Source organism: Tauraco erythrolophus, chromosome 7 (assembly GCF_009769465.1).
Source record: "Tauraco erythrolophus isolate bTauEry1 chromosome 7, bTauEry1.pri, whole genome shotgun sequence".
NCBI classification, from domain to species: domain Eukaryota; kingdom Metazoa; phylum Chordata; class Aves; order Musophagiformes; family Musophagidae; genus Tauraco; species Tauraco erythrolophus.
Genome location: NC_141471.1, coordinates 49140090 through 49267234, shown reverse-complemented (window position 1 = coordinate 49267234; position 127145 = coordinate 49140090). Strand labels below are relative to the sequence as shown.

Here is a 127145-nt window from a genome sequence, read left to right as displayed (position 1 = left end):
GCAATAAAAATATATACTTCACAATTTTCCCATGTGAAACAGCGTTAGTCATCCCATGTTAAACATCTGTTAGTCAGAGAGGTTCTTCGCGGACATGCACGGAAGAACGGGGTGGATGCACTGACTGCATCTGGCAAGTCCACTCGAAGTCCACTGAGCCACATGAGGCCGATGATTGATGGCAGGATGTCGTCTAACCCTCGGAGCGCTTCCAGCTGAGGATTACTAAAGGCCACGTATGTTGGTTAAACAGGTCATGGTGCTGTTTGTGTTAATGCGCTGATAAAGAGGCAGGGGGAAGCAGAGCTGGAAAATTCTCCAGGCAAGTTCTTGTCCTGATAAAAAGCTGTTTCTAGTAGAAAACAGAGAAAATAAACTATTCCATATTCTTTTGAGCAGGGGTAGGAAAACCACCAAAGCCGCCTTGTGTTATTTCAGTGCAACTCTTCCGCCACCGAAAGCAAGTGTTTGGCCCAGTGGACTGACAGCAAAGGGAGACCAAGTTCTCCGCCGCTGCTGATGGCACCTGGGGATAGTGAGGAGAGGAAGGTGAAGGGCGTTCTCTGCCCCGGAGCGGCAGCCGAGCGCTTGGCAGCCAGCTCGGGCTTTCCTCGGGGAGACTGAACCACTGCAGCTTGGGCATTTGCAGCTTTTTCTCTCTCTGCTGCTTCCTGGGCTCCTGCTTGGGATCCCGGCGATTCCCCACGGCTCCTCTCACCTCCCCACGGTGTGCCCTGCCAGGTGGCCCTTCCCTGCCTCAGTTTCTCCGCTGCCGAGCAGGGCCCACACCATGCCCGCTGAACTGGGGCTGCAGGCGCAGCCATTTAAGGAACGTGACCCTGAAACCCTTTCCGTGAAGCGTCTGTCCTGCTCCAGAAAAGCAGTTTGGAAACCTGTCCCAGTGCTGCCCGGGCCCTTCTGTACCCTCAGTGTCAATTAAAACGACGCCGCGGCAGAGCTCGTGCCCCGCACCAGGCAGTCGTGCTGCAACCGAGGGAGGCAACGCATCCGCGTCCGGGCCCGCTCCTGCCCCGGCCCGGGGGGCAGCGGACCGCAGCCCCCCGCCCGCCCCTGCCCCTGCCCCTGCCGCTGCCCCGCGGGGGTTAAGCGTGCCGGCCGGGCGGGCCTCCCGGAGGGCAGGACGGGCCTCCCGGAGGAATGCGGCGGCGCCGCGGGCAGCGGCGGGGAGGATCGGGGATGCTACGGTGCGACCTCGCGAGAGACGCGTTTGCTCCTGCAAGAACCAAGCCGGGCTCCATCCTGGAAATACTTCTGCCTCATAAATTGTTCACTCTGTTTACGTTCTAGCGCTGAAGCCTTTATTGCTTTCCTGCTAAAAGACACCAGAGCATGGAATTCGGGCGTTTCAGTGGGGTGCGTAGTCCAGGCTCCTGCGGGAAATGACCTGCCTGGGACGGCTGCAGCCCCGGGGAGGCACAGGCACTGGGGATTAGACCTGGAAATGTCCACAAAGAACGTGGTGTGCTGCCAGGCCAGCCACTGGTTCCTCGTGCTGGTGTGCTTGCAGATAGTGAGTATACGATAGTTGCTTTTGGAGAGAGATCTAGCGATAAATTGTCACCCAGACACCTCTATGTCCACAATCTGTACAGCCCCGCACTGTTGTCATGCCTCAACATCTGAGGGCGTTTTCTCCCAGACAGAAAAATGAGCGGGGGCGGGGGGGCTTTCTCCGTGTTTTCTCCAGCTCTGCAACATGAGCTCAGAGCCAAACGTGGCAGCAAGAAATAAAGACAGACAAGACAGACGATCCCCTCCCTGCTCTCGTTCACAACTTCCCCGTTTACCCGGGCAGGCAGCACTTTTCCCCAGCCTGCCAGCGGCCACAGTAACAGCACCTCGCTGGCTCTGGAGGCCTGGGCCACCCCGGCACGAGGCCATGGCCATGTGCCCAACGCTGCCACCGAGATGGGGCTGAAATCGGGGAGCACCGCTTGGGGCTACTTCTCCCCAAATTCCTGTCTCCCTCTGCTCCATGGGCGGCTGCGGTTGCCACGTGGAGCAGGGCTGGGTTACAAGCTGTCAGCGTTGTTTTGCATGAATAAATGCAGTGTGTAAGCCTTGCCCACAGGAACAAAAACAGATTCAATGAGAAACGGCTTTTTTTTTGTTTCTTCAAGGGACAGGGTTTAAAATGAGTTCATTCAAATAGGCACGTAGATTTTGGTCCTGTGCTACGACAGCGATCGTGGACCCCTTCACTCCTTAATAGGCATGGGCTGTAAAACTCGCAGGAACTATAAAACCGTGGGACCATATCTAATTGCAGCGTAAGGGTCCGCAAGTCAGTGTAGTATTACATCTCCAGCCTGGTAGAAAGTTCAAGTTAATCATCCGCTTGCTTGGGAATACCCCTAACCCAAGTCTCACAGAAAGAATAAATCCGAGCATGAAACTTCAGAAGTATTTTGCTGCCTAAGGTTCGCTGAAAGCGTTGCGAATTAAACACCAACATGCCTTTGAATCGCTTGGCTGCGATTCCCCGTCGAAGGCGCTTGCCATCAAAGTGTCCGCTCATGCGTGCGGAGCCTGGAAGGAGGCCAAGACCAGCGCAACGGTTCCCTATCCAAAGGGCTTCGGCAGCCTCTTCCATGTCGTTCGTGTGAGCATTGTTCTGCAGACAGCTGACTTGATCCTTTGGCATAGGAAGGAAATGTATTTTACATCGCCAGTGAATGTCAGCAGCATCCAGAGCGGCCATTCGGCAAGAAGGCTGCCTCCCCCCTCCGCCCCCGCCCTGAGGTGGTGAGCTCCTGTGGGCCTGACTATAAAAAGACTTATAGATGTTAGATAAAAAGTAATGTCAGAAAACGTATGCATGACCCTTAAAAAAGAAAGTCAGAAAAAAACCACGACCTGAGGGAAGTTATGGATTCTTCCTGGCTGGTTTGTTGAAAGCTGAAAATAGGTATGTCTATTTCCAAATACTTCTGTTCCACCACAGAGTTTGTTTCCCAGAGGTCTGAAGAGCCTCATCTTGGTGTGTTTGCAGAAAAAAAAACAATAGACACTGGCTGAGTCTCATATGCTGAGTAGGAGCGTGCCTTCCCTTGGTTAACTTTACATCCTTTGGTGAAAAGGAGGGAAGAAGCTGTGGGAGTGATGTGTAATTTCCTTTTCCATTGCTCTTTGTCCACTAATGTTGCAGATTCCTCCTGCGAGTGAAGCGGTGGTGGGGTTCATGCTCCCCTCCTTATCTACCTGCTGCACTATCTCCTTTCTCTCAGTCTCTTGGGCATTACAAATACGGATTCAAGCAATCTTGCTCATCGGCTTTGGACGTTGTCAAAGCCAGCCTGGCATTAGCCCTTTCCAAGGATGCTCTTTAGACATTGAAATTCAGTTTTGGCTTTCGCTGCCCCGGCTGAGCTTAACCTCAGACTCAACAGTTTCAGTCAAGTCCCTCAAAGGAGGTAGTCACTCTTGCTGTTGGTCACTGGTGGCCTCAGCCTACACACACCTGGCATGAAGCAGCTGCTGGGGTCCACCATGGCCTCTCCTGGCCATGAAACAGGAGGCGAGCCCTCTCCACTCCAGCCAAAAGGGCCCCACTATTGATCCCTTAAAAACTCAGCAGGCCGTGGTTAGTGGAAGGATGTGCTGGGGTTTTCCTTCCCTGACTCCTGGGGACTGGGGGAGCTCCACTGCCCTGTGCTGAGATTCCCAGCCACCTGCCTTCCCTAGAAACCATACCATAAAACCCCTTATCTACCCCTGTGCTATGGCTGGGCTAAATTTTGCTGCTCCAAAGTTTATCAGCTCATGAGCTCAAGCTTAAGCCTAAGGCTGTCGCTGCAGGGATGAGCCTCTTGGTCCTGCTTGGAGCCTCCTTGGAGGCTCGAAACAAATTTGGAGGTTGTTTTGAGAGAAGACAGGCACCTTTTCCCAGAGCTCACAGTGCCACAATTTTTAAGCCCATGGGGCCAAAACTCGCTGGAAGAAGCAGGTTATTTTAGATCTGTCCTCAGTTGCTCAGCAGTGCTTCTGTGAGGGAACTGGTCAAAAAGAGGAGGGGATTTTTTTTCTTTCTGTCACAGCCCAAGTCACGATTATTAAAGGCAGTGAATTTCCACATTCCTTAACATCTGGCCCTACCTCCTGGAGCCTTGGGGAGAATAAAAAAACAAGTGCTGGGAACACAGGACACACGCCCGGGCCCGTAGAATCAACTGCATCCGTCAACTTACTCAGAGGCTCCCTAAAAACCGGCCGCTCCCCCTGAGCCCAGCAGAGATCCCATTGCAGCCCCCTGACCTCCGGGCACCGCCAGCTGGGTTTTGCCATGAAAATTTCACAGCTGGCCCATGCTAAGAGGAGAGAGGCTGGATGCAAAGTATAGAATCACAGTACCAAGTCTTTATTCATGCGCATGTGGTGTCCTGTTCACCTTGAGACACCCCAAATGTGGTGGTACACACGGTTCTTATACCTTTCAAGGGCTCAGGTACAATGTGGTTTGACCAATTGCTACTTAAGACGTACGTGCCACTGTCTTGCAGAGCAATTATAATTTTATGATGTCATCATAGAATCGTAGAATCATAGAATGGTTTGGGTTGGAAGGGACCGTAAAAATAATCTAGTTCCAACCTGCTTCTTTCTTGATCTAGATGTCCCCGGAGCTGGTCTTGCTACAATTACTTACCTATGATGCCAGATAAGGGAACGGTTTCACAAGCGTTTTGGAGGGATTGGGATGCTGGTGTTGTCTCCGGAGTCCAGAGGTATCCTGTTCTTCAGGATGGAGGCTGTCCTTGCAATGAGCTGGGGTCCTGTGCAGCATACAGTGTAAAATATACATATATATATATATAAAGAAAGTGTGTATATATTTTTTATATAAAGTTCATACAATTTTTCCTGCTGTAAAGATTAATTGGTACAATAATTAGGGAATAAGATTTTACTAACAGTTTTGAAGGGGGGGGACACGGACTGTTTTTTCACAACAGGTGACCGTGACTCCACGAGGGTTTTTCACGAGGGTTTCAGGGCCCATACGGCCATTCCTCAGGGGAACGCGGCAAGAAAAGGAGCGTTATCCGGAGGAGATGAAGGGAAAACACTCCCTCCTTGCACCACCCGGGCAACTCGGAATCACTGCGCGCGCCCCTTCCCGAGCTCAGCCGCGTTATGCGTCCCTTTGCCGAGCGTCACCTAGCGCCGCCCGTGCTGGCTGCAGCGCGCTTTTTGCGCGCCTTACGTCACGGCACCCGCACGTGACGTATTTCGATCGCCCCCGCACGCAACGAGCTGCTGCCTCGCGCACCGCGGGGGCGGGGCCAGGAGGCGGGGCGTGACGCGCCCGCCCGCCCCGCCTCCTGGCCCCGCCCCCGGGCCCGCCCCCGCCGGGAACGGGCGCGGCGGGAGCGAGACGGCGCGGCGGGACGGAGCGGCCGCCACGGCCGGGAGCTGCCTGAGTCCGGCGGGAAGGAGGAGGAGGTGGACGAGGAGGAAGGCGGGGGTCAGCCCGCTAAGCCGGGCGGGATGGATAAGTACGATGATCTGGGTCTGGAAGCCAGCAAGTTCATCGAAGACCTCAACATGTACGAGGCCTCCAAGGACGGTCTCTTTCGGGTGGACAAAGCTGCCAGCAACAACCCCGAGTTCGAAGAGACCAAGCGGGTCTTCGCCACCAAAATGGCCAAGATCCACCTCCAGAAGCAGCAGCAGGAGGAGATGCTGATGGCTGCCCTGAACGGAGGGGCTGCCTTCAACACCGCCCGGCCCAGCCCGCCGGCAGCACGGGGTGCCAAGCCGCCCCCCGCCGCCTCCACCGCCGAGGGGCCGCGTGCGAGGCTGTGCGATGGAGGGGAGCGCGGCTTCGGTGAGAGTGGGTCGCGTGCCGAAGCCCCAGGGAGCCAGGCTGGGCGCCGGGGCTGGGAAGCAGAGCCCGACAGGATCCCCAGAGCTGGGGGCTCGCAGCCTGGTGTGGGGCGTGCGGAGCAGCATGCTGGGCGTCCTGGCGACCCCCAGCCCAGCCGAGGCGGGCAGGAGAACGGCAGCGAGGGTAGGCGAGGTGGCGGGGACCAGAGGTCTGCCTCCTTCTCGCACACCTGGACCTCGCCAGCAGCCTCAATGGGCACAGAGGAGGGGGCACCGGGGGCCGTGCCACAGCAGAGGTCCTCTTCCTTCTCGGCCCCCTCGGTGCAGCCCACCCGGGGATTTTCAGGCCCTGCTGACCCCTGTGGTCCCAGGGCTGGAGGGGACGGCAGCCAGCTGTGGTACCAGAGTGTCCCACTGTCCTTTCCCCCCAGCTCCATGTCCGCCACCTCGAGCGCGGACTACCAGCATGGCACTGCCTACCCTGGCCCAGCTGGCCACTTTGTGGCTCACGGTCACAACCACCGGCCCAATGGCAGCAGCGTGAGCCCCGAGCCAGGCTCCTCGCACCTGGCCTTGTGTGGGCCAACAGCTCCCGATGCTCCACAGACGCCTTTCCCAGAGGCTGCAAGCGGCCCACGGTTGGACGCCAGGCACACGGAGGGCCCCAGCACGGCAAAGGTGAAGCTGCCCTGCCAGACCCTCCTTCCGCAGCCAGAGCAAGGGCCATCGGCGGCTGAGCTGAAGCTGGAGGCACTGACCCAGCGCCTGGAGCAGGAGATGGATGCTCGGCCGAAGGCCGATTACTTCGGTAAGGAGGCAGTCTGCCAGTCGGCGTGAAAAGGGTTTGTTGGGAAGTATTGCTGCAGGGTTTGCACCTGCAGGGTTGCGTGTCCCGTACACATGCTTGGTTATGCTTTTTCAGTTGCTCAGGGGTTTCTTTTGTTACTTAACTTTTATTTATCACAGGAACTGGAAGCTCTTCCTCCTCTGGTGCTTTTTTCTTTAATCTTACCTCTTCAGTTTTAAAGCAGAGATAGTGTAGCAGCTTTAGGGAGGACAGCACTGAGAAGAAGCTGGAGCAGCATCTTTTGAATTGCCCTTCGTTGCTGGCTGGGAGGCACTTAATTTTTCTTGACAGTACTCCTGGTTCTCTGTGTCTTAAAAGTATGTTGCCTGACCACGTGTGAGTGGGAAGGCTCCAGCCTGTGGAGGAGTCGCGCCTGCATTTGCTGCAGGCGCGGAGAAGGGCACTGAGCTCAAGGTAGGCAGTGGCAGGCACCCCTCGGTGGTAACCCCCACGGGGACTGCCACGGCCGGATGTGCTTGCGAGATGTCTTAAAGAGTAGTTGCTTGAGGATGGGAAGGGTGATGGTTTCCCAGACTTGCCAGGATTTCTCCCTGCCCCCAGATGGTGGTCCCCGTCAGCTCTGAAGGGATCAGTGCATCCTGAAGACAGCAGAAAAACAGGCAGTAGGCACATTCCTCCCTAATCTCGGGTCTGTGAGTAGTCCAGACTGCCACCAGACACTATTGCTGGCACATGGCAGTGGAAAAGGACCGCGAACATGTGAGGATCTCCCAATGGGAATATTAAATGTCCTGCTGGATTAAATTGATTTACTACCCCAGGATGGGAGAAGGTCAGGGGCAAATCGAGCGTTTCCTTCCTGGCCACGCCACTTTGCAGTTTAATAGGAGGTGAGATAGTTCAGGTTTTAGGAGAAGGAAACCTGGAGTTGCTGGGAAGGCTGAGAACTCCATGGTTAGTTTAACAAAGGATGGGAGCAGGTCTAGCGTACGGATTTTCCTCATGATTTTAGACCCACGGTCACAGAAGTAGAAGCAGGGACAGACTAAATTCTTCAGCCTGGTGCAGAGGAAGGGTTTGCATCTCAGGCTGCACAGGTGCTGTTGCACAGGGTCCTGTCCGGTGGGGTCAGTGGGTGGCTCAGCAGTGGTCTGTGCCCACGGGAGCAGCCCCAAGCTTCATGCCAAGCTTAAGGGACATAGCTGGAGGGACCACCGAGTGCTCCGTTGCAAATTGCACGACAAAATGCATTTTGTGGCATTGGGCAGTGGTACTGAGCCACAGAGGGCTGTGCTGGGATGGTTTATTAATCTTGATGTCTGAGGTTCCATTCAGCCCCGTGACAGGGCAGATGCATTTTTATTCTGTTGCAGAAAAGTGATGTGTCGAGTTGCTGTGCTTGGAGCATTTTGGCCTGGAAACGTGTTTGGGGGCTCTCTGTCGCGTGCAGTCAGCGTGCAGTTCGAATGAGCTCGGGAAGCCACGTCTGGGGAGGGCCGAACATGGTGACAAGGAGCTGATAAAGAAGATGGGGCTGGGACAGCAGTCTAGTGGGGAGGCGGTGCTCAGAAAATGGGAATATGTTGCTGGAGGCGGCGTTTAGCTCCACTGGAGAGGTGTCAGAAGTCTCTTTGACAGACCGTGCTGTGTGTGTCTTCTCCTCGTGGAGCAAGGTAAACCAGCCGGATCATACCTCGTCCAAAATGTGCATGGTGATGGGGTGAGAAAGCAGAGGGATGTAGTCAGTGGTTAGGCTATTTCTATGTTTTTGTCACAAAATAGGCAGTAGTGCCAGGAGGCGGCTTTCGTCCCACGGGAGCAATTCTGGCAGTGCAGAGAGTCCCGCTGGTCCGGCATCTGACTTACCGGTGAGCTCCCGGGGAGGGAGGAGAGATGGAGGCCGCCTGGTTCCCAGTGAGGTCTTTTGATGTTCTCCTGGCAGGAGGTTTTCCACCAAGGTGCATAGTGTCTGAGAAATTTGGGAAGGAGGAGAGGGAGAGGGAAAAACGAAACGCTGCCGTCATGGCAGAGGAAGAAGTAACGTTTTGTGGAGCCTCAGCTCTGTGCAGGAGGCTCGGCAGATCTGCCCTGTGGAGCACCAAGGGGCAGGAAGGGGCAAATACCATGGTATTTTAATTCTGGGCCTCTTCCCCTTTTCTTTCTCACTTTTATTTTCATTTTTTCATGGTTACCTTGCTTCCTTTGGAGGAGTAAAGAACCCAGCTGGTCTTCTCAATCTATCTTTGCTAAGCCATACTCTCAAGCTAGCAAACATTAGGATAGAAAATAAATACTTTTATGCAATAGTGATAAAAAGGATCAGCAGTTTGTTTTGTTGCCGACTTTCCCCCAGTGCAGGGAAGTTTAATGCGGCGGCTTTACTGTACATGGGAGTCAGGAAATGAAACCAGGTCTGAAGTGCAAATGACCAAAGTGTTTTGTCTCAAATGCTCTCAGCTCTCCTAATTTTGGGTGCTGCTTTTGTAACAAGGGATTTGTTTTAAGATGGAGCTGTCTGTCTTGGCAACATACAATCCTTCAGTCTGTCTCGATCTGGACCAGATATTTATCATGAATGATTAATTCTGATCGCAGTAAAGGAGCTGCTTTTTCCTTCACTATGTGAAAACAAGTGTTTGTAAATGAAAGCCTAGAAAAGGGTAAGCTAGGGAGTAGGCGTAACGTAGGTAGGATGCTCTGCTGAGGAGTAACAGACAGTCTGGTTATCTGTCAGCACCAGCTCGCTGTACAAAATCTGTTTGCCTGCTCAAAGTATGTGTAACAAGTGAAAGGAAATAAGCAAACAATGCCAAGAATTTTCTTTTTCAAATAGTGGCATATGTGCGAGCAGCATGGGCTGCATGTGCCTCTGGAGGAATTTGGTTTCTCTCAAAAGTGCTTTTGAAGTGCTGACTTGATTTATGTGGGATGGACGTAGGGAGTCTCAGGTATCACCCAGGTGTTACGCTTGGGGAGGGGAATCCTGAAATGGCTCCCTGGAGAGGCTGGTTTGGTTCCCACTGCAGCAGAGAAGGGGCCCCAGGTCGCAGAAGGCGCCGCTGAAAGCCACCCAAGTTTGTGTTCAGGTTGCTGGTGTACCGTTTCCCGGTGACATCCCAGAATCCCACTGATTTTCCAGGGCTGTCTGAACTCCCAGTGTTCCTTTGAACACACCAGCCTTCATCTCCGCTTGGTGAACGGGAAGATTAATTAAATCGGAGTGACTGGGGGGGCTGTGGCTCCTCTGCTAGCACCGCCTCACCCAGTGCAATGCAGATGTTTCGAGTTAGGTGAGGCGGCTGCATCCCGAGGACTGGTGCCGGATGAGTTTTCAGGTGAGAGCTGGGCAGGTGCACAACCCAACTGATCATTTGCCTGTGCTGCCTGGAAGTGACCGGGCAGGGGAGGGGCTGGGCTGAGAAGCCTTGGGGTCTGCAGGGAGGTTTTGCCATTCATTTTAGCAGAACCTGTGGTACTGTGCAGTTCCTTGGTCTGCAGACACAGATGGGTGGTTTTAGAGGTGTAACACATAGGATCACGTTTTTACCAGTGCTTATTTCATATAGCTAGATGGACACCTCCATCTGACGAAGACTATCTACACCCTTACCAAGAGCTTTTTTAAAAATAGGTTTTATAAATGTTTTTCTTGTAACAAATATTTACTAGATATTGGGTACTGGCTTCCTCCATTATTGTTTAGAGCAGATCTGCTAAGCTGCAGGTATTTTAGGAGGGCCCCAGGCATCTTGTTTTGCAGCAAAACACGGGAATGCTTCCCAGCAGTTGGACAGAGAAGATCTCGTAGTGAAGTCTGCAGGTTTCTTTTGCCTTTGGCAGAAGCAGAGTGGCAGCCGAGTTGCTGAAACCCCATGAAGACCTTGAACCCCAGCACCTTTGAATGGGTGTGATCAGCTCGAAGGCCAGCAGTGCTCCTTCGAAGTCTTGTGCATAGTGAAGTTAGCATTTTACTGCTGCCAAACCCACAATTCGTTTAACTCGAAGGCTGTACACAACCCGCGGGCTTCGCTGAACCCTGATGATGATGGTGCACCAGGATGCTTCAGTGGCAGCGAGGGTAATTTCAGGGCTGCCAAGTGGAGGATTTCTGGTTAAAATGAAAGTTCTTTGGGGGTTTGTTTTGTACATGGATGATGATAGCAGCATTGTTTCCACTGGGAATGAGTGGAGGCATCCCTTGCTGCCTGCTCCTGGGGGAACACTGTGGCTGGAAGGAGATGCCTGCCTGCAGCGGAGAAGAGGGGGAGGCAGGACGAGGCAGGTCCTGGTGGAACAAGGAAAGCTGGAAGGATGATGGCATGTGGAGTAGTGAGTGTGTGCAGATTGCAAAGCTTATCTCACTGCAAGGAACCAAGTAAATATGCCTGGGATACGGCTCTTCAAGATTACAGCAGTATGTGTTTCTCCTCCCTTCCTCTTGGGAGCTAAGTGGGGTTTGCAGGCTAAGGAAAAATCTACCAAAAGGAAAGAAAAAGGAGGCAGTTGAGGCAGAGGAGCAATAGGTCTGTCCTTCAGCCAGGATACTCTGGCCGTGAGAACTGAAAGGAATAAGAAGCCTCGTTCATTTGGCACTGGAGTTAACGTAATCTCCAACATTGCTATAAGGTGTTTGAAAAGTCACTGACATGAGTTTGATGGCATTTTTGTACTTTGCAGGCAGTGTGTACACAACTGTCTACAGCAAAGTCGGGCTCAAGAACATGCCATCCAGAAACATTGCAGAAAAATTGCATTTACCAATTTACCAACTCTGTGGTTCTTTGAGCAGGGAGTACCTGTACATCTTTGCTACCATTAAGTGACAACCCAGTCACCCAGTGGTGAGCGGCACCAAACGGCCAGATTTTCCAGGCACTCAATCTCACACGGGCCTCCAGATCTTCTTGAAATCAACTCTCCAGCAAGAGTGATTGCACAATAGTGGATAACAGCATAGTGAGGCACACAATGTGTCTAATTCAGAGTTTGATATACAAATGACTTGGTTAAGGGAAGCCATGCGAAGATGGAGTCAGGTTCTGGAGAAAGTCTGAAGTAAAACCTTGAAGAACTGAGCATCACATTGGGTATGACAAGGTGAAGTCTTTTTTTTTCAGCGTATGATGTTTGAAAAAGTGTGTAAGTGGAGGAATTGGTTCTCCTGGAAAAAAGAGGTGGGTTGGAAATGCAGAAGCTGTACTTTCACGAGCATCCTCTCCATCAGAGTGAGAAGAGGGAACAAGATAAGAGGAAAGCGTACAGCAGCTTTCCTCTTACCGTGTTCCTTTTCTGCTCTGATGGGGAGGACCTTCATGAAGGTACAGCTTTGCCCAGAGGCAGCAGGGTCTACTTCTGGATTAGCTGCGTGCATGTCTGGGCAGATGGGAAAGATGATACCAGAGGTATTTATGTGCAAAGGCTCTGGGGGTTTCTTCCAATGCAACTGGGAGTTCTTCAGCATAAATCCAGCCTCCTGTAGGGAGAGGTCAAAAACCAGTTATGCATGATGGAGAAGAGGTCAAGCTGATCATGGAAACGTGGATTACATGGAGTAAGTGGAAGGCGTAGGATAGACTTATTCCTCTGAGCGCTGTTTCTAGATTAGCTATGTATGCAGATCCATACCACCAAATTCCCCTCTTATCCTGCCACTATATTCCTCTTATCCAGGACCAGATTGACGTGGCAAGGAAATCTCACCACTGAAGCAGCACAGCAACACATTTGGCCCTCTAAAATTAAGTGACGGTCTTAGCAAACCCAACCAGGAGCACATGTAGGAAAGCTTGGCTGTCCTGGATGCTGCTGAGAACAAGGTTGCTGCTGGCAAAACCCATAACTTCGTTCTTGGTTTGTAGATAGATGGTGTCTGGCATGTGGAAGTAAATGATACTGACCAGTCCCAGAAAATGTTGCTGTTCAGCATGATTTGCATTGAAATTTTCATGAGTGGAATATAATAAGTAACTGAGCTCCTTCTGGTGAGCATGAAATAGCAACACATAGAGGAAAAAACATCTCTAAAGGTTTTGATTCCGGTGGTAAATGGAAGCGCATTTGTTGAACTTTGAGGGTGGGACTGACGTTTCAGACTGGGCGCCAGATTCGCTTTCATTTCTGACAGCCCTTGAGGTCTGCATCGGACCCGTTTGATCTCGTGAGCTGAGGCTGTTCCTAGTGTTCATCCTCCTTCTGGTTTGCAGGGCCGAGATGGAGTAGGGCGAGCGCTGGGACGTGGCCTACAGGGCATGTTTTCGGTCCCAGCTCTGCCCCAAAGGTCCCTTTGTTCAGGCGCTCAGCTGTAGCACAGGCGGTTACTTGCCGCATGATGCGAAAGGGAACAGAGGTTTCTTTGTTGTCCGGGGCCAGGCTGCCCTGCCGGCAGAAATTGAGCCGAAATCAGCAATTTCCATCCCTTTCCCTTTCCAAACCTGGCTACCATTCTGCCTGTGTGCTCAAGCGTGAATTTACGAGCGCTGCGCATGTGTGGTGCGTCGGTGGCAAAAGAGAAACCTTTCATTTCTCCTTAATAACATCATCTGAGGTTAAAAGCTGTAATTTTGGAGGAGATATCTGCTCAGATTGATGCTTGCATAAGTGCTCGTTACATGCGGCAAGGTAACCCAGTGCAGGAATCAGGCCTCTTGCTGAGCCATGGCTACTCAGGATCCCTCTGCTTCGAGCTGGGGACAGAAGTTTTTTGCTAAAAGCTGCTCTATGCCAAGAAAATTGCCCAGAGCTGCTGACTAGTGTCAGTGGCATGTGGGGCTGGACCGATGCTGCTGACATTTTAACTCTACGCGCTGGGTTGCAGCGAGCAGGCTCAGCAGTGTTTCGGGAAGTAGTCATCGGAGCTGGTGCGGAGCAGGGCGCGGAGCCCATTTTGTGGCAGGATGGGGTTGGATGCCGCCTGTGCTGCGCTGCCTTCCATCAGGCTGGCTTCACACACGTGTTGCCCAGCTCGGCGACCGGCCGCTGTCAGCAACAGGTATTGCTTCTTCCTTGTGTAGCCTACGCTGAAAGAACAGGATCACTGTAGCAGCAGGGAGTGAGCAGAAAGGAAAAATCAATTGAAAAAAAAAAAAATCACCTTTTTAATCCCCTTTCAGACCAGGTGGGCTAAGAGTCAGAGATAAAGGCTCGAGTATGTGGCTTAAAATACTTCAGAATATTGTATTTGGGAGAAGTAAAGACTTATTTCTAGTAGAATTTCAATTGCTACCGAGATTTAATTGGCTTTCAAGTAAGATTTAGCAGATACAAGTGAAAACATAAACACAGATTTGCCATCGTGCCATGTTTCAATTGTCAGCCTTGCTGCAGGACATCTATAAATGTTTATAGCATGGCTGGTTATTACATAGTTGGGTAATTTATTGCCTTATAGTTTTTACAAACAATGTTGTCGATTTATTTTAAAAGCTCTTTCATTCCATGACTTTATTTTCCATGTTTTAAGGTCCTAAATATTTAAAGAAGTTGATAAAAGAGTTAAGCAGGGAATGAAACGGAGTGTGTACTGAGAGATGGAGCAAGGGGGAAGGATGGTGGAGGCAGTCAAGGGGTGGGAGGTGGAGGAAGATTTGGGGAAGGGTGCAGGAGCTCAGGCAGCTCCTGCAGGATCCACCCGACTGTCTGTCCTGTTGGGGAAAACACAGGCAGTGCCTATGCTCTGAAACTTAAATGAGATGGACAGGAGACAGCAGAGGCAATTTTTGCCCAATGTGGGGTTTGTGTTAGGGTATTTTATAGTGGCTTTAGATGCCTGCCAGTGTCTTTGCCATGCTCTGTGCCTGCACGCTGCTGCTGTGCCTTCCGCCTCCTGCTTCTTCTTGATGCTCATCCATATGCAGTGTCACCTGGCTGCTTTCTGGAAAGGAGGAAATCGGAGCACACTGGCGATTTTTTTCTGGAGCAGCCGCTCATTGGCACAGAGAGGGGAAAAACGCAGCACTTGCAGTGCAATAAATACATCGGTTCTGTGGAGAGCCTGGTGAATGTCGTGGAAAGAAGGCTTTGAGCAGCAAAATCAGCAGGTTTTCTGCTCTCAAAACTTTCCTTTTGGCATCGCTGTAGTCAAGAGGGAATTTTGCAAAGTAGCTGTTAGCTCTTGCATCAGACGATTGCACGGCACCTCAGGCTGCCGCTGAATGTGTGCATTCCGGGGACAACACATCCATTTAAAAAGCCAAATTTTATCTTTGTCTTGTCTTTTCTTTTTTTTTTCCTACTTTTTTTTTTTTTGTAACGCCTGCATGATTTATCTTTTGCTTTCTTAAAATGTTTCTTTCAATAAATAACGGAGATAAATTTACTTAGTTGGAAAAGAACCAGCAAGTTTTGCTAACTTGGTGCCAGTCTGCATGCTGGGGTGGGCCGGCAGCCAAGCTAGCCTTTCAGTTCTGGTCAGGTTTGGACAAACACAGTAACTAATTATTCTCTGCAGCCTTCTCTCCAGGTTTGTGTCAGTTTGGACGCTGGCTCTGAGTGGAGTGGGGCTCGGAGCAGCACTAGGATGGCTTTCAGCATGCCGGTTGAATGCATGCAGGCAGCTGCAGCACAGAGAGCCAGGTCTGCTCTGGGAAAATGAAGGATCTGGATCTGGTTTTCAGCAGCTGCATGTGTGTTACTGCAAAGGGCTCCTGAGCAGTTTTCTCCCCATATCCCCGTAGCATAAAAACTGATGGCTGCAGCTATCAGCTGCAGGAAGAAATTGTTAACCACCCTGGGACTGCCAGCGTGGTGCTGCTGGAGTTGGGAGTTACTTTTCAGTGCTGTCGTAAGAATGTTGGGTTTCTTCCTAACTTTCACCAGACTTTTCCAATTACTCTGGAGCTTGTGGGGCTCCCAAAAAAGTGAATTTTTGTTAACCACAGCATGACTAAGGATCTCCAGCAAGATGATGCTGTCCCTCTTCTTGGTCCAGTAGGAGTGAGATGTGAGCAACAGTCCTGCCCCGAGGAATTTTAAGAGTCAGGGAGAACGGGACTGAGCAGTGGTGCAAGCAGAGGCCTGGAGGCGAAATCACATGTACATGGTCATCTTGGACCAGAGACAAAAGCACATCTGTCTGGGTAGATTCGTGTTTATTTGTTTAAACAGGGATTGAAGTTGCTCATTTAGAGGTAGTTAAAGGGTGATGCTGCTTTAAAACCGGTCTGTTGCAATCACAGGATTGTGCCTGAAGTAAGTAAACTGGCTTGATTTGTCATTTTCCTCGGATAAGGACTTTCTCTTCCCGGCCACTAATAGTGGTTTTGGACAGCCTCGCTGCATTTCTCCCTGCAAGATGGAGGAAGCAGGTCCTGCTACCAGATGCTGTCAAGGGCATGACACTCAGTTGTCACTTCTTACTCTATTAGAACAATAGTTTTATGAGGAAATGTGGTGACATTTGAGAGGCCCTAGGTGAACACACAACACCCTTTGCAAACCTCCAGTGGTAGTCTTCTCCCTGCTGTCCCTCCCCACCACCACTGTCACGCATCTGCCCCGTTGCCACCATTCCCAGCCCCGATCAGACAGATCTGTGCCTGGAGGGTCCCAGTGGCTTCCTCGCGAGGTGGAAATCCTCACCCTAGACTGTCTGCCTGGCTTGGGTTTTGGGTTGGAGCCCCACACCGGGGCAGATGCTGGTGGAAATGTGCTTGGCTGTGCTGGCAAGAGACAGCTGAACTGCTGAGCGCAGTCATCTTCTCCCTCCTTTGGAGCTCCGGAGCTCACCCTGATCTGTAGGTGATGGTGGTGGCAGGAAAGCCTGGACTTGTGTTTGGGACAGCTTATAGCCAGTAGTTGACCATGTTTCCTGGCCCTGGCTCTCCTTCACCCCATGGGCCACCTGACAGTCAACCCCCTTGACTGATGGTGCCATCACCACCAGGTATCCTCTCCTTAAAACTGACTTCTTTCTTGCCTTGTCCTGCAAGAGGCAAGAAGAACATCTGAGCAGGATATGGGTCTATATGTGGCACCTACATTGAGTCTGTCTGTTCAAATGTAGCTGACAGAGGGAAGAGAAGTAGGTGTCACGTAGTCAGTCCAACTCAGCAGACATGAGCAGGGTCTGAAATTGATTAAGATTTAAAGGGGCTAAGTGAAGAGGGGTGTTTTCCTCACATTGGTTGCAACCAACGACCTTATTCTATGCAATAAGTAGCAGAAACTATTGATCCGTGAACAGCCCTGAGCACTGCTTATTACCACCCAGGCTTTTGGGAGGGTCTTTAAGTGGTTTTAAATGTATATGAAGTTTGTGGGAATGAATGGGTGAAGGAAAGAGATGTCACTGTAGGCAAACAGGGCTGCTGTTGTCCAGTTTATTTTTTTGCAAAATGCTCTCACTGTGAAGGTTTGATGACCGTCATGACTGCTGTTGACAGCATCTCTCATGGTGAGCGATGTTGATGTCACCTATGTCTTATGGCTACAATGAACCACCTGGTCCTAAGCAGCTGAGCCACCATGCAGAATTGCAGGTGTGGTTACCCCGCCAGCAACCCCAGTCACCCCGCTGGGTCCCAATCTGACCTCTGTCTCATTCTCTCTCTTCCAGGCACCTGCGTGAAGTGCAGCAAGGGGGTGTATGGAGCGAACCAGGCTTGCCAGGCCATGGGCAACCTCTACCATGACAGCTGCTTCACCTGCGGAGCCTGCAGTGAGTACCACTGGCCTGACCTGTCACCGGTGCCACCGGGGACAAACTCTTTGTGCTTCATGTTTTTCTGGTTTAGAGAGGGGAAAAAAAGGAAGGTAGTTATTGAATTATCTGCCAGCTGGAGTCTTCTGCAGCTGTATGTCTTGGTGATGGTGGTTGCTGTTTGTTTTTGAACAGATTCTTGCAACGCATGTAGAAAAGATACTTTGGATTGTGCCGGCTGTCTGCCTTCTGGTATGGGGGATGGTTGTTTTCATTCCTCTGCCTCTCCATTACAGCTATGTTTTTTAATAGAATCATAGAATGGTTTGGGTTGGAAGAGACCTTAAAGATCATCTAGTTCCAATCTCCCTTATTTTACTTATAAGAGTGGCAGTGAATGTGCCTTGCCTGACATTTAGGGGTTTTTAATTTGTTGCGTCAGACTTTACAGCCATTCTGGCTTTTCGGTCTCCGGACCTCAGGGAGAGCTGCCGTGTGGGTGCCGTGCCGAGCGCGCAGGCAGGGTGCAGGTACCAGCCGCGGGCTCTGCGGGCACCAAGACACCTCTTCAGGCGGCCGGTCCGGTCACGGTGTTTTCACTGTGTGTGTTACCTTTACTCGCAGTAATCGTTTTGCCCTTCTGAGGGACCTCTGGCAAAGCATCTAAGTGCATGAATGACCCGAGTTACGCATCTTGCTTGTACTTTCTCCAGAGAAATGGAGCCATGCCCCGAGACAAGGAGCATGTCTCTGCCAGCTTGTTTTTTGGTTATTGCAGGGAGGGAGCTGGTTATTGTGCCAGAGGTATCAGGCTGGGAGCAGCGACCCTGTGAAATCTGACCAAGAAGTGGGGTAAATAGTTCAGCTGACCCCACTGAGTTCCCTGCTGCTTGTCAGACCCACACCTGAAGCTTGCTGGTGCGTTTAGCGTGCTGCAACATATGGATCCTCCTGAGCAGCTTTTCGAGGAGGTCCATGATGGAACTGGGCTGAGGAACAGGTGCTCCATTTCAAATCGTGGCTGTGTTTGTAAGACAGTGATGTTTCTATTTTGTTACATTTAATGCTAGGGCTAGAAGTGTATTTTTAGAAATGTGGCTGTATATGTGGCAGCAGTGAAAATAGTAATAATCCTTCTAGCACTTTTGTATGTATCGGTTTGGTTTTCCCAGATCAGCCTTAGGGTTTTTGTCCTGCATTGTATTTAAAGTTGTAAACTCATCAGGACTGCATGTGTTTTATTTGGAGCTGTAAAGTGGGAATAAATATAGAAAGATGTGTGTGCTTTTTAATAATAGCTGAACCTTGAACTCTGCTCATTTCCCAGCTGTCCAACACCAGCTGCCTTGCCTCACCTGTGTTTTCAGTGGAGCACCGTCGTCTGACTAAAGATGGAAAAACTGAAAAGAAAAAGTGGTGTTTGCACGTGGTGGCAGTTTCCTAAAGGCTCAGAAGTCAGCAGCTCACTCTTTTGTCCTCTCTTATGAATTAATTTGAAATCTTCTCTTGTGGACAGGATTCCTGGCTGCAGCTGGGGCCTTGCTTCAGGGACTTCTCTCCCTCCGTGGCCAGGCAGCGTCCAAACTGCCCTTGCACACCAAGCTCCTGTTAAAAATAATTCAACAGCAGATTCAAGCTGTCTTAAATTTCTAAAATTACTCCTGTGCAGCTGGTGCTTTGGAAAGAAACACTTTTGATCCTCCTTTTAGAACGGATTTTACCATATTTATTTGGAGACCAGTGCTAGGGAGATACATGTGGTTGCAGAGGTTTCAGTGGTTGCTTCTGTTTATGCTTGTTTGTGTTTGTTTAAAAAATAGCTTAATCCCATTTCCAGTGAGGTGGGTTGGTAAGGACTGGAAGAGAATACGCAGCAAATAGCTACTAAAAGGCTTTTCCAAAGGTTTCCAATGCAAGATGAAAAAGTTTGGGTGTCAGGTGAGACTAGAAAGATGGAAAAAACCCAAGTTTAGCAAAATTAAGATAATTTTCTCTCTTACTCAGGCTGTAACTAAGGAATCTCTTTGGAGATGTGCTGGAGCAAAGGGTTTCAAATGGAAAGTAAAAGAAAAGCTAGTAAAAATGCTAGTTAAAAATAAGAAAAAAGAAAGGAGAGGAGTAATAATAATATTTCTCTGAATAGAAAATACTGTATTTCCTTATGAGATAAAAAAGGGGAATGGAAGGCACAGGAGTGTAAGCGAGAGCCTGTTTTGGCTTCTTACGTGCAGGAGAGCGATTACTCATGAAAGCTCAAAGTCCTTCCCATTGGGGCAGCGGCCGTGCTAAGATGGGAGCTGGGCACAGCAGTGGCCGGACGGGATGGATGGAGAGGAGGGTGTGTGGTGACGTGGGACTGCTGGTACTGGAAGCAGAGGGTGCCAGAGGGAGGCCGCCTCAGTAGCGGTGTTCCGCTCACGTGTGCACACCTCCACGAGTGACGAGGCTCACAAGAAACCCTCCAGCACAGGGGCTGGTTTCCTGCCCTGCCGCTGTGGTCTGCAGGGCCCTTTGTGCCGGAGTTGTTTGCTCCAGGGGCTCGGGAGGCATGGGGAGGGTGTTTGTATTCCCCTCCGCCCCAGCAGCCGGTTTTGCTGTGCTTGCAAAGGCGTAGCTGGGCTGACTTTCCGATTCATCGGACCTCTTTGCGTTGCAGCTGCTTAACTGGTGCCTGGGCTGGAACACGCCGTCCTGCCCTGTGCTCGGGGAGGAAAAGTACCCGAGGGGAATCCCCCATTTCACAGACCGAGTTGGTTTCCTGATCCCCGGACCATCGGCCGCGAGGCGAACGAAGGGCACAGAGCTCTGTCCTTACCCAGAGGAAGCGCGTGCCTCTTCGCAGGCTTGCTGTAAGCTGTGTCGCTGCAGTAAATATGATGAGACCAGTTTTATCTGCCAGAAAAATAAATATTTGTCTGGACGGTGTTGCCTGTGTAGCTGCAAAGCATGTCTTGAGCAGCCTATGTGGAAACTCTGGTTTCCAGCTGAAAAGTAAGTAGTGCTTTTAAGGTCAAGTGGAGTTCATCTTGGACACCATCCAGTACAATCTTGTCTTTGAGAAGTCAAGGTTGCTCGTGATTTCAATCCTAAAATTTCTGCTCTGGTGGAATGCTGAATGTCTCTACTCCAATAAATAAAATACACAAAATTACCTATTAAGGTAAAGCATATTGTCCTCCAGATATTTATATCCACTGTCCTGCTGTTTTCATTTTAGTGAGGATTTCTAATTTTGTTTGTAGTTGGATTTGTGTCCAAATGTGCATTAGTTTCCCAGATACAGAAAACTGAGAGGGTCTATGGAGGGGAGGGAAGTTGATACCTCATGGTGCCAAATTTCCTACACCCTCCGTTTCCTATACACATATGTTCAGATATAAATGATAGAGCAATATGTTGAGCAGAGTTACGCATACGTTACAGGGTTCAGTTGTCAGGAAAAAAATGTACTGTTTTATTTGAGGCACTGGCACGTAATGCAGAAAATTTGGCTTAGAGGTCACAACAACAGATTTAGAATGATTACTTTGGCATAAACGTCTCCTTTATCTTGTTTGTTACAGGGCAGAGGCACAAACAGGGCAGCTTCTTGCAGAGAGGCAGAGGAAAATCTTCGAGTTCTTTCTGTGGGATTAGTAATGAATTATATTTGATTTACAGGAGGGCCATGAAAGTAGGTTAAAAAAAACCCAAGTCCTCGAAACTCATAGGCTGTATTTCCTGCAAGCTCAAGGTGTCTGTTTCCGTCTTTTTTTGTTTTCAGTTTGTTGGACAAACAGTTGCAGTTACCATATGATTTGTTACACATTAACCATTCAAGTTAAATCACCTGTTTATACCTCCTCAGAACACAAAAAATGCAGATTTGTGTGATATGTATTTCCAGATTGTTGATATGTCCAACATTTCCAGATGTTGATATGTATTATTTAGGTAGTAAAGAGACCTTATAAATTATATATATTTAACTAGATAGTATTGCTCTAACCTATTTTGGTGTTTTAGTGTTTTCTCCAGGATTCAGCCAGGCCTATACCTGACTGCTCCAGGTAGCCTGGAAAACAGACCTTTTTAGCTCTGCTGGCAGCGTAATTTAGAGCATAAGGGTCTTATACTTGAGCTGCTTGGTCCTCAGAGGAAATCTGAAAGCTAAAACAGTGCAAGGGAAGTGTCAGAGATGACTGTGAAGGAAATCAGTAGGCGAGGAAGGAAGTCAGAAAGAAAAAATTGATTGCAAGGTGGTTTGAAGGAGAGTTCGATGTTGAACTGCAGCAGGAAGGTCCAAAATGAGGACCAGATTTTGACCCCTTATTACAAAGAGGTGGAAACCTTGCATGTTTGCCAGATTACAGAATTCGACCTTTGACATGTCAACATTACTGCATTGCTTTCTTTTTCTTTTTTTATGGTAAGATCAGATTAATGTTGATATCTGTGTAAGGGTAACAGGCTGCCGTTCCAGTGGCAGAGTTTGAAATAACACGAGCTGGCTGTCTTTTGCCACCCTCCGGGGATACATATGGTGGGTCTTTTTAATATTTCACAATGTGGTTGTGTTTAGAGGTATCAAGGGTCCTTTACTAAACAAGGTAGCTAAGGTATCAAAGCAGTTTATCTGTGAGTGTAGCCCTCTGCTTAGGCTAATTAGTCTTGCTGCAGTGATTATAGAGCATGGCTACTTACAGCGATGCAGCTTTTGGTGCCTTTGGGATAATTATATTGAATAAGCATAGAATCATAGAATGGTTTGGGTTGGAAGGGACCTTAAAGATCATCTAGTTCCAACCTTCCCTGCCATGGGCAGGGACACCTTCCAGAGATCAGGTTGCTTAAAGCCTCATCCAATCTGGCCTTGAACACTTCCAGGGATGGGGCATCCACAGGTTCTCTGGGCAACCTGTTCCAGTGCTTCACCACCCTCAGAGTGAAGAATTTCTTCCTTATATCTAATCTAAATCTACCCTCTTTCAGTTTAAAGCCATTGTCCCTTGTCTTATCACCATATACCCTTGTAAAAAGTCCCTCTCCAGTTTTCCTATAGGCCCCCTTTAGGTACTGGAAGGCTGCTAGAAGGTGTCCCCAGAGCCTTGTCTTCTCCAGGCTGAACAACCCCAACTCTCAGCCTGTCTTCATAGGAGAGGTGCTCCAGCTCTTGGATCATCTTTGTGGCCCTCCTCTGGAGCCACTCCAACAGCTTCATGTCCTTCTTCTGTTGGGGACCCCAGAGCTGAACACAGTACTCCAGGGGGAGTCTCACAAGAACAGAGTAGAGGGGCAGAAATCACCTTCCTTGACCTGCTGGCCACAATTCTTTGGATGCAGCCCAGGATACATGAGTGTGTGTCCCATATTGGTATATAACCCCTGGAACAACAAGGCCATGGTTTTTATTGGTATCGCTAAATAAATCTACAAGTAGAAAGTCACCTTTCTACTATGAGTGCAACTTAATCTGAGGTTGCAGGACAGACAGCCTCACCAAGTAAATTTCGCTGTGGCACATGTATATGTATGGTTATCTTCAGATGCAGAAACTACCAGCTCTTCTAGTGGAGGCAGAATTTACTACTTGTAATTGGATATAAAACCACTATACTCATCAACATGCATGAGAAACATGTAGATGTTCAAAGCGGAGAGTGCAAAGTGCTGCTGGTAATCCTTCCTCAGCATCCCTTTAGTAAAATTACCGTGCAAGAGTCCCTGTAGTAAACAATGTATTTTTTTTTTAGCAAAAGTAATCTCAGAAAAGATTCAGCCGTGCCTGGATTTACTGACAGTTTGGGAGACAGGGAAGGCATTGATGCATGTTTCCGCTACAGCCTAAATTGCTGCTTTGTTCTTGCTGACTTTTTGCTTTCAGTCTCAGATCGCTGGTGAGAAATCCCCGCTGTTTGGCACAAGACGTGCTTGCCATAGATGAGAAACGCCAGAGCAGCTTTCACGGAAGGATGACAGTACTTGTTCCTCTTCTGGACAGATTTCAGGGCAGTATTGCGTTGGGGTTGGAGCTGAAGGGCTTTGGCATGGTCCAGGTGTCCTCAGTAGATATCCCTGCTGGAATGGTACAAGTGTTCAGCTCACACATGGTAGATGCAGTCAGGATTTTATCAATATGCTGGTGATTTGCGTCCATTGCATGTGTTTTAGTGCTGGCTGAAAGTCTGAAATTGTTAGGACAGCATGAGAAAAAAGGTTGAAACTTTTAATGGAATATATTTCCAGTCTTTCTGTTCTTTTTATTTTATAACGTCATCTTAAAAGTACTGGTTTTTGTTAAGAAGAGGCATAGTATTAATTGTTCTGTAAAGATTTTAGGGAGTTTCTGATGATGTTTTAATGGTACCTGTGAATAATTTTCTGAGTAGTGGCTCTATAAGCACTGAGGCTAGAGTGCTTGCAGAGAAATTTAAAAATCTCTGTCTCGTATCGTTTCAATGCAGAGTTACATTCACTGAGGACACAGAGATTGCCTCCCCTTCCTTCCTCCTCTGAGCCTCCGCACGTTTTGATGACAGTGGGTGACGGGGTGGGAGGCCAGCTCTGATGGCTGCCTGGTTTTGATGTGTTTTGAGGAATAGGGCAGCTGTCCCTGGAGTGATGCAGAGAGCAGCTGGGCGCTGGGTTGAAAACCAGTACCTCAGCAGGAGCTCCCCACATTGTAGTGCTGCTTTGTCCCAGGGTGACTTTATCTTACCTCTGAATTTCAAAGCTTCTAGGGGAAGAAGCTTTTTTTCTAAAAAGAAAAACTTTTGAGTATCTGCTTGCAATTGTTTGCCATCAGCAACAGAGAGGTGTTGCTCAGTTGTGTGGCTTACTGTAGTTTCACCGTGTTTCCCTCTGAGGAGCCGTTTCTGCCTTCACCTGTGGTTGCTTTGCCTTTAAGAGGTGGCTGACCTTTTCTTGCATGTGCCAGAGCCTGCTTTTGGCTGTCAGGCATCAGATCATTTTCTCAGGGTTTTTTTTTCTTCTTTTTACCACCTTAAATGTATGGTGAGAGCACGGAGGGCGTTCTTCACAACTTTACAATACAGCTGGTACAGTTGAGCGAGAGACTGAACATCTCAATGGTAATAGAGCTACTGTGTCTTAGCACAGTTTTTTCTAGAAGACATCCTGTCCTTCTGCCCACAGTTTCACAAAGGCTTTGATCTGACTTGGGGTGTTTGCTGGTTGATCACAGTCTGAGTTTACCTGATTTGGAGGATGTGCAGGCATCTAAGTGATCTTTTCATGCAGCCCAATTCAAGAGCGGATTGGAAATACCGATGCTTCTGCGTCAGACTCAGCGCTGCATCCAGCTTTAATGGCGGCCAACAGAAATAGCACAGATGGCAGAAATTAAATAGAGCTCTCCGATGCTCAGCCTAGCCTGGTGTGCATGGTAGTAGACCGTACTGCCTGTCAGCAAAGTCAGTATCTATGGAGGGCTCCATAAATGCGTGTGCTGGCCGGGCAAACCAGTGGGTCTTGTGTGTTGCTGAACTGGGGCAGCAGGGACTTCTGCACAGTGTGGGGTTGCTGAGACCTCTAGGCTCTGCCCGTGCCTCTTGTGCTGCCTGCAGGGTCTGCGTCGACCAGAGAAGGTTCTTTGATCCAAACTCCCTTGTACTTCTACATGGGGGAAATGAAAACTGGGGGAAGGACTGCAGCTTGGGCCAGAGCCGCCGAGGACTGAGGAGGAGGAGCATCTTGCTTTGATCCTTAGCAGCTAGACGGGTGGTGTTTCCAGCTTGCTGTCCCACTAGTGCATCAGAAGGTTACATCCAGTGAATCCGGAAACTGAAATCCTTTTGTATTTAACCTGCCATTAGTAATGACATGTCCAAATTTATCCAACAGCTGTGGCACTCTAAGAAGGACTGATTTTTGTAATGATGGAGGCCCAGGGTTGCCAGTGTGAGAGGGACCCAGGAGCAGCTGCCAGCCTGAAGTGATTCTCACCCGTCTGCTGTGCAGATACCGCAGGGAGCTCCAAGGTGCTTAGATGAGTGATACGTGAAGTCCACGCTGCCTCCCCAGCAATGTGAGGTCCTGGTCATGCATCTCCAGAGAGCCCTGGGATCTCTGGTGACCCTGCACCATTGCATGCATTGAGAGCAATCTCTTGTGTTTGAACATGGGTTTGTAACACCATTGTCCTTGTAATAAATAATGAAAAAGCAACTTCTAAAGAGAAAGTTAGGTCCAGCTCCCCAGCAAGCAAATGATGCATCTCCCAGCATACTCCTTGGACCATGTCAAGTCCCTAGTAAACGCTGCTCTGTATGAACTTCAAAAGGAGAGAGCTGTCATTTGGGAAAACAGTGGACAAAAGCACCAGCATCCTGGGAGTGCAGCCTGGTGGTATGCCTGTTATCAGCTGCTAAGCAAAGTACATTTGTTTTAGCACAAAGGCACTAGTGACTAAGCTTGAAATATTCTGAAATTGGTGCTTAAATGACCTCGAGGTCATCCTGAAAGTCCCATAGCTAAACAGATTAGACAGACATGTTAGGGATGAGCAGTACATAAAAAACCCACGAGGCTCAAACCTCTTGTCAGCAAGAGGAACAAGAATTCTTGTAACAACGAATGAAGACGGTAGGGCTGAAATGCCAAAGAATTTTAATTTTCTGAATTTTTTCAGGTGAGAGATTAGCTAAATTCAGGGTGAAGAAAAGTGAAATACAGTTAGGAGCCAGCAGCTTAAGACATGTACTAGAGCAATTAATCCTGAAAGCGGCAAGCCACGCATTAATACTCCTGGGTTTATAAAAGGATATCGTCTCTGTAGTCGTCATGATGCATATTTAAAGTGGTGCATATTTAAAGTAGGCAGTGATCAATATGTGTTCCTTATGTGCCATTTAAGTTCCCAGTCCTTCCTTTCAGTGAAATTACGACAGCATGCCGTTGAACTGTGCTCAGGTGAAACCTGTGCCAGCTTCTGTAGGCACACTGTCAGAAGCATTGCTTTTGAGAGGGACTTGGTTTGCTGTAAGGTGCTGTCCCATTGCAGGGAGCTCAGCGCAGGGACAGAAGCCACTGCTGCCCAGCTCTGCGCTGTGGGGCAGTCCCAGCACGGTTTGTTTTACTGATGTGGCCACAGCCAGAATGTGCATTTCCCAGCTCCACCGGGACGGTCCCCAGTGCAGCCTGGGGAAGTGAGATTTTCCTGCATCTTGCTTTCCCATGTGTATGACGTGGAGGTGCTTCCTCACCTCAAAGGGATGGTGGGAGGAGAAGTCCATCCCGATGTGGGCAGCAGAGGAAGAAATTGGCTCTGTTTGCATGTACCACTCCCACGGTGGCTGCAGGAGTAGCTAGTTATTTGCTTTTTTGGCAAATTTCCATTGTCACTTGTGCAAGGGACTGAAAGAAAGTTATGGAGAGGAGCTAAAAATAGTTAAAATGACCACTTCTTCCCTAAAGAAATTAAATCATCCTCCACCTTTCCCTCAAAATGCCCTTGGTGTCAACACCTCTTCGTCACGGGCCCATGTAACACCCAAAGCCACATTATAAATCCTCTATAAAGGAGTTCATCCCTCTGCTGAATGAGCTTGCAGCAAAGCCCAGACATAGTGCACCAGCTGTGGCACCTTCTCTGAAGGTCTGTTGCCATCAATCCTGACCTGCTAATGTCACAGGGTTAAAAATACACCGGGTGCAGAATGGCTGGTAAATGCTGGTTTTGTCACCATGGAAGAATGACGCGGTGGCAGCGATCCAACCCTCATTCCCGCTGCTGTGACGGCTGCTGCTTGCGCACCGGCCGTCATCCAAAGAAGCGTCTCCTCACTGCGTGGCTCCACCCGTATGTTTTTCCTCACTGCTGCCAGCTTGTCTTTAAGGAGAGACATTGCATACAGGTGGAAAGTCGCTTGGTCACCTGCTAAATTGGAGCCCATGCTGCTGTGTAATTTAAAATCAAAGTTAAATGCTTTTTGTTTGTATTTTTGTTTTTTAGGAGTGACAAATCCCAATGCTGTATTTAATCAGCGGGCGATTTTCAGGGGTGCTTCTTGCTGCATTAGGCTTGTTGTTAACTTGCTTAGGACCACTGTTGACAAGGGTGCTGCAAATCCCAGGTATACCTATGCCTCTCCTTCCCCTCCTCAGAAACTGGGATTCTGCGATTGCCGTCGAGCGTGCCAGCCTTACCTGTGGGCAGGCAGGCAGACAGGAGGGGTTATCATACGAATATGCACCCGGGGTTGTGGGCCACAAAGCTAACACGTCCAATATGAGATACTTTTTATTTTGGGCTCCAGGTCCTGTTTTGGTGTCAGCAGCCTTGGCAAAGCGTCAGGGTGGGTGAGAGAAATCAGAGCATGATGCTTTCGGCTTTGTATAGTTTTCTTCCGTGCCTCCTCTTAGACTTGTGTTGGTGCGAGGATGGGCTGGTGCCCTGGGTCGTCTCTGACCTCTGGGTAACGAAGTTGTCCCCAGCGGGGATTAGAGGAAGACGGAGGATAATGAGCGTGTCGAGGCAGCGTGCTTCTGGCTCCTGTGCCTCCCAGCTGAGCAACACCAGCTTAACCACGAAGCTGCTGCATATCCAAACCAAGGCTCGTTCCTGCCTGGGCAGGGCACTGAGGGCTACTGGTGAAGTGTTGATCTGTCTGAATTCACTGGCAAAACTTTAGAGCTTCACTGGAGCACCTGGGTTTCCCGAGGAGCAGCGTGAGTTATTTCCCTGCCTGGGAGTGCCCTCTGGCGTGTGCAGGAGATGGTAAAGCTCTTAATTTGTTGAAGTGGTTTTACTTGGCTTCCTCCTTTTCTTAATACCTTGCAGCCAGTGTGGTTAATCGTCGAAGGCTGCCAGGTAGGTGCATGCCATAAAGCACTGAGAGGTGAGCTCCGGACTGGTCCTGTGAGTTGTCCGCGTTTATACACCTAGCAGATGATGATAATTTTTTAATTATACACACATATCGAGCAGAAGGCTTCTGGGCCCTGGTGTCTCGGTTCTGATTTCCTTCCAGCAATGCCTGGCAGGTCTCTGAAACCAGCCTGGGGCAGGTCCTGCCCTGGCTGTGCCCGGGCAGTGCTGCTCCCCCTGCTGTGAGTGCTGCCTCCAGGAACATGCTTGAGGCTCCTTGGCCGAGCAAGCAGAGCCGCTCCAGTGTTAGGCTGCATTTCTGTCCCCTGGCTGAATAGGGAAACCCGGCTACAAGGAGGTAGGAGCAGATTTTTATAAACAAACAAAACCTAGCCCTTTCCTCCAGCAGGAAAGACAGGGCATTTAGAAGAAGAGGGTGGCAGTGTTGAGCATGCGTTGCCATAGTTACGTGGAACTGAAAAAAGACGGTGAATTGAGGCATAAACACAAAAGCTGCAGGAAATACAAATCTTCCCCATGTGTAGAGTCCTTTCTTGGAAAAACTTTGTCATCTTATCTCTGTTAGGACATGCTGGTTTGAAAAAAGTATTTTTTTTAAAAAACACTTTCAAATTTTTGTTGGCAGCTGCAATCGTGAATATGCTGGTAGGGAGCAGAGAGAAGCATGTTCGGTGCTCCGGTGTTGCACTCTGCTGGAGGCAGACTGGGTGGTCAGGTATTGCAGTGGCTTCTCTGGCAGCTGCTGGTTGGAGGCACCTTCTAGTGCAACAGCATGGGAGGCGACATTTTGAGGAACAATGTCAAGTATAGATCACCTGCATGCCCTTTTTTCTCCTTGCACCTCTCCTGAGGGGTTTTCTTGCCAGGTTATTTCATGTTGTAATCTGCCAAGAGGTGGTCCAGGCTTGCAAAGCTACCTCCTCCTGCCTGGAGGTGAGACTCTTGTCCAGATCCAGCGATTGGTGTTCATCAGCTGGTGGAAGAGGAGATGGGGTTAGTCGCGCTGGAGGCTGGGAAGACCCGTGCTAGCAGCATTGGGTGCTCTTCTCCATCTGTATGACAGCCATGCTTGGATGTCCTCGTTGTTGTTCACTTCTCAGCAGCCAGTTTTTGCTCACATTTTCTCCTTGCTCTCTGCTGACCTTTCTCTTCTCTCTCTGTTTTTTCCTCAGGTCGAAAGCTGAGGGGAAAAGCCTTTTATTTTGTCAATGGGAAGGTATTCTGTGAAGAAGATTTCCTGGTAAGCACACAACTGACCCTTGTGCTGGCACATCTTGGCCTCTTCAGCAGATGCACAGCCTTTATGCCCAGTAGCTTTGCCCATGTTTCACATGGCTCTAGTCCAACCTCCTACCTGGCCATTCTGCTCCTCCTTTACCCAGGGCCAGCCCCAGCTGTGATGGCTGCCCACACGTGGTACTGGAAGTAGCCAAATGAAAGACCATGGTTCTGCAGTGCAGAGCCTGTAGTTGAAGCCGTAGCCTCTTGCAGTGGCTCCTTCGAAGCATGTCTCTGTGGCCATGCTGTGGAGACAGGGGCGAGATGAACGGCTGCAGAAGAATCAATGGATGAATTTCCCTTTCCCATGAACTTTTTTTGTTTGGGCATCTTAATGGATATCTTTCCTTTGCCCTCAATGGAGTTTGTGTGCATGTACCTGAGTGTGAAGCAATCCCATGGTCCTCTCCTTGGCTGGTGGAGGTAAAAAGCCACGTACCCCACTGCCCTCGAGCTCTCATAGATTAAGCCTTCATTGAGACTTGAGAAAGTCATATTTGCCTGTTTCTTGGGGAAGTCTAGTGGTTTCTGTCAGAGAAAAGTGAGTTAATTTTCTTTGCTCTCATCAGTATATTCTACACAGGCTGAAAATGGAAAGATGGGTTAAATGCATCTCAAATATTTCATTTTTCCAGTTTGCATTTCCACTGTTCAGACAGCACTGAAACCTTAGACAGATGACATGTTGTGCCTGAAGTGCATGTCATGGACATGACAGGCAGTTCCTTACCGTTAGATCTTAGCAATAGCAGCAAGAAAGGTGCTCTGGGCCAAACTTGAGTCTTCTGCTATCAGAGAGCTGGGACGATACCACAGACTTCGTAGAAGCTCCAGTAGACCTGTAACGGTGTAACCAAAGCAAGAATTTGGCTTTACAAGCCTATATATATACACAGATGTTGTGATATGAATTTGTGGTAAATAAGTTCCTGCATGTAAGTCTTATGCTGTATTTGCACAAACATTTATGGTATTTACTTACATACTTAATTAAACTTAAATTTAGTTACCGGAACTTATACTCCTTCTGAACAGTGGAAGTCCAATGTTTTTATAGAATATCCTCTAGGGACCCATCCACAGCTTCATATACTGAAAAAGCACTGGAAAGTTTAGCTTATGTAAGGAGTACGGAAAAAGGCCAAGCAAATAACACCCCAGAATATGCTGTTGTTTATGCTCAACTAGCCTTGTGAAATTTTAAGCCAGTTCTTTTTTGTCCTTGCAGTATTCTGGTTTCCAGCAGTCAGCTGACAGGTGTTTCATTTGTGGTCATTTGATAATGGACATGGTAAGTGATAATTGCTTTAGGAGAAAAAAATCCCACAGCTCTTTAGAAGAATGCATCAAAGCAAAATATATTCATATCCAGTACTGTCTGTTGTCATCTGTTAGTCTGCCTAGTGTGAGATTGGTAGCAGAAAGAAAATCCACTAAGCCTTTTGTTGATTTTTGCGAGGACGTGAAGCTGGCACCCTGCTGTATGCGATGCAGAGACTTTGCTCTGCCTGTTTTCAGTGCAAATGGAAAATCGGAGCCTTCAGCTCTTTCATCCCCTTTGGGGCTTCCCTGGACAGTGTATTCATCCACTCCTGTGGATGCTTCCTGCTCAGAAGTGCTGTGGCTCTGCAGTGCTCCCTTGCTGTGGGGCATCAGTGCAGCTCTGCTGAGCCTGTCTTTCCTGTAGTCGAGCTGTGGCTTCCCACGTACCTTCAGGATGAAGCTGCCGTCTTGTTGCTGCTTGTCGTAGTTGCTGGAAGGTGTTGGACTGATACCTTGGGGAATAAGTTTGACCCAGAGTTACATGATTCAGACCTCAGTTCAGATCTGTCCAAGTCCCTGAAAACTGTTCAGTAGATGTGTGGACATCCCGCCGAAGCAGGCAGTTCTCATTAGCCTACAACAGGTACCATCTGTTCAAGATTTGGATGGAGTGGGTCATGGCTCAGGGGTCAGCTGGCCTTTAGCCAGCACCGGGCAGTGTTCAGTTGTGGGTGATCCCAGGGGAGGCATGTTCATGGTCATGTAGTTGGTGAGCTATGGCTGAGGTGAAGAAATTAGGAATTTCTGAGTGGTTAGTTCACAGCACGCCTCCCAAGATTTTCTGATGCTTATCGTTAATTATCTTTGCTTGCCTGCCTACATGGAAAGCATTAAAAGGAAAAGCTATTTTATACTCAGAAGTGGTATTCCAGGTAGTATTGCTGCCCCAAAGCCAGCAGGTGAATTGCAGCTGTTGAGTTCAATACAGTTTCCGTAGTCTGTATTAATTAGAAAGCCAGGCTAGAGAGTACAAAGCTCGTGGATATCTCAGGCATTATGAAAACCTAGCAATATTATTTGTTTCAGCCTCACATGCAGAATATAAAGATGTATTTCCTTTCTTTGGCTTGGTGCATCTTGCCTTGTGATCCTGCTAGGTGTTCTTTAGCTGTTGGCTTCAGAAAATTTTTTTTTTTCCTTTAAATTCTGTCACTTCTGTTGTTTGTAATGCTAAATAACTTGACTGAGACTCTAAATTATTTTCTTACCCATGCTAATAATTCATTTCTCTGGAACCAGATGATACATATTGATTCCAGCTGCCCTTTCCATCCCTGTTAACTCATTTTTCAGATAAGGTGCCCAAAAAAAGACACAGCCCCACTGATGAATATGCAGCATTGTCTGATGTTAAGCTGTGTGTTTATTATTTTCACCTTTATTGGCTGTTCATGTGATTTTTTCCTGTCTCTTGGTTTGTTGCAGATCCTGCAGGCTCTAGGGAAGTCATATCATCCAGGCTGCTTCCGATGTGTGGTCTGCAACGAGTGTCTGGATGGTGTGCCATTCACTGTAGACTCTGAAAACAAAATCTACTGTGTCAGAGACTACCACAAGTAAGGACAAAATAAACGGCAGAGATGCTCCAGTCAAGAAGCCTCTAATTTAGCTTTTCAGCTAATTAGGAAGCGTGGATTCATAAAATAGGGACAGGGTTAGAAGTTAGATTGCCCTGCCATTGACTTTCTGCGTAACTCTGGGGAAGTCACTTAACTCCTCGGCTTCAGCTGCCCCTTCTGCAAAGCAGAGATAATGAGAAACAGTGTTTATGAAGTGTTCAGTGATGTAAGAAATCAGTCCACTGTAAAGTAAGACTGTGAATGCCTGTTGAAATCAATGTGAGTTGCTTTCTGAGTAGTTGCAGGGCTGAGTTTGACTTCTAAAGAATGCTTTTAGAAATCAAAGTGAAACTTTTATCCAGCTCTAAATTAAACAACCGTTAAATCCACTTAAAAAACCACTTGTCATTTAGTAAAATAAAATGGCTGTGCTCTTGGCTGGTAGTCGTGATATTAGAGCTGCATACATTTTGAGTGTCCATTTGGTTCGCTTTGCTCCTTGCTCCATTTTCTGAGCAGGCAGAGTATTAAGTGTTGCTCAGGCAGCCCTGGGAAGTGTTCTGTGTTGTGCCAAGATTAGAGTTGCCTCCGTGTGCCACCGTTGTTCTGAAATGATGCACGTTTCCTTACTATTTCATTTAATTATTTACTTATCGTGTTACGCTGTGTTGTAAGGCCTTAAGGAACCTTACGGTCTCATGGTGCCTTCTCTGAGGTTTCCTGTCCCGATGCAAGGCTGCCACTTCTTTTAATGTGTTTTTCTGGGGACGGTCCTGCTCAGTTTCTCCCCATTTTCTCTTCCAAATCTCTCAGTAGCAGCCAAAATTCTACAGTGGGTTTTGTTTTTTTCTGTCACTAAATGTAAAATCTCTTTTTGCCTGACTGAGCAATGTGTGCCACGCGTTACTTACAATCAATCATAAAATGGGTTTATGATCTTGGGATGTAAAGCTTTCCTATGGGTAAGTTATTTACAGCTGCAGCTTTCCGTCTTATCACTGAAAACATACAAGCCTCTCTTTTTATATTGATCTATAACTTACCTTCACTTTCTCATTGCTTTTCTAGAGTTTTAGCTCCAAAGTGTGCAGCGTGTGGGCTTCCCATTCTGCCTTCCGAGGTGAGAGCCTTTTATTTTGTATTCCCTCTGGCGAAGGAGTGTCATGTCTCAGGCCTTGTTCTCTCTCACACGACCCTATGTCAAGACGAATGTCCTTGGGGATGGGGAGAGATGATCAGTTCCTCCAGCATTACAACCTTTTGACCTAGGCTCATACACTGCCCTTGGGATGTGACCCTTCTTTTGCTTGATAATGAAGCTTATTTCTGCTGAGCCAAGCTGCTTTTTTCATCTCCTGCAGGATTCTACTGCTGTTAGTTTTATGTTCAGGATACCTTTCCTTAATGTCAATGAATGCTGTTGGTGCTCGTGAAAGACCTCTGTGTGACCCCTCTGGGACGAACTCGTTTTAATACTTGGAGGAGATGAATCTTGGGCAAAACCAATTTAAAATGCTGAGAAATGTCATATATTGAAATTGCCAAATCATTAATGCCTGATTTGGGATAGATGTGACTGTTAAAGCAAAGAGGATTTAACATTTCTGATGTTACATTTTAGAGGTTATCTGAAGTTGATCATAAAGCTTTACTGTAAAAATAACTGCAGGTGGCAGGATTTATTTGTGGTGTCCAACCAGCATCTCAAATGCATTTGTTCAACATTCACGTTGTTGCAGGGAGCAATCTACAGAGTCTTTCTGATCCTGCTGTAATCCTGTGTAATTTCTCTTTTGCTTGAATGCTTACAGGGGTCTGATGAGACCATTCGGGTTGTGTCCATGGACAAGGATTACCACGTGGAATGTTATCACTGCGAGGTAGGTCAGCAGCTTTCTCAGGGAGTGGGCACCTAATAGTGATAACTACTATTATTTTTAAGATGTAAATAAATCTCCCTTCCAAGGGCTGTAAATGAGCAATTCAAACCTTTCATTGTGCAACCCTTTCTATCAGTGGTGAAGAAGTTTCCATTTTGAGGACAAAAGTTTTTGCAGCAATGTGTCTCAGCTGTGATTTCTTCTGCTATCCATAAAATTATGGGCAAGGAGTTAATTATCACTTTTAAACTCAGCAGTTTATTTGTTAATGAAGGAAACGTGGTGACTTAGTAAGGTTCTGTGGCTGCCTTTCAGAAGCCTTGAGCTCCAGATCACATTAGTATATCTGATTTCCAAGTCAGATTGTTCAAAAATGCTAAGGTGATGACTGATCCTATCTGGTGTAAGTTACCTTCACTCTCATGGGAAATGAATGTGTCATCAGGGCTGGAGAAGGGATGTGGCTGCACAAAAGAATCCCAAGAGATGCCAGTTCTTAAACACCATTTTGTCTCCGCACAGGGCTTCCCAGGGAGCCTTCATACTTATGCTCTGAGAATTAAAATAAATAGATGTCTTCTCCCACTGTGCTCATATACAGTGGAAAGAGGCATTGACTGAGGAGGCCAGTTTTACATCAGTACAACTGCAATTAATGTAATGTGAAGAGGTGAATCCTACCTGAGAGTGTAAGGAGACACGAGCACATTTAAAATACATATGGTTGCGCCTCACCGTGAGATAAAGCTGATTCAATAAAACCATGTAAGACAAATTTATGCAAGGCTGTCCCTCAGAATGCCTATGTCAGATGCTTTCCTTCTCGCAGCAAATGTTGGACTTGCTAGGAGGGAGCTCTTCGCTGTGTGTCTTCTGTCCTTGTCACAAAATGACTCTCCTTGAAGCCAGACGTCGTTTGACACTGGAAGATGAACACATGCTCTAATAATTTGCATGGCCTCTCTTTGCAGGACTGTGGAATGGAGCTGAATGACGAAGACGGGCATCGCTGTTACCCGCTGGATGAACATTTGCTTTGTCACTCCTGTCATCTGAAACACATAGAGAATGGCACTACCCCAGCAGCTGGGTACCAGCACCACTACTAGCCAGTGTGGCCAACATAGGAAAGCCGAGACAGAAGACTTGTTACATGATCTCCCTCTCCCCACCCTCAGTTGATTTCCTGTGCATGTTTTTCGCCAGTCAGCAATGTTCCTCTGAAAGGATATGAGAGATTTTTTGCTGGATTCTCTGTATGCTTGTGAGTTCCAGCTGTATCAAACCACATCTACTTGACCAAGATTGTGGCATGTTATCTAAACTGATCAGTTTACTTTTACGTGCCTTTTCTGCCCTCTGGAGATTCCTCTTGACTCATTTTGGAAGATTCTTCAGTGAAAGCACAACTCGCTGTCGTGCCTATGAACTCAGATCATGCCATGCACAATTAAAAAGACAGACTTGCCTGCCTGCCTGGGACATCCCATCAGTCTACTAAGTGTTTCCTGACAACACATTTCATCTCTCTGAAGGACATCAACCCTTCCAGTTAATTCCCCAAATTCTGGTATCAAGTCTGGCTGTAAAAGCACCAGCTCTACAAACACAAACCAGGCGTGTGGGCTGGCAGGTGGAGGCTGACATCCCATTTAAAACAGAACAAAAAACTGGAACAAGCTAGGCTAAGCTACTGCGGTGACTTGGGGCCCGGGCTTGCATGTCAGCGTGATACGCAGAGGCCAGTCTGCTGTGTCAGAGTCTGAATAGCGGATTATATTTGGAAAGGAAAGGTCGGGATGCTGAAAGTGTGGTCACTGGGAAAATCCAGCCTCATTCTTGCTTGCAGAGCTTGCTTTGGAAAAAAGCTCTCCATACACAGACACTTGCCTGAGTTTTTCAGCTTGTCCCCACAGCTCAGCCTCCAGCCTGGCCACTCCTTTCTATGGTGTTTACCCAGCACAAAGCCATTTCATAATGGTGCTTATTCAGAGCTCTGGGAACAAACTTGAGATCATTATGAAGGCTTTGTTACACAGGGATTTAGAGCCCAGCTCCACAACCTGTACTCAAATGAGTGTGTTGGTATAAACAGATTTTGCTCCCATGAATAATAACAGCTTATTGGAGCAAGGGGTTAGTGAGTTTGGCCCTTGCTTTCTATTCTGCTGAGAACACAGAAAGGCAGATCATTTCTCTTTTTGACCCCCCCCCCCCTTTATAGTCAAAGAAATCCGCTCCCCCAATATGTGTTACATGTAAGATAGATGTGCCTGCAGTGTGTGTTCTGTAGGTACCAAAGCTGTGCAGCCCCTCATGTACAGGTACAAAGTTTCTGTTTAAGGAAAAGCTTTTAATTTAAAGTCTCAGATGCAATCAGGGAACTTAGCTACCTTTCTGACATACTGTGTGGTAACTAGTTAAATCCTAATGTATCCATGCTAAAGATGTAAAATCAGTTCTGTTTGATAGAGGACAGGATGACATTCTTGAAAATCTTTTTAGTGAGGAAACTACAATAAATTAGCTGAGCAGTGCCACTGGGACTCCTGACGTGAGCCTGTACTGAGAAACCCTGTGGTTCAAGCAAACCTCTTTTCTCATAGGATGAATGTAGCTAGATAGGTGATTGAACTGTGCACCATATAGCCAGACTGCCTCGTGTACCCATCTGGAGCAGCACAGGTGCCGGCTGCGACAAGCTGCCTGTCACTGCCTGTGCTGATAAACACCACGGGCCTCCGCTTTGAGTGGTGCAAGTAGCTGTGCAAGTATTAAACAGATGCACAAGCATCTGCTGTAAAACAAATGGAGACCAGTGGCCTATTAGCACCCTCCTACACGTCTGTATCAGCTTGCCTCGGCCGAAGTGTGAACATCTGAAACTGCCGAAGCCTGAGGAGCTTGGTGGTTTTGGCGTGGAGTTTCATCAGGCCAGCAGACCATCCAGCCTTCTGCCCCATCCAGCTGTAAACGTCTCTCTGCTGGTTGCTGCTGTTCTTTGGGATGACAACGGCGGCGCGTGGATGGAGGCTGGTCCCATCCTGGAAACCATCCAGAGCCCCAGCTTTCATGTAGCCTGGCTCTGTGGTGCCATTTCTCCTGGGGACATGCAACCCCTCAGTGAGTGATGGAAAGCTCAAGGAGGGAGACTTTCGCTATGCAGTATACATGGCTCTGGGGCCAGTTTGGAGAGTTTTAGCTGTGATTTTAAAGGAGGTAAAATTGACCTCAAATACGTGAGCTCCCTGGAGCCCGAAATTTGGCCTCCAAATGCTGGATAGCAAAGGAATGGGAACTGACACAGAATGTAACTGGTGCTGTGTCCCTGCGATATGGCTTGGGGGCAACAAAATGCCCAGGGCAGGTCCTGCAGTGCTCTCACCCTGGCAGACCTTGTCAGCTTATGGTCTGTGGCACAGCTGGGCACAGGGGAAGTGGCTAAAGATTTGACTATGAACTTAGCACTGTCTGAAGGGACTGAGGTGGGAAATAGTATCAGCTGAGTGTCTCTGGTGAATAATTCAGATAGTCCTGGATGGGTGGTTCCCCTCTCTGAGCTTCCTTTGGCAGCGAAGACAGTGAGATAGCTAAGTGGCTTCTGGAAGTGAGCTGGAAATACCAGCCCTGATCTGTTCTGTCTCTGAGAGACCAGCTACTACATGGCTCATGCTTTTGCTAGCTCTTGATTTTTAGAGCAGCCCCTCATGCACGTTTTCTGGCCTCTGTTTTGGGAAGATCTGAAAACACTAGTGGGGCTGGTATTTTCTTTTTAAGCTGGAGTTTAAACTCCTCTCTCACTCTTGCAGCCTTCCCCGCAACTCCAAAATAAGCAGGAAAGACGGAGAGGAGAAGAAGGACAATTCTCCTTCGTGGAAAGCCTCCAGCGGCCCGTTTGTGGAGCCTCCTTTGCATAAACAGAAATTTTGGCCTCTGCTCCCACACAGTGTCTTGTTGCTCCTGTCAGCCATCCCGTATCCCTCAGCACTGGGGAAATGAAGGCTGCCCTACTTTCAGTTTTGAGATCCAGTGTAAATTATTAAGTGCCAATGCTCTCCTTTCCTCTATTTACGAAGAGCTAGAAACGACAGTGTGAAGCTACTGAAAACGGAGCGTGTGAGTTAATGATTTTGAAGCCAAAGTGTCTGCTGCGTTGCCCTGCTCCCCTGTGTGTGCTGAGTTGCACCACTTTTATCTTTGGGAGTCTGAATTCATTTGAGCTCCTTATTACTCCTGCCTTTTCTCCTAGGCTATGGGTGTCTGAGTCCATGTTGATTGTCCCCAGCTTGTCGCTGGCTCTGCAGCTGCCTGATGGTGAGTCTGGTGGGGAGGCAGGGGCATCCTGCACAGGGGAGGCTTCTCTTCCTCCTGACCCCTTGCCAGTCATCTGTGGAGCTGCAACAGGCAGGCAGGTAGCTCTGGAGCTGGAGGTGCAAAGCTTTGCATGCTCTGCAGAAGAATTTCCAAAAACATGTTAAATTCTGCCTGTCACCTATGTGCATTGCATTTTGCTGTTCATGTGAACCTTGTGGTCTTTTTATTTATTAAGATGCTGAAACGTGCTATGAAAGTTAGTCATAATTCCACCCCCAACATGCTCTTCTGACTGGTTTTGGGGTAAGGGACCCTTGGAAGTCCCATTTTGCTGGTAATGAATAGCTCATGTGAAAATAGTTACTCAAATGTATTCCTGAAACTTGCTTTCAGGAGCCAGAGTGTAATAGACTTTTTAATTCAAATCATATTCTTAAATTTCTAATGTTTAGAATGCAGAAACTCATTTAAATAGAGATTTTTGCATAAAAGCCCAGGGAAAAGCCCCAGCTATAGAAGAAGCAGACATTTTTTTTGTAATTTAAAGTGTAAGAAACACCTGTGATCAAAGTGATTTAGGAAACTGCCCTGATGTTAAACACAGGGAACAGCATTTGCAAACACCCTGGTGAGGAACGTTTGATGAGGTCTGCAGTTCTTCAGTTTCTGAATTTCATTTCGGGGCTTTGAAAATGTTTTCCCAGTCTTTCAGGGTTTAAATGATTTTTTTTTTTTTTTGTAGATCTTTTTACTACAAAGTGAATAGCTCCTTGGTTTGGAAGTGGCGGAGTCTCATCAACATCAGCTGTGCTATGGCAGATGTGAAAGGAGGAAACTGTGCTTGTAAGAGCTGGTACAGGTCCAGTTGGCTGTCTGAAAGAAAGGAGTATCTTTGGCTGCTGAGAGAAGAAAGTAAATATTGTCCTGTGTTTCCTCCTTGTGCTGATTTATAGCACTGGGCAAATATTTGGCATCCCTGAATTTCAGTATTTGAGTCTGTTTATAAGCACTGCTGCGACCTCCTCCTCCTCTCCTTCCCGTGAGTTTGTAGCCCAAGGGAGGATCACAGGTGTGCTCTTCCGTGTGAATATCCTCTGGAAAATTTGCCACTTTGTTATTTAAGCAACAGCAAAAACGGGTCCTTGCTTAAAGGAAAATGGACATGTGCTCCCCATCCTTACTTGAACGCTTTGACCTGATCCTCCAAATTACCTGAATATCAGTCTGCTGCTGTTCGATGCAGCAGCAGCTTTGTACTCTGCTGCTGTTGCTAAAAAAATCACACGAAGGACTCCATCTGCATTAAACTTGAAGTGCACATGCAGGCAGTCCCACTGAAACCAGTAAGGCTGCGCATGGACATGAAAATCAATGTATGTGCATAGGTCAATGTTTGATCAAGGGCAGAGTGATTTTATTACAGACGACATACCTGGGAATGAATATGCAGCAGTGTAAAAGTTGACTTGAAAAGATCACTGAAATGGACTGCCAAGTTTTTTGTTCAATAAACCAAAATACGTACTGAGGCAGTGGGGGTGCATGGAGAAAGAAGGACGTGTCTTAAAAAATACAGTAGCTGTAGGGAAAAGAGGGCAGGTGATTACAGGATGCAGGGGAGAAGGTGGCACAGAGGGGATTTGGCATTGTTTGCCATGTTAGCATCAATGGACGTTTATTAGAGGAGGTTTTGAGGGGAAGCGCACCTGCGCACTCTGGTCTGGGCTGTGCTTCTCCAATGTCAGCCTCGACTGCGTGCTCCGTGCCTGCTTTTGGGGTCGTGTGTGCTGTCGTGTCTGTGCACATGGGCACAGAGCACATCCTGCCTGCGAGAGACCTGCCTTTCACACCTCTGTGCCTGTGCCAAGTGTTTGTAGATGCTTTTTGAGCAACCTTCTGTGCATGAATGTAAGGAGAAGTTGACCCAGGCTTCCTGCTGGAGGAACATCTCTGGAGTCAGTACCTGCAGGCAGGGAAGGGCTATGGCCAGATACACGTCCCTTTTCCCCCTCCTCTGAGGCCAAGCGCCTGCGTCACTGGGAGAAGCTGGGAGGGGGTTTGCCTCTCTTGTCGCGCTACATTTGTGCGTTCATTTTTTCTTTTCCGTTTCTGTGTCATGCCACTCGCTGGTTGCAGTGGCACTGGGTGTACGTACCTGAGCTGATCGGGCAGAGGTCTTCCTGCCGTGAGCCCAGACCTGCTCGCTCATCCTAAGGAGAAGCAAAATTAAGCTTTTCTGAGCAATAAAAATCCACACCCTGTTTTCTTCTAAGGCAGCCAGAAGCTCACATGGCAATGTGCATCAGTAGCCTGCTAAGACAAAATGAGAGATGGGAAGGAACTGTCCCCATGTGAAAATGCGTGGTGTACAGCCCCAGAAGGCAGATAACAGGGATGCCCCGCTGTCTCGGTGCAGGGATGACTGGGCTGCAGTTCCCAGCCCCACTGGCACCGACCCTCGTCCCCACGCAGCAGGTCTGCGGTGCACAGCGGGACGGGGACCTGGGTGCACACGCACAGGCTGTGGCTTTCCGTATCTGGAAAGCAAGTCCAGAGCCTGGCTAACAATACTGAACGGTACTAATGATTTTGTTTATTTTTCCTTCAAAGCTCAACTCCAGGAGAGAGTATTTTAGGATTTGTACTGGTGTAACTAACCGTAGCCACCTGTGAACACAGCCCTCTTTTCTTCTGTGCTGTTAAATATTTATAAAGAATGAAGGCTGGCAGTGGGGGCAAAGCCGCTGGCCTGTTGTGATTTCAGTGATTAAAGACAATTCTGTAAAGCAGTGCTCAGTGTCAAGTCTTTCCTAAAATTACAATGATCGTCGTTGCCCAGCATCCACAGGGAGGGAGTTACACTGTGAAATGATGGTTTCCCAACTTCTGCCTTTCTCCTCCACCCCTGCCTCAGCAGCTGAAGTAGGGACTGGTGGGGGGAGGTCATCTTAGTGGGGTTCACTGGGGATTTCCAGTCCTTTGCAGGCAGCTGGAATTTGCTGTGGCCCCATCTGAGGCTGTGCTGCTCCGGCGTCCCTCTGGGGACACCCTGGTCATGGGGTGAGGAGCTGTGGGGAGATGTGCTATGGGTAGGAGCAGGCTCTGATCCCAGCACATGCGTCTCCTTTGCAGTGTTGGTGGGTGAGTTTTGGGGAAGAGTTCCTGTGATTCTGGGGGGCAGGCAGCCACGTGGTGCCCCCCATAGGCTTCGCTGCAGTCGGTGACCATGACACCTCGTGTCTGAAGGTGGGATGCTGAAGTACTGCTGGCTGAGCAGCACCACAGCAGCACACAGCTAAACTGAAGCGAATAAATAGGATGACCTGTAATTATACTTTGGGTTTCCCCTGCTTGAGGCAAGAAGCTGCCCAAAACCAGGGCATGATATCCAGAGGGCTGGATCCAGGAGGTGCCTGAAGCCTCCTCCATGCCAAACCCCCAGACCTGGGCTCCCAGCCCCAGCCCAGGTGGGGTTACCAGCCTCCTCTGCAGCAGCCATCCCCGAGGTAGTGCCCATGGTGGGGAGCTGCCAAGGGCCATGCAGAAGGCCTCGAGCCCCTACGATGCTGCCCAACCCTGGGGTGCTTTGGAGGCCCCCGCACCTGGCAGACCGCCACGTTGGCGGCATAAGGGTGGCCGGGGTGGGTCTGTGCAGGAGATCGGGGGGCTGCCCAGGAGCGGAGGGGGGTGCCCGCAGCACTCTCGGGCTGGAGAACACGAGGGAAAAAGAAAGGGGGCAAGGAGGAGGAAAAAAGAAAAAAGGAGCAACCGAGCCAGCCAGGAGTCGAACCTAGAATCTTCTGATCCGTAGTCAGACGCGTTATCCATTGCGCCACTGGCCCTGCTCGCAACAGTATTGTTGCCCACACACAATTCACCACAGACGCCGCGCTGGGGCGGGGCCGCCGCTCACACCGCAGCCAATCCGACGCAACCTCCTCGCCGACGCCCCGCCCAGCCGCTCCCGGGGGCGTGGCTTACCGCCCCGCCCGCGCGCCGGCCGTTCCCACCGGCTCCGTTTGAACGTCGCCGCCCCTCCCGCCCCCGGTTGCGCGTCACCGTTTCGCCGCGCCCCGGTGGCCGCCGGCGCGCCGGGGGCGGGGTTAGATCTCGGTGTCTCAGCCAATCGAGGGGCCGGCGAGTCAGCCCAGGCCCGTCCCCTTCCTCCATAGGCGGCGCCCCGCCCTGTGGCTCTCGCTATCGTGCCCGAGTAGGTTTGTCCTGTGCGGGGTCCCGTCTCTCACGGCTGGCGGGGCGCGACCGGGTCGGAGGGGGCGAGAGCGACGCGGAGCCGGCGGCGGCCGGAGACAGCTGGAGGGGGACGAATGGCGGCAGCGGCAGGAGCGGCGGCGGCGGCCTACTCCAACCTGAAGCTGTGAGTGACCCGCCGGGAGGGAGGGACGGAGGCGGCTCTGTCACCTGCCGCTGCGGGCCCTGCCGGAGGGGAGGGGAGGGCTCGGCCGCTGGAGCCCCGGTCGCCTGCCCCGTCCCCTCCTCGCGCTCCCCTCGGGGACCCGCGCGGGGTCCCGCCCGCTCCGGGCAGCCCCGCGGCTGACGGCGGCTCGCTGCCGCCCTCGGCCCGCCCCCCCCTGCTCCGTGGCTGCCACCAGGCTGTGCCGGGCTCGCCGCCTCTCCCTCGCTTCCTGGGTCGGCGCGAAGGGCTTGGCCCGAGGCGGCGGCTGCGCGCGGCAGCCCGCGGCGAGAGGGAGGAGGGCTTTGGCCACGGTAGCGGAGCCGGTCCCCGCTCGGCGTCCGTCTGGCCGCGCAGCGGTGGGTGGGAAGGCTGCTGGCGGCTCGCGGGTCTGTCTCGCTTCCCTCTCGCCTGCAGAGCGGGGCTGTTGCGTGCCGCTCTGCTCCGGTGCCCGCCTCGGCGCGGCGGGCGCGCTGCGCCGCCGTGGAGGTGTTGGAGCAAAGCGGAGGCGGTGCAGGGAGCGGGGGAACCCGGCTGCCTTCTGCTCGCCTTGTGGGTGACTTGTGTAGAACCTCGAGCAGCGGTGCTCACGTAAAGCTCTGCGTTTGCGGCGTCACTTGCCAGCAGAAGGTTCCTTAAGCGTGCCTGCCCATCGGCTCTTCGCTGCGCGGGTTTGTTGTGCCATGGTTTTGATGCCGGTTGATGACTTTGAACTTTTGAGACTCTTCTGTGTAGAGCCCCCTGTGACTTTTCAGATGAATTCTTCTAACCTTCTGGTGTGTTGGTTTTGTTTTTTTTTTTTTTCACTAAAACAAAGGTTTTAAGGGAGAACATAACCCTTTGAACTTGCATATGCCAGATGTTTGCTTCCTGCCTTGATACAGCAGCAGAAGTTGTGTAACCAAAGCAATATGAAGTTAAAACTGAAGAGGTGTTTTCATTATAAGCCCTCACACTGGCTAGGTGAAACTCCTGAAAATATTACTCTGAGCATGAGACTCTTCATGGCTGTCTGAAACCAACAGTGAAATGTCCTTGTGTGTCCTAAAGGCGTTCCCAGGCTTTTGACCTCTAAATATTAGCTTGAAACTCTACAATTAAGTTACCGATGCCATTTTCAGGCAGCAGAATCTGAAAGTGATTTTTAAGCCCGATTTAACTGTACTTAATGCACTATTAAACTTCATTTGACAGTCGTCTTTTGGATTCATAGCAAATGTACTTAGATCTTTCTTAGAGATTTCTATAAACAGTTTGTCATAATGCTGTTACGTGTTTAAAAATCACTGGGCATCTTTCCTTATTTTGATTAGGTAGCTATGTGAGGGTACACAGATGCTGGAGATAATTGAGTATTACTGAAGTGTAAGATAATCAGTGATGATTGAAAGACTTGCTTATTTGGCAGAAAGCTTTTTTTTCTTTTGTCACCTAAACAGTATTTGTCTTTCTTTAAGCTGAACTTGTGATCTTTTTGCCTGCAGAGGAGAAAAGGTGAGTGATATAAGTAGCAGTTGTGTGACTTGTAGTACGCAGTCCTTCTAACTGATTTTTTTTTGAGTAAAAGCACTTTTCTGGATATAGGCTAGTAAAGAATTCTCTCATTTAAAGTTTAATCTTAACTAAAAGAAAGCTTTGATCTTTTTAGAACAAGGCTGTATCAAGTGTAGTTTAACATAAATTTTTTCATAAACTTGAAAACAGAACTGTTTTGTGTTCTGAAAAACGACTTTTTTTCTGTTATTGCACCAAGTTGTGGTAATGCCTGCAGACTTTCTACCAAGCGTTTTAAGATATAGGGCTATAACTGGGGTGATGAGTCAAACCTGCTGGGTTGGCAAGGTCAAAGGAGAATGTTCTTCTGAGAAATCCAGGCTAGACTTTGGTTTGGGGATTTAGTGATTTTTTTTATTTTTTTTTTTTTAAACTGACTTCTCATTCTCACTATGAAAAGGTCAGATTTTGCAATTGGACCTCTTCTAGGTAATCCGGTGGCCCTGTATGGAGCTTCACTGATTGTAGTGCTCTGCGGGGTCCTGTTCTGTACATACGGTCGCAGGTTCTAGCCCTGAATGCAAACCTCTTGTGATTCTCATGTTACCAAAAGCAGTGACTCGAACCCTTTGTGTCTTGACCGGTGTCATCAGTCAAGTTCAGGTGATACTGGTGAAAATGCTGATGTCTACCATCTGTGCTACTCTTGGAACTGAATTACACCAACAGTTATTGGGGAAAACTATTAACCTGAAAACCGCTATAGTTGTCATCTATGTCACTGCTGTACTTATTTAACTTGCTCTTGTAGCCTCAAGAACAAATTGTAAAATTCAAACAGCTATTGGTAAAGCTGTCTTCAGAATGGAGAGAATCCTAGCTGCTGTTCTTTGTGGTTGGGTGAAGACTTACCTTACTGATAGCCTTCTCAGTGTTCTGTGAGTCTCTGATACGAGCCGTGTTTCAAATTTAATGCCTTCTGCCTGCAGTTATGCCTACATGCTTTGCGAATGTACCGGTCAGTCATTCGTAGCTACTGCACTTGAACATGATACCTTTCTGTTCTTGGGGAGAGGTCCAAAAGTGCAGCTTGTCTTTGTTTTGTTTTGGTTGTTTTCTTATTTTCTAAACTGAGTTTTCAGAGTTTAGATAATCCTTCTAGAAAGAATAGCTGCACATCCTTTTTTTCTGCTTATTCAAAGTGGCTGTCATGGTGAAGCTCAGGGATGTTGGTTGAGGAGGGCATTAAGTTATGCAGTAAATTATTTGTCATCTTAAGTGAAGCTGAACTGGAAATAGTTATTATGAAGCTATGCCTTTAATACGTACCTTTTTTGTTTTTAAATGGTATTTCCATGGGTGTTTTTTAATCCTGGGATTATATGCCTTTTCTCTTCCCTGCAACAACTACGGCTCCATGAGAGATGTTCCAGTTCCTGAAGCTGTTTCTGCTTGAGGAATAATATTTATTGTAGATGTATAATTAGCACACCTGCTCACCTAGAAAATCTGGAATCCCTGGAGTGTTGAAACCCTCACTGTGTTAGCACTGTTACTTAACACGCTGTTGGGACTCTATGTGCATATACTAATGTCTTTCCTGTATCTCACTGCAGACCACTTTGGTATCTTGAGTACAGCAAATGCATTGCTGCACAGTGCAGGATGTGCTTTTGACTCGTTTATTACAGTATTTAGAAGCTGACATCAAAGTGTTTCCTGCATTAGAGCAATGTTAAGTATTTATGGTGAAATAATCAATTACTGAAGTAAGGGTTTGGCTGTTGAGGCCTGGAAGGTTTAAGTGATATTGAGTGAAGTACTATCTTTAGTTGCCATTAGAGTGTGATGGGTCCTCTTTCATGCTGTATCTGGACATGGGAATATTCTTGTCTGTAAGATGTGCTTAATTAAAATATGGGATGCAACTCAGCGTCGTACATCATGAAGTTGATGCAGCTTTATAATATAACTTATGAAGTGAAACTTCACAGTATAAAGTAAGACTGTCTCACTTAACTGTAAAGCTGACTTTATACATGGTATAAGCAAGCAATGTTTTTTGTGTTTATTCTGTGTTGGGAATGAACTCTTTTGTAAGGCAACCTTTTGTCTTGAATTATTAAATGGGATAACTCTTGTTTTGGTTAATGGCTTAAAAAAAGATGACAGTGTCTTTAAACAGAGATCCATGAAAGCAGTCAGTCGAAACAACAGCAGATGTTTTTTCTTAAAACATCCTAAGATGCAGCTCAAGGGTTTTGAGGTAGGATGACTTCCTCTGTTAATTTCTTATGAATCGTAGGAATACAGTAAACCTTAATTGAATGAAGCAGAAGAGAGAATCTTTCATAAGTAGCTAACAAGAAAAAACACAAAAAATGAAACTTCCTGCTTTAAGGTAACTTCAAATTATATTTGCTTTTGTAGAAACTTTCAGAAAGTTTGAGAGTAAAACCACTCTAGGCATAACACCAACCTTGTTCAGATACTCACCGTAAATGTGGAAAACATCTTTTATTCAAATCGCGATGGATGCTACTGAAATAACTATAGAGATGAGAGATACTGAGAACTCATTCGGATTCTAACTGGTCATAGGTGCTCTTGTCCTTCTTTCCCCTTTGCAGGCCCATGTGGAACAGTCTCTCGCCTGGGCATTAGAAATGCCTCTTGCATCTAAAAACTTAAGTTACAACGCAGTACTTAGCCGAGTTTTGGAGATTTTGGGAACTAACTTCAGTAAATCCGTTTAGTTTTCTCTTGTTTTACTAGACTGCTAGGTGTACTCACTTATGTCAGTGACCAAAATGATTTCATAAGAGTGGTAGTGCTTGAACCAAAAATACCTAGAAAATCAAAAGGCTTAATTTTTAGTGAGAGTTTTACTGAATTTTCTTTTTGCTTTTTAAAGGCAGGACAGGTGAAAGCATTTTCTAATTGTAGCCTCTGTGCATTTTTTTTACATAGGTTCTCCTTTTGACTGCTTCTTCAGCAACAGGAGCTGAAATAATGGAAAAGTGCCTCTTATTTGAAAAAATAAACCCACCCTGAAACAAAAAGTACAACCAAATTAAGGCCTGATGTGTAAATGTGCTGTGTTTTCCTTCTAGGTCATCTTTAAAACACTCAAAGATACATTTTTCTCAACTTTTAATTGTAAGGATGAAATCTACTGAACGAGTTGTTTTATCTCTTGTCAGCAATCAACACAGTTTCAGTTGGAGAAGATTTTCAAAATGAGATCCAAGTCACTTTCTGTAATACTTGAATTTGGTGGTTGCAGTGCCTCAATACCTTCCCTTTTCTTGTACCATGAGATGCCATCCGCGTAAACTATTTCAATTTTTCGCTGCCTTTGTTATTTAACAACACTGAGAAGTAGTCCATGATAATGGTTGTCAGGTTTAAAAAAAAAAGCAAATGAGAGGAACTCAGTTTTTGTGAAGGTTTTATGTGCTGTAATGGAAGCAAGATACTGCTCTTAAGAGTTCTTGATGTTTGGATGGTTATAGACAGCAGCAACAATGCAGCCAAGGAGAAGGCAGTCCTATTGTCACATATGAAGGTTACACAAAAGCAGAATATAGCCTTGTGTATGAAATCTAGTTTCAAAAGTAGCTACAGAGATTATGGACTTCCAGAAAATGATGATTTCTTTATTATTATTTTTGTTACAATACTAGCACTTGGACTTTCAACTGTTCCTTACTTCATTAAAGCAACAGAATTAATCTGTCTGCAGGTTCCTAATCATTGTGAATGCTTCTTTCAACATTTTAATATCTTCTTCTCAGATCAGTAAAATAAACATGTGTTCTCTTTCTAAGCTTGTGATAGACATACAGGCTTGGTACAGAGTAGAGTCTGTGGAAAAATACCATTCTTGCCTGCAATGTTCATCAGCATTCTCTTTCTTTCTGAAAGAGAAATGGAAGGCAATTGTCTTTGATGTAGCAATCTTACAATTGCGAAGGTCATCTAAATGAGAATGAGCCTACTAGCTTAGTTCTGGTAACTGCTAAGTTTGTAAATCAGCATTTGGGCTGAAACCTCTTTGAGTCTTGGCCTCTTCTTCAACTATGTTTATTTTAGAGAACTCTCAACTGTTTACAAAAATGAAGCAAGCACTAAATGAATCCTATTTCTGTTAAAAACTTTGAAAAGCACTAATTCTCCCACTTCTTCTGAAGCGAAGATTCAACATTTTGCAGGGCTTGGGCTTTTCCATTTGTGGTGTTATGCAGTTGTATTTTAGGCAGTTTTTAATGGTGGTCCCAACAGAGAAGTATTTATTTAAGTTCTCTCAACTTCAGAGACCGGCAACCTGATTTCCTCCTGCCTACCCAAAAAGACCTCCAAAACAAAAATACCCAAAGCCCAAAACAGTCGATGCTGAGATGGTTTTAGTGTGCTGCAAGCAGCTGAAGCCTAGAGCCAGTTTGATCCATTGAACTGAAAACAGGGATCACTTGTCTTGTGTTGTCCATGATGCTTCTGTCACCAAATCTCCTTCCTACAGTCCTCTCCAAGACCAGGATTTTGACGGCAAAGTTTTCTGTGTGTGTTAAGTGCAAAACGTAGTCTAAGCAAAGACAGAAATGTACAAGTATTGTGTAAGAAGAGATAAGAGAGTGATTAAAAAAACCTGATAAAAGGGCAGTGGTGGTGACAGGAGAGAAAATATGGATTTGAGAGAGAAAGGCTGCGGGCTGGTCTAGCGAAGCAGGGCATATTGAGCATGTATTGAGAGGCCAGGCATAATTTTTACTTGCAACCTTAATTCTCTCATTTTTCTAGCTCATAGATGATGAGGGTAGAAGACTTGATGTTCTTCAGGGAGAAATTATTATTCTTGAGTGTAGTAAATAGAAAATTTGTTTATGAGAAGTATTCTACACCTGTAAGGTTTTTCTCAGCTGTTTGAAAACAGGCTTTAACTAATATGCAAGTGAGTCTCAGTGCTGAGATTGTAATACAGTCCTGTCCATATTGCACTTTATGGTGAAAAGAGCAGCTTCTAAAAATACTGATCATGGATGGAAATTCTCACTTGTGCTCTGTATGGTCAGTGTTGTGTGTCTTGTCTGTATTGTGCTCTTTATACAGAGTATTCAAAAGCTGAAGCTATCATTCTCGCTACTTTTGGACACTATTTTACAGCCTGCTGTGTTAAAAGATTTTTTCAACTTATTTTGCTTAAGACAGATGAGTAAGAGCGCGTAAGTGTCTCTCAAAGGCATTACAGGTCCAATATTAAACTTTGCAGTGTCACTTTCCCGGTGTGTTTTTTTTAGCTGGAGTTTTGTGTGTCTACTGACCTACCAGAAAAACCTGACTGTTCAACTAAACCAATAGGAGTTAAATAGCTGGAGCTTTCTCTTGTTGAAAAAATGTCTGCCACTGTCTCCTGCCAACAGGTTTCTGACTGTACTTTAAATGGTATATCCTGATTTCTTTTAAATTCTTCAACAAATTGAGGACTTATGAATGTCCTTAAGCTTGTCTTGCCTGCTCTGCCTGTGTAAGCTTGTTTGCTCTTCACTGTAAAACAGTTCCCATCATGGCTATGAAACTCCCTAAAAAGCCAGGGGGTGCACGTGTGCACTTCAGGGTAGGGGTTTTAAGGCTTCAATGTTCAACAAACTGCGCATTTGTATTTCTTACTCTGATATTTTTAGTTTCAAAGATAAAGCATTTCATATGTGTACATGAAAGATTAAGGCGGCTGATTTACAATAAGAATACTGTTGTTTCCTATTTTAGGACCTATAGTCTAATTTTCCATTGAAGAAGTTAAATTGCCTAATGAACAGTTAACTATTGATTGCATTACAGTTTGTTGTTGTGTTATGGATGTTTTGGGTTTTTTTCAATGCAGTTAAGCATTTGGTCTCCTCTGGCTCTCCTCTAGTTGCCCAGAGAGGTTGTAGAATCACCATCCTTGGGGAGAGTTAAAACACACCCTAAGAAACAGGGTTTAACTTTGTAGTTGGCTCTGATTTTAGTGGGTGGAAGGTGGGGTGCTAGACATGTTAAGAGGTCTTCTAGACCTCTTTCCAAGGGCTCTTCTGATCTAAATTAGGATTCTAGTTCAGCTTTCTGAAGGATTAAAAAAATATGAAAGATGTGAAAAGGTGCAAGATCTAGTTAGGGAGAAGGACCCTGAAATTACCAATCCTGTAGAATAAGTTTCCAGAACAAGGTGCTTAAAACTCTGACCCCTAGTCTTGCCAAGCCTTGAGAAAAATCACTGAGCCTTAGGAACACTAGTTCAAGAGTGTTTGGAGTGGGTTGGTTGTTTAGTGTTTCCTAGGTACAGCTACAAGTTATTTATGAATAACTCTTGTATTGTTGCGCAGCATAATGTGTTTGGCTTCCTGCAAATATCTCAACAGTTGTATTTTTAAAGAATGTTTCTGAAAACTGTTCAATTTTATGGCTAGTGTTGTACTGCATACAGTTTATCCAAAGGAAAGATGGGTATAAAGTCTGAACAGGATGTCAGTGTGTGATTTGTCTAATGTATCTGATGGTGAGAATACAGATTACCCCGTGTGTGTCACATAGACCTGGCTAACAAACGTGGGGAATGGTAATGTTGAGACATCTGTTTCAGTAAACTAGTGTGTTACTGGAACTCTTCCTTTTTTTTTTCCCCACTGTTATTTCTAGTGGATTCTTACAATACTTGCAACACTCTGATGTGAAACCAGTGTTTTTATCACTTTGGACATTATTTTTATGTTTACTAGACTTGCATTGGGGACGTGGTACTTTAGTTTCTGACATTAGAAAGTGTTTCATTAAAAAACTTTTTTATTTTGAAGTTTAGTTTTGGCTTATCAGACTTCTAAGTGACATAGATCAGCTTAGATGAATTATATAGTGGACCATTATGTACACAAATTCATAAATTTAATGTCTTTGTGATAAATGAGTGAGTCCCAAACAGAACTCTCTAATTTTCAGTTAAAAGGTAAGATTATTAAACAAACCATGTATTTTGTAGTAACTGATTAGTTTGATTTTCTTTTTATGCACTGTCAGCATTGGTGGCTGTTGTGAAGTAATCCAGTGAGAATTTTGGTTTTGCAGCTGAAATAATGTTTAGGATTGTTCTTCTTTCACCTAGTGAAGAGCTTAAATATAAAAAAACAAACCCGAAGTAAGCATTACTAAACAAATTCCTTTTTCCTATGTGTTCTGTTAAAGGCATATAACACCAGAGAAATTCTATGTGGAAGCTTGTGATGATGGAGCAGATGATGTGCTTGCTATTGATAGAGTCTCCACAGAAGTCACTCTTACAGGTATTCTCCTCACCAGTATTTCTCAGTATAGACCTCTTGTCTAATATTTTGCTCTAGGCACTCTCAGAAGATCTTCAGAACCTTAAATTGATACTGAGGGGATTGTGTTTGTCTTTAATTACTGTTTTAACATAGTGCTTTGTATTCTGTCCTGCAAAGAACTTTGTTTGAAATGCCTTCTTGTGGTGAGATTGATGCTGTGGGTAGCCAGGGTGATAGTGCTTGCCTGTTTTTGGTAAGGCTGTGCCTCACAATAGTAAAAACTGACTCATCCAAGCTAATAGCAATTGGTGCTACAAGTCTGAGATTAAACACTGGGCTTCAGCTTTTGCCGAATTTTGTAACCTCTTCCTTTTTTTTAGGTGTCTTGTATAGCTCATATAAGAGCAGTGTGCTTATCCCACTGATAATTTTGGTGATGTAGTATAATATTTCATTTTCAAAGTTGTCTCTTCACAACTGTAAAGACAGCTGTCCCAAGTCTTTTATTAGTCTTAATTTGTTCTCATTACTAGTGTTTTATCAGATCAACCTACAAGGTGTTTAAAGCAAAGGAAAAATCAAGCACAATCTTTTTCTGTTCTCCAAGCTCTGGGAAAATGCTTAACTCTTGTGTAGGTGTTTTAAACTTCTCTAATATCTCTTCTGCTATTCTGAAAGTGTGGATAGATGAAAGTTTCATGCTAGGACTTCTAATTGATATTTAGATACCTTTTGGATCTCTTGGTGTGTTGTTCGGAGTACTGTGTCCCTTGCCATGTCTGTGCTGCTGTTGGTAGCTTTGCAGTGATACACCAAAAAGTAAACTAGGTCTTCTGAAGTGGAAGTAGGCTGAGGCTTAGAAGAAGCACTCTAAAGTGGGTTTGCAAGCATTTATGGTTTGTTTGTCCTTGATGTCTTGATGACTTCAAAACAAAGAGGTTTTTGGAAGCTGGCAGGACAATACGTTATTGAGGAGTCTACTTGCTATACTATCATGTAAATGAGCTTGAATTTATTCAATTGAATGACTACTTTGATTAAACAACATGAGAAATTGGATTAGAATACTTCCACACCCTTCCCCCCCAGCCCCGCATCAGGCTTTGAAATTCTCATGCATTGCTGCTTATACTTAAGACTCTAGCAAACCCCAAGATTGGACTAAGAAGCTTTGACAAACCTGGTTTAATAATTTTCTGATATAGTAATGAAAGAAGCAGTCTGAAATTCTGATGTGTTTTTCTTCTGCTTTTCAGTTAAGAAAGATGTTCCTCCTTCAGCTGTTACAAGGCCCATATATGGTATTTTGGGAACAATACGATTGGTGGCAGGTAAGGAAAACAGAACTGTGCTCTTTAAAGATACTTAGACAAAATATCTTGCTAAAGAAGCTTTTAACACATCCTGCTAAAGGATGGAGTTATCCAAATATAGTTTATTGTGAATGTTCACGTACCTCTTAAACCTGTGGCTGCTCTAAAGGTAGTGTGAGCTGACAGCTTGTTGAGTTTTAAGGAATGCATTTCAAATGTGTGCAAATAACTTCATCTACTTACTCTTGATAACTATTTTAATCTTAACTGCAGGATTTGATGCAACAACTAAATATAGTATTGTAAATTTTTACTTTAAATCAATAATCTTGGTACATAAATAGCTGAGTGAAAAGGTGATAGACTAGTAGATGCAGCTGTTCATGTAATGATTGTGTTCCAACTAGCCTACAAATAGAAAGAAAATGCAACAATAAAGAAAAAGGACAGGCTGGAGCAATTTTAAATTTTAGGGAGTTGTAGGGTAAGATAGGAAGAAGCTGTCTGCTTTTTTCTCTGAGTATCTCAGTGGTGTTCAGATCTAAACAGCCACTGCCACAAGTAAACCTGATGCATATAGTCTAAGCTTCCAGGAAAGTAAGTGTGGCTAATCAAAAGATCGTTTGTGGGTAGACTTTATTAGCGTTTGAGACTAATGTAGTATGAAAAATGATGTGAGAAGGAGCATCCATACTGAATAAAAGGCTCCATACGTAGAAAGGATTTAAGTTCACTCATTGCAGTATTCTCAACTGAAGCAAAGTATCATTGTGTTAATGCAGTAACTTCTGACAGGATCTTAAACTACTGAACTTTGTATGCTCATATTGTAAAGAATTGTGGATCTTGCAGAGTAAGAACAATTTAATTGACACCTGTGTCTTAGGTGCTTGACAAGCCTTGACTGTTTTAAAACTGAACTGCCCCAAAGGAGAATTTTCACAGCACATGGGCTTAGTAATGGCTTTCATTCATCTGACTGAATATTATATAAAATATATTTTTAATAGCCTGATTTTTTTCTTTCCGTACCCCCAAAGCTTTGCACTAACTGTTAGTATACAGCTGTGAAATTAAACATGGTATCAGTTAAAGTAAGTGTTTAGCTAAGTGTTGTTAGGCAGTTCACTGTTATCTGTGAAAACTGTAAAAAAAAAAAACACATCCAAAAACACAAAACCCCACAAAACCAAACAACAAACTGTAAAACTGATTTCATATCTAGTGATGTAGCATCTTTAACGAGCATAAATGCTTTTTGCCTATTACAGCATTAGGGGGGAAAAGAATTGCTGAAGTAATATCTGAATCTCTGAAATCTAAACAGAAGGTTGCATACCCAAATAGGAAAAGACAATATTGAAAATTCATTCATTGTATTCATAGATTAAATATATCTGTTTGTGCAGTGTCTTTGTGGCATAGTTGCAGATGTAACATGCTGTTTTTATAAGGTATCTGGATGCTTCTGACATACATCCAAAACCAATACTTGTAAATTGAGATACAAACATGCTAGGGTGTTCTTAAATGCTTAAATATTCCACCCAAGTAAAAGGTAGGACACTGGAGCTGCAGAGATTAAAAAAAAAAAAAGCGGGGTTGGTACCTGTTCTTTGACTAACCGTATAGACTAGATACCTGATACAATAATTCACCTGTCCATAAAACTTGGTTTATATCCAGGTATAGTAGTAAGTAAAAATAGTGAGTAAACTTTCTGCATACAACATGAGCTGTTTCTGTTTTGGGATTTGTACTACTTCAGTAAAAAAAGGACTAGATTTGTTCCGTACTTCTGTGTGGCCTGTGCATTGTTTTGCTCTATTGAAGTTGTAAGGAAGCATTTAATGGTTATCATATATATTTTATACATAGTGTATGATAGTTATAAGATGCAACCAGGAAAACAGCAAACTTCCCATCTTAATTAAAAGAAACCCCTTCTCTTTGCTCTGTTTTAAGCCTATTAGGATTAACATTGCTTTCAGGATAAGATGAATAGGCTTTTTGGATTCTGAAGCATGCTTTCTTTCGTGTATTTCTGACTTGCTCTGTGCTTTCCAAACCACATTCAAGACCATTGTCCTCTTTCTGCATTTGCAAGCCTAAAGACTTTCAGGCTGTCTCTGATCTGAAGTAAGAGTAGCTGACACTTTTTTATCTTGTCCAGTTTTTTAATTTCTCAAACTTAATGGGTAGCTCAAGATCTGTGAGCATAGAGAATTAGGTAGCTTAGCAAGTGCATTTTGTTTCTGTTCTAGCCCTTTCTGTTAAGAACATCAAGTCCTAGGTGTAACTTGAAGAAACCTCATTCTTCCCTATTGGTTTCAGTTTTCTGGTATGGTCATACATTGCTTTTCTTACTATGTATGTCTCTTTTTTTTAAAGACTGTGCTTTTTCTGATTTATAGGCACGTATCTTATTGTAATAACAAAAAAGAAAAAAGTAGGTGAGATCTTCAGTCATGCAATCTGGAAAGCAACAGACTTTGACATCCTCTCTTACAAAAAGACCATGCTGCACTTAACTGATATTCAGGTAGGTGGATAGATTAGGGGAGTGTGGGGGGATGTTATGTTAGTGTCCATTACCACAGGACCTAATTTAATGAAACTGTGAACACTTCTTAAGAAGCTCTTTGAACTATACTCTTTTCTCTGAATTGTTCAGGCTACTATAATTGATGTAATATTTGGGTGCAGATGTTTATGAAGTTATGTCACTCAAGATAAAAACTGACCTTGTGCAACAGAGCATCATCCCCAGAGTTTAATCTGCATATTGTGTGGTTTTTCCCATCTTAAGGTGGTACAGCATGGGAGGATGAGGTGGACTAGCTTGCTGCATCTCTGTTCTTGTTTCTAAATCCTGTATCATCTTTTCCTCTGAGGACCCCAATGAAGACTTTTCTTCCCTGGCATACTGTAGAGAGGTTTTAGTGCTGCTTTGTAATATGCTGCATTTGTGCAACCTATTATAAAGCAGGATGCCTGAGTCAGTCCACAAAATAACAATGTTCTTCCTGTTAATGTCTTTCTCACAGCTTTACTGTTCTGATAAACCCTACAATAAGCTGCCTTGCTGTCATCTAATTATCTGTCTTGCTTAACTTGTGGAATTGTTCAATTACGTAATTACACAGCAGGGAAGAATTGGGTTTTTTTTATTTTTGAGAGAGAGAAAGGGAAGGGATGAAGATTGTTGAAGAGAGGTATGTTGTGGATTGGTAAAGAGTAGATAAGGGTGTCTAATCAATGGAGCTGAAACGGAATCAATGCTCTTTCAGGAAAGGAATGAGGTTACTCAGAACACGGATTAGTTATTGGGGTAATCTTGACAGTAAGTTATATACTTGCTTTTGCATTGCCATCTTGTCTCGGTTTTTTGACTGGTTTTCAGGGAAACTAATGGCTTCCTTTTTGCTTGTAAGTTGCTAATATTAATTTAATATCAGGAATACTGTTCTCTGTTCTCCATTTTTTTTTTTTTGCAGAATTTGTTTGCAGTTTGCTAGCTGTAAGTTACCTATGAAATAGTACAAAAATTGCCAGTCTCATGGTTTCCTTCTTGTATGGTAATCTCTGGATTATGTTGTGTTGCTAGAGCAGTAGCAAAGTTCATCTCATCACTTCAAAAAGTAGCAGTAGCTTAAGGATAAGATATTTCGATGGTAATAAATGAGAGCTATTCTGTCCTTTTTTCTCCTCTCAACAGTTGCAGGACAATAAAGTATTTTTATCAATGCTTAGTCATGTCTTGAGCGTGGATGGATTTTACTTCTCAACAACGTATGACCTAACACACACTCTGCAACGGTTAGCCAACACGAGCCCAGAGTTCCAGGAAATGAGCCTCCTAGAGAGGGTAAGGATTTCATTTTGCTTAGTGTCTGTGTCTTGGACATTGCCAGTCAGTTCTGCATGGCTTAAGTTTAGTTTATGCAGCTGGTGTTTAAATGATGTCAAAACAAACTATCACAAAGTAAAGGAAACTTTACATAAAGCTTAGAATGATGTTGCTGAAATCGGTGATCCTGTTACACTTGAGATTAAACTTTTTTTTACAATCAATTAATATGCTAAATGGTAGCAGATAATGTAAAAGCATTTATAGTCCTCTGCTAAACTAAAAATGGCTTTACTATTTTAATCATTAATTTAAACTAGTGAAACAGATTTACATATTGCTTAGATGCAAATCCTTAGAATAGAAGTAGCAAAAAATAGCACTGTGTTGGAAAACTCTGTAGCTAGACTATCATCTTGTCAATTGAGTTGTACTGGGGCAGTTTTCTGGAATAAGAAGCTGACAGCAAGAGGAAAAAGAAGAAACCAAGCAAGTGTGCAAAGTACATTGAGTCAAGTTACAGTTTTCAGTTTGCTTTGTGAGTTGCTTAGAATAAGGGTGGAAATTGCTGGTCTGTGATGCTTCAGTACACAAATTTGTTCAGCATTGTGGTATTTTATTGAAACTGTTAGGGGTTGTGGCTGAGTATACTGGTCCACTCGTCCTTAAGTCTCACAGCTCGTTAGCAACATGAAGTTCTAGAAATCTTTTCAGATGTGGTGTCAGACTTCTAGATCAGGCAGTTAGAAGTACTTTCTGAAGTCTGCTTTAAATGGATTTTAAAAATTCAAAATAAATGAAAATTTGCTGCTGACTTCAATATCGAATGCTTCCAGTTGCAACAAGAAGGAACTAGGCAGAAAAATTAGAAATAGGAAATATGCAGAGATGAAGAGGAGGACTTATGCAGTGAAATAGAAATACTTTTGTCTTTTAAGCTACAAGTATTTTTGAACGTTTGATTCTCAGAATTGTTTATTAGTGCGTACAGAACTCCTTGCATTTATACCTTCTGCCCATTTTAGGAGTGTTACCTTGCTATTGTACTTAAAATTTTGGATAATCTCTTCAAGCCTTGTTTACTTAGGGCAAAGACTGGAATGTTCTTCTCATACTGCAGCTCAGTTGTTAATGGTTCAGCATGCCTGAAGTGTCAGGCAACACCCTTAAAGACTGGAGAGTACCATTCTTCTTTTAACTATTTTTATTTTATTTAGATTTCTAGTTGAGGTTATGAATGATACTGATGAAAGGAAGACATTCCATTTCTGTGTACATCTGTTCACCTAAACTTGTGTAATGCACAGATACTATGATATTCCCTTTGTGTTGAATTAAGCCAAACTGACAGTATCTAAAAGCGTGTTGGCTTTTTTGCCTTGCTGCAGGCGGATCCACGGTTTGTATGGAATGGACATCTTCTTAGAGAATTTGCTGCTCAACCAGAGGTAAACACTTTGTAATGACCATATTAATAGAGGGTGAACATACTTTACAGTAAGTATACAACAGTTTCCTGTAATTCTGTCTCTTACTTCAGGCAGCCAGAATCTAGTATGATGTGGTTATTCATCTTCTAGTTTAGCACAGTGACAAACTTCTGCTTTCAGACTTCCAACTCGATGTCCATGTCCTCAGTAGTATGTATAGTAGAGCTGACTCTTTGGAAATGTCTGCGTTTGAGGATACTGTGCTGAGACCGTGCTCAGATAAACCAAAGGGGAAGTTACACTGCACAGCATATGCTTCTCAAGCTTTTTTGAAGTTTAGCTACGTACTTATCTTTAGGTATAGGTAAGGTTCAGCTCTTCACTTTTTTTCTGAGACTGACTAGCATCTTTCTCCATGAGTTCAGTTTAAACTAAGTCTAGTGAATAGGACATAAAGCTGATACTTAAGAGTAAGACTGACAGTTTAGATTCTTTCAGCTTATTTCAAATAATACTAGCACAGTGTAACCTCTGAATTCATTTTGTCCAGCAAATAAAGTGCATGGCCATGAGCCACAACTGTAGTACCTCAATGGCCAGACTTATCTAAGCTGCTTCCTACCAGAGACTACAGATGTGCATTAAACTTCTTGAATTGTCAGTGCTACAGCAACCTTTCTCTCTGTCAATACTTCTCATTTATCGAGGTGAATGACGCACTGCTTCTATTTTTGTCTCGGTAACCTGTGGAGATGTGCTCTGACGTTAGACAGTACTGTTCCAAAAGGCTGGATTGTGCAGTACTTCTGGAATGTGAAGATATGAATTAGCAAAGGGCTGTTGTGCATATTCTGGAGGCATATGACTAGGTATATAGTTTGGATAGTGCTAAGCAAACAAAACTTGGGAAAAGCGAGAGAAGCTGTGGTGAGAACAGCAAAGCAAGCCAAGTGTGGCTGGTTGGTGAGAACGGATGTAGGAGCCAAAACACAGAAGTTGGAAAGGGAGATAACTAATATGTGAGGGGAACTGTGACCTAATATTGACTACAGGTGGCTTCCTATAGTGACAGCTTTAGGTAATGAGATGTGGTATTTCTGACTTCCAGTATTGGAAAATTTTAATTTTTTCTTGAAAGACCAAGTTATTCAGGAGCAGCAGAATGGGAAAAACCCTGGAACAATTTCAAGTATTAATTGCATAGAAGTATTCCTTACTGAAGCCTTGTGTTTTTTTCTACTGTCTCTGCTTACATCCTGCTGAGGAGATACAGCAAATACCATCTCAATAAGTTTTCAGTGTGTACTGCTTTATATCTGGCGTGTTTGTAGAAAAGTAAATGCCATGTATAGGAGGACAAAGCAGCTTGTTTTTTTTTGTCAAGGTCACTTAATTAGGATTAGACTTTCACTTTTTCCCTGCTGCTAATATGGGTTACGTATGTTGCTGTTTTCTTTGAATTCTTTTCTCAGAAAGCATTACTGGATCCTAAACAAACAGTAAAGGATACAAAGTATATACAACTATAAAAAAAAAAATCCACACAATCAAAAAAAAAAAAAACACTTAGAAAAACCTCTTGGAGAAAGCATATTAACTTACTTTTATCTTTTTTGGCTGCTAGTGTTTAATATTTTTAACATGTATTGTTTGTTTCAGATCCATAGGTTTGCTACGCCTGTGATGCACGGATGTATCCTTTTATGTTGTAACACTCAGTGCTGAATATGGTGGTTTAACAGCAAAATGATTGCCGATGCGGCTGCTCTATTGGCTATTTCGGCAACTGTAACATAAAACACAGTGTCAGAATTAAGTTGTAGTTTGTTCAGATATGAGCATTACGTATTCTTTGATAGCCCACTCATATGTTAACTCACTTGAATATTCTGCTTTTAAGGCTTAATGTATTTAATTTTACAGGCATGATTTGCATAACTGTCTTTCAGTAGGATTGAAGGTTAAGATGAATATGGCAAATGCTCTCACATCAGCCTTAATACTTTTTATCTTGCTATAAGGATACCTTCGCTTAGCATTTACTTTGGATTTAAAATAAGGGAGAACAGTTTTGACTTGAAGGAGTGCTTATGGATGTTCCTGTTGATGAACAGAACAATAAGGAATTCTACTGAAGGCTCCTGAAACACTTCTAGCCAGCTGCTTTTTCTGTACCAACGCTTTAGGTAACAGCCTTTTTAGCAAAGCAGTCATGAGTTTATTTTTGAGAAGAGGTATATGCTGTGAGTAATGCTTTCTGGAGGCAGTGTTCCTCATGCAGTGTGTGATAAACAATAAGTCCCAGGTGCTTCTGGACTAGCAGCACGAAAAGGACTGGCTAGACTGGGCAGAGCAACTCATGCTGCATCCTCCTTAGCTCCTGCATTGCAAAGGCCCCACAGCTTCCAGGGATTCCAGCTGTTCCAGGGAACAGCTTCCAGACTGGATTGGTTGTTCTGGTAGGACAGTTAGGAGCTGACAGACCTGCAGTTCTTCTTTCCTGTGACTTCATTCAATGAAAAATGTTATGGGAGTAAGTGGAGAGGCAAGGGAGGGTAGCAAAAGGGAACTGTCAGAACAACTCAGTCCTTATAGTGCAGGTCCTGGGTAGAAGTCTGGGTGGATCGCAATTAGCGATTGGCAGACTGCAATTAACACCTTACTCTGTCCTATTTTCACTGTATAAATAATTAACATGTCATGTATGTTTTACTGTAATTCTAATATTAACCAAACATACTAGAGAACCCAGGAATTCAAATAAACTGGATTTTTAGTGATGAAAATGATAAGAGGAACCCTAAGCAGAACTGCTATAGTGCCACTAGCAGTTATTTCCGTAAAATCAAAGATTCTTTTTTTTTTTTCCCCATGTAAAGCTAAATATATTTTATTCAACTATCTGGACTGGGGTTCTAGTGTTGCAGGGATGAGAAATAATGGACTTGCTTGGGTAGTCAAGACTTTAATCATCTAAGCCCAAACTAAGTTCAATATTTCCTTTGCTGCTCAAAAAAAAAAAAACTTCTAAAGAACAATAAATTATATATTTTTGCTTTTTTGTGTGTGGAAAGCAGCCTGTAGCAAGTTGCCATTTAAGTTAGGACAGAAACTGCAGACAGAAAATGGACTGACTATTGCTAAGCAGCTAAGTTTAGAGGTAACCTTCCTTTGAAGGAAACTCTTGACTTCTGGATTAAAGAGTGTAGGACCTGGCAGTAATTTTCAGGAAAGGAGAGGAATAGGTCTTTCTCGCAGTCTAATTTATGAATTGTGAGAATATTCTGGATTATGTAGGGACAATTTGTATTTTTTTGTTTTTCACGAACAGCATTAGCACAAATGCACACGTAAATCAAGATGTTCCATGTATGCAGTGTGCTCTTTAAAATAGCTTAGGTGCTCAGGTGTGACACAGCTGCTTTACATCCCATTTGAATTATAAGCATAGAATCACTGTAAAATGTGCTAATTTAAAAAAAAGAAAATATGTCTTGTTTACTTTAGTAACCTTAAGACAAAGCACCTAGATTCCTCAGAATAAAAGACTTGCAGTATGCTCATGCTAAAGCTTGCAAAAATTGACCATTTTGATATTTTGCTTGCTATAAACTTGAAGGTTTCAGTTTTTAGGAGCAAAGGAGGAAAGCCTGTGAGTCTGCCTGGACAAGTTATTCATGATGAAGACTTGTTTCTGTTAGGCTTGATAGTTTACTGTAGTCCAAATGAAGGTAATTATAAGCAGCACAGAACAAGAGTCTAAAGCTGAAACTGATTTTCAGTGGCCCCTGTTTGCTGATTAGTCCCAGATTATGGTGTGTCTGCCACTTCGGGTATCCAACCTGAGCAGGAAAGCATTCTTATGTAAGAAGCTCCCACTGGAGACTTAGTATGTGCTCATTCTTTTTCTTGGTGTGGATTTGAAAGCCAGTTTACCTTACTGCTAGTTCTGGCATCTGTAAATGTAATGTATGTTGCACTTAACAGGTGAAAGGTATAACAGCCCAAGATACTCACTCTTCTGAAAGCCTAGAAAAAAGTTTTGAAGTGCCGTTTTTTTTAAAAAGCAATAGGGTCAAGAAACTGTTAAGGTTGCTTAATAAAATTATGGATGAGATGGATGTAGCACTGAATAGAACTTCAAACGTCAATCCGTTTAATGATATACGTAGGACCATAAGGCCAGATTAACCCTCTTTAGAATCCCATTTTCTCAATTATAGCAGTTTTAATGTGTGTTCATCAGTGACATCACCTATTGCCCGTCCTTTTGTGACGCACGTACTGATCCTCATATTAGGTTACTCTCTCTCACACTAGTAACAGTTGAACGTTAAACTTGAGAAATGTTTACCAGTTTCTTTGAATGTGATCGCTTGGTTCGTTGATGTTTCCTACCTCTTGATAGATAAAAATATCCTAATGAAACTTTGAGGGTTTTTTCCTTAGTGTTATTCATTAGTTATCACTATGCACTCTTGTTCTATTAATGGCAAGTGTTTTGACTGGCTGCTTGTTTCCAGAAGAAGCTGTTTCAGGGCTGGTGTACGCTACTATGTAAGAGGTAAAATAACAAATTGATTTATTTTAAAATAATGCAAATTGCATCTATACATGTGACTTACCTTTAAGAGTAATTGCTGTATAATGACTTGAACAAAAAAATGCTTATCGTTTTTCTCAAGAATTCCTTGCTTCAAAGAAAATATTAAGAACCTGTGTGAGGAACTGAATCATGTTCTGGTATTTATTAAAACTGACTTTCCTTTATTCCTCCTGGAGATAACTGCAGAAGTTTTGTAGGGGTATCTAACTCTTTTTACTGTTTTTACTGGCGTTAAATGCAAGTGAGCAATAGCCCTTTTGGCCTAGCAGTAAATTCAACTAAGAGCATCATCAGTGCTGGCAGGGAGGCCTTGAATAGTGGTCTTCTCTAGTTGTTTCAAGTTAAAAAGTGAACAAAGAAATGGATTTGAATTACTTTCTCTGTTCTTAGTCCCAACATGCATGCTTTTGAAAAAACTGGTCTATTTCTGCAGTATCATTGCTATTGAATTGAGAATATTTTAGTGTCAAAGCACTCATGTTATTTTGTATTAAACTGCTCAATTTCTAGGACTAAATAACAAAATGTGTTAAGCACAGCTGTGCTTCTTCAAGTTAAATTTAGTACAGATTATGTTAAACTTGCCAAAGGTGTGTTTGATTTACCATCTTCAGGCAGTTCTGTGGTATTTCCATGCTTTCTGTGAATGCTTAAAAAGGAAGGGTTTTCCTTAAAAGGAAACCTTTTGCTGATATACTGTCACTGCTCTGCAGCCAGTCTGAGCTGGTTAATGAGGTCTTTCTCCTGCATAGGTATTGATTCAGAAGGACATGCTGCGAACTTTGTTGAAACAGAACAAATTGTGCATTACAAGGGGAGCAAAGCATCATTTGTTCAGGTAAAGTCAATGTGAGGAACTGCTCACTGGCTTAAGGTAGATAAGAAAGCTCTGTCTGTGTTTCTAAAATAGGTTATATATAAAATGTACATGTGCACAAATAAACTAATGTGCTTTATTTTTAAATGAAAAGTGAGTTTGTAAGTTTTTTTGTTGTTTAAAACTACTTCCATTCTTTTGCAGACTCGTGGATCAATTCCTTTCTTTTGGTCTCAAAGACCAAACCTCAAGTATAAACCAAAGCCACAGATCAGCAAGTCAGTAAATCATGTATGTGAGTGTTTTGTTGTGTCCTGGCGTTTTAATATACTTCTGGGCTCATGCTTGTGTGACAGGGTAACAAACTGTAATCAGAAGAAGAAAAATCAGCAATACTGGATTGAGTTTTATGTTTAAAAAGTAGTAGCAAGAAGCCTTGTACTCCTTAAGATGAGTTCAGAGCCTGAAAAAAATCTAGACATCAGTGGAGACAATGTCTGTGGTTCTTGTTTGCAACAGTTTTAGTAGCTGCACAGTACTCATTATCTGTGGCTTGTTTAATAAGGAGAGCGGAATGGACTGGGGGGATGAAAGTAGAAATGTATTAGCACAACAGAGAACATCAAACACTTTTCCTTGTTATAAAACGTACCTATGTGGTATCATCAAAAAGACGATTACAGAGATTTCTTGTAAATCACAGATCATGATAATAGCATACATCTGTCAACACATTTCCTTTCTCTTCTAGATGGATGGCTTCCAAAGACATTTTGACTCGCAAATAATTAGCTATGGAAAGCAAATGATTGTCAACTTGGTATGCTTTCACTTTTTCTTCCTGAAAAAGCTGCTGTTCTTTTAAGCAGGCTTTGAGTAATGCTGACTCTTTTTTTTCTTTTCTACTTTCTCCCAGGTTAACCAAAAAGGTTCAGAGAAGCCTCTTGAGCAAACATTTGCAAAAATGGTAAACAGCATGGCAAATGGAATGGTCAGGTACATGTGAAGTAAGATGATCCATTTTGTGTTAAAATTTGAGCATTGCCTCTGAGACCCACTAAGTGGTCAGTTCTTTGGGGGCTTCTACCAACTGTCTGATTTGTTTGAGTTTTATTTTTATGAAGTAGCTTCGTGTGACCAATGCCCCTACCTCAGAGCTCACATTCTAAGCAGAAGTGAGATTGTGAAAAGAATATGGGACAAAGAGAGGAGACAAACAGAATGAAGAAGGGAGCTCAGAGGCAATGGTAAAGCCAGTGCTGGAGTAATAGCATACTATGAGAATTGTGGAGATCTTCTGCATTTTAGGAAAAAGAAATGATGCCTTGTAGAACTAGCTTTTGGGAAAAGGCCTTGGTTACATTGCTAACTTAGAAAGGGAGTGCTGAGTATGAGTAAAACAGTATTGAGATAAAGGAGGAAACAGTAAGGGGGGTATGTAATCTAAATGTCTGAACCCCAGTGTAACAATGGGCCAAGAGAGTGGAGAATCCACTTTAATCACAAGAGAAATTCCATCTTTGTGGGAATCTTGAGTGCCGCACACAATTTTACAACCTGCCTGTGCTTGCTCTCACTAACTTCTAGAGGGCAGGCTAGCATCCAACTCCCACAGATACTTACCTCTATCTTTTCCTTGAAATTCCTGTATAGTGTTGTCACTCATGTATGTTAAAGGACAAAATCCTACTTGTAAGCAAAAAGGCATCCTGTTTTAATAAGAATTCACTTCTATCTAAGCATAACTAAGAAATTACAGAATATAATCAGATGCCCTTATATAAATCCTCACATACTTTGAATTTTTTCCAATCTTTCTTCTGTTTGTGTGATGAGCTGCTGCTGCTGCCATCACCAGGGTAGTTATAGATGTGTCTCACTTCCGTGTGCTTCTTTTACTACCCTCAGGGGCATGTTTGTGTGTGTTATTGGTGTGTGGGTGTAGATTTTTCTTTTGTTTTTATTAAAAAAGACCACTTCTAAAGTGAGCTCTTTCCTCACTCTCACACCTAGGCTGGTATTGATACCTTAGCTGTACAAAGCTTAGGGAATTCTGCATCTTTATTATCAAGTCATGTGGTGGAAACAAAGATGTAAAATTCTGTCAGGGTATGTTTTAGAGATGCTGCTTGTTCTGTATATGTCAAAAAGCAGTGTTTTTCCACCCCATTTTCTTAATGCTGCCAAACTCCTTCTTCTTTGTTGATCAGTTTTGGTGGCGTTTACCTGCCAGATTAAGACTTGAGTCTTCAGTGTATATATACCATCTTTCTTCATGCAAATAGGCTTCAAAACTCGGCTAATAATAACTTTTGGATTATGAATACTTGAGAGGAGGAATGTAATGCCCTGTAATTCACGGCAAACATGTACATATGTAAATGTGGAATCAAATGCCACTCCTCTAGGCACTCCTTACCAGAAATGAATTGACTGTTAAAGTCTTGTTCCAAGTCAGTAGCTGTTTAATTTTGTCATGACAGAGTAGGCTAGCTGTTTCAACAGAACCCGTCTCAGGTTTCTAGAGGGCTATCAAGAGAATTATGCTGCATGCCAGCAAAGGATGAAAGAGACACAGGTGTTGAAATGCAGCAAAGTGAACTGAGGTTCCCAATGCACTTGCTTGGAAGAGAGGAGGGCAAAGGAATCCTGGTGGAAAAAAAAAAAAGAGATTAAATGAGATGCATATCCCTTTTGTACTTTCTGGAAGAAAAATATTAGCCAGAACATAGAATGAGTAACTTGGAACTGAATGTGTGCCTCTCCAGATTAGCGACATCTTGTAAAGAAAAGTAAATGCTGTCACCACGCGTGCTAAGCGTGCAGCCTCAGGAAGATGACAGAGCGCTGACAAAATCCACCAATACTTGCTCGAAGCCATCTCTAAAGAAAAACAAATCTTCTGTCAGTACCTGTTTGATAGATTAGCCCTTCCCTGTGGAGTTTTCTGAGACCTTTGCTGCAGTACGTATGTAATCTAAAAGGATGCTTCTCTCTCTGAACAGATACATAGCATTTGACTTCCATAAAGAATGCAGTCGGATGAGGTGGGATCGACTTCAAATTTTGATGGATCAACTAGCAGAACAGCAAGATGAGTTTAGGTAAGGCTCTGCAGTACTTCTGTTGTGGTTTTAGGCTGATCCAGCAACTAAAACTCACAGTCTCTCCTTCTCCAGTAAAGTAGAGGAGAGAAAAAAAAAAAAAAGGGACTGTGGGTTGAGACAGGAACAGAGGGAGCACCCACCAACCATGGTCTCAGGCAAAACAGACAGGGCTTTCTCAAAGCAAAACAGTTTATTAATGGTTACTTAGAAGGACAAAGGGAAACAAAAACCGGTTACTCGAGAGGACAGAAAGAAACAAAACCAGATCTTAAAACTGACACCTTCCCCCCCCCCTTCCCCCTTTCCTTTTCCTCCCGGCTCTACCTCCTCCCCCCAGCAGCACAGGGGGCAGGGACTGGGGGAGTGCAGGTCAGTTCATTCTGTGCTGTTACTGCTGCTTCTTTCTTAAAGGAGAAGGAGTCCTTACACCCTTTTCCCCTGCTCCAGTGGATCCCCTACCCACGAGGAAAAATCCACGAACTTCTCCAGCGTGAGTCCAGCCCAGAGGAAGCAATCCTTCCCCACAGATTGCCCCAGTGTGGGCTTTACCACAGTCTCGGGTACTTAGGGAGCTGTAGCCACTCGCTCCGGCGTGGGTCGTCACGCAGACTCCAGATGCCTCTCTGCCTTGTCGTGCATCCCAACACAACCATCCTCAGGCTCAGGCATCTTCTCCCCACGGGCTGCGAGTGGGTCTCTGCTCCACCGAGGCCGTCCTGGTTGCAGGGGGGCCGCCTGCTATCTCACCATCAGCCGCAGGGGAAACTCGGCTCCGGCACACCTCCTCCTGCTCCATCCTCACTAACCTGGTGTCGATGCAGCTGTTTCTCTCAGATCTCAGTCCTCTCCAGGTGAACTCAGCCCAGTGGGCACCCCGGGAGTGGGGTGCCCCCGAGTTCCCCAGCCAGCTCCGCTGCCGCCATTCTCTGTGGGTGGCGCCGGCCCAACGCAGGCAGCTGCCCGGCTGGGAGCCAGGGAGCGGGGGCAGTGCCCTCCTCCCTTCTCTGCTGGATCCTGGGCAGAGCACCTTTTCCAGTTCCTTTGTCCTGACTTAAATAGGGCAATTCGCAGAGGCGCCTTATTGGCTCAACCCCGAGGGGGATGGCAGTCTGATCTGGTGGCCAGAACTAAGCCTAACCCGGTTCCAAAACCGGGGAGGTCGCAGGGAGCAAAACCCCTCTCCTGCCACCAGAACCCCCACCCCCTCCACATCAAACCATGACAACTTCTTACTTCTATACTGTTGAAATAAGATCACTTTCTCATAGTTTCTATTGTCTTGAGTTAAGGCACAGTGAAACAGACCTGTAGCCTTCTATAAAGAAGATGAATTCATGTGCATTAGTGTTTCCATTTCTCTGATCTCTTGCTGATACCAAGTGCAAGATTAGAGACCTAGTAGTGGGTAAGATGTGGAGCCCTCTTTATGGCCAAATAAAATGGCTCTGAGAATCGTAGCAACCTTGTATTGTGACTCAAGAGCTGCCTTTGTACCTTTGGGCAAAAGGTTAGGCAAAGAAATGAGCGTGCATACAACTGAAGCTATTTTTCTTTTAAAAAAAGTGTCTCCTTGGGTGACTTTTTTTTTTTAGTCCAAGAGTAATTCCATGTGTAGTTGACAGCAAACAGTTCTGATACATACTGTCAAACACGTAGTGCTCCTTCCGTAGGCACCTGTGCTCTTTTTAAAATCATTTTCTCTGACACACATTGTTTGTGACACCAAACCTTGGCGCTGGCACTGATGATTAGCCCTTGCTAGCATAAATAACCCCCAAGGAAATAAATTCTCATTTTGTTTAGTCACATAAAAGTAGACTAAATGTCCAAATCAGCTTAAATCTTTTAGTCCCACAGTTGTGTTGCTCTAAGTGCTGCTTGGTCTTTGCTACTTGTAGATTGTTAGGAAAAATTTACTTCGTTCTGCTTTTCTGATTGCTTCCTTCCTCTTCCTAAAGTCTTGTGCCTTAAGTACAAATTAGATCAGCTGCAACATTACAAACTGGCAGTGGTATATTCTATCCTAAAAAACGAGGTGAGCTGCAGACTAAAACAGAAGTATCATGGCTGAAAGCTCTTGCCTGGACTGAAGGCTGTGGGAATAATGTAAATTAAATGGATGATACTGGATATTCTCTGCCCACCACCAAAAAAAGAAAAATAAACAAAACCAAAAAAAACCCTAAAGAACACCTGAAGAGCTGAAAATAAATTTGCTTTGAGCACTTCAAATAAAGAGAAGTAAGCATATAGGTTGTCTATGGAGCAAGAATCCTTTATTCTTATAGTGAATACTGAATCACATAACGTGTTTGCTGCCACCTGCCATTGGAGGCTTACAAAAGAACCAGGTTTACTTGAAATGAAAAAAAGGAAAAGGGAAAAAAAGGCCATGTGTCTCTAAAACAAGATACAAAAATGAAGATTCTTCGTCAAGATTAGATGAGCTTCTACCTTGCCTTGTTTCATCTAGAGTGACTACTGCTTAAATAGGAACAGAAAAGTCTGAGTTCTGATATTCTTAGAAAATAGCTCTGCAACCCTCAGGGAGGTAAACAACTGTTTTCTGCAGACTAAATCAAGTTGTGAAAGACCTGTCACAAAGGAGAGCTGGCTTTCTGGGTTACGGGTGGGGACAGGGGGGTGTTGGGTTTGGTGGAAGTTTTTTGTTTGCTTTTACTTTTTTAGAGCAATTATAGGAGATGCAGCACTTAAACTATCTCATTAACTAGAAATGTCTACTCTTCAACTACACTAATTATTATAAGTTCTTGGCAATGCTTGGTGGGAGAAGGGGAAAATAAAGATTTCACAGGTGTTATTGTCTCCTTTAATTATGCAACAATGTAAAACTTGGTTTAACAAAACTAGTTCTCCAAGATTGACAAAAGTAGGTCTTGTTAACATAAGGTTGATAAAAATAAATGCATATGCTTCTAAGGCTCTTGATTTTAGTACTGCATGACTCTAAGACTTTATAATCCTAAAATGCTGTACAGTAACAGTGGGTCATGTCCTAGTCCACATTCAGAGTTCATAATTACCTAATGGAGAAACTTAATCTGCAGAATATGATCTGTAAATCTTTAGGCAACTGGAAGTTTAATGCTGTGGCAGAAGGTCGAGTATAGTTCGGTCCCATTCACACATCCAACTTGATCAGCATGATTGTTTTACCAGCTCAGTTATCAGAATACTTGCATGCAATTTAGTATTTAAAATTATCTGTCTGTTATCAATTACTAGAAACACCTCATTTAGTTGATTAAAAAGATTGAGGTAGCAATTAGCATATGCAGTTGCAAGAGGAAACATCTAGTTCCCCTAGATGTTTAAATAGTGGAGAAAAGAGTTAAGTGACAGTAGTAGATTTTTAGTAGTGGCCTTAGAGACTTGAATGCCTTCCTGGAAGAAGTGTACCTGACAGCTTATATGACTTTTTATGCAGTGGTAACTGGATTGAATCAGGTGTATACAAATCTGGTTACTTCTGCTGTTACACTCTACTAAGGCTCTTGATATCTGTGGAGCTAGGAGCCTGTAAAAACTGAAAAAAAGGAAATGTAAGTCACTGATTTTAGCACCAGAAGCTGCTCTTCCCAGTGGCATATAACTCAGTATTGCTTGTTATCTGTCTAAACGCCAAGAGTGAATACTGCTCTGAGATTACCAAATGTTCCTATATTGATGCTGGCTTTCAGCATGGAAGGGCAAGAATTTAGGGAGACATCAAAGTTCAAAGACATGGCTAAGAACTTGTTGTGTGTTCAAGACAACTGTTCTGCTTGCTAGAGTATTTACTTCTGAAAACGTGTAGTTTCTATGGACTGTTATGTACAAATACTTAGGTGGATTGTATGTGTTAGTTATTTTCTAGTTGATTCCGATGGTAAAATTGTGACTCAGCAGGAAGGAATATTCCGCAGTAACTGCATGGACTGCCTTGATCGGACTAATGTGATTCAGAGCTTGTTAGCGCGCCGATCTCTTCAAGCCCAGCTTCAGGTAAATATTTTATTCCTGTTTAACAAGCTGGAAGAGGAGAGAGGCTTTCTGTTTGAAATGGAAATGTAATTTCAACACTTCAGTTAGAGCTTGCATACTTTAGTTACTGCGCTACTTACTTGAAATGCATTGGCCAGGCTCTAGTTTAATAAGTATGGCTTTTTCTGAAAGCAAATCCTAATTTTTTGTAACAAACTACTGCTCCTTGTTTTAGAGGCTAGGTGTTCTGCATGTTGGACAGAGAATTGAAGAGCAAGCAGACTTTGAGAAAATCTACAAAAATGGTAGGCTGTTTGTAGAGTTCAAAGAATCACTTTTTTTTTCCCCCAAGCAAAGTACATAACTTCCTTAATCTTTCTTAATGTTTTCCCATTCACAGCATGGGCTGATAATGCTAATGCTTGTGCCAAACAATATGCTGGAACTGGTGCCTTAAAGACGGATTACACAAGGCAAGTCAGCCTTTCTTGTAAAGGCCTTCTGGGTTTTTGGACATGTTTGGGATTTTCTTTAAGTCTAAGAAAGTAATTAATTTGGGACTTAGGCCTTTAATGGGTTTTGCAATAGTTCAACTGGTAAAATATCAAGACTAAAATCTACAGAATACCACCTTTCTTCATGGTTTCTGTGTGAAAGGAGAAGAGGAAACCAAGGAAATATGCTTCTTTAAGGCACGTTTATATTGTGGGATGGAGAGAATGGTAATCTATTTTCAAACTCTGTTACAACTATGTGTGGTAATAATGCAGAGGCAGTGCTAGATAAACGTATCTTCCTGAATTTATAAATGTTTTAAATATTTTTCAAAACTTCTTTTTGCAGAACTGGGAAGAGAACTCAGTGGGGCTTAATAATGGATGGCTGGAACTCATTAATACGTTACTACAAAAATAACTTTTCTGATGGGTTTAGACAAGTAAGTTAGGCTTTTAACTGTGGGGAAATGTATTTGATAGACATTGCTGTGTATTTTTACTCTTGCTCTCTGTTTCTTTTCCAGGATGCGATTGATCTTTTCCTTGGAAATTATTCAGTGGATGAAGTAGAACCTGCTAGTCCTCTACATGTCAAGAAAGATTGGAAGTTCTTAGCTGTGAGTATGGAGACTTTATTCATGATTGGAGAAACACACGTAACTTTTTAGTCCCTTACTTCATATGACGAAATAGAACTTTCTATTTAGTAATGAAGCGTCTCTGTAATCTGGTTATGTTTCTATGATACCTGCTTATAGGACTAAACCCAGACTGTTCCCTTGACAGAAAATGGAGTTCCTTGAGGTATTGAAAAAACTGCTGCTTGCTTTTTTTTAATCTGCTTCATGAAATGGAAAGGGAGAAATTCTATGAGTCACTATCAATCACTTTCTTCTGCAGAAAAAGCTTGTGAAGATCTCTTCTCATACTTCGTGCAGAAGCATAGGCTGTAACACCAAAAAACACATTTTTTTCCCTCCCTTTCTATTTTGTGAAATGGGATTTGGGGACATTATGGGTTTAACTAGTGGCTGGTGAATTTGTTTTTTTAAAAAAAACACCACAAACCTCAACCCCTCTTTTAATAGATAGGAGGTGTATTTGAGTTCCTAACTTAGTTACTGAACACACTCTTCCAAATTTTGGAACTATCCAGAATTTTATTTGTACATGACAGCAGATGAATCATCGAGAATTAAAGAAACTTCATTGCAAAGCAAGTAAATAGCTTTGCAATACAGCCCATCTTAAAGGAAATTAGGGAATGTATGTACTGCTGTATCAAGTGATTATTCTTTTTCTCTTTCCCCAGTTGCCTATTATTATGGTGGTTGCTTTCTCCATGTGCATTATTTGTTTGTTAATGGCTGGTAAGTCGCTATTGAGTTTAATTTCACAAAATTATCTTGCTTGTATGTGGACTTTCTGTAAATAGTTAACTAAAAACCATTCAGTATAAAATTGCTTCTTATTCATACTAAAATGTGTTTAAGTGTAGCTTTGGAGACTGAGGGTTAGCACTGCATTGTTAATGTGGAAAAGCCTGAGGTACTGTAGAAAACGATGTTGAAACTTCTACAGAAGTCACTTAGGGGGCAGTTAATTGCCTCCAAATTTATTTTCACCTGAGTAGGCATCTAGCTTTATTACAGGCTGGATGAATCCTCAGAAGAATGCCTGCTTAATTCTGGGCAGACAGACAGTTCAAAAAAGTCAGATATAGACAAAAGCTTGTTCTGGTGGCTGAAACTCTAACCTAAATCTGTGTTCGGAGTTGTAAAGGCTTTTGCCTTCTGCTTTTGCCTTGAATTTAAGTGTCAATAGAGTTCTTGACTGACTCCTGTAGCTGTCTGTTCAAAGTGTGCCAAGAACTGTGGGGCAAACACAGTTTTCCTAGGTAAGGAAACAGAAAAAGAAAAAACCTCAGTACCCATGAAGGACTTCTAAATTCATTTGACAGCAGATCTCTGAGGGAGGGCTTGAAATACTTTTGCTTTTGTACTAAAAAACCCTCTCTCTGCTAATTGGAGATAATGAACTAAAATGTTTCTCTGACTCTTAACAGGTGATACATGGACTGAGACACTGGCCTATGTGCTTTTCTGGGGAAGCGCAAGCTTCGGAACTTTCGCTATCATCCTTTACAATGGGAAGGATTTTGTAGATGCGCCCAAGCTGGTCCAGAAAGAGAAGATGGACTGAATTTGTGTGTGTGGAAAGCGGCTTGGTACTGAGGATTCCTCAAGCCACACTTGGAGTCTCTACTGACCTGCTTTCCACACCTAACAGTGGTGTTTTTAACATCCTTCCTTGGCAGTGTGGGGGGTGGAGGGGAAAGAAAAAATCATGTCCTTTGGTGGTGGCAGCTTTCAACTGAGACCTGATTTGACAGTCTTAGTTGCAATGGTCTTTGGAATATTGCATTAGTGGAGGAGGCTCCACTGTCACTGAGGTAATGCAAAGATGAAAGCCAGCTTTTTGATATCTGGAATGTTTTAGGGCATAAGTGGGTTGCTTAAGCTCATAGTCCACCTGGGCTGTTTCAGCTGAATTTTCGGTCTCTGGCTTGACAGGAGAGAGCTCTGATGCTGTTCAGGTGTCCAAAAACCCGTATGTTGAAGCATTAATAATGGAGCTTCTAATTATGGTCTCTAAACAAATATGGCTTCATACCAATAAAAAGTCTAGTTCCAAGTCTTACAGCTGGATTACATTTGTTGTGAAAAAGTCCATGTTAAGAAGTCCTTTGTGTGTATTTGTGTGTGGATTCTTTTCACTAAATGTAAAATATTTTTTGAATCCTAATGCTCTTAAAATGAGCTTTTTGACCTGTCTTGTTTATCTAGAACTGATGCAATATTCTACTAATCATTGTTTGGGTGAAAGGACTGTGTAATTGGATGTTCCTGAAATTGCAAATGTCTTGCACTGTTTCAATACTGCAGCCTCCAGGTGATGATCCATTAGCTTAGCGAGTTAAAATATAGCATTTTCTTTCTAAAGATGTAAATGAAATCAAAGAATGTAAAAATCATTTGCAGTGTTTATTGAACCTTCCTGATGCTAAAGGTCCAAAGTATTCCATAACTTTAAGAATGGTTCACAACATAAAAGGTGGACTTCATATTCTTTTGCTAGTCAGCTGCTTCTAGTATTGGTTATGTTGAAATAATTTATGAAAGAAGGAATAAAAACCTGAGGAGAAAGCATTTAATATAAACTCCATGTTTGCACTTGGGAGCAGCAGCTTGCTTTACATTTTCATGCATGATACTGTAGCACACTCTTTAAAAAAAATATGTATTAAAAAAGGACAAAAAAAGTGCTACAGAATAACTTGTGCTGGTTAGTAATAAATGTGTGTCTTTAAATTTAGTGCTTCCAAGCTGTATAAAAATAAGTAATCCTAACCAAGGACCAATTTTAAACTATTTTGTCACTTATTTTATATGGTTTGTTCAAAACCAGACATGGAACTTGCTTAAGGCGCTGTGCATTGTTTAATATTTCCTGTAAGTACAGCTGTATATTCTGATTGCAATTACAAAATTTAAACGGGGGGAAGGGAGGAACATGTAGAGTACTAGGACTAGCATAGTGTTGCTATGGAAGCTAGAACACAAAACACTGATACTCTGGTGTTTCCTTGTGTTACGACTGAAAATATGTACAGATTTTTGCAACTGTTAACTGTTCATTTTAACCTTGAATGTTTCTGGAGGCCTCTCTGGGTTTTGTGGAAGCATAACCTGTCCGTAAGCACTAGCACTTGCAAAGTATGTTTGCTTCTAGATGCTGCAATGGAAATGCCAGTTGACACCGAACTGGAGAATCCTCTAACTTAAAGTTTTCAAAGGTGAACTCCATTATGGGCACAAAAGTACAAGAAGGTCATAGATTCAGTATGGTTTTGGTGGCTTGCCCGGCAGGTGGAGCTGGGTTTGGTCGTCTCACGGTCTACAACTAAATCTTTGCATCTTTAAAGAATTTGTCGCAGCAAAGACCGAACTCGAATTGTGAAAGGTTTGTAAGGCAGAATAATGTGGGTTTGAGACGCTGGAAGGCACCTGTATTTCAGCGCTTTGCCAACAGTCTATCTCCGAAATCCCACACGGTGTGCTCCTAAACGACAATAAAACGTTCAGCTTTTCTAGGAACGCTGTCTGTGGTGTGTTTCGTGCTCGTGCGGGGAGCGTTCCTCAGCACCGCCTTCTCCCTGGCAGGACAGGACGCCTCCCGCCCGCGATCCCGCCTCTCCCGGGACGCCGCTTTTCCCGCGCGCGCTCCGCCGCCGCCCGGGCGGGGACCGGCCCTGCTCCGCGCATGCGCTGCCGCGCGAGCCGCCGGCGGCGGGGGGCGCTGGCGCCTCCCCTTCCGCTCCGCGCGCGGCGGCGCTTCCGCCTATTCATCGCCGCCGAGAGCCCGGGCCTGCTCGGAGGCGGCCTCCGCACCGCCCGCGCCTCGGGGCCGTCCCGCCGAGGGGCTCTGCTCTCCCCTCGGGGCGGCTGCTGCTTGAAGGCCGCCCGCCCGCCGCCATGAAGCTTGTCAGGTGAGCGGATGGCGGCGGATTCCCGATGGCGAGGGCGCCCTGCGCTTACGGGCGCCTGGCGGGCGGCCTGCCCCGCCCCGGCGGCCGGGGCGGGCGGCAGCGGCCGCCTGCGGGCTGCCAGAGGGCGACGGCGGTGGGCCGGCCGGGGGGCCCCCCAGGGCCGGGCCGCTGCCCGGCGGCGGGCCCTGCTCTTCCGTGCCGCCGCCTTAGCCCTGGCCTGGCAAGGGGCGGAGGGCTGCCGGAGCGGGGCCTGCGCCGGTCGTTCAGTAAATCCACCCATTGTTGGGAGGGAGAGAACCCCGATTTGTTTAGGATTGCCTTCCTGAGGTGTTAATAGGCTTTAAAACGTTCCCTTCTTTGCACAATAACGACCGTTTTACCTGGAATTAGGATGCTGGATTCAGCAGTGTCAGTCGAGTGTCCCTCGGCGCCTCCGGCAGTTGGGCGGGACGTGGGGTTGTTGGGGTTTTTGCATCTTGCTTTTGTGTGACGCTGTACTGAACGTCTTCGGCAGCATCCATGAGCTCTGGGAACACTGTCTTTGGAAGGGCAGGGGATGCGAGTGCTTGGTGCATATTGATTTCCTGTAACAGGATGTTAAAATACGTAAGACATATTGAGGGAGTGAACAAATTTCTGCTTAATTCCTAGGTTTCTAATGAAGCTGAGCCACGAGACTGTGACCATTGAACTGAAAAATGGGACACAGGTGCACGGAACTATCACAGGTATGGTAGGATGGGAGCCTACAGCAAAGTATTGTCTGTTACCTTTCTGCTAAGAATCGGCAGCCGTGGTTTGGGCTGAGCTTTTTTTTTGTACTCCCTCTTGTGGGGACCTTCGCCGTAGGGACACAGGAGATACTCCTTTCAGTTCACGTCTTTATGTGCAAACCGAAGGTGTGTTTGTGCCGTGGTTCAACGCAGCTGGCAACCAAACACCACACAGCTGCTCACTCACCCTCCCCTGCCTGTGGGAATGGGGGAGCGGATTGAAGGGGAAAAGGGAAGGAGGCTCGGTTGAGATAAGAACAGTTCAATAATTGAAATAAAAGTAATACTGATAATAACAAACCCAATGATAATATTTACAAGCAAGTGATGCACGGTGCATTTTGTTTGTTTTAATAATATTAGTGAGAGATATCGTTCTGAGAACATTTGTGTTGGCGTTACTTGACAATCAGGTATGTAGGTGGGGCACATCATATTCAGCGAAGCAAACCCTTACAGATAAGTTGATGAACGTGCTTGATCTCGTTTCTTTCACTCACCCCAGGCTACTTTTAGCAGCTCTTCTGTTAAAAAAAATGAAATTCAAACTTAACAGATTTGTATTCCAGAGGATTGCTTAGGTGCTTTTTTGGCCAGTAGCAAACTGCTGAGATTGGCCAGGTTCAAAACTGGCATTATTTTGCATCCAGACCCATCAGCTTTGATTAGGCCTGAACACACCACTGTGGTATCTGATTGCAGCATGCTCTGTTGAGCCCAGCTAGGTAGGAGGCAAACAAACTGCATGTCTCCTGACCTCGCTGCTCTTGCAGGCTTAATTGTTGAGCAAAGTCTCTCTCATTTTCTTCTAAGAATCTGTAAAACCTTTGAATGCGATCCATGTTTCTAAAATGACAATCTTCCCTTTACACTGATGCGTGAACTGTGTCCATAGTTGCTGTGTCGCCTGCAAACTGTACAATCTCCTCTTCCTCCCAGTGTGTCAGTTGACCAGAGCAGGCGTGCTGAAGGGACAGGTTTCATGTAATCCATATGTTTCCCACACTAAGGTGGCAGGTCAGGGGGAGTGCAGGTGTCAGAGCACTGTGTGAAACCTAGAAGTAAGGGGAGAGGACAGAAAAATACGTGGAGTAAGTGCAGTACAGTGGTTCTTCTGGTTCTGGCCTGCTACTTATGTTATTTACCTTGGTAAGACGTCTTAGTTTGTCTTTCAGTGTTTGTGAAATGAGACTAATTATTTTTACCACAAAGGGGTGTTTTTACAGAAGTTCGAACACACAGAAGATTTTGCTCATGTGGGTGCCCTGTCACTGAATTAGCAGGTGTTTGTAAACTAATATTTCCATCTTTTGCCTGAATTTTTGGTCTGAAAAAGTTACTCTCATTTTGATCTTCGTAGTTTGAGATCTAATCCCATGTAAGCCTTGTGATACGCAAAATAAAAATTAATATAGGGTGCTTTTTAATGCTTTTCAGGGCTAATATTCAATACATGCATTCTGCTGAGACTTGTTTCTCATTTCGGATTATGCTTAGTGCTGCGTAGTGGGTGCAGTGCCAACTGTAGACAGTTCTTACGTGTACTGGCTGTTCCTGGAGTTTGTAACCATGATGGTTGTGCCTTGCAGTAGTGTATTTTACGTACTTCTAGAAGATATCACACTAGTGTTGTAATTAGTGTTGTAATACTAGATGTATTTTATCAGAAAGTAAATGCTTCTGTGGCAGCTGGACTTTTTCTAAGGCTTACAGAAAGAGGAAACGATCAGGTTATTTTTCCTTCTCAAAAGTTTTGCTTTGCTTCTTTTTGAAAGACTAGTATTGGACTTCTGTAATAAGCAGCATTTTGTTTGTTTTTCAAAGGAATTGTTTAGCCATTTACAGAATTGCTGCGGCTGTCGCTAAGACCTAGGTAAAGACTTCTAGCAGCAAGGTGTTGAAGGCAGCAATTGCTAAATTAGCGAACATAATTTAAGAGAGAAAAAGACATGTCATTTCCTTCAGTTAGAGGCTTAACTAATGAATGGCAGAGAAAGTTGTTAATGAACAGGACAAATCTCGAAGCATGTGCATACTTAAAAAGAGCCAACAAGGGACCATCTTATAGGCGTTCATCCCTGAAATTAGCCTTGTGTTGTTGCAGGAGTGGATGTCAGTATGAATACGCATCTCAAAGCAGTGAAAATGACACTGAAGAACAGAGAACCTGTACAGCTGGAGACGCTGAGTATTCGAGGGAATAACATCCGATACTTCATTCTGCCGGACAGTTTGCCTCTGGATACTTTGCTAGTGGATGTTGAACCAAAAGTCAAATCCAAGAAAAGAGAAGCAGGTTAGTTTGTGCTTTCCCAGTGTGTGTTTGTCCTGCCTTCGTATGCATTTTAGTACTGTCGATCTAAAGCCATCTGATCTGAGTGTCTTAGTATCAGCATTTGGCAGCTAGTTCTTTCCTCTCTGAGATTTTGATACTGAACTGGCTAAGTCTGCCTTGCCTGCCGCCTTAGCATCTGTAGAGCTTGCTTTCATGTGAAGTTATGTGTATGGCTTTTCATACATCTGTTTTTAAAAATGTAAATGTTTTTAAGCTTGAGTAAATCTTAACCTCTCACAGTCTCAGTCGACACCAAAGAGTTTTACGTTTCCTCTTCTCCAAATGTCTGCGTGTTTGCCCAGTTTGTGTGGGGAACTTCACATAGCCTAATGAGAAAGTACAGAACAGCCTCTCGAACAGTGCTGAATGCTTCACTGAAATCTCACTTGGTAGTGGGTAAAAATAATCTGTCAGAGAACTGAATTTGAGAGACTTGAGAATCTGAGGGAGCCTAGGCTGTACTCTCATGAGCAGGTCTCTAGCTTTGGCTCCCAGTAGTGTTCCACTCTGCACTCTTCTTGGAACTTTTTTTTTCCAAAAGGCTGTTGAAAACCCTGTCTCTTAGAAGCCTAGCAGTATAGAGAGTAATTCAGTTTTAATCCACATTATTAAATACATTATTATTGTTGTTGTTGTTGTTGTTGTTGTTGTTGTTAGAAGCCTAGCAGTATAGAGAGTAATTCAGTTTTAATCCACATTATTAAATACATTATTATTGTTGTTGTTGTTGTTGTTATTATTATTATTATTATATTTAATAATAATAATAATCCTCATCATCATCCAGTAAACCCCACAAAAATCTTTAGGTTGTCTTCAGGCAGTATTTATTTGACCCAACAGCTAATTTGTGTTTTTTTTAAAATAATACTTTTTAAGTGCAAGATAATTGAGCTCTAAAATAATGTCAGACCATTTCTCCTGCAATTAGTGCTCAAGTGTTTGGATCTGTATGTTATGGATTGATGTGCTTACCTTATTGAAATGGTATAAGGAACCCTCAGGTGTGTGCATCACGAAGTGCAAGTGTCATGGCTGCTGTCGTTTTCCACCTCTAATGTCTGTCACAAATAATCTGACCACCTGGAGAAATCAGTGTGCAGTTGGGTCGCTTCTTCTGAACCTCATGACATGACAATAAGTAGGTCGCTTTTTTAACTTTGAAGAAAGAAAAGGAACTGTGATATCACTGTTTACCTCAGTTTCGTACTCCTGGCGTCTTCACTGCACTGACACGCTCTCAGACGGCAGCGGTGTTGTGCGGCGCTCTGCCTTCATCTGTAAACGCCCTTGGGCTTCAAAAGTGTGTAACACACGGTCTGTCCTTGGCAAACGGAACTGCCGGTGGAAGGCAGGATGCTGGCTGGTACAGATGTGGCACCAAGTGCCTTGAGTCTGAGTGTGCTGGCACTTAGTGAACTGTGCCTCCGCTCTTTCTGGCTTCTCTGCGTTCCTAATCTGCACACGCTCAGGTGGAACAGTCATTGTTACAGCCTGCCTCGTGATTGTGGACGCTACTGTTTGTGTCTTTTGCCACCCGCTTCTATAGGACTTTTAAGTTTCTTGGTATCTTTTTGAGCCTTGCACTGACAAACTTGTCTGAAATTGACTAGTAATTTCTGCCCCCTGATGGAGGAGATGATATTTCTTCAGGAAAAAGGGGTGAAATTACATGTTACTGTTACATGGATCATGTTACTTGCAGCCTGAATTATTTTGTGATTATGTCTTCTCTTTACCATTAAATAGCAGTATTTAAAAGTAGGAGCAGACAGCCAAGATATTGGCCTGACAATCACATCTGGAATTGGGAGAGGCATCATTGAAAACAGTAGGAGCTGTTTGGATCCTTTCAAAATGCTGCCCTTTCACAAGGTCCCTGAGAAAGGGTGAGCTTGGGAATCTCACAGTGTGTGAAAACTCACGTTTCCCTTTAGCAGTGTGTTTTATAAACCACAGTGCAAGCTGTGGGGAAAAAAAAGAAATATTTTCCACTGTAATGAATAGCAACAAAATACTCGTCTCGCATATGCTTTTTCTGATGCCTGAAAAACTAGATTTTGTCAAAAAAAAATAAAAACCATAGTTGTCTGTCAGAGTATTGGGAAGCAGTCATCTGTGACGCTGTATCCCCTTGTTTTCTGCAGTGAATCCACAGGCAGACGGTCGCGTGTGGCAGTTGTATACTGAAAAACCTAACGCGAAAGATGAAAATGTTATCTGAGACTTCCTGAGGGCTAACAGACTTAATACCTGACTTACTGCTTCCCTGTGATGAGATACTGTGTTGTTTGTGCTGGATGCAGAATGTTTTAATCAAAACGAAAGTATTGCTGGGTCTCACTTGATTTATCCTTTTTGTTTTTCATCCACTAAGTTGCTGGAAGAGGCCGTGGCAGAGGCCGTGGCAGAGGCCGAGGTCGTGGAAGAGGAAGAGGAGGCCCAAGACGATAACTTCTCACCACGCAACTGCTACCAAATTCTGGGCAATTTAGGATATTTTTTTGTACAGGTCTTGTTTATGGTATCAATTTTTAATAAACTGAAATGTGAAAAAGTTGTCTTTCATTTGTTAGTGAAGTCTGAGGAGGGAGGCATGTCCTATTTCTAGAGGCTGTTGCAGACTAAGCATGCCGTGTTGGTGTTGGTTGTCATTGTCAAGGTTTCACCCACCCCTGAAGGCTGTAGTTACCTCTTGCTTTTTGCCCCAGGGTGAGAGACTTGTGTTGGTGTGCTTTAGCAGTGTTTGTTTGAAATAAATCCCTTTTTATGAGGCACGTGCCATCTTCCCATGGTTACATAGTTAAGACCCTGCATCCCATGAGTGTGTCTCTAATGTTCTTCAGTGTGACCTCTTTAAAGTTCACAGATAGGATATTTTTCTATTATGAGAAGCTTACAATTTAAACATTGTTTTCTTTATACAGCTGTTCTCAGAGGGAAATTAACCAGTTCTGTGGAACTGCTGGATAGTTACATCTCCTGATTAAAGTATACCTGGATGTGAACTTTGTCAGAGCTGATGATATGGCATACATTTCTTTGGATGGGGCTTATAAAGCAGCTTTACCATAGATTTTTTTTTTTTAGTGTACTTGTAGTGCATTCCTAGAAAATACAAAGTACAGCACAGTGCACAATTACATAGTGGAATTGAAAGTTTACTTCTGGAGATAAAGAGAACTTCTGCAGTTCGTATATATATATATTTATATATATAAAAACTGCTTTGCTGGACACAAGTATAAAAGAAGCGGTGTTGGCCCCGTTTATCTCGAATACCATCCTGCTGACTTTTCCCTTGTAGGAAAGGGAGTATCTCATTCACATTGCTTATGTTTCCATGTAGGCAGTGTTGCAACAGAGTGGAAAAGTACCTAACATTGTTTAATGGATCGATACGCTGGTTAATTTGTGCTAGCTAGCATTTTATGAGCTGCTCTTCTGTTTTTTCCCCTCTTACAGAGACCAGTTTAAAGCTTCATCTTGTTACAGAAGAGCTTTTTTTCCCAAACCGTTGTGGAACCTCCTAACAGCACTTTTTGGTCAATATAGCACCCACGATTCTCAACTCTATAAATAGCTGCTACAAATAATGGTTTCTGCTGTCTTCCAGAAGTGCCCGGTCACTGACGATGGGGGTAAGGTCTTCCCAAATCCAGCTGTCAGCCTTCACGCAACAGTTGAAACGGTTTCCCTCTTCAGCCTCTTCCTTATAAAAGTTACTAGTGCCCCCAGGGGTATGCACATGGTGGATGCCGCCACCAGCAGCCCGATCACTGCCAGGGCGTAGCCTGGGTAGTCCTTTGTCACCAGCTGCCCCTGCAAGGGAGAGAAGCATTGGATCTGTGGGATCTGTGGTTTTCAGCATCCTGGAGTGGGGTCTGGAGCAAAGCTGTGTATTTAACAGGACATCTGAGAAGCACTTGCAGGCTGCAGCAGCCTGTGACTGTCATCAGTGCTTTTCATTGTCCAACCACACAAGCTTAAAATTGTTAAGAACAGAGCTGCTGACAAAAATATTAGGGAAAATTTTTCTGTAAGGTTTGGTAAAATGCAGATTTTGGCTCAGTTTGTGTTTCTTAATGAGATGGCTCGGCACTGACCTCTGCCAGGTCTCTGTGTTTCCCTCCTGGAGCCTGTGGGCTCATGCTGATGGCCAGTCAACAGTGCGGGCCTGCCACAGGTCCCAAATCAGCCATGACATGAAAACCATGTGTGTGATTTGTTTCTGCATGCTAGGAACATTCCCACAAAAGGTTATGAAACCACTGATTACTTATCCACTGATAATTCCTCTGTGACAAACTCACAGTTAAGCATTCGTACAAAAGTGTTTTGGCCATGAGGAAAAAGAATATGGAAATTATGGAAACTTTATTCCAGCAGCAGCTCAGTTCTGTTAAAATACCAGTAATTTTGTTCAAGATACTACAGTTTGAAAGTAATTTTTCTGTTTAAAGCGTATTTTTTAAAATTATGTTTGGGTCTTCAACATGAATAAAATTTTAGTGTTTGAATGGGTTGATTAAGAATTGTAGAGGGAAATTGATCCATTTTACAGAACCGTGGCATTGTTGTCACTAGGTCAAGTTTTTCCTGTTTTACCATTCCACAAAATTAAGGGATGGCCCCAGCTCCAGCTGCAAGCTTTCAGAAGGCAGTTTAGTGGAACGATGGGGTTAGGAAGGAAGGCTATGTACTTGCAGGAATTAAGGAAAGTTTAAAAAAAAAAACAAACCCAAAACTCAAACCCCAAACTATTTCACCTGTGTGGCATCCCATGCTTGGTATTGCAGTGTTCCTGTGAGGATATAGTCGGTGAGGTAAAATATAAATAAGCTTACGATCAGCAAAGGGCTAACAAAAGCCCACATAATTTTCCAATACCAGTTTGGCTTGCGTCCGATCATGGTGTGAAGGTCTTTCTCAAATCTGCGTTTAAAAAAAAATAAATATATTTTTGTGAACAGTTGCATGTGTTTAATTGATACCTTGATATGAATTAATTTAAAATCACCTACAGAATTAAATGTGTAAAATAGGCAAGGGGAGTATAGTTATCCAGGAGACTAAAGAGCAGAGAGAGATTGTCTGAAGAACTGGATCACCAAGATCACATAGTGAGAGTAAAATCAAATAAAAAAAGAAGGGCTTCCAAGAGGATCCCAAATCATGGAAGAATAGCTAGAAATAGGTACAGTAGGGAAAAGTCCCAACAAAATTCTGCCTGGAGTGTAAGTTCAGACTGTTACTGATGCAGGCTGACAGAGAAAAGCAGTGATGCTTAAGTACTGTGGAGAAAACTGCTTGTTTTTGTGTTTCTGTTCTTGCCACTGTTACTTGACTGTCTTTGAGGGAGTGCTAATGCTCGGGATGGTATTGGATATCACACAGGAAACCTGGATCTGACTTGAAGGCTTTGGACTCATCAAGGACTTGGTGCCCATGGAGGCGTTGGTACACATGCTGCGCTAGTGGACTAACAAAGCCAATACTAAAACCTTTTCCCTTAGATGCCCTGAGTGCAAACACCTCTGCTGTGTAAAACCTTTCCTGAGGCTGAGTCTTGCTTTACCCACACAGGATGACTTGGGAGAGCAGCGATGTGCAAGGTCACCATCTCTGAAACCAGGCTTACTGGCGCTGTTGTGCTCACGCTGAGTTACAAGCAAAGGAGAAGCAGAGTTGTGGCAGAAGGTGCTCAGCCCTGAACCCGAGGGTCTGGAAGGGGCCTGCAGGGCAGGGGAGACCCCATTGCCTTGCTGATACCATAGTGCAGGAGAAGAATTTAGCTCGAGGTGGTATTTTTATTCTTGGCCCTATGTCTCTTGGCCAGTGGCCGCGCCCCTGCTATGAAGAAAGAAGGGTCTGAGGTTTTACCTTCTTAGCCCGTAGATATAACACACAGCAATGGTTTCTACCAGCACGATGAGCAGCAGCGAGAGCGTGGCTGCGTAGTCATTGAAGATGTCAAACCAGTAATTTCCAGCTTCCATGGTGAAGATCAGGCCAATCACACAGTTAATGAGACACACAACACCTGTGGGGATAAAAGAGGGACCCTCCTGTTACATCTGGAAATTGTAATTGTTGTGGCTAAAAAGCTGGTGGTTTCTACTGACTTCTGTTTGGGAGCAGCTTTCTCAGAAGAGAAAGATAATTTCTTTGCCCTTTGGAAAAGACCTGGCTCTGTGTTTGGGGGGGGTGTGAACATGCTGGTGTATCCTTAAGCTGCTGCTCCTCAGACCTGCACAGCTGCAGCACATTGGCGCGGCAAAGACAACTGAGTCTTGGCTGTAACCTTGTCCTCTGTGTGCGCAGCGTCTGCTGTTGCTGCTGGGCATCCAGTTACAACAGGTTTTAAGGTGGGACAACTGATTTCCATGCCCCAGCAGGAGGGCATATCACTTTTGACTAAAGACTGAGCTGGTTCACAGTTCGGATACTAGTGATGAGATTGAAGAGCCCCTCACTGCAGGTATATTGACACATCTCCTGGCCTGTCAGTAGACACCAGTCTGGAGGAGTTGTGTGCTGGGAAGCCTGCAAATACACAGCCACGATTGCCCTGGTGCGTTGAGAGCTCTTGAGGGAAAGGGCCAGGCAGGATTTCCTAAAGGCAGGCAAACCCTTCCAGCAGCATATTTGATGCTCTCTGCTTCACCTGAGGTCAAAGAGGGACCCCCCCTCAACACCTGTGGGACACCAAAGCGTTTGCACACACATGCTCTCTCCCTGCGTGGCCTGTGCTGCTCATGGTAGGTGCTTACCTGAGATCACCTCCTTGGGGAAACGGGCAGCAATGACCCTGCTGTCTGTCAGTGGCGTGAGGATGGCAGCAGTGTTTCCCAGCATGCTGCCGATGCCCAGCATCAGCAGCATGAAGAAGTAGAGCACAGAGTACAGCTGGGGTACCTCCATGTTTTTGATGGCTTCAGAATAGACTATAAATGCCAGTCCTGTCCCCTGGACGGCCTGTGGGTGAGAAGCGGGGGAAGAAGTGAGTTACGGGCAGCTCCTCAGCTCGATAAGGAACATAAGAACACATGGGACTGATCCTCCACAATGACCAAATACACCCATCGTGGTGGTTCTGCACAGCAGAGGCAGATAAGACCTTGACCAATCTGTTTAAAGTGGATAGAAACTGGCACAGTCCTGCCTGTAGCGAAAACGTTTGCCCCACACCTTTGCGACCTGTCCTGTCCCGCAGCTGCATCCAGCAGTCCAGCTGCATCACCACCCGGCTCAGTTGCTAGCCAGCCAAGCGAGCCCCTTGCCGGGATGAGCCAGTGCCCCCTGCCCCATCCTGAGGTGCAGAAATGAACCCCACCACAGCCTTTGGCCAGGCGGGTGCTGGGGGGCTGTGGGATGTGCCCGTGAGGGGCTGAGGGGTGCCCGGGCTCAGTGAGAGGAAAGAAGGGAGCGAAACTCTGGTGCCAGCACAGAGCAGTGACTCACCGTGTCTAGTTCAGCTTCCAAGCTGCAGTTTTTCAGCTGCGGCACTAATTGGGCATATTCCTGTGGGTGGGTGGCCGTGAGGTAGTCTTTCATCTCATTGAGGTTGTCTGCTGTTAAAGAGCCTTCCTCCAGGTCAAACGTGTTCATCAGCAGCAGGATCACGCTGGGAAAGATTTTAGGAATGTAATGGCTTTCAGGCCAACGTATAAAATTGATGCCAGTTTTATATCTCCTCCAGCAGCCCCTACATGGGGATGCTCCACCAGCCCCAGGGCTCCAGCCTCCCCAGGTGGGACCTGCAGTACTTCCAGCGCGATGTTGGGATGTGGGCAACCTTCCGCTCATCTCTGCTTCAGGGGAAGCAGCTTCCAAACCCACACTGCTGCTCCCAGGCAGGTATTTTGGGTGCTGGCCAGTGCCAGCTGGCATCTCTTCCCTGTTGCCCTCCAGTCCCACATCCACACCCCACCAATTTAATGAGCCTTTTGGTAACGAGCAGGGACTAGCAGCTTGGTTTCTTCTCTGATCAGCAGATATATTGAAAGCTGTAAAAACGGAGTAAAAGTATAACTGCCGTGGGCCTGGTGCCAGGGACCACATGCAAGCTTGCTGCCTTGGGGCACGATCCTGCAGGCTGCTGGGCACCTCCAGAGCACCACCACCAAGGAGGCTGAGCTCCTGGCACAGGGCTTAGCCTTAAACAGGGGGATCTGAGCATCATCGCGTTTTAGTAATCGCCACCCCACTCCCCCTCCAAAGCCTGTGCTGTGACGGGTGCAGGGGAAAGCACCGCTGTGACTCGCCCAGGCCCATGCCTGAAAGCAGCACCCAGGTGTCAAAAGGCACATCAGCTCTGACCTTGTATCTCAACCTTCATCGCTGTCAACTGCACCATTAGCTTTGTTAGAGCAGTATCAGGTTTGGTCTCAGGGTAGTGCTGTGTCCTGGTTTTTATTTGCCTCCCCTCTCTTACCTTCCTCAGAACAGCTTGTGATGGAGAACAGGTGAAATAGCAGGCTCTTACTTGTTGACACAGCTTTCGTAGTTAAATGTCGCCTTGAAGCCGTAGATGGAGAAAGTCACAACGCTGGCGAATATGGACGTGGCGCTGTTGATGAGCGAGACGATGATGGCGTGCCTCTGGCAGTTGTTGCTGGGCTCGTTGTAGCTGGCAAAGGCGATGAGGCTGCCAAAGCCCAGGCCCAGCGAGAAGAAGATCTGTGTGGCAGCGCTGATCCATGTCTTGGGGTTTGACAGCTGCTCCAGCTGCAAAATCGGACAGGGAGAGCGGGAGCATGAAGATGCGCAAGGATGCCCGCCGCTGCCCCTTCCAGCCCGTGGGGACGGAGATGGGCCCCTTCACACACTCATTTTAGCTCAGGGGTGTTTTTTGGGCAGGGTTGCTGCCCAATCTGGAAACCATGTGCTAGAGGTTATGGTAATGGGCAGGTCTTTTTCTGCAGAAGAAAGCACGCGGCTTAGGAGCACTGTGGCAGAACAGCCTTCAGCTGCTCCCAGCTGGGGTTTCCAGCTGCCTGACCTAAGCTACTGCTCAAAAATCCAATACAAGGAAAAGGAGCATCACCACCTTTTAAAAACCTACACAATCGGTGACTAAAAAACATTTAATGAAAAATTCAGGGTGGTTTTACTCTACCTTTGGTGTGAACATGTAGACAAGCCCGTTCACAGCTCCATGAAGCGTTAATCCTCTGATGAGGTAGATGATGAGAACGCAGTATGGCAAAGAGGCTGTTACATAGACGACCTGGGGGAAGGAGGGGACATACCTTGGCCTAAAGAATATGCAAAACTGATCATAGTAGATTAGCTCTTTCTCACTTCCTTTACATAAAAAAATTCCATTATTGTGTTTGCTACCTTGTGTTAATGTTTAAAGAAATATTTTCAGATAAATCTAACTTTAGATTTAGGGTTTTAGGGAAACAAGGTTTTATTAATAATAAAGTTTTATTACTAATAAAGATCTATGCTACTATTCCCAGGGTCTTCTCTTGGGAGATTTTTCCAATCTTTACTAGAAAATTAAGAACAAAATCTAAAATATACACAGCATTTACAAACTCAGTTCTGCAGCATTTTGTGGAGTACCACCAGTTTGCAATCATCTGTCAAGAGGGCACTAGGCAAGGCTCATCTATCATCTGCTCAAGGAGGAAGATGAGCAGACCTCATAAAAGGTAAGAATCAAACTTGAATGAAACTATTTTAATTCAGGTGTGAAAAAGACTTTAACTTAATGTAATGCAGATGGGGGGTGGGGGGGAGGAAGTACATCTTTCAGTGGTCTTCCATGAGCTTTTGATCAAACCCCTGAATTTGAATTTAAATGTTCAATCTCCACGTTGGAAAAAGCCACCTGTGGGAAAAAAAAGGGAGAACCCAATCACCTTCTCTTTGCTGCAATGTACCCCAATGACTCACTCTGAAACTTACACAAAAAACTAACTCACAAAAAACATGCCTTCCCAAGGTCTTGGGAAGAGAACTGGCTGGGTAATCACCAAATATTCCTTTGATTCGCACCTGCCTGCACTGCCAGCTGGCATCTGCCTTTCCCCATCATAGACCTGGAGATGCAGCAGCTTCATCTTCCCCAATGGCACAGCCTTGTGCCCAGCGCCCAAAACCACAGCTGTTCCTGCACAAGGAATGCTAAGGAAGCCCCCATGTTCCCCCTGCTGAGACCCTGCCTTCATGACACCGTTTCAGTACTCCCGGCCTATTTCTTTCTTTTTTACACCTAAAGCCAGCTGCAGCGAGTTTGAGAGGTTATTCTTGGTTTACAGTCTCTTGGCTTTCAGCGTTCGGCTAAGGCGATTTGGGGATTACAGCCCTCAACTTGCTGCTTAGTGCAGGCTCAGCTGGGACATTGCTTCCCCCCCCGCCCTGCCCCCCGCCTCATAACTTCTGCTGTGAATAAAAAGCGAGCAAAAACGCCCGTTAGACGTCGTTTTATTTTCTTGCAAAGATGTCTGAGGAACAGACGTCTCCTGACACGTCTCTGCTGCGGCAGGCAGCTTTCCACAGGGCCAGCAGCCTAGTGGCTGGTTTTGCAGCAGAGGTGTCTACATGTACAGGACTGCCTGGGTTTGGTGATTTCATTTTTTTTAAATATCATTCAGTGCTTTGGTTGAGCCTTCTTCAGTTGCAATTTGGCAGGGTGGCAGAGGCAGCGGGGCCAGCTGCTCAGGGGAAGATGCCATAACCCCAGGTGACAGCAGCCATGGCCACTGCCTTTTTGGCACTTATTTATCCTCCCCACATCCTGCTGGTGCTTGACAGGGCTGTACCCGCCTCTCACCTTGCCAGTGGACTCGGTGCCACGGAGGATGCACAGGTAGACCACCAGCCAGGCCAGCGTCAGGCAGAGCACCTGCTCCCACTGCATGCTCCCGCTGGCCTCCAGCGACGGAGAGATGTTCAGCGTCTGCCGGTACCAGAAGTACTGGGTGGACGATGTCTTCTCACACTCCTCCTCATAGCCGGTGTGGTTGCTGTTCAGGGGGCAGGTGGCCCAAGGCAGAGGGTCCTGCGAGGGAGGGAAGAAGGTGGGTGAGTGCCTGCCGCCAACATGGCAGGGAGAGCCGGGCACCAGTGTAGGATGGGGAGATGAGGATGGGATGGGGACCTTTCTGAACCCCGGGCTTGCTTGTCCCTGCATTATGCTGCCTGGGGCTGGGCTGACCCTCTCCCCTGGGCATGATCTCTTCCCTAGGTATGACTCTCTCCCTGATGACTGACCCTTTCTGATCCTCTCCCTAAGGACAGACCCACTCTGCCTCTCTTCCCTGGGGATGACTCTCCTGATACTCTCCCCTGGCTTTGGATAGGCCCACCCCAGGACACAGGACACCATGGCCACAAAGGCATATGTAAGCAAGGCATCAGAGGGCTGGCCTTAGTCTACGTTTTTGAGAAGAAACGCCAATGCTCCTGGGAAGCCCCCAGAGAGGGATTCCCTTGTGTCATTTTTTCACCACAGAAAAACCCTGGGTGAGTTTCTGGAGCTTTTGTTCCCAGCTGATGACGGCGCCAGGCAACATCCAGCACCAAGACAAAGCCACTGCAACCCTCCACGGCCACGGCAGGGCCAAGCCGTGCCACCAAGCACCCACGCACCTGGAAGGAGTGGAAGAGGTACCAGAAGGCCCAGGCGTTTATCACGTTGTAGTACATGGAGAGGAAGAAGGAGACGACGACGCTGGCAATGCCTGCGGGCATGGAGGGAGGTGCTCGGTCAGTGGCAAAACCCCGAAGCACCCAATGTCCCGTGACGCCCCGTGGGGGCTTTGCCTCTGCCCAGCCCCATGCACAGGGCATTCCCCTGCTGCTGCATCCTCCCCCTCCTCCCGTCAGAGCTATCCTGCACGGGATTTTACACTTTAGCCATTGAGGGGTGAATATTCAATGTATTGTTAAAAAGAAAATGTGCTTGTAAGCAAATTGGAGATAATTTGGGCTATCAGGGTAATTGAATAACTTAATAACGTAGCTAAGAGCTGACATTGGTAAACAGTAGGCAGCGATGGCAGGAAATTAAGGCACTGTTTTATTACTAACTATTGAGCTCTCAAGATGATGCTCTCGGAGTCAAAGCCCGGGGGTGTTGGGTGGGTGGGTTGGGGGGCAGCCCCAGAGGCTGGATTAAGCATTGGCCTTCACAGGGTGATTTTGGCAGTCTTCCTGAGGGCAGGGGGACTCACACCTCCGTGCCCCGGGTGGGTCTGGCTCCAGCACTCTGTGAGGAACTGGGTAAATGATTGCTGTGGGGCATCTGGATAACACTTTACTCACCCTGGTGAGACCCAGTAAAACTCCAGTTCATGCCTGTTTTCTACACTGAAAGACAAAGCTCTCCACTCAAAAAACACTCGCATTCTCCAAGCGCTTGAAAATAAAGATGAAAACTGAGAACATACCAACACCACAGAGGTAGGGGCTTATTATTTTCCAGGCACCGATGCTACCCTGACGCATGCGCTGCCCCACGGCCAGCTCCAGGTAGAGCAGTGGCATCCCCTCAGCAATCAGCATGATAAAATATGGGATCAAAAAACCACCTGCAAGAAAAACCCAATAGACAGCCTTCAGCAGGTCAGCAGCATAAAAAACACCAGGTTGCCCTATTTGTGGTTGAATCGCCCCATTAGTGTCCCAGGAGGTGACTGGGGCTGGGTCTTGTCCGGGCACCTTGTATATTGAGGGCACGGCACACCCTGAGGGACATCTCACGGGGTTTCAGGTGGCAGTCCAGATGCCAGCGGGCACCGAGCGCCTGGGCTTGAGGAATTTTCCACGCGCACTTGGCAGCGCTGGGATTTCAGCTGTTAAACTGTGCCGGTTGCAACCCTGGTGCAGTGGGGCTGCCCAGGTGCTCCGCAGGCAGTTTGAGCAATGTTCGGGACTGGGGCTGTTAAAGGGTAACTAACCACTAGCCAAACCTTGTAAAAGATAATGAGAGAAGGAGGACAAGGGAAAGATTTACTTTGTGTGCGGTGTTCTGAGGCAGAGCCGAAGCGCTCAATGAAAAAGTAACAGCAATTTCATTGTTGAATAGAGTTTTGAGTAACATATTGAAGGCTTAAAAAAAAACCCCAACAACTACAAAACCTCCCTCAAAACCCCATGCTGAGCCTGCAAACTTCAGCAAAGGGGTGAAGACTTTTACTCAAGGTCCCACCTGCAGGAGCAGACCCTGGGACGGAGGCACACAGCCGCCTCCTGCCCAGCATCTGCTTGCCCTCGCTTCCCCAGCATGGAGAGCCACAGGGATGCTCCTGCAGAAGAGGAGCAGCAGACACAGATGAGCAGGCAGCGAGAGGAGAAAGGACCCTCCCATCCAGCAACCAGGATGCGCTTTGGCTTAAGTTTCTGCTGGAAAATAAAAAAATCCTTGTCCTCAACTTGGGCCTCACTTCAGAAAGAGCTGCTGACTGAGTCAAAACCTGGATTTTTGCAAAGGCTTTCCTGCTTCCCTTTTTACAGCAAGCCAAAAATATTTACGTAAATATCTCTTGTTTAGGATTTAATCTGTGGCATTAACATTCCTTGCAATGGGCTTGGTGCAGCGCCACAGAGGAATGAACTCTGAGCAACGACCAAGGCAAAGAACTGGAAATAAACACTGAGCAATAATCCGGTTTATTCTGGGAATTAATTTCCCACCTCCCGGCTCTATCATTATTAACAACCCCTTTGTTAGTCTGTTAGATAACTTCCTATGCCGCAAGGGAGCTGCTGGAGGTGTAAGAGCTCCCGCAGCCGCTCCGTCCCAGCAGGGAGCGAGCTGCCCCAGCAGCTGCCGAGGGGAGTTCTGCCATGTACCACGGTGGGGATGTCAGCACTGGGCCCTTTGCGAAGGCTTTTCCACCCTCCCAGCAGTGTTGCCGCGTGCTTGGTGTTGGCTTTGCCACCTTGCAAGGAGGAGGAGTGTCTCCAGGCTTGCTCTTCACCCCAGTGTCCCCCAGCAGCTGGGGGTGCCAGGGCTGAGCCCCTTGCCCCTTGCTCTGCACCCTGTTTGGATGCAGGTCTTGCCCGACACTGCTTTTCATAAAGAGTAAAACCAAAATGCTTCGTGTAAGTGACTCAGGGCAGCTGTACGAACCAGCTCCTTATCTGCTGTGAACCAGCACAGCTCCACTGACCTCCCTGCTCATTTACACCAGCGTTGCTCTCTACGGTGCCAACCACCTGTGAAAACCAGCCCCAGGCCAGACCCCTGCAGTTGGCACAACACGTGGAGCCTGCTCCGGGTCTGGTCGAGGCACCAGATTTGCCCAGCAGCACCCTCGCCTCTGCTCAGCATCCCGCCTGGCGCCCAGGGGCCTCCTTGCTCAGGGCTGGGTGCTGCTGAGCACCCACACTGCTGTAAACCCATCCCAGTGTCGTTCGGCCTGGCCCAGCCTGCTTACGGACAGACTAACTGCACCTACGAGGTCTGAACTCCCCTTGCTCCGTTCGGGTCAAGCTCTCTGGAGGTGAGCAAGGAGCAGGTGGCAATATGCTGATGAACAGAAAGGCAGGAGGTTGTAAAGGCTGCAAATAACCTGTTTATGAGTATCATCAGCGATAAGAGTGCTATTGATCTGCTGGGCAGGACAGGGGACCAGCTCTGAGCTTTTCTGCAAGGAAGATGCCAAGCAAGCAGTTGCTGGCATCCCACCTAAGCCCAGTGCCTGGCATAGCCAGCCTTTAAGTTGCTGAAATGATGTTTTGTCTGTGTGGATTTTGCAGACCTCCAGAAAGCCACTGAATCCTTTTTAAGAGGGCAGTGAAAAACAATGAAGAAATGCAAAGCTTGCTGTTGGGAGTACTAGTTTCACAGTAGGGAGAGTTGCCTCTCCCCTGAGAAATCTAACCAGGGAGGACAAAAACAGTGGAGAAACTACTCTTACGAAAATATGCTTTTCAGAAAATACTTGGGTTTATTGAATCTTTTTTTTTTTTTCTGGTTAATCGAGTGTTCCAGTTTTGGTGACATTTCAGAGAATTTTCACCACCTACTACACTACTGACAGCTGACAAGAAGAGAATAACACACAAAGACCCCCATGTCTGAGGTTTGCTGTCCTTCAGGATGTCTGCCAAGACAGGCTACTACTGAACTAATCACATTCAGTTTAATTGTGTACAGAAACACTTGAATTTTAAGCTCTTTACTAGAGTTCAGTGTCAGACATGAAGTCATTACCCTCAAAAGCATCTGTGTAGAGTAATACACACAGAATTGCTGCACGTCTACCACGTCTGCTATCTGAAGCATCTAAGAAAGCTTCGGCCACTGCAGCATATAGCTTCTACTGTAATTTCACCCACTGTATTATCTTGATTTTTCTGACCCGATCCCAGCTCTGATACCATCCCAGCACTGAGATGGCTTTTCAACAACCGGCATGAACCTACCAGCACAAGTGCATTTAAAAGCAAGCTGAAAGCCAAGAAAACAAGCACAAAACAAGTGAAAAGCACTTAAACCTCTCAGCATGTTTCCTCCTTAAAGGAAGAATAAACGGAAGCAGACCAGAAGCAAATGAGGCAGATGCTCATCATGTCACTTAATGTGCAACCGAGACAGGTCCAAGTCTACAACAATAGACGCAGCACAATCAGCAGTATAAAACCAGGATGTTTTATAAAGAGAGGCTCTTTATAAGAATTCTTCAAAACATGCTCCTTAACCAGTGGCAGCTGTACACTAGAAGAGATTATTAGTGTTGTTTTTCAATTAATTTGATTAACTGCCTTTTGATTTCTAAGGAAGATCATCTGTGGCTGGTATACGATACAGACATCATCCTTCTCCAGTTTGGACCCAGGAGAGTGATAAACTTTCAAAGAGCTTTTTTTTTTTTTTTAAGCCCAAACCAATTTATTCCATGTTTTCAAAGCTTCCCAGAAGGCTTTAGCTGTGGAACTCCTGTTGATTAAGGAGTTTCAGCCAACTTCAAGGCAGATTTGCAGCCAAGTTATCACCTCCTAAAGTAAGGCTTCCTAAAGTAAGGCTTTGTAAAAGAGACAACACATTAATGACAGCGACTTGAAATGATACAGATGATCCTTAAATTTAATCAGCATAAGCATTTCTCCTTCTCAATATGTTCCAAGTGAACCAAGAAGGAACTGATTTCTGATGCCTTCAGAGTGCTTCATCGGGGCAAGAAAGTAATAGATTAATACCATGGGGACCTACATCTCTCACTCTGCCTCCATCCTTTGTACAAAACATGGGCCTTCCCACTGTTTCCCTGCACTTCTAGGAATGAGTGCCACCTTATTGGGGCAGCTGTCAGGCAAAAGCTTTATGCTAAAGAATACGTAAAATAAAGCAGCAATAGAAGAGATTGCACACCAACAGAAAGCCTGACCTCCTGCTGCTCTGCCCTGGACCCTGCTGGGTGGACAGGGCATTTTAGCACAGACAATATACTTTCGGATCTAAAGTTTGTCACACTCCTCCTCGAGGGAAGCAAGAAACGTAAGGCACACTTACCTCCTCCGTACATCTGACATAAGTACGGAAACCTCCACACATTTCCCAGCCCCACAGCATAGGAAATGCAGGCGAAAACAAACTGCACGGGATTGTCCCATAGTGGCCGGGATTTCTCCATTGCCTACTTGCAGGCAGAGGTTTCAGCAGAACCTTCCTGCCTTCACTCCTTCAGGTACTCTGCCAGCCCTGCCTCAGACTCCACGCCAGCCCGGCTTGGAGGGGAGGGAAAGGCGGAGGAGCTATGCTTGCCAATTCCTATCAAGCTTTTTAATTACTAATCTTATTAACAGGCACATACTGAAGTAGGAATGCTGGTAAATAGATTATAGACACACACAGAACTATAAAATTGGTACTTTGGGTGAATAGCTCCTTGGGTTTTGACTGGCATTTCTGGGAAGGATGTGAGCCCAGGGATTTTTATTGGCTTACATGCCAACTTGACACAGGGAGGAAATAACACTGGGGCTGCCATTTGGTTATGGAAATGGGAAACTCCTTCAACACAGGGCTCTCTTCCTTGGGAGTAGCATTTGTGTGTGTGAGGCACCAGCTTGGATTTCATAGCACAAGGAAGGGGCTATTAAGACTGGGCTTAGTGGCTGTCAGAGCTGGCTTGTATTCTCAGTACCCCTTGCCTTCAGTGGATCCTTGGGCACTCTGGTGCTCACCCCAACCAGCCCAGCACACTCCCCAGTTCCAAAAGTGGCCTTGAAACAGTTCCTATCAGCCATGCGGGTTCCCAGCCTTCTGCAGCCTTGAGTACAACACTCAAGTTTGACCCTCTGGGAATGCTACCCTCCCTCTCCATGCTCTGTGTGTGTGAGAGCACAAAATAGCCCCATCTCTTTCACTTACCTTCATGGTCAAACCCCACTGCTGCAGATAAACTTTTCTGAGGGTGGCGGTTCTAAATACTTTTAAGCAGCAGGGACAAAATATATACGAAGGCCACTGGGAAAAGGCGCCTGTGGCCCGTTGTGGAGGCAGAAGGACTTAGGGAGCCTGAATGCACACTGAGATGCCAGGTCTGAACACGTACCCTGTGCACTTGGGCCCCTGCCAAGGTACACTTTGAGCTTCAACTGCTTCAGACAGGTCTCCCAGTGAAGAAGGCTACTGGCAGCATCTGTAGCAATAAAAGGGGCTGAATGAGTCCAAGGACTCAACTTCCTTCCTCTGTCTAAACGTGGTTATTTTTCACACCAGGACTGGGCACCTCTAAGGTCCATTTCACAAATAAGATCCGCTCAGGTGCTGTCAGTGTCATTCCTCCAGTGCCAGCAACTTGCTCCCTGCCAGGGCTGCGCACGCTGTTCCAGCACCCCATCAGTTACTGGCAGAGCCAAGGAATCCAGATGCAGGTACATGTGAGATCCCCTACCGTGGGGCCTTTGGACATGAGCCCAAACTGCAGAGTATGTCATGCAGCATTGTCGAGACCAGCAGAACCACTTTGGTGGACTTGCTGATGCCGCTTTTTTGCATGCTAGAAAAGGTGACTGCAAGAGGTTTATGCATCTCCTGTAAGGAGATCAATTCTTCACAGTGTATTTTGGTGCAGCTAGAAATAGAGGTTGTCATTGAAAAACATCAGGGTCTACCAAACTTGCCTAGTTTTGAGGCAGTTTGTGGCTCTTCTGCAACATCCTTGCAGTTCTTGTATTGCCCACAGAATTGCAACATGCCAGCTAGCCCTGAAAATATGTCTCATGGGTGATCCTGAATTGTGCTGGAAGGAAAAATCCAAGGTAACTTTAGATCCATAAGCTATTAAATTGAAGGGCACACACCGAGAAGCTACAGATATGTTAACTGTCCCACATCACAAACACTTCTGCGAGTTATTAAAAAGTTAAATGCCCATCACTGTCTGTGGGACTTATTACAAATGATGCTTATAAATAACTTAGAGCATTTAATAACTTGCAGGCAGGACAGCCTTAAAAAATAGCACATCACTAACCCCTGGGATGCTTCTGTGTGAATAGATTACTGCTACTGATGAGCATAATCAAGTTAAACATTTCCTTGTCTCTGTACCTGCTTTTCCATTACATTTCAAACTAGTTTACTAATGGACTGGGGAGACTGTGAAGGCAGAGAGGTCTGGTCCTCAGCTTGCATCAGGCCAGATCAGTAAGTTCAGATGCAATGAAATGAATCCTTGCTTCTCTCGCAAATGTCAGTCTCACAAGCAGCTCAGATCACAAACGATCACAAAGCTCGGAGCTTTTTTAAAAGGCAGTCATGCACATAGGCACCTGTCATCCAGTGGCTCCTTGAGAGACGGGCTTTAAATATATTTAAAGGTATTTAAACAGATAACACTCAGGAATTCTTGCTGTGGGACTTTCAATACACACCTCACATAACCAACATGCTGTTTCTGATGCTATTCAAGACTTTTTCTCCTTTGAACTTCATTCATTTGGGTTGGAGGCGACTTCGGCTTTATCTTCAGGGACAAAGATAAGTCTCTAATAGACATGTGCAAGAACTTTTGATTATTTCACTGCTCATGTTAAAGGAGGATTAGAAAGAAATTCCCCCCAACCCTCTACCTAACAAATTTGAGAGTGTGGGGTTTGGGGCAAGCGAGTGAGAAAGCATAGAGGTTCATCTCCACAGCAGGCCAGAGACTGATGGGACAGCATGAGAACTGTCCTACATAAACCTAATCAGAATCTGGTAAACGAAGCAGAGAATCCCATTTCTCACTGAGGCAAAACTGGAAGTACTTAGGTGAAGGTACCGACTGAGAATCCTGGGCTTGTTTCTCTTGACACTAGCATAGTAAGAAGCCAAGTGCTTCTTCCAGCTACTTAAAACACAAACAAAAAGGGACTCTGAAGTCCTAGCAACAGTTTGGGGACCATGATTCAAGGGTGAGAGAGAAGCTTAACAGATCTATTGCCAAGAGAGATGGAAACAAGGGAGGAAGGAATAATAAGCAGCAGTGGAAGAAGTCTGGTATAGACAACTCCTAGATAATTCCACCAGGTAGCCTGGACTTTATTATGCTACATCCAACATGTAGGATGTAAAATCCTAGATTTAAAAATAAACCTCTGGGCTTTCCTTGATGAACTAGATAGCATCGGCAGAGGCCAGCTCTAGTGTTTAGTATCCGCCGTTCCTGGAGGCACTCTCTTCCAAATGGAAACATGATGGCTGTTAGCATACTAGATGATTATAAAAGGAAAGGGATGGAAGAGCCTCTACAGCCTCTGCATATGTTTAGTGATGCTATCAAAGGAAGTAGATACACAGCCAAGAGAGTAGCAGCTCACACATATGTTTTTTCTGTTTGGAGTCACTGCTCACAGTTGCTTCTCTAAGCTCGTGTTTCCTTACTTTAGGAGAAAGAAAGAATCCATCTGGATTTCCAGATCTTTGACAACTCACAGGCCATGACAACTGTTGGGTGATTGCTCTATATGTAATTGGAGAATAAAGTTACTCCTCTAAGCAGTTATTAGGATTGCAATTATTCCTTCCAGCTCATCGCTACCACTTGCTGCTTAGTTCCAAACTGTAGATGATGCCCTTAAGGTCTGTATCCTGAAGTCATATCTAACCCCTTAATCACCCTTAAAACTGTTTTGCATTACCTCAGTCTCCCAAGAAAAGCATGCCTAAGAAGAGTCCTTCTTTTTATTTTCCTTGCTTTTCTTTAGCACCACAGCTCTATCCATCTTCTGACTGTGTGGGTTTTTAGGGTGCTCCCTCCATGAATGTGCACTCAACGCAGTCCTAATTCACAGAATTGCATCCAATTCACCCAGACCTCAGCACTGGCCTGTGTGAAAAAAAAAAAAAAGGAGCCACAAACATCCACCTCAATAAAATCCAAAGGATACATAGCCTATTCATTTAGCTCTTCTGCTTGTCTTCTGCCAGCTCATGCTTTCTCTCTGTCAAAGCTTGCCTGCAGTTTGGGAGGGTCTCCGGGCAGCTCTCTTGTTCACCAGCAGCTGTCAGTCGTGAGCAGCCCTGTCAGACGTGAGCTGCCCTGTCAGAGTTTTGCACCAGCCACTCAGCATCACCTTTACTTACAATGGATGCTCCAACACACTACATCAACAGGTTCCTAAAAATAATAAAAAAATAATAAAACCTCAAAGTCTCTAGATATTAAGACTGCTGAAACAGAATGACATGTATCTACCCACCTTTATTTGGAGAAGAGTTGATTCCAAATAGGCTGCCTAATGTTTCAGGGTATATCTGAGAGAAGACTGATAAGGAAGACAGATCTAGGTGCCTTCAGGAAGAGTTCTACAGGTGTCCAGGGCAGGAATGCTGGGCAATGCTTTTACCAGGACATTGGCAAAATTAACAGTCATAAGGTAACTCCCACGGGCAGATTCTCTGATCAAAGCCAGTTAGAAACATTTACAATAATAATTACCATAACAACTCTTACCTACTCACATACAAACTTACCTTCAAATTACATCAAATTGATTTTTAATGTGTTTTTTCAGCTACTTGACACCACAAGATGATTCACATTTGTTTACTGAGGTAGTAAGAATCATTTGACTGTGGTCTGACAGCATCTGGTATCATGCCGAAGCCAAGAGCAGTCCTTGATAATGCCAGAAGGGGGAAATCACGCTGAGGAATCTTAAGAACTTTTTAGCTGAACTGAAATCTAAGTGCTGGCAGATGACTGTGAGTTTCCCAAAAGCAAGGTATGTGGGAAATGTTCAAATTGCAGTTTGCCTTACATGGGTCCATCAAATAAAGAGGAGCACTTGCAGTTTAAGTGTTATGTATTCTTCTTGGGACATTAAAAAGAAAAAGGCCATTATCCATAATAAAAAAAAAAAACAGATTAAGAAGTACTTTATGAACAGTTACAGAACACCAGGTAATATACTGTCTCATTAAGAAGGTAGCATGCAGCACTGCTGCTTCATTTATTAGTGACCAACTGCTGAGCTCAAGTCACCATTACAGCACAGGGCTGGTTGTTAGCTGTTGGAGTCAATACTAGCAAAGCTGAGCTGCCTAGATTTCATTCCCATAGAAAATATGCTTCAGTGTGCAAGCAAAAAAAAACCCATCCAGCTTGAAAGACATTTTATTCCTGCAGATCAGCCAGTTATAGAGAAATTTTCTTTTTAAACATTCCTTTCAAACATAACTAGGGAATTAACAGCTGAAGTGGAAAAAACGTCTGATGTCTATTGGAGCAGTACAATGAACTTCTGAAAAACTTAGGCTGGTAAAAGCAGTATTAGAATTTACGCTTCAGGGAAAGAAGTGAAGTTTTAGAAACATCAGACACAAGCAGGAAAGGTTCAGATGTCCTCTCCATCTTAGAAATATTGTACCTATCTCAAGAAGACAGAATCGCTACAGTATAATGCTCCAGGTCTTCTCTGACAGGTACATCATCTTTGACAGATGATGTCTTTTTCCGCAAGAGTGCCACACGACACCTTTACCATAGTCATTGTGCAACACAGACCAATGACAGCATCACACTGGTCTTGTACTCACTAAACTGGCAATCTGCAGGACAGGTAATCAGTCAGTGTTTCAATTCTGCACTGCACAGTTCTCTACAAGATTTGCCTTACTCATCTGAGGACATAACAAGGTCTGTAACCGTGCTTGCCACAGCCAGTTTATTTCACTGAGACCTGTCCATATTCTGAAGCTGAGAGTGTACTTACTTGTTGCAGTAGTTTCTAGGCAGATAACGAAGGCCTATCACAGAGACAATATTCTAGCTAAGTCAACAGCCAAAGATTTATCAGAAAAGGGAAAACCAGCTGAAATAATGAGATTCTCTGCCTTTTTTCACCCCTTTACCTGCCATTTTAGAAACGGTAATTGATCTCATTAAAATGAATTTCTTTACCACTTAAAATACAATATTCACCCAGACAAGTACACTTGTTGCTGTGAACATAATTGCTCTGAGCAAAGAGAGCCAGAAAGCTCTTTGGTACATCCCTATTAAGAAGTTAACATTTTAGTGACTGTATGAGCAGCAAAATAATACCTTCCATTAATTTAACTGACACTGCATGAGGAGTATGTCACCCCATAAAGACCTACTACAGTGCCACAACAATACTATCATGCTACAAAGACAGGACTTTAGCCCAAACTCATCTCACTTAATCAGTGGGGGGAAAAAGGACAAGAAAAGAACTTATAGGCTGCAAACGCAAGGCAGATTTCACTGGGGCATTGCTGTTTCAGCAATTTTAACAGCTTTGTCTGTTTGAGAAAGAATGAGGAAAAATGACCCATTCCAGTTCAAGCAGCTCCTGAGACAAACACCGTTAAACGCCAGCTTCTGCAGCACACACCCACCAGCCTTTTCCCAGGCCTGCCACTGGCACACTTTTTTACAGCTGTTTGATGTGGTGTGGCTTCAGGCATGAACCTGCAGTTTATATGTTTGCGTTCCTAGCAAGGTTCTTTGCTGGTGTGCCACTCCTTTCTACAGGTATTTTAAAAAGAGCTATACAAAACATTCCTGTTAAAAAACCATCTCCTTAAAGATCAAGCATTTGAAAACATACTGGTTTTATTTGGAGTAACATACAACATACATATGAACAGGGACAGACAAACATGTAGAATGCACTGTTAAGAGGCTTCCAGATAAATGCAAGGCAGAGGATTACAAGCAAAAGACTTGGGAGAAGTAAGCTGTTTTCTGGTGAAATTACAATAAGAAAGGAGATGAAAACATCTAAAATAACTTATTTCCTAAGAAAGTTCCATTAGCAACTTCCCTATGCTTTTTCAGATTATCATCTTAACATTAAGAATACTGGCAAAATCAGAATCAGAATCTGTATTCTGATGTTCAAATTTGTTTTAAATAAATTAAAGTGAAAAAGCACACCTCCAATCAGTTGCCGTATCTGAAATGGTGCAGCGCTTCTGCTGTAAAGCTTATCTACCTTGCTGCCTACTGAATTCCCTCTAGCAAAACGTTATTGACCACATTTTGCTAAGGTATGAGATGTCCAGTGTGAAATAACATCACAGAATCAGTGTGTCTTTTTTTCCTCCTACTTTTTACTTCCACTGATGCAACTTTCATTTATAATGCCAACTCATGGCTACATTAACTATACAAAAGTAACTAACTGGAGTTTCTACCTCAGAGACATCAAAAAACTAAAGCTTTTTTTTTCCTTTTTTTTTTTTCTTAACAAAAATAAACTCCCTTCTTTGTAGAGAACGGTCTCAGTTCTTCCATAAACTCCTGTTTGCTATTTCTCAGGCAATGTCAATGGCCAACAATTAAAAACATGGTTACAGAAACTAATAACTATAAATTGTAAGTTTACAAGGAAGTAAGATAGAAGTTTCAGCATCTTATTAGTATTAATAAAAAGTTATTTTAAGCACTAGAAGCAAAAAATATACTGTTCAAACCAAAAATTATTGAAAAATAATACCAGTCTACATTTTCTTTCTATGGCAGCTTCTGACAGACCAGGTATTCTTGGTGTTTTAGTCCTCTGGCTCATATCTGAGGATTGGAAAAATAAATAAATAAAAGAAACTCACATTAAAACAGAGTAGAAAATACCAATAAGACATTTTGTCTCTAAAGAAAATATGAAACTCAAGTAATAAATTACTCTCACTAGTGACATATTGCTGTCAAGGCTCACTGTATGTCTTAGGGACCAGAAAAATATATATACTTTTTAGACTATTTTCTCCTTTCAAAACTGGCCAGTTTATGAAACAGAAGAATGAGGGAATGACCAGGAACCTACCCACAAATCTCAAAATACAGGCAGAAGTTTAAACAGAAGTTTGAAGTTTCACTTCTGTCTTCTTACAGCATAGGTCTAAGGCATCCAGGTTGCCAAAGCTCACTTGACATTTGCAGAATGAGAGTGTTCTACGCAATATAATGGCCAGGGTGCTTCTTTACTCAATACAGGCCTAAGCCTGTTTACATATCGTGGACTTCTCATTCCTATAAACAAGTGTGGAAGAAATAAGAGAATGCCAAAACATCTGGTACATCTGCCACCTGCATCTGTGTGTGTAGCACCTGAAGGCTCGTCTACCACATCCACCAGGATTTTGTATCCTCTCCATACTAAATTCTCCCATTACTTGCTACACAGTAACTACTGTTGCACACATCAGTCCTACTCATCTAGCATGCATCAAAAAGATTGGCTTGTCGAAAATCAGGGAACAGCCTGCTAGAACCTCTTTTTAAGGAAAACTTTATAGTCTGTTTTAGAGACAGCTTCACATTTATAAAAAACAAAATGGGAACAGAATGTGGATCCAGAACAATGATCCTGTTTGGACAGACAGAACAGCACCACTTACTTGGAAAGCTTTTTACGTAGATCCTTTATCTGTTCATTCTTCTTAGTGAGGATCTCTTTCATGTTGCGATAGGCAGCTGTTTGCTGAAATTTCTTCTCTAATTCCTACATAATAACATCAACATATTATTTACATATTCTGAAAACCAGGCTAATATGCTTTTTAAAAAAGATGACTTGCATTTCCTCCTTAAGTTTCAGAATAGTGGGTTCTCTAACTTATTCAAATTTAGAGAAAGTCATCTAGTAGATTACAATTATATTACTAGGAGAGACAGAGAAACACAGACTTTACATTCTAATGAAATCAGGCTAAAAGTCTTCTGAAGAATGGGAATACACTTCATTCAAAAACTTCTGTGTCAACAAATGGGCAATTTTCAAGTATTCATCTAGTTATAATCTTAGTTGCATTTTTGCTGTTTTGTGCATAACATGTTTTTCCACCGAAATAACAAAAATACACTGGCACAAGCGTGACCCAGTAAACTCTGCATCCTGTAGCATATGCTTGTTAAATCACTAATCAGCTAAAATGTGAGTAAGGATCTCATCTTTATATTGCAATAAAATGCTAACCTTTTCAGCTGTGGATAGCTGATCCTGCACCTTAAGCAAGTCATGTTTTGTTGTCACCAAGTTCTCTTCCAAGAATTTTGGTTTGCAGTAGAGTCATTCAAAGTCTTCTCAAACTGGCATTTCAAAGCTGCCACTTTATTCTCCAGTTCAGTGATATCCTGATTTGCATTAGTCTTCAAAAGAAGAAGTATTTAAAATATGTCAAATGCAAGAGAAGAGATATTTAAAATGTCAAGTGCAAAATTCCACATAAAATGGGTACATCTTAATTTTTAATAATTATGTTCATGTTAGTCCTGTAAAGCCTATATCAAAAGTGCTTTAACTAAAAAAGATTAGAGCACTACTTTGTATCTTTAAAAAATTCTTAATAAATGCATTTTAAAGATAGCCAGAATGTCTTCTCTGCCAAGTTGAGATTTCAAGTTCCTGTACTTCACTTCTTTAGGAATTCAGTGAAGCCACAGGAAGAAGCATATCACAAGAAGCTATTTATTAAATTACAGTTTAAGACCTGAATGTCTATGCCATTATGTATTTTTAAAGCAGGTAAAATATCACAGGCATTTCAAAAGCTGTTAGTGTAATACAGGTAGGAAAGGATGAAAGAGTTAAGGCTCATGTTATCAATCAGGTACTGACATTGCACTGTTCTCAGACACATTACAAAAAAAGCCTCCACAGCTGCTTATGAAGCAACTTTCCTGTTTCCTTGTGAGAAGAAACAACCCAAACTCTTCTGGCCACCAGTTCTGGGTCACAAAACATTATATTCATGTAAGTGTTCTATGGATTTCCACGTAAAAACAACCAAAATCTCTCCAGCAGTACCTTAAAAAGAACAAAAATCTAAAACTAAGTAAGCTCTGCTCCTTTTTCTAAGTGGAAGGTAAGATTTGAGCATTGGAAATCACTTGATAATACTACTTGTACAGAAGAAAAGCTTATTTTGAATTTTGAGACGGAGTCCAAGGCTGCAGTGCTGAAAAGCACTACCTTGTATAATGTTTCAGATCAGGATAGACAGTGACCATTTTTCTGAACTGTGACATACGTCAATTATGTAAAAATTCTAAATCCTCAAGTAAACTGATCCAAACTGTGGTTCACACTTGGTGTGCGGAACCGTACTAAACTATTAAAAGGAAAAAAAAAGGTAGAAAACTGCTGAGCTAAAAGTTGGTCCTTAGGAACCCTTGTGGTTTGGCAGTCATTTGTTTGTTCAAAGAGTTTGAAAACTACTGCTTTAATGAGCAACTGGGTTCATAGGATTTTATTGACACCTATCCTATAAAAATAAGGAGTGAAACCAGATAAAGTTTAGCATTTTCTTCAAACAACTAATACTTCAATTGATTAAATAAAGTAGTACCTTTCAGCACTATATCTACTAGCTAGTTTCAGCAACATATACATGCCTGTAAATAGAAAATGTAAGAGCTGGAGAAGAAAGTGACAGATTATAGACAGCAAATAGGACATGAAAGCTGAAGACACTCAGCAGCCCTGACGTTGAGGCTAATCCATGTTTAACCAGAAAAGCAGGATGAGAATTGATTCCAATCTGTAAAAACTGCAAACACTATTATCCAGGATTTAATAAACCCCTTTAATATTTCAAACCTTTAGTAATTTAAGGCTTAACTAAACAGATAAAGAAAATATTTGTTGTGACTGATAAATCAAGTTCCCTATTAAATAATATTATTGAATATAGATTTTGAAAGTTACTAGATAAAATTACTGCATATTAAGAAAGCCAAGTACATACCATAAACCAGATAGAAAGCAAAAGAAAAAGAAATCAGGATTAAAATATGAAAATTAAAGTGGAAATATTTTATGATACTGAACTTCACTTCCAAATTTGTAAATACTGCAAGAATTTTAAAAAGTTAATCTCATTATTTTGAGAAACTAAAGTGTTGTAGTCTTTTTAAAAGTTTGAAACTAAACGTTTTAAATTTGAACAAATTAAACCAAAATTAAAACAAAGAAAATAAAAGTTTGTTCATTTAAATGAACAAACTTTAGAAAATTCTAATTATTGACAAAATAAAGGTATGAAATTTAAAAAACACTCAGGGTGACCTGAACAGATTTATCTGTGTCAACCTACATGACTTATAGATTTTTGTTTTGTTTTTTTCCTGCAGTAGCAACTCATCATGAATCCTCATTTACAGTCTGAATCCTCATTTACAGAAAAGATTAAAAACCTTAAGTAGTAAAAATAAACGGTAAACCATTTTTGACATTACACTGATATGGGCAGAACTACATAAAATCAAACTTTTTTTAATGCCATCTGACCCATGCTCATTGACATTTGCGGCAAAACTTCAATTGATGTTTAAGAATATAGGACACTGGACACTTACATATAAGTACTGAGGTTTATAAAGTCTGAAGTGAGAAGCAGTAAGTCTGGCTTGCCCATGTCAAGATCAAGTGTGACAAATGCTTGAAAGAATTAGTGTTTTATTGCTGCTATAAAAAAACAGATTAGATACCATTCTTTCATCAGTAATCAGGAAGAACCAAACCAAAATAAATTTCTATTTGTTAACGCAAATGTCACCCCTGAGAACATGAACTCTGGAATACTACTTCCTGATAGTACCTGGAATAATACTTTCTATGAATCATTTATCATGGTCTATGTGACACAAAATAAGTGTCACGAAATCAACTAACATTCTGGATTATCTGCTGACTGACAGACCAGCAGGAACATGACAATGTCAGCAGGAACATGATGATACCAAGTTGAACTTTTGTATTTGCCAGAAAAGAAACACACCATACAGACCAACTTTTTAGATGCACAGGCAACAGTTGTGTTAAACAGGGGTGGTGGTGGTGGAAATCTTAACTCTATTTACCTTTTGATCTCCTTGGATCATCTGTAAATCCTTCAGTGACTTCTCCAGTTTGGACTTTTCATCTAGTGCAGCTGTAGCCTGTGATACATCGAAACCGTAAAACCTCAGAAACGTATTTTAATAGAAAACATGAGAATAATAACCATGGGATTCTTATTTAGATATTGTTTAATATGTAAACAGCATTAAGTATCCAAGCTTACAGGGGATTTACCTGTGTTTCTATGGTCTTCAGTCTGGTCTTCAATTTTTCATTTTCTTCTTGGAGACAAGCAACTGTCTTTGGGTTAACAAATAAGAAAAAGTTTGTAAACACTCTTGTGCTATTTTTAATTTTCCAAATATTTCAGGAAAGCAAACAAGCTTCTAAATGCTTAGAAAAATAGCCTTCATAAGAAATCAGTAATCAATTTATTTATTGTGTTTTCTACCTCATTCAGCAAGAATCAGTCTCCAGTTTTACTGTAATATATAGGACCCTTCACTTAAATTTGGCACATGCTTTACTAAACTGAGATTAGTGAGCTCAGCATCTTGTTAGTACCAAGACTCACGATAAAGAAAATTGCATGTTCAAAGACGTAAACCTCATTGCTGCTCATAATTTGTATTTTCAATCAACAAGTAAGTCAGAATTTATTCCTAGTTCCTGCTTAAAAGAGACAAATACCAGGTTACTGTATATCACGTTTTGTGTCACAGGCAAAAAACATGCTTTATCAGTCAGAGTAAATTCACCATATAAACTTTGAATTATTTTTGAGAAAAAGAAGACATCAGATGCACATATTCAACAAAAACTGTCATGAAACAGATTTTGAAATTATTTTTGAAGGAGAACTACATATTGATCTGTAAGTAAAATACAAAGTCTGAATTCTTCAATGCTTTAATTATCTTAATGGGTAACAACAATTTGACTCAGACACCGTACTTGACAGACCATTTTCGTAATGCAGGCTATAAGACAGAAAACTCCTTGCTAAATATCTTGACTGCCCGTGACTTAGAAGTGTATTGTAAGAAGTGTGGCATTTTTAAAAAGCTCAGTTGAACTAAATGGGTTCAATACCTAATAAAAATTCTTTATAACCTTAAATACTAGAATGTCTTGTAATTCCGAAAATCTTTATTGAGTTGAAATTAGATGTTTTCAAAACTAGTAAATTCTAAATTCTTTAAGTATCTGCTTCTTTAGGAGGAATTTAACCAACTAACAAAAGAAAAAGACTGAATGTAATAGGATTGACTTTGAGTGACTGAGAAAATGTTCGATAACAATCATTTCAGTCAGCTACATATTTCAATTTGCTTCCTTGCTGGAAAGCCAGCCAGCTGCACAGAACAAAATGAATACTGTTTTCTACTAATTTACCTCATTAAATGCAAAAATAAATAATTGCAAAGGCTAAAATGTCTTTACAAAAGGAAGGCCAATATTGCAATACATGTTAGAGACCATAACTGCACAATAAATTTAAGACGTTTTACAGTATTTATTAATTTATTAGAATTTTACTTTACATTCTGGGCTGCGTTACCTCGATGCCTATGTAGCGACAGGCACGTTACACAGATACCACTGTACAACTACCCAGTTCAGTCAAATAAGCAGAATCGTCATTAACCACAACTGCACGAGCACACAAGTACTTACCTTGTTTAGCAGCTCTGACCCACCTTCATTTAATGGAGTCAGTTTTGGTTTAATGAAATCTGCACTGGGCTAAAGAATTAAAGGTTAAAAAATTAAATTTATAGATTTCTAGGAAGAAGAAAAGTATTCCTTTAGTCTGTAAAATAACCATTAACAGTCAATTCAGCTTTCTTTTGTAAAGCAAATCAATGACCTTTTATTTCAAGTTTATTTTTTACTGGTACTTTGGCTCCTAAGTTATATACTTCACTTTCAGCTAAAGGTAAACAAAAATACTGCATAGAGACTTAAGAGGATTGCAAACTTGAATTTACAAAAGACTACCAATGCTGCAGCAACCAAAAGACAAAAGAGTATGGAAAACAGAAAAAATATTTGAGTTATTGCAAGAGTAAAAAATATTTACAGAGCTCAAAATAATTTTATTATTTTAAGTATTCAAATAAAATATACATTAGCTAAATATATATTTACGCTACAAACCAAATAAGGTGCAATCATAATCATACAAGATAAGCTAGAGTCATATCTGTGTTGTGGAACTTCTCAGCTCATGACTCCACCTTGAGACAAGTCATGTCCCAATCTTACCCCACTTTCCAGGAAGAAAAGAACTCAGGAGCAGATGCTCCAACACCCCCCTGGTCTAGCTGACTTTGGGACGAGGATTATGAGGAATGCCCCAGGTGTGCAGAATCTGCAATCTGGACACAGCCATGGCAATTCCATGTGAGCCTTGGTGCCAAACTACAAAATGCTATTTTTTTTAGACTTTCAAAGATTGCTTTGAAAAAGTACAGCGTTTTTGTTTTTCTTTTGTCTTTCTCTCTTAAGCACAAAGAGTCAGGACTAAGTATTTTAAACATCTGTCATGACTCCACATAACATTTGATTATGATTTGATTAAAACAAAACTCTACCTTCTTGTTCGAAGATGTAAATTCTGATTTTTCAAATTCAGCAACCTGTTCCAACAGTTCTCTTGAAAAGAAAAATAAAGGGAGGCATTCATTTACTAAAATAGCTATGCTATGAAACGTATTTGACCAGGCTGATGCTATGTTCTTTATTGCACGTAAAATTCTCATTAGAAGTACAGAATGAAGTCCTATGCAAATACAATAAATGCAACAGATCATGTCTTGCAATGGTATGATATATGCACTAGAACCGTAAGATTTAGCGTCCTTGGTTAAAATATAATCTACTCAGACAACAAAGGCTTTTTAATCAAACCCTACCACCTTCTCTTAACTGATTAATTCAAGTAAGAGTATTGCCAATAAAAACATCTTCCTGACAAATTTGAAATAGTTGTGTATCTTGCTACTTTATCGGTGCAAGACTTGAAACTAACCTATAATCGGTACAGTAGTAAAAGAACAGCTTTCTGTGATTAGGAAACGAATGCAAATAGACGAGATTTTGAAGTTTTCTTATTATTGAAAGGCATTCTGTATAGTCCAATATACGTTACCGATTCTCCAATTCAGAGACATCTGTCTGTAACTTAAGGTACCATTTCTGAGCCTGCGAAAAGAGCTGCCGCAGAAGCAAAACATTGGTGTAGGTTGTATTTATGAGCTCCGATTCCACTTCACTGTGCACAACAGTCTGCAGTCCGTCCAGCATGTCTATCACCTCATCGACTGTGAAGGTCTCCTCAACAAGTCTAAACAGAGCAGTCAACATGAGTCATGTATGATAAAGCTAACAATTTTGCATTGTTCTGAGACCTCACTACACAGGTATCATTATATAATGCAATGTCCTTCTGAAATCATGCACTATCAGTAGTTATTAGATGACCATGGCACTGCTAATTGGTTGTGGTATTTAAATTTTCTCTTGGAAACATTATAATCACAAGTATTACTTCTGCTACAGTCTTACAGAAAATTTAGAAGCAAGACATAAAGTAATGTCATGCTGTCTGTATCTATGTTAATTCCTGAGAATTTGAAAAACTTCATTTTAAAAGGACTTGACTTGTAACATTTGGAAAACTATAGAGTCTTTCTTCCACACTAAGAACATATAAATGTAAATGAAGAAAAGTCACCTCATAAAGCATTTAAATGTGCAATCGCTGCTAGTGTATTTTGCTTTATTTTTATTCAGAACCCCACCCCCTTCACCTGGTACCTGCTGTCCTTGAGGTCCTGAAAACATGAATCCACTGTTTTGAGACGCAGGCCACGCTTGAAACGAGCAAAACGCATGTAGTTGATCACTTCATTCTGGTGGTGCTCATTAAGGCCTAGCTCTGCCTGCGGATAAGGATATATGCACAAAGATAAACACACACTGAAATAAGTAAAAAAGAGCACAAGTATTGTGAAGACTTACCTTCCAACTAGTTTCTGTGTTTGCTTTCATAGGGTTATCATCTTAACTAGTATGTTAAAAAACAACCAAATTTTCATATGTGTCATTCCTGTATACCTCATATAAGCGCTCCCCCTTTAGAAGCACCAATACTTGAAAGTAAGTCCTCAAATGACCAGTACCCTGAGAAAAGTCATACAAAATCAGAGACAGAGACAATTAGAGGATGAGAACCAGAATGTCTGTAGGGGAGAGGAAGCTCTTGGATAAATTTGTCTTTGTATTACACATACACATGTATAATGTAGCTGAATGATGTATCTTTTATAGACGTACTAACAAAAATATATCAGAAAGTACATTATCATAGAATCACAGAATGGTTTAGGTTGGAAGGGACCTTAAAGATCACCTAGTTCCAACTCCCCTGCCATTGGCAGGAACACCTTCCACTACAGCAGGTTGCTCAAAGCCTCATCCAACCTGGCCTTGAACACTTCCAGGGATGGGGCATCCACTTCTTCTCTGGGCAACCTGTTCCAGTGCCTTACCAGCCTCATTGCAAAAGTTTTCTTCCTTATATTTAACCTAAATCTCCCCTCTTTCAGTTTAATGCCACTGTCTCTTGTCCTACCACTACATGCCCTTGTAAAAAGTCCCTCTCCAGCTTTCTTGTAGGCCCCCTTTAAGTACTGCAAGGCTGCTAGAAGTTCTCCCCAGAGTCTTCTCCAGGCTGAACAACGCCAGCTCTCTCAGCTTGTCTTCATAGGAGAGGTGCTCCAACCCTTGGATCATCTTTGTGGCCCTCCTCTTGACTCACTCCAGCAGCTCCATGTCCTTCTTGTGTTGGAGACCCAAGAGCTGAACGCAGTACTGCAGGTGGGGTCTCACAAGAGCAGAGTAGAGGGGGAGGATCACCTCCCTCGACCTGCTGGCCACACTTCTTTTCATGTTATGTTTCTTTGTTAGTTTATATGTAAAATCTTGAGATTCCAACATAATCTTAAGTGATAATCCAAATTTGTTTCTCAACAGCCTATTGCCAGAAACAAACATTCCCAGGGTAAATTAAAAACGAATCATTTTTGATCTGGCTAACTAGCCCTTCTATGTCTGTCTTGATTTCAAAAGAAGGAGTATTGGCATGGCCAATTACACGAGTATAACTCTTGCTAGTGCAGGTAACACAAGTCACAAGGAGGCACAACTGGGGACAAATGAGAGTTTACAATCGCAGTCCCTGGAGAGCTGATGCAAACATGGTGAAGTCCATTTCATTTACTCCAGTGTACTGAGTTATTATTGCTGGTGTTGGAGACAGCAATGTAGCAACTCAGACAAAACAGTTAATCTGACCACCTTGTACTTATTAATCCAACTGCGGAGGGTAGCTCCAGCTAAAACACAGAACTGCGACAGCTGCTTGAACAATACTGGAAACGTAAGCACAGATCTTGACTGCCTGGAAATTAAAGGCAGTCAGGAAACAGCACCAGCAGCAAATAAAACAAGCTCTCAGAACGCCATTGCAAGTCCAATGTCTCCCACAAAGTTCCACATCTTGCAAATGAGAGAACATATGAAAAGCTCATTAACATTCTCTTTGCTTTCGCTTTTTTTTTTTTTTTTTTTTTTGGTGAAAAGCTTCTACTCATTACAGACAGAACGGAAGGCATACACTAACACCAGTGCTGAAATCTCACAATCCGGAGACCAGCTACACAAGGACGTTAAACTAATCAATAAATACGTAAGCACAAGCCAAAGCCACAGGTGATTTCCAAGAGCAGTTAAGCGACTGGGGCACTGGATCCTGCAAAAACCCCAAGCCCAGCTCGTCTCCGCAGGGTCCGACAGGGGTGGCACGCATGACGACGGGCCGCCTCTCCCCGACAGGACTCGGCCGGGCCGCCTCCCCGCCCAGCCTCGGGGCCGGCCGACGCGGAGAACCTCCTCACGGTACGGCGCGGCTCGGCGGGGCTCTGCCCCGCGGCGGGGGCAAGGCTGACCAGGCAGCGACGCCACCCTCCGCGCAGAACTGACGGCCGGAGGCGGCTCCGCTACTCACCATGGCGGCCCCTTCGCCGGCGCTCGGACGGCGACTGACTACAGGCCGACGGTTGCCATAGAGATGAAGCCTCGCGAGCGCCCCTGCTGCGCTCCTATTGGCGGTGGATCGCTCACGTGACTCGCCCCGCCGCGTCCCCTGCGCCCCTCCCTCTCGGCGGGCGGCGGCGGCCGTTTCTCGGGGCAACGCCGTTCCCTCCCGCGGCATGCGCAGCCGTCCCGCGGCCCGGGCAGCGCGGACTTCTGTCGGCGCGGAGCGGAGCGGGGCGGCCGTTCGGGGTTCCTCGGTGGGGCTATGGGGTGCCGCCTTCTCCGCCCTTTCCTCGGGGCGCCCTGCAGCCCCAGGGCCTGACGCTGGGCCTGGAGGGCAGCGCCGCCGGGCCTCGGCTTGCATTTGACTCCGCTCATCCTTCACCCCGATGGACACGGGGGCGGGCGGAGCCGGGAGCAAGCAGCTGGGAAGCTGTGTGAGGGTTTGGGATTTTTTTTTTTCAACATTGGTTTTTTTTTTTTGCAACATTGGGGTTCTTTGGGTTGGTTGGTGGTTTTCGTGAAGCGATCAGGAAATAAAAGAGTTGTTCAGCTTTCGGGATTCTTTGCTTCTCTTGCTGTTCGGATATGAATGAGTGAGTGAGTCTTCTAGGGACAGAAGTCCTGGGAGTTGGATGGAGGCGAGCAAAATGCGTGGGAACCTCTTAAAATGATAATAAAAAGATAAGCAGGTATGCATCGATGAGCTTTGAAACTGGTCAACCAGTTTTGTTCAAGAGCCATATTCCACACTGAGATTTTTGCCTTCGGCGTTACTGCACAACGTGTTGCAAATTCCATCTGATGTGGTTCATATTACTGCCACAATCCTGTTGACACCTGATACCTCTCATTCTGCAGCCTCATGCTCTGATACCGCTCTGGTGTAACAGAGTGAACACTCAGATCACATAATCACAGTGTGGTCCAGGGTGGCAGGGACCTCTGGGCTTCGTCTGGTCCAACCCCTCAGCACAAGCAGGGCCACCCAGAGCTGGCTGCCCAGGACTGTGTCCAGGTGGCTTTGGAGTATCTCCAAGGATGGAGACTCCACAATCTCCCTGGGCAACCTGTGCCAGTGCTTGGTCACCCTCACAGTGAAAATGTGTTTCCTGATGTTCAGGGGGAACCTCCCGTGTTTCAGTTTGTGCCCATGTCCTCTGGTCCTGTCGCTGGGCACCTCTGGAAAGAGTCTGGCTCTTCTCCCTTCAGGTATTTGTACACATTGGTGAGATTCCCCTGAGCCTTATTTGCTCCAGGCTGAACTATCCCAGCTCTCTCAGCCTCTCCTCGTAGGAGAGATGTTCTGGTTCCTTCGTCATCTTTGTGGCCCTTTGCTGAACTCTCTCCAGTAGCTACATCTTTTTTTGTACTGGGGAACCCAGCACTGGACATGGTGCTCCAGGTGTGGCCTCTCCAGTGATCTGCTGGAGTCTCTTCTTATGGAAGCCACAGCGAATTCTTGGCTCAGACAAGATTAGTAGCTTTTAAATGTGGAATAATAACTCTTACATGACAGAACCTGAAATTGTTAAGGACCTTTGTTCATAATGTTTTAGCGTTGAACAGATGCAAGCATTATGGTTAGTGATTAATAAAACCGAAACCTGGACGCTTCTACATTTAGTTTTGCTTGTGCTCCATAAAGCAAACAACCAAAACTGAAGCAGCAAACAGGAATCACAGCCATCATTATCTTTAAAACCAGATGGATGATACACTAATGAAATAATGTTATTTTCTGAGCAACAGCAGCATGTATGTGGACTGAAGTATAAAGAGTTTGTGCTGTGTGAAGTATTTAAAAAAACACAAAAGGATCAGAGTCTTAGTCATATCATGGCTTTACAAATCAATTTTAACGATCTTTAAGTATAGGGGATAATCTATTAACAAATTTTTTCAATATCTTTTCACAGCAGCCATAAAAAAGAGTTATACGATTTTTTGGTAAAGTTGGTAGAAATTAAGTAGTATATAATCAAGCCCATCTGTTCATTATGTGCCTGTTACCAACACATGCTAGTTCCATAGGCAACATACTAGATACATCTATGTTCTTAAACAGTTATTACAATGGTTTTGTCTTCAAAATACACTGTGACCATATTAGTCCATTGATGTGATTGGACTTCTAATCTTTTTCAATTTTATGATCAAGGAATTACGATGCCAACAGATTAAATACTCGCCCAAGACTACGTAAGGTAATTGCCAGGGAGTTTCTCATGTTGTCAGCACAAAACAAACCCAAAAGAAAGTGAGGAATTTTTACTCAGATGCTTTGATCAGTCAATTGTCAACTGTGTCAGCTGGAACAAATTGCTGTGCTTCAGCTTTCTCCCCATAAACCAGGAATGACTCTGTTCCAGCACTGCGCAAGGGTGGGATTGAGAAGCTCCCTGAATTTATAAAAACGCTTTGAGATGCCTGCTTCAAAAGTTCTTTGTACATTCAAAGCATCACCTGGCTTGTAAGGAGCAAAATGCTACCCCTGACATTTCTGCACTGGTATATTATGGGTTTGATGTAGTGAGGAGATTTGCCTCCTTTCTGTGGTGCAAAGGGATTCCTGTAGAAGACTCTCATATAGGGCTGAAATGGCAAGCTTATTTTAGCCATCCAGGTGTTACTGAAATGGATTTCCTTATGTTGTTCTTTTCTTCTACTTCCTGCGTGGATACCAGGAAAAAAAAAGGCAGTAGAAGTACGTGCTAGCTAACCCCCCTTTTTTTTTGTGAGCAATAAAGGTGATTTGCCATAGTAAGAAAAGAAAAGGGAAGGGAAAAGCGAAAGGAAAAGGAAAAGGAAAACAAGAAAGAAAAAACCGCAAAGAGACAAGGGAAAAGACAAGAAAAAGGAAACAAAAGGAGAGGAGAGGAGAGGAGAGGAGAGGAGAGGAGAGGAGAATGCAATTAGTACAGCTAGAGCTCATTATTGCAAAAGGTGTTATTTCAGCATCGCTTTGCCTTGCATTTCAGGCAAAGAACAGTCTTGTTATTCAACTCACTGAGAGGGAATAGGAAGAGGAAGGAGACAGGAAAGAGAAGGGAAGGGGAAGGGTTAGGGGAAGGGGAAAGGGAATAGGAATAGGAATAGGAATAGGAATAGGAATAGGAATAGGAATAGGAATAGGAATAGTTCATCTGAAGGGACTGACAATGATCATCTAATCCCACTGCTTGGCCAGTTCAGGGCTGACTGAAAGTTAAAATATGGTATTAAGGGCATTGTCCAAATGCCTCTTGAACACTGACGGGCTTGAGGTATCAACCATCTCTCCAGGAAGCCTGTTCCAAAGTTTGACCACCTTCTTGGTAAAGAAATGGTCCATAATGTCAAATGTGATCTTCCTCTGTTGCAGCTTTGAGCCATTCCCACGTGTACTGTCACTGGATACCAGGCAGAAGAGCTCAGCATCTCCCTCTCCACTTCACCTCCTCAGGAACCTTTGGAGAGCAATTAGGTCACCCCTTAGCCTCCTTCTCTCCAAACTAGACAAACCCAAAGTCCCCAACCCAGTTCCTGTAGGGTGTGCCTTCCAGCCTTTCACCAGCTTTGTTGCCCTCTGGACACATCCGAGTACCTTCTCATCCTTCTTAAATTGTGAGGCCCAGAACTGCACACAGTACTCGAGGTGAGGCCACCAACACTGAATACAGAGGGATAGTCACCCCTTTTGACCGGCTGGTCATGCTGTGTTTGATGCACCCCAGGACGCTGTTTGCCCCCTTGGCTGCCAGGGTACACTGCTGACTTGTGTTGAGCCTGCTGTCAGCCAGCACCCTCAGAGCACTTTCTGCAGGGCTGCTCTCCAGCTTCTCCTCTCCCTATTTACACTTGTGCCTGGTGTTATTCTGTCCCAGGTGCAGGATCCAGCACTTGGACTTGTGAAATTTCATGCCATTTTCATTCATTGCCCAATGCTCCAATCTATCTAGACCCTTCTGCAAGGCACCTTATCCCTTAAGATTATCATCAGTGGTGCATTCGACTCCTGCATTCAGATCACTGATAAAAATATCGAACAGAGCTGGCCCTAGGATTGAGCCCTGAGGAGTGCCGCTGGTGCCTTGCCTCCAGCCAGATGTAGCCTCATGCAACCCTTTGAGCCTCACCATTCAGCCAGTTCTTCACCCAGCTCACTGCGTATCTGCTTATCTCACAGTTGGACAACTTGTCCAGAAGTATGCTGTGAGGGACAGTATCAAAAGCTTTACTAAAATCCAGAAAAGCTAGATCTAGCACCTTCCCTTCTTCAGGTGCGGTGGAATGAGGCAGGTGGAATGTCAAAACTTATAAACTTACTGAAATGTCAAAACATTTAAGAGGAAAATATGAAAAAAAATATCTGAGATAAGAATCCACATGAGTATATTTGTGATATACTTTCTCCACACTCCTCCTGACTTGAATTTAACACAGTGAGGCAGAGAGATAATATACAAAGTTTCTTTTAATATGATCTCTAAGGATTTCAAAGTAAGAACATACTTTTAGCAGATACAGTTAAATTAGAGAACGTTTCTCAAACAGCATGTCTGTGATCCTTTGAAGTGACTCAGCTGAGTTGCTGGATGCTGCTGGCTACCCATGTGAAATCATAGTTTCTGCTATATCACAAGTGTGACTACGTTACCACGCCACACGTCTTTTCTGCAAAAGCACTGATAATATTGTGCATGCTGACTTAATTCACTGAATGAAACCCATTAACCCACCTCACTAGAAATTAGGTTTGGCCTTGTAAAGCATTTCAATAAATAGTTATTAAACATATGTTTAACTAGGATGGTCTGATGCACTTTAAAATGGTAAAGCCTAAATACATTCTTTCAAGTGAATGAAGGCCTGGAATAATTGTACAAAACTCATTTTGAAAAACTCATGGCTAGACACTTCTTTGAGAATTTGAGAAAATGAGAATGCATCACATCTGGAAAACCACATTCTAGCCCCAAAAGAATGCCTGATCCATCTAAACTACGAGTTCAGTAATTCACAGATTTTGGCATCATTGAAAAGATCAAACATGACTTTCTTGAAACTCCAAGTCAGAGAGAGGGAGATGAGGCTTTGCAACCAAGGCAGCTCGGCTCCCCATGGGAGCGTCCAACCTCATGTTTGCTGTGGTGACCTTGAGTGACAGCGGGGAGGGAGTCAGTCCTATATCATTGCAGGTGGCTTCTGGTTGTTGGTACCTTGTTTTCTGGAGATCCAGCGTGTTATGTCTGGGATTGGTGGGACTGGATTTGCAGGAGTGAATCCACCTGCAACTGAGTCCATTGGGGGGAAGTTATGAGAACATGACATACCCTCAAAAAAAAAAATAAAAGAGAAACCAAACCAGGCAGGTCTTAACACGTCTCAAAACTTACAACTAAACTCACAAATGCTTTTGATCATTGTAATGACTCTGTACACCCTCTGGAAATGGGAATAAGAATGCCCTTTTGTTTGCTGCGTACAGAAAGCCCTGGGAAACCCTGTGTGTAGTCTACATAATCAAGTAACCTGACTGAAATTGTGTTACTGGTGGAATTAGAAATGCTGAAAAGATCTACAAAATCATGCTTTTGATTTGCAAAGTGTTTGTGAGTGTCTAGGATGAGAATGATATTACGCAGGGCCATTTTTTCTTTGCTTGAAAATATGAGAGATTACTCAATGGAGAGCACTCTTGCTTGTCAGGAATAGCCCAGTTGCTGTGTCTTGCCTCAATTTAGGGGGACAAGGAACAGCTGAGGTGACTTGTCATGTTGTCTTATCTTCCTTAGACTTGCCTCAAGTGTTTTGATCTATAGAAAGTTCTTAGGTAACATGAGCCTTGTGTATGAGAGGCACTGATATCACCAAGTCGAAATATCCTCCTCATAGAGGAAGGCGAATTTTGTCACGGCCATGGCCTTTCCTAAAAATACCAGCTGAGAGGTTGTTGAACTTGTAAAACAGTCTGCTCAGAAAGAAGCAGGTTAATGTCCTCCTTTTACCCGAAAAGGGAAAATAGGTATATTAAAAGAGAGATTTAGTGCAAACACAGTGCAGTTTTCACTGTGAAAAAAGGAAACTTCTTGGTCAGCCTCAGCAGAGGGTGTAACCCCAAGTTTTGTTCTATTTCTGCAAAATCTTTCCAGCACCTGACCAGCACATCAAGCTGAGTATGTCTCTGCCCACAGTACATGCACTAAACGAGGAGTTTAGTTTTAGTTGATTAAAAAAATCAACTCCAAGTTGTGCTTAAAATTAAGCACCCTGAAGTTAAAAAGAAGACATATAGTAGTTTTAATTTTCCCACTTCCTTTAAACAACAACAACAACAAAAAGTGTTACACTTGCAAGTTCTCTTGTCGAGCATGAAAGCAATGTATTTGTAAGGAAAAGAGAGATGATCAGTTTTGTAATGGTATAAGCTGGAGGGAAATCACAAGTTATCTCACAATGCATGCTGGTATCACAAGAACTCCGTTTTGTTTTGAAATGAATTAACTATGGATGGCACTGAGCAAGGATGCAAATAGGGAAGCGATTTGGCATAAACTTGGCAAGACGATTTGTAAGGTTCATACCCTTCTTCCTGAGCAACCTGATCTAGTTGGAGATATCCCTGTTCCTTGCAGGGGGGTTGGACTAGATGACCTTTGAAGGTCCCTTCCAGCCCTAACAATTCTATGATTCTGTTCCCACCATTGGAGGCAAAAATGCCATCGTTGTCAGGGATGCTCACTTGATAAATGGCATGTGGCAGAAAAAAAACAAGACGAGCAGCAGCTCATGTTCTGGTCTGGAGATTTACCTGCCCTCGGACTTTCAGGGCAGCGGAGCTGGCTGTGGGAAGTGGGTAGGTTCAGTTATGCATATTGCTTTGCTTCCAGGGAGAATTAAGCTAAGTCTAACTGAAGTCACTTAAATCCAGAACATGAGGGCTCAGATGCTTGGAGAGACCAAAGGACATGAAGACTCTGCAACAGAGGCTTTGCCTACAGATATGCCTTTACCCTACTGCAGTTTATGTAGCTCTCCCAACGCTGACTCACCTTGCATTACACCGAACTAGGCCAAACTAGCTTCAATTAAGGGTAATTACCGTTTCTCAGCTGGCAGGCAGCCATTTGCCAGCCCAGAGTAACTAATGCCTAAGCCCAGAGGCTACGCCTGTGCTTCCACACCTATTCTTTCCTTAGCAGGTGCCCTGAGGTTTAACTGGGAGCTGCTTCCCCACCCCTGTTCTCCTACCTGGAGAGTCCAGGAGGCCACACACCATACAGAGGTATCATCGTATACAAACCTACACCTGTTTCAGGAAGAGGTTCAGAATGACAATTAGGTATTAAAGATATGCAGACACCTTAGCAGGGATTTTGCAGCTGAGTGTGGAGCACCCTGGGCTCCTTCCCCTTGGAAGGGGATGCCATGCTGCCAATGCTGGAGCGTGGTGCCAAGTGACAGCTGAGCCCAACCCAAAACCTAGCCGGAATCATTATTTTATCCATAATTGGAGCTGAGCCTGAACTGTAATTTGGAAATTTTCTTGAAGTGTGAGTTGAACGAGCATCAGCCACAGCTGAATGCCATCTAGCATTTAAGCAAAACCCCTTGGTGCTCAGACTTCCTGCAGAGGGGGGGATTTTAAATTACCATAATTTGCATGCCAGCTTGCCAGAAAGAAGATGTAGAATGCGCAACTTCATATATTTATTAACCACTTCTCACTGCCTTCCTCTTCAAAATTGTTCCTGCCACGCTCTTCTGGATGGTTGTCACATAAGACGTGCCACCAACACGTGGTTGCCTGCAGCGCTGTCCTGGATCTCCCCAGTTTCTATGGCAGGAACAGCCTGGCCTTTCCTCTTGAAGGTGGCATAACTTCCATTTTGCTCCATTTTGCTGTTGCTTGTAAAGCACCTGGTGTTTCGGGGCGATCCCAGCCCCTGCTTGCCTGCAACCTTGGTGGGCAGCCGTGGGGAGCTGTACCTGTGGGCCAGCTTGGACCAGGCAGGACTAGACCTGACTCCTCACTCCTGTCCCAGCCTCCCCAGGGGACACTGATGGCTCCTCAGGGGGACCCAGTTCTCTTTCATGGATTTTTTTTTCCCCAGTGAAAGTGTTTTCCAGCAGACACATCCATGCTGGGAGCAGCCTCTGATTTGCCCTATGCTAGATGATGCACATATGTAGAAAAATGATAGTGTGAGAGGTCTTCCCTTTGCTCTCTATCAAAAGAGCTTAACAGGAAAAAAACACGAATAAAAAATAATATAAGAGAAGATTGCCATCTGTGTTTGAGCTACCTAAACCATGCAAACCACAGGAAAAACAGCCTGTGACAGGTCTAACTAGGCTGGGGTCCAGGGAGCACACACCCACCTCAGCCTACAAAAAGTCCAAAGCTTAATCGTGAGTGCAAAGAGCAAACAGTGCGTGCGGCGGTGCAACTGCTGCGTGCGACGTCTGGGCTGACCCCACTGCGGCGACCCTCCCGGTGAGTCCCCTCCTCCACTATCGTCTGTCTTTCCCACATGCAGCCTTCATAGAAAGGAAACCAAATTACAAATGGCCTTTTCTTTTTTTTTTTTTTTTAAAAAAAAAGCTCGTTTGCCATTGAATTCACTCAGTTACAACGATCTTTTTGATTGCCATTTAGGTTAGGTCTGGTGGCTAAAAGAAAATAACATTAGAAAGCCTCCTGGGGATGTGCAGCTCTGCACCTTTCAGCAGATGCTGCAAAGACATTTTGGAAAGAAGGTTTCAGGGAGAAATCAGAAACTTGTTGGCTGCTCGATGCTGGCCAAGTCACCTCTGGGTTGTATGAAGCAGATCTCAGCCTTGAGATCAGCTTTGGGCAACCTGGTCTAATGGAAGGTGTCCCTGCCCATGACAGGGGGCTTGGAACTTGATGGTCTCTAAGGTCCCTTCCAACTCAACCCATTCTACGAAAACCTTTTGTGAGGCTGTTGCCACCAGAAACTTTGCTGTATGGAACCCTGGCTGGGAGAGGAGCATTTTACACTTGTTTCCACAGATCTATCCAACATCATTCACATATGCATGGTTGTGACTAGTCTTAATTTTTGCATTTTAGTATTTATGTGTGATGTGTGGTATATCTGTTTTATAAGTATTATACAGGTGGATCCTTTCAATCTGCTCACATATTTTTACTGGCATAAGTTCTGCACCAAGCTGTAGCATTAGTATGCTTTGGCCATTTACTTTCCTTGGTCATCTGCTTTGAAAAGAAGTAAAATAAAAATACATGTCGTGGTTTAGGCCAGCTGGCAACTAAACTCCATACAGCCACTTGCTCACCATCCCCCACCCCAAGGAGATGGGGAAGAGAATTAAAGGGGAAAAGGGAAAGAGACCCGTGGGTTGAGATGAGAACAATTTAATACTGCTAATAATATATGAATATATATATATGTACAATGATAAATATATAGAAACAAGCGATGAGCAGTGTAACTGCTCACCGCCCCTTGACCAAGGCCCATCCCATCCCAGACTAACGATTCCAAAACAGGTAAGTCTCGACACCACAATCCCGAATCAGCAAAAGGCCCGAAAAAAGAGCAACAGAGAGAGAGAAAGCACTCTGAGAGTCCGAAAGTGAGAGCCCCGGAAGAGCAAAGCCCTTCTTTTTGGCTGACCCTCGTTTTTATACTGGACATGATGCTGCATGATATGGAATACTAATTGGCCAACTTGGCCTTCAATCCTAAATCTAAGTTCAAATCACAAGGGAAGTTGTGGGCCCTCTGTCCCAGCCATGCTCCCCCCTATCCAGTTGTGCTCCTGCACACCGGCAAGAACACGGGAAGCTGAAAAGTCCTTGAGGTCTCAGTGCCAACTGTAAACATTACTGCACTATCAACATTCTTCTCATAACGAGTCTCAGACTAAATCCAGAACACAGAGCTCTTCTAGCTGTTAAAAAGAACTAACTCTGTCCCAGCTGAAACCAGGACAATACATTTTGAGTTTCGTGCATCAGAAATTCAACTGTTACGCACAGGGTACAGGTGGCATTGTTAAAAGCCAGGTACTAAATTTATGCCTGGTCTTGAAACCCCAGGCATCAGCATAATTCTGCATGTAGTTCTGTATCTCAATATTTAAAAACTAAGAGCACATACTTATGACTATTTTTAGTTCTTCAATCTATTTTTAAGCAAATACTCTGTGCATAGACTAATGTTCTTTTTTCACAAAAATCTTATGCTGCCAACCTTGCGTCTAAATAATTCATATGCATTAAAGTTGCTTCATAGAGGTAAAAAAAAGAAGGATTAGCTCCTAATCTGTTTTTCTGAACACAATCATTTCTAAATAGAAAGAAATAGCTGTATTATTTTTTACCAGGTTCCAAAACCCTGTAAATATTTCCTGCAAGCATTTGCTTCAGCACCATGAGCAGACAAAGGGATAAAGGCAGTTCAGGCCAGAGGAGACAAACACCGAGACATGGCTACAAACACACTCGTCATCCCAAAAAGTAGCCGCTTACAGTAAATTGGCTCTGCTAACGAACTTGCTAACTCAGCTAACCCTAACACAGGCTGGGGAGGTGAACTGCACGCAGCATCAGTTCGTGCCCTGAGTAACACCAGGGAAGGTGCTTTTAGTCAGGTGTGGTGAGTGGTTTGGCTCTGTAAGGCGACCTCTCGGTTGTGTGACCTGCTTCTGAAGGCGCTGATGTCCAGAGGAAAGGTCTGTGCTAACTGAAGGTCCCGGTAGCGCCGGTTGGACCCGCCTTGTGTTGTCCCGGAGCTTCATGTCCAAGCACTAGCACAAATGCGCTGGTGCAGAACGTGTTAAATACTCAGGAGTGCATGGCTTGTGTCAAGCCCACCAAGCTCAGCTAAATTTTGTGATGGTAGACTGACTTGAAAAGCAATCTGCAGGAGGAAAAACAGTATTTTCTTGTTTACCAGGGCATAATGATCTGCTGTGCAGGCCAACAGCAATGAGCATTGCACTTAGACTCACAAATAAGAAAGAGACGTTGCAGGCAGAGGTTATCAGTTGCTGCAGAGGATGCAAATATTTTAATACTGCAAACCACTACTAAAGGCAGGTACTTCTCCTTGTTAGTTGTTAGACAATTTAAGAGACACATTTCATTTTTTCTCACAAAACTTTTGGAAGACATGGTGCTTTCAGATGACTTTCTTTTTTAATGTGTGCACTGGGGACTCTACATATTATTAAAAGTGAGATTGCAGTGTCTCTAGTACATCAAAGGACTTAATCAGCAAAGTGCCATAGAGAAGCCGAAGACCTAATGTGGGCTAAATGTAAATTTGAAAAATGGAAACATCTAAATAATTCAAAACAGCTACATCAATTTCTGTGTGGTTTATTTGTCTCCCATCCAGACTCATTTCGAAGGGTTGAGGTTTTTATGAAAAGAAGAAGAAGAAGAAAGAAAAGAGTCACGGTTCTGCTTCAAAGCTGTTTCAAATCAGTTGTTTTTCCCCCATCTTTCCTCTTCAGGTTACGGCGCCTCCTTCAAGTCTAAGTAAAGATCTGGCTGAAGATGGCTGTTGCAAGCGTAGTGAGTACACAGCTACGCTGCTTGTAATCTCCGTTTTTCTTTCCCCTCTCTTTGCCTCCATCAGTTTTCTTCTTCTCTTGAGCCAACAGTGCTGTCCCACCATAGCAGTAACACAAAGCCTTCTTCCTCACCTCTTTCCAGGTTGGGGATTTTGCATTTTGTTACGTATTTGAAGCTGACAAGCCAACAGTGTTTCGAATGATCTGACAGAGATAATGCTCTCACCACCTACTGTTTTAATAACTGAATTCGGCTGGAGGCTGTCAACTGCTATTTTGTAAAAAGTTGGTTACTCAACAGGTCATTTTTATAAGTCTCTGCTGTGCCACACATACAAGCAGTCTGAAACGTGCCATGTTTCGCTGGCAGCCTTTGTGCTTTCCCATCTAAAATGGAATATATTTGGGATCTTCAACTGCGTCTGGTGGAGGGGGCAAATTTATGCTTTACCGAGCCACCTCTCAACACAAATGTGCCTGATGTCCCATTGCAGGTCACCCACCCAGGCAAGACCAGCCTAGATTACTACAGGAATGACAGTGGGATGCTATCCCTGTATGGAAACCTGATGAATGACACCAACTTCACGTGCGACAAGAGGCAGGTCAAGCAGTTCGCTCGAGCCTTCTTGCCAGTGTTTTTCTGGCTCATCTTCTCCGTGGGCACAGTGGGGAACGCCCTGGTTGTGCTCATGTATTGCAAATACCGCTTCAGGAGAAGCATGATGGATCAGTACCTGGTGCACCTAGCCATTGCGGACCTGCTTCTCCTCTTCACCCTCCCCTTCTGGGCCAAGGTTGCCTCTGATGGCTGGATCTTTAAGAACTTCATGTGCAAAGTCGTCAACAGCATGTATAAGATCAACTTCTACAGCTGCAGCTTGTTCCTAACCTGCATCAGCTTTGATAGGTACGTCACTATTGTCCAGGTGACGAAAGTGAAAACTTCTAAGCGAAGGCGGCTCCTGCGCAGCAAACTCATGTGCTTGGCTGTCTGGCTGACGTCCGTGAGCCTGTGTGTCCCAGAAATCATGTACAGCCAAAGCATGCAGGTGGGTGACGTATGGGTTTGCAAAATTACATACCCGCCAAACATCAGTGTGATCTTCAGAGTTACTGTCCTGGCCTTGAAAGTCACAATCGGATTCTTCCTCCCGCTCCTTGTCATGGTTATTTGTTACGCTCTTATCATCAACACCCTCCTGCAAGCCAAAAGATCCCACAAGCAAAAGTCCCTGAAGATCATCGCCATGATCATCACCGCTTTCCTTCTCTCTCAGTTCCCGTACAATATTGTTTTGCTGGTCAAAGCCATCAACACCTTCACCAGGGTGGCATACAGCTGTCAGGCTGCCGACCGGCTGGATGTTGGGCTGCAGGTCACCCAGTGCATCGCCTTCCTCCACAGCTGCCTCAACCCCTTCCTCTACGTCTTTGCTGGGGAGAGGTTCAGGACGGCACTGGGCACAATGGTGCGGAGCAGTGGCTGCTGGCGGAGCAGGGGCCAAGAGCAGTGCTCCTCTGCCTGCGACAGCCAGGAGCACAGCTCAAACTGGTCCTTCGCCATGCTGGGCAGGCGGCAGGTGAGAAGCTCGCTGAACCTCAGCACTCATTTGACTTCATCTGTTATGTCCCCTCCTTGCTAAGTCCTCTTGTAAGTTAGTGCCTCCTCTCTCCCCTCTGGAGGAGGATCGAACTCTTTGGAAACCCTCTGTCTACCCTCAAAGACTGTCTCAGACAAGCAGGGAGGGCTGAGGACTCCTCAGCATCCCATGCTTGCCATGTGGGACGCAGCCTGGGCTTGCTGGCTGAAAGAAAGGGAAACCTTCTGCACAGGGCAGCAAAATGGAGCCGTACTTGTAAGCAGAACTGACAGAGAATAAAAGCTATCTTTGTGACAGCTGTAAACACCTGGCCCATCTGAAGCTCAGACCACAACCTGAAATAATGGGCCTCGCAGGGAGGCGATAAGCCCAGCTACCGCAGCCATGGGGGCAGGTGAAGCAGGATGAACTGCCCGTCCAGTCCATAGGAAGCAGCAGGAGGGGTTCAGCCTTCATTTGCTTTCCAGCCAGCATCTCCTGCAGAGGTGGCCAGGTTCAGGAGCCCTGACTGCACCTACACCAGGTCCCGTCCACTGTACGGGGGAGCAGCCTTTAGCTCCTCCAGGGCTGCTGCAGCAGGCGGACGCTGCTGTCTGTGTCTGTGCAGATGCAAGTCTGTTTTGCTGTGCAGGCAGTTCATGTTGCAAGGGAAAGCCCATCTTTCATGTTCATAAATTGGTCATTAC

The 127145-nt window shown here is 44.4% G+C and overlaps 6 protein-coding genes and 1 non-coding gene across 8 annotated transcripts; 4 read left to right on the top strand and 3 right to left on the bottom strand.

The window, feature by feature from the left end:
- Positions 1-5508: 5508 nt before the first annotated feature.
- On the top strand, positions 5509-35268 carry LIMD1 (LIM domain containing 1). Its single transcript, XM_009992721.2, has 8 exons — positions 5509-6655; positions 17208-17309; positions 29292-29359; positions 30626-30688; positions 32146-32276; positions 33348-33399; positions 34091-34159; positions 35131-35268. Exons 1-8 carry the CDS (start codon positions 5509-5511, stop codon positions 35266-35268), a joined length of 1770 nt encoding a protein of 589 aa, XP_009991023.2.
- A 6974-nt stretch (positions 35269-42242) lies between these two features.
- TRNAR-ACG (transfer RNA arginine (anticodon ACG)) lies at positions 42243-42315 on the bottom strand. Its single transcript has one exon. It is a non-coding gene; the product is annotated as a tRNA-Arg (tRNA).
- A 483-nt stretch (positions 42316-42798) lies between these two features.
- Positions 42799-75402, top strand: SACM1L (SAC1 like phosphatidylinositide phosphatase). The gene is made up of 20 exons (XM_086614698.1): positions 42799-42848; positions 51594-51691; positions 52930-53004; positions 55401-55528; positions 56705-56854; positions 58225-58284; positions 59926-59959; positions 62729-62830; positions 63625-63710; positions 63894-63980; positions 64441-64509; positions 64606-64685; positions 66695-66793; positions 70663-70801; positions 71016-71085; positions 71181-71253; positions 71624-71717; positions 71802-71894; positions 72590-72647; positions 73343-75402. Exons 1-20 carry the CDS (start codon positions 42799-42801, stop codon positions 73477-73479), a joined length of 1782 nt encoding a protein of 593 aa, XP_086470824.1. The 3' UTR covers positions 73480-75402.
- Positions 75403-75729: 327 nt separating this feature from the next.
- SNRPD1 (small nuclear ribonucleoprotein D1 polypeptide) lies at positions 75730-81453 on the top strand. Of its 2 annotated transcripts, none has more exons than XM_086614743.1 (4): positions 75730-75826; positions 76478-76554; positions 78704-78895; positions 81312-81453. In XM_086614743.1, exons 1-4 carry the CDS (start codon positions 75813-75815, stop codon positions 81386-81388), a joined length of 360 nt encoding a protein of 119 aa, XP_086470869.1. In that variant the 5' UTR covers positions 75730-75812; the 3' UTR covers positions 81389-81453. The 2 variants fall into 2 exon arrangements, with proteins under 2 accessions (XP_086470869.1, XP_086470870.1); XM_086614744.1 differs by having other exon boundaries at positions 76478-76556; positions 78829-78895.
- Positions 81454-82575: 1122 nt separating this feature from the next.
- On the bottom strand, positions 82576-96304 carry SLC6A20 (solute carrier family 6 member 20). The gene is made up of 11 exons (XM_009979380.2): positions 95412-96304; positions 91342-91482; positions 90542-90633; positions 89724-89951; positions 88056-88166; positions 87423-87664; positions 86399-86561; positions 85708-85912; positions 84818-84977; positions 83704-83869; positions 82576-82756 (listed from the first exon to the last, which is right to left on the bottom strand). Exons 1-11 carry the CDS (start codon positions 95530-95532, stop codon positions 82607-82609), a joined length of 1779 nt encoding a protein of 592 aa, XP_009977682.1. The 5' UTR covers positions 95533-96304; the 3' UTR covers positions 82576-82606.
- Positions 96305-99416: 3112 nt separating this feature from the next.
- On the bottom strand, positions 99417-113294 carry LZTFL1 (leucine zipper transcription factor like 1). Its single transcript, XM_009979367.2, is given in 11 exon segments — positions 99417-102930; positions 103758-103861; positions 104336-104409; positions 104412-104508; positions 107221-107298; positions 107435-107500; positions 108878-108946; positions 109798-109858; positions 110355-110549; positions 111023-111147; positions 113274-113294. Coding segments are annotated over 11 exon segments (891 nt in total). The 5' UTR covers positions 113277-113294; the 3' UTR covers positions 99417-102911.
- Positions 113295-124838: 11544 nt separating this feature from the next.
- On the top strand, positions 124839-126513 carry CCR9 (C-C motif chemokine receptor 9). The gene is given in 2 exon segments (XM_009978401.2): positions 124839-124856; positions 125350-126513. Coding segments are annotated over 2 exon segments (1182 nt in total).
- The last annotated feature ends 632 nt before the right edge of the window (positions 126514-127145 follow it).

What these genes read in the sequence shown, in the direction of transcription:
- SLC6A20 (XM_009979380.2), bottom strand. Translation starts at nt 95,532, where the DNA reads ATGGAGAAATCCCGGCCACTATGGGACAATCCCGTGCAGTTTGTTTTC. An exon ending in ACCTCTTCCACTCCTTCCAG is followed by an intron (nt 89,952 to 90,541) that starts GTGCGTGGGTGC and finishes CCTCCCTCGCAG; the next exon opens with GACCCTCTGCCTTGGGCCAC. An exon ending in TATATCTACGGGCTAAGAAG is followed by an intron (nt 83,870 to 84,817) that starts GTAAAACCTCAG and finishes TTTTAAACGCAG; the next exon opens with ATTTGAGAAAGACCTTCACA.
- SNRPD1 (XM_086614743.1), top strand. An exon ending in GGTGCACGGAACTATCACAG is followed by an intron (nt 76,555 to 78,703) that starts GTATGGTAGGAT and finishes GTGTTGTTGCAG; the next exon opens with GAGTGGATGTCAGTATGAAT. An exon ending in ATCCAAGAAAAGAGAAGCAG is followed by an intron (nt 78,896 to 81,311) that starts GTTAGTTTGTGC and finishes TCATCCACTAAG; the next exon opens with TTGCTGGAAGAGGCCGTGGC.
- SACM1L (XM_086614698.1), top strand. Translation starts at nt 42,799, where the DNA reads ATGGCGGCAGCGGCAGGAGCGGCGGCGGCGGCCTACTCCAACCTGAAG. An exon ending in AATTTGCTGCTCAACCAGAG is followed by an intron (nt 58,285 to 59,925) that starts GTAAACACTTTG and finishes TGTTTGTTTCAG; the next exon opens with ATCCATAGGTTTGCTACGCC. An exon ending in TATTTGTTTGTTAATGGCTG is followed by an intron (nt 72,648 to 73,342) that starts GTAAGTCGCTAT and finishes GACTCTTAACAG; the next exon opens with GTGATACATGGACTGAGACA.
- LIMD1 (XM_009992721.2), top strand. Translation starts at nt 5,509, where the DNA reads ATGGATAAGTACGATGATCTGGGTCTGGAAGCCAGCAAGTTCATCGAA. An exon ending in TCTGTGAAGAAGATTTCCTG is followed by an intron (nt 29,360 to 30,625) that starts GTAAGCACACAA and finishes TTGTCCTTGCAG; the next exon opens with TATTCTGGTTTCCAGCAGTC. An exon ending in TTCCCATTCTGCCTTCCGAG is followed by an intron (nt 33,400 to 34,090) that starts GTGAGAGCCTTT and finishes GAATGCTTACAG; the next exon opens with GGGTCTGATGAGACCATTCG.